Below are 133,932 nucleotides of genomic sequence, written 5' to 3' on the forward strand. Positions count from 1 at the left end.
CTAGAGGAGCAGGAACAGGGGCTGCAGAGACAAGGCGTATTTGGGTAGAACTGAAGATGGGACAGAAGCCAGGAGGCCTTTTCCATGCCGTTGTCAGACCACACTAACTTCATATTCAGGAACGCACACGAAATCAAATTCCAGTTTTCTCTGCTTGCTAATATTTGGGATCTGATAGAAGTTCAAAGCACTACATTCAAGACAGTTGGGGGAATGTCTTAGTAAACACACAATATAGCAAGGGGACCACTATAAGTCTAAGAAGTCTAAGCAATGTAAGAGCAAAAGAAATATGAGTCATAAGCAACACAAGAGAAATTGTTATTGAAACAAGGAGTAGAAGTCCAGCTTAATGGCTCTTAATGATGTCTATTTTTCAGATTAGCCTAATTGTGAAATTCATCCTTGAAGATAAAGGCCACATCTACACAGACACATCACACAGCTCTCAATCTTGCTTTCTGTTTTCAAGAAAACAGTCCATGTCTAGATATAGCAGCTTACAGCGCACTGGAAGTACCGTATGGCAAGTGGTTTTGTGGTGCTAGCAAACGTCTTGTGTTCAGACGACATGTATAACGCTGTACAAAGTCCAGCCACCCAGTATCGCTTTCAACAAGCGGCAAGAGAAAAATTCACGTGACTCTTCTGCTCAGTGGGTTTTCCTGGCCACCACTTCTGAGAAGTTTGTGATACCTTTCCTTTCCTTATGTGACCTTTGCACGTGGAGATTACTGGTGATGCACGGTGGTGGGTACTGGAACGGACGTTACGCTGACAGCTGTCACTCCGGGAAGGCAGCAAGACCCTCATTTCTCCTGTCACCTTCAGTGTATTATGGGGGAGGTTGGGGGGAATCAACACGTCACTGTCTATTATACAGATGATTGGGGCTGTTCAACAGAGCTAGGCCGGGAGAAGATACCATTTTCACTCTTAAGGTTCTTCTTAGTATCTCTTTAAGTAAATATAAGCAAGCAAAACTAAATAAATGAAATTGGAGCTTTGGATCATTTAAAGCTTATTACGACGCTGAGGATAAGACTTCAGTCACATTGCAAACACTGCCTAGCACACGGATTAGATAGCTTTGGTTCTGTTACAGCAAAATTAATATAGCTGCAAGAACTGGGCAGGTGCATGGCGGAAGGCCACGCTGACGCTGCGCTAGCACAACTGTGCGGGCGTTTTTCAGAACGCAGGAGGACGACAGTAATTAAGCATGCCAATATATATGCCTAGATTATTTTTTGATCCCTGCCCACAAGTAGTAATGCTCTCGTGTGAAGCTACAAGCCCACACTTATGTGAGGCAGCGTTCAATTTGTTGCCTTCAGCTCCCAAAGCATATTTACCTCTTAACTTGTGATACTGGAAGGAGGGTCTGACTAGAGCCAAAGGGAATTTTAGGAGGAACCTTTTAGTTAGGTCAAAGTTTGCTATTGAAGTTACTTGTGACAGAAGGAGACTTGCCTGTAGATGCAATGGCAGAATAGTTTTCCATCTTTAATTAACACCATTAGCAAACTGACATCATGGTTTAGCAGTGAGGCTAAATCTGGTAACAGAGCTGCAGATGGGAAGAGGGAACGTTAGTGGGGGTTTCCTCCCACCAGCACGAGAGAACAGGAACGCAGATCCCTTTTAATGCCCAAAGAGCTTTCCAAGCCGAAGCTTGGAAGCCGGCACAACACGTGGCACAAGCTGCCCCACACGTCCCACAGCCCCGTCTCCAGCTCCTTCGGCAGCCTTCGCCGCCAGCACTGCTCCCCCCAGGCAGCCCCACGCCACTGCTTTGCTGGGGTTAACCGCGCCTCGGACCAGCGCTTCTCCATTTACAGTATCCAGGAGAACTGTGACGAAGCTGCGGAGAGACTCAGCTCTCCCTCCCGTGGGAGGCACACGGGAGCCGTGGCGACTGAAAATCAGTGATTAAAAGGGGGGGGGGGGAAGCATTGCGATTGCTGCACACAGATTAGTTTCACAGGATTGAAAGCCAGTGTGTCCACCGTATTTACTGTAACACATCTGAAAATTCTGCCTTTCCTCCGAAAGGCAAGATCCCTAGGTTGGCTGGGGAGGAGCGTGAGGAAAGGTCCGCAGTTACCCGGGAGGGACGGATGTGCAAGCGACGTGCCACTGCAACCCGCCCGGGAAGCGCAGCCTGCTGCGGGGGCCGCGGCGCCTGCGGGTGGGTTTGATTCCTACCCTGTGCCGACTTTTAACGGGTGCTGAGCTGGGCTTTGAGCCTCCTTTCTGAGCTATGTTGTAGCTCCTGCAAAACTTTGGTGTCGTCTAACCCACCCAGCAGCACTCTGAGTGGATTAAAATATAATATTGGAATTCCAGTGGTTTACTGGAAAAAGAGCATGCAAGTAACCAGACAGCATGAGCAATACGTATTCAGCCTCATGGTGCTGGAGAACGTGAAGGAGGATAAATGGACAAGAGTAATCAAAGGAGTACCTCCCCTTCCCCCTGCAGAAGGGCTGCTGCAGACAAGCAGAGCGCAACCACATTGGGCTGTGCTAAGTTCTCCTAGGTTTAGTGAAGGATCCTTCAAGTAAGCTTTAGGAGACACCATCATATTAATACTACTCTAATCTACAAAATGGGCAACTGTAATCGCCTGGACGATCCCGTTTGTGTTACTGACACAGTTACTTAGTAATAAGGTATCAAAAAATCGACAAAGAGAAAAAGGTAAAAATTCAAACTTGCGAATTCAAGGGAAGGGAAAAAAATTACAGCCAACACAACGTTTGAAAATGAACCCTGGCTGGCTGCCAAATGCATTTTTCAAAGCAATTCCTAATTGCCCCAGGAAATACATTAATCAAAGGCTCCCGGAGGCCTAAAGACCATTTGCTCGAGTCCACTGAGACAGAGTAACGATGGAGACCTGAGTAACACAAGGAGCTACATTTGTCCTTGAGACAAAACGCATACATGAGAACTAGGGAAGGGTATCTGACTAAAAGCTCTTAAACAAATTCCTTGAGCAGCTTACTGACGTCACTCTTGGGAGAAATCAAGTAAGAAAAGAAGCAATCCTCTGACCACGAAATTGGCAATAGGAGTCCGAGCTGCTCGCGAGCCTGCTGTCTAAATGGTTATACAGAAGGTGGCAACAGGAAAATATCTCTCTGCAGCGTAGCCCAGATCTCATAGAGGGCAAAACAGGCCAGCGTTTAGAAATAGTCAGACTACATAAGGACTTTGGAAGACGGTATAATCTGAAATTCCCATGATCAGAAGCAGCAGGCTGTGCCTTCGCTAGTGGTAGCTGAGCAGTGAAACCATTGAACTCTCACTTCAGTTTTAACTTTCTCTACAAACCAAGTGAATTGGACCCGGGATGCAAATATTGCTGCAAATAGCACATGCTCCTTCTGCGCCCGCGGCGAGCGGGAGCGGTGGCCAAGCAGCTGGGGAGCGGGGCACGCCACGGCCAGCTCGGCACTCGCCGGCGTACCCGTTGCCCTCGTTTTCTCCAGGCTTGGTCAGGGCCACAGGCAGAAAACCCCGTGAACACCCCGGTCCAGCCAGAGTGAGGGTTTGCTAAGAACCGAGTAAGGATTAGACCGTTTGGTGTGCACATACAGCTCCCAGGCTGCACGTAAGCATGACGTATTCACATTTCAACACCAGACAAGCAGCGCTAACGAACACCGTGCTGCAGAGAGGAGACGCTGCCCTTCAGCAAAGCTCCCCAGTACAAGTGCCGTGGCCAGCGTTCCCGCGCTGCGCTCGGGCACGTCCCCGCTGCTGCCGCTGCTCCGTCACCCCCGCGAGCGCGTGACCGAGGCGGAGCGACTCTTGCCTCACACGGTTTGCTCCGCAGTCGTTTTAATCCGCAGCGTGTATCCTAACCCGCGTTCTCTTACATTACATAAGCTTTCTAGCTCTGATGTGCAGTCGCTAAGCAGTAATTTTGCATGACTAAAAAAGAAATCCATGATTGCTATGTTCACTAAATGATTTTTTTTCCTTGTTGCAATATAATTATAGCTATAATAAAAACATTTCAGAATGTTCATCGGCATGCAAAAACTGGGTCAGGAACAGAGAGGAGATATCATATATACCTTTTAGCAGCTTTTACTCTGTGTCCTGCCAGTGCGTGTGTGCACGCATGTGTAGGGAACAGGACAAATTTGGTATTGCACAAAATCAGGCATTATAACAGGGTTCTGCTCCTACCACCTTAACGTGGCATGGGCAGAAGTCCACAGTCTTGTTTCAGAGGGCAGCTTGCTCGAGCTGGCTTGGTGTGCACCCCTCTCTGCCCCCCTGCCCTGGGCTGCGAGCTGGCCGCCTTCCTGCCGGCCCGCGCTCACGGAGGTGCTGCCCGCGCCGCCGCACGGCCCCGCGTCGCGCTCCAGCGGACGCCCCGGGAACCATCGGGTTAATTCATAAACTACCGATATCTCTTATTTATCGTGAGAGATCAATTAGTTTAGAAAACAAATCAGTTTAGTGACAGCATTTACTTCTCACAGACCTAGGATATTTATTGTACTTTCATTTTGCTCATGCAAATATTAAAGATACTAGCTTTCTGCACTTAATTAAAAAAATTAATAAATGTAAGTCAAATTCAGCAGTTGCTTACAGGTGTAATTGCTTTCCAGTTAGCAAAAAGCAGTATCAAATTTACTGTAAATACATTTATTTGTGTGCTACTTGCTTTAACGGTTATCAAGCAGTAAAGATGAAAATTTCTTTAGAACAGTAACTAAAATAAAAACAAGATTGGACTAGAGGCTTTGAGTACATAACTCTGAATGTAAAAATCACAAATCAAAGATATTTGAAAGGAAAAGTCACCTCATACAGGACTCCAGGGATTCAAAGTAAAGCAAGTATTTAGCTGGCTGTTGTGGTCCTGCATCCCATGTACATTGTCTCTAATGTAAAACACGACCCGAGTATTTGAATCTGAGATGCAGATTCCTAAATGAAATACTACAGAGAAGCAGGTCAGGGTCCAGTGTACCACTCTAAATTAAAGAATGAAGCAGACAAAATTAGATCAAATATCCTCTGCTTCACTAGAGAGCACTGCACATCCTGCAGCGGGCAGGTTTTGTCCGTGTTAGGGCAAGCAACATGGTTATTGGATATTTTCAGACAGTCTTAATTATTCAAATATGATTATCCCGAGATTATCAGGTGTTAAACATATTTTGAAATTTTATCACTGCTACTTGGCATGCAGTTTCCTTCATATCTCATCAGAACCTGTGACCCAGGGAAAATAAAGTGAGCTTGTTACAGCAGAGGCTCAGGCACCTGACCTCCAGGCTCCCGCGCCTAGGGGCCGCGGTGGCTGCTCGTTAGCTTGCTCTCAGGGGAGGGTGTGTATCGGCATTAAGGCAAAGTTATGTTTCTTCAGCAGTTTTTCAGAGCTGATCAGCGACCTGACTGCTCTTCTCTCAGCAGTTGGTCCCCATTTAGCTCTTCTCCTTTCCTCCAGCAACTTTCATGATTGTAAGTTACTTATTAAACTTTGTATGGGCTGTGGAACAAGTTGCACTGAACTAAATTTAACTGTACCTGTGATGCTGTGAGGCAGTCCTGGCAGCGCAGCCCGCAGAGACTATCCGTTTCCAATCATGCTCACGGAGAAGAGGCATCTCCAGCAGCATGCAGGCACTCAGTAGCAGCTAACAAACCCGTTTGCCCTGGGTGCACTGGAAATACTGACCATCTCCACCGTGAGCCTAGGCTTGCTATTCTGGGTGCTTTTTCCGTGACTCACTTTGGACCTGATCCAGTTTTGCACCTCGAAGTGGCCGTTGTTGCTCCTAAGGGCAGTCAGCAGCACCTGTGCCGTGAGCCGAGCAGACGTTGCTGTCAACGGCACCCAGCTGCTGGTGCACGGAGGTGGAGGGGCTGGGTATTTCATACAGGAGCACAGTGTGATTATCCTCATTACTTCTGTTTACGAGTTTACTACATGTTTCCTGCTATACACTTTAAAAGAGGGGTTTCAACTACACGATTCAGGTTTGCTCACACAGGAATACAGGACAGTGGATGCCTTTTACTGTTGCTCCTGAGGTGGGCCAAGCGCTACTCCAGCGTACTCTGGCTGCCAAAGGACACAACGCGTCATCGCAGCAGCCAGAACTGCTAATGCAAAGCCATCCCCTTTTCTGGCTGTGCCCCCACATCAGCTGCGAAGCGCTACTGAAAGGTGCTTTGGCAAAGGGATGCTTTTGCTGTGGCTGGCTGCAATGGTGTTAGGTGTCAAGGACAAGCATGCAATGAGTAACGCAAACTCCAACAGCATGTAAACACGGCAGTGTAACAAGTGGGTCAAACACATGCATGCCAAATCCTGTAAGCATTATTAAAAAAACAAAACAAGAAATGCCCCACAGCTGCTGACCACAGCCCTGATGATGTAGGAGTACAACTGTGGGAGGGCCACGCCAAGGAGCTGAGAGCAGAGCACTTGGCAGAGCACCGTGGGAGCAGCATATTAGGGCATTGCAAGAGGCCAGACAGAGTCACAGAGTCATTGCAAGGTAACCTGGAAGGGACTCAGGATACATAGGGCCGCTGGGCAGTACAGAAGTGAGGAAATGCATCACATTGTTGAGACAGCATGAGGAAGTGCAGTGTGCCTCGGAGCTGGCTTGGAAACAGGGTGGCCATAAACATATGTGGTTGTTGGAGAGTGCAAGGCAGATGTGACTTGGGAGCATATGGGCCATTGCTCTTGGGCTAGGGAGGCAGTTCTCCAGCTGTGTCAGCTCATTGAGGTAAATAAGGTAATAAATGTGTACTAATTAATACATGAGTTATAGCAGTAAGTCATTTTTAGTACTGCATAAGATGAAAAAGGATCATGCGTTAGATACCCCCAAACCTCTCCCAGCAGAGCCTCTCCATCAGCCCCCACACCAGCCTCCTAGTCCGGCAGCAGCACTCCCCACATACTTACCGCTTGTGCACGCCCAGCTTCACTCCTTTTCTTCCTGCACTTCTTCACTCCCCATGTCCAGAGCAGCTGCAGTAGAGCAGCCTTCCCCACTCACCTCCCGTCCCTGGCCGGGCAGGTAAGCAAAGGGGTGGGACACAGGGCAACACCTTACTGCTCACAAGAAGGTGGAGCAGCTGGTTGTAATAGCCATGTAATTCCTCCTCCCCCCGCCCCCAGCTGCTGTTGGCTCCCTGAGGGGTGAATGGTGACACCTCCTAGGTGCCTGAGCAACCTGCTCTCCTCAGGGCAGGTGTGGAGGAGCCCAGTTGAAGGGATGTTGCTGCTTCCCCTCTTTTTTGGCCCACAGGAGGTTTCATACCACAACTTCCAATGGCCTCAGGCCCCGCTGGAGTCTTGTTCCTTGGCAAGGAAGCCGAGTAAAACGTTGCATTTACAGAGAAAGACACCTCATCCCTGGCTTTGGCAACTGTGCCTGTACCTACTGCATGCAATATGCAAATACAAAGGCAGTGCAAGCTCTTCAAGGGACCGTGATTTTTCAGTGCTCTCATTCACTGAATACATCAGAGCTCCCTGCATCCATGTTTCCTCCACCTCTGCTGTGCCACTTGCCATTCTCCCCTGTATTTCAAGAATTCCTTGCGAAGCCTCTAATCTCCTTCATTCTCACACCTTATCTTCCAATGGAGTTTACTGCACTTGCTCCATCCTAGCCTGTGTTATGGGTTTCCACACTTGTTTTCTCATTTTATAGATGTCCACTTTCCTTGATGATCAATACAAATAGGCTCCAAAACATTCCTTGAAAGCTTTGAATTGAATCAATGTGCCCCTTGCAATTGATCCAATATTAATATTTTCACATATACAAGGCAAGGAAGAATCAGAGCTGGGTGGATAAAAGGGAAAGATAATTCAGTCACAGGGAATGCAACTTGTCTTGTCTACTATTCCCAGCTGCAGCAGTAGAGCCAGAAACCCTAAGATGAGATGCTTTTTAGAGCTAGGATGAGTACAGCACAAAAGATTCTAATAATGCCAAACAAAATTAACTGGTAATACCATTTTTGTCAGAAATTGTAGAAACTGAGAAATTAACATTTGTAAGGACTTCAAGCCATCTCAGTATAGCACTCCATATGAACCCACAAAGCAATGTCTACTGTACTTGAGAAGATGTTTCTGCCATGCTAAGAAGCATTTCTGAAAATATAGTGACTGTATGGCATGTCTAGATCATAGAGGCTGCAGAAAGGTTGATAAGGGATTTGTATGCATTGCCTTATTGGGGAGAATGAATAAATTATTATTTTTAGTCATTTTGCTTTCATTTGGAACAAACAGGTTTGCAAGGCAGGCAAAAGTGCCTGGATCAGTGTTGAACAATTTAAGCACAAAGCAGTCTGTGATATATTTGCATTTGAAATTCAGTGGTGTGTTCATCTACTCTGGGCACCTGCAATTGTGTAATGGTAAACTGCAAGACTGGTTTGCATATAAGTAATTATAACTGCATTTATCAGTTATGAAGTAGTGGATGTCCTGACAGTGGTTTTTGGTTTATTTAAGAGTTCTGAGGCATTCTGGAGAAGCATTCTGGGGAATGACGAAAATTTTCAAATTAAATAAGGAGAAATTAATGGGAACCTTAACAAAGTTGTCAGGCTCTAAAGTACTTAGATTAGAATGGTCTTGTCAAAACAGTAAAACTCTACCTTTTTCTTTTTAGATAGAGGTTGTTCAGCATTAATAAAGTACTACCGTAAACAATGAAGCAAACAGTATTTTAAAAACACATTCATTAAGTAAAAATAAATAACTTAATGTTAGAGTTTTAAAAGCAAAATTTAATAAATTAATATATGCATGCCAGATAAAAATACAAAATTACAATTGAAATAGCAATAATAATAAAGGAACACTGCTCAGCATTGCAGATTCACTGCAACCACCATAAACATCATGGAGAATTACTTAAAATAACATTTAAAGTACACATTTTGTTTCTCTTAAAAACAAATTACTATATGATGAAAAAAAAAAAACAAAAGAAAACCAAGAAGAAATCAGCCAAAAAAGTGGCAGAGAATGATATGAAATGTCAATGAACTGCCAGAGGCTCCATTTCACATAAGTTGGTGTTCTTTTTAGTATCAGAAACCAATTACATAGAACATAAAAGCAAATTCACAACAGGTTTACACGGAGAAACATGCTGAATTACAATCACAAACTATCCAGAACAAAGATGCTGCATCAGTTTAGTTGTTTCCTTCATGGAATGATTCTCACCAGAACAGGGAGAACAGGGAGCCAATCATGCAATAGGTTTAAGTTTTTTTGTTTTATATTTTAACATGATAAACACCCAGGATTACTAGTACTGGAAAGTATGTGTTAACCTTTTTCAACATCAGCTGAATGGCACTACAGAAACGACAAAGAGTTCCTTCATTTTTATCCTGAATACATCAAAAGCTCTAGCAAATATGGAATTCAGCTACAAGAGCCATTAAATTACTTTAAAATATTCCTTCATCCATAGAACACTGTTGCTTCCTTTTTATTACAAAACCCCCAAAATATTCAAAATAAAATGTCTTCATTTTTTATAAGCATCTCCACCACAAGTCTCTGATAACGGATGTCATTCAGTGCTGCCATCGCATCCAGTTCTGGCGCTCTCATAAGAGTTGGTCCAAAAACTATGCCCAGATTCTCTGCACTCATGAGATTTTCCTTTTCATGAAGCGTTACTCTGCAAAAAAGACAGAGTATTTCCACTGACTGCAAGATTCCTTCCATGCCAAATAATGTCAGCATATGCTTGAAAAATCTAAGCAAGGAAGAACTAGCAACCAATTTTTGCCTTTCCCAAAAGCCTAGCAGAGGCTGCCCTTTGTAATAGGATATATACTGAGGTGTTCCGTAAAACATCCAGACACTAGTGAGTGCAACCACTGTGCAGTGGTTTATGGTGAGTCAGACGTCTCTGTCCTTCTACCATGCACACAGATTAGGTTTACTTCCAGAAGGAGTAATTTGTGGTAAGGGAGGAGCTTGAGGATTTGATTTGGGCAAATTAGAACAATTTTGCTTTTGCTCTTTTAAGACCGCACCATTTGGAGGCTGTATCTATGGGAAAGAAGACTGTACTCTTAAATATCCTCTGCAAGTCTGTTGATACATTTGTAGTTTTACAGTCACTAGAGATGGACTATTGTTGCCGCATACACAGGATCTTGCCTAGACTCCCCTGATTATATGACTCCGCATGGTCAAACTATTTCTCTTGCATGCATGCTATTGCAATGCAGGTGAAGCATACGTGAATCCACTGGCTTTACACATTACCAACTAACCATGATAAGTTGGACTGAATATCCCCGATTCCTCTTCAATACAAATTACATTATACTAAAGCAGCTTGAGAAATTGTCACTTTGGGGCAGTTTTGAAATCGTCAGGATCTCACTGGAACCTCATTTTCAAGGCAGTCTGAGCAGGTCATTAAACCTGTGCTCTGACAGACCTACTTCTACCCTGTCTTCTTCCATGGTCCTTAGCAGCTGCCCAGCACTGTGGTGGCCTTCCATAGCCAGTAATCTGAAGCTGCTTTCCATCTGCAGAGATCGGGGAGCAAGAGAGGAATCCACAGGAATCCAACCTTTTCAAAGCTGTGGGCTGAGGCTCTGTTTTGGGGTATGTTTGCAGGCTACCTGCAGAAATACAACTCTTGGCCAAGAATTACAGCCACAGCAGAAACATCCTCCGCTGGGGCTATTGCAGAAACACTGTCTGCTCCACAAATACCAGAAGGGTCACTGTTGCCCAACCACAACAGTCTCCAGTGTCATAGATGGTATTTCTTATGTGAATATGCACCAACTGACGCTGTCCTGTGCTCCTCTGTCACCATATGGGCAACAGAGCATGCAGTACCAGCCAGGGGGAGCAGATGAAGGGACTTTGCACAGACAGCATGGTTGGGGTATCACGACACTGAGTGCACCATTACTGCTGTCTACTGCAATGAACAGAGAATACAAATGTGTCTCAAAGCCTAAGCTTCTGCCTTGATTTATGCTGGTGAATTGCCTCATTCAAGGAAACAAATTTAGATCATGCAAAAGTTTCGATACACACTATTGCTTTACAAAAAACAAATCCCCATAAGGACTGTCAGAAACAATGAAGCATCCAGGGACAGTAACTGCAAGAGTTAGATTATTTTTCTTTGCACCACTGTGATATCTTGTATTGCATAAAAAACCACCTTTGACATAAAAAAAATTGTCAAGATTCTTCTCCCTTTTTTCTTTCTGCCTTAATTTATATTTTAAAGCATGTTGAACTGCTGCTTTTTTAATTTATAATTATTCCAGATAAGGGGGCAATGTCTGATTACCTGAATTCAGCAGCAAGACAACAGCTCATCCTGCACTACAGCTCTTTCTAGCAAGTGTATTAAAATAAAGTTTAAAAATCAGTGAATTATGTCACCCTTCTAACTTATCATTCACCTGTATCAGAAATAAGATGTACAAAAGCAAATTGCTAATTGGGTCAGCAATGGCAATTCTTGAACAACAGTTTAAAAAACAAATAAACAAAAAACAAGCTTCACTCACACTTCACAAACAGTAAGTTTTTTTTTTCCTCCTTTAAGTACTTTGTCACTGAGTCTGTCATCCCTGTGTCTGTTCTAAAACATTAGAAACATCCCTGAAATAAATGAACAAATTGGACAGAAACCCTGTGGCTGAATTTTGCCTGAGGTTCTCAGCAGAATCAACATATTCCTACTGTAGAACTACAAAGGAAAAAAAAAAGACAGAGAGCTTAAAATAAAGCCTTTTTCTAAAGAAAAGGAGTGATTCTTATGTATTGGCAATAGGCTTATATCACTTGAGAAACTAAAATGGATATGTTAACAAGCCACGTTCATTTTTTTCCCCTTACTTTCCTAAAGAAAATAGAACTTGTGTATTGTGCTCAGTATTCATCTGTCAGTCTATCTCTAATAACTTTGGAGCCTACTGACCAATTTCAATCATATCTAAGGGAGAAGGAGAAGTCTCAGACAGATGTTATTTTCCTATGGTTTTGAGTAAGTGTCAGGTGGAATAAGGGGATCCATGTTAATGAGGAGTGGCTGGCAGACCATACAGCAGGTGTGACTGAATGGCCAGTTAACACACTGTGGCTAATCAGCATCAGCCCAGGTCTAGACATCTTTTTTAGGGTGTCAGAGATGACCAGGGTAGAAGAGGCTGAGAGGGAAAAGACATTAATCTGTAGCAATTAAGTTTTATTAGTTCCTTGCTGAGGTAATGATTTGTTACTCCTAGAAGTGCTAAAGGCAATTCCTATTTACTGTAAATATTTATAGTATAAATTTGTTAGGCAGACAACCTTTTGGTTCAGAATTGTGGGTTCTGGCTTATGTTCTTCAAGTAATTTTTGAGTGCTCTAAGTGGGAGAAAAAACAGTGTCTATGCATCCATTATTGTGCAGTCTAACATTCCCCTCCATAGTCTCCAAAAGCAACTCAGAATTTGCTTTGCAGAATTTTGTGGGTCTTGCCTACACTTGTCTGGAGGTCCTAACTTGGATTTTGTTAAAAATAAGTTCAGCTCGGTTCTTTCCAAATAGTCCACCTACCTCTTCAAATGCGCCATTAGATACCTTAAAGTTTCACAGTGTGCAGGTGGCAGTAGTTTCAGTGCCTCATGGAGAATTTCCAGCTGTTCATCTGGATCGGTGGTTCCTGAAACACAGATGTTTAATTGTCGCCACATATATAGCCAGAATTCAAACACAGAAGGCCAAGAATGGTGGCCTGTAGAGGAGATGAGGACCTTGCAGCTGAACTGAATTATTTATTTCCAGAACCTATCCAAACCTCATTATGGAAAATTCACCCACCTAAAGAGGTGCTTAAAGCACAGTCAGGAATAGCATCATGGCTTTTTGACAGAGAAAACTCCCCACTACAAACTTCACTCTAACAAAAGATTCCCTGCAGCCTACTTAAAAAAAAGATCCTCTGGCAGTCATTGCTGGCCAGGCTAGTGTTGCATAAATAATCTACAGGTGCAATCCTGGAACAGCAGAAAGCACTGGGAAGTTTGCCATCAACTTCTTTAGCTGTGTCTATACTAGGAAAGAGCCTTCTCCAGAGCAGCAGGAAACCCAGCAGGAAGCCCATCTTTTGTACCCATGGCTACCTTGCACCTTTCCAGGAGTGGCTGGTGTGTGCTAAATTGCAGGGCATGCTTCAGGCTGATGCGATGTTTGGGAGAAATGTTCCCACTGGGCCTACAGCCACACTTGGAGGCTGACTGTCTACAAGGCTAGTCTTGAGGGTGACCTTACGATGAGTGCTTCTCAGCATGTAAAGACACAGCCAATGGGACACTGAGAATGGTTATCTCTAGAAACAAATCACTTTTTATCTTACTTTTAAACACTTTCATAAAAACCTTTGTTTCTGGCAACACAAAAATAAGAGACTTTAAACATCGCTATCAAGTACTAGCGATTCATGCAACACATGCAAAGCAGTATGTTCCATAACATGATGAAAAGGAAGCGTTCCTGATGACAAAGCAGAAAAAAAAGGTGACCGTGATCATAAAGCACCAATCATGTCAGAATGTGCAATGCATATTTAGTCCTGCAATACTCATTAAATACAGCATGCAGGGGAAGAGTTGATGGGACAGCTAGTAAATCCATAGGTAAGTCATGCACAAAACAGAAAGGAAAAGGACTAGAATGAAGAACAGGAGGAAAATGCTTTATACATACTTGCAGACTCTATAAACTTTGGGTAGGCGTCATACGTGATAAGTGGAATTGGCAAATCCCTGAAGTACAGTTTAAGTGCACCAGTGATAATATTGATATCTTCATACATATTCACAGAAATATCTGCTTTTTCCCCATCTGTGTGGAGAAGGCACTGACATTAAAGCCTTGGAAATGTAAACAGATGTAAAATAGCATTCAAATGAAAGATTATAAGTTGCTTAACCATTAAAATGGGCACAATTACAGATTTAGGCTTTTATATGCAAAACAGGTAATGTTTTTTGGTTGTGCAGTTCATTGTTTCAGGATGAAGACCTCAAGCCTTGTGCACAGAATCCTACTCTTCCTTCATTTCAAATGATTACAAAAAATGCTGTGGAAAAAACCTGCCTGCCTGTTCTAACAGTATCTATGTTGGAGAAATGTGTGGAAGTTCAGCTATTTCTGTAAGCATCACGTTGCCAAACAACACATTTGTCAGCAGTGAATGAGAAATTAAGGGAGTCTGAGAAAAAAAAGAAAAAGGAAAGAAAACCAACTTAGTACATAGCCTCCTCATTTTATAGGAAAAACATGTGTTCACCATTTAGCTTCAGCTTCCTACCTACTCCTGACCACAGTGGACACAGCTCCAGAGCTTGGCTTCTGCAGCACATCCCACCCTGCTCGTGTTGCAGAGGGGGCAGATGTTCTGTGAAGAGGTCCCGTCCTCCTCAGCAACGGAAGAGGGATAGTTTCCAACATGGATTTTGGCCTTAATTTCTACTGGGATGGGGGAACTGCAGCTGGAAAGACTTTGCTTCTCCCACTGCCTTTTGTCAGGGAAGAGAAGAGTTTGTTCTCGTTGACTTTTTTTTTTAACCAAAAATATTCACAGTAACTACAAATAATTCAAACTTCATTTGCACTCTCGTATTTATCTTACTATTTTGGAGCTCTCGTCCAGAAAGACAGGATTTAAATTGCACAACCCTTTTCAGGCACTTCATCCATTGCCCTATCCTTCCAACAGCCCCCTGAGCATAGTTGAGAAAGCTTTGTTCTTTCCTATGTATAACATCACTACTGAAATACAGACCCTGATGGAAGGAAAGGAGATTTTGACAATAAAGACCACAGTGGGGTTCACATACTGCTCTGATGGGGGCACTCTCCTTCCCCCTGTCTTCTAGACCACTAAGCCGGCTCCTTCAGAAGGCTGGTGCAGCAGAGCGGGAGGCAGATGGGGACCGTGCGGAAAAAGTGGGTATACAGAATACACCAACATAAAGTGAGAGCACATAGTAAAGAATCTACCTCTGTCAAATGCCATTTTGACATCTTCAATAAGATCACTGAATCCTGAGACTCTGTATAGTCCTTCAGAATTAAGACCTGCAATGAACATTTTAACAAGATTAAAATTCGTATCAATTTTACATTTTCCTTCAAACCATTCTTTCTTTGCCATGTTCTTCTTTTAAGGGAGAAAAAGCAGACTGGTTTTAAAAACCTTATCAGGCTTTTCTTTCAGAACGAAATCTTATCCTGGCCCTTTTAACCCTGACCCCTGCTTTAGCTGCCTTGTTATATCAGCACTAAATTATGTTTATGCAAACGATTGTAGAGCTGAAGAAACATATGAAACCAATTACAACCTATTTAAAAATAGATAACTAAGATTAACATACTCCATGTTCAGTCATTATTTCCCAATGAAAACAAATATTCTAATTCTAGAAAAGAATACTCAATGCAGGCTAGGGGAACTACTAGGAAGAAACATATCATTATTTGGCAAGTGTTTCACTTAATTTTTTAAATAAAAATATTACTGTCAAAATAGGTCCTGGTATAGAACTTTAAGGCAATAATTGTCCAAATGTTTCCTTTGGTGCTGAGCATTATAAAACATACATTACATATGTCCCTGCTTGCTCTGTGCTTTACTTAGGGTCACATTAAGTAATTGCTAACAGAGTTTGTAAAAATTATACATGGGTATGAACCATGAAATAATACAAAGTATGATATTAGCTCTGCAGGGTAATTGGCAGTCAAAAAATGGCTTGTGCAAATCTCTTTTGAGCCATCATATGTTCACCAGAAACGCAGATGACCCAGATCAATCTAAATGGATTATCAGTAAAGTAACCAAAGTCCATTAACTACTCCTTACCTCTAGATTCAATTTCCCTAATGCACATGTCCACTACCATTGGTCTCTTAGTGAAGTGTGCTTTTACTAGCGTCGTAAGGTCACAGCTGTACACTTTTTTGACATGCTTCAGGTCTGGCTTGCAGTCATTTGGGACCATCTTGGAACACTGCTTGTGCACATTTAAACCACAATCTGAGAGAAAAAATGAAAAGAACATTAGGCTACTGTTTAGTGAAAGTGTGTCATGAAGTCAGAACGCACGGCTCCTGCAGGATCTGATCTCATCTTGCAACTGCTACTCCTGAACAGACTTTGCAGTGGGCAAATGCATGAGGCTGGGGCAGACCTGAAGTAGCATGTAGTAGTTGTCCATAGATTTTCTTTCCAAAACATTTCTTTTATCTCTAGAAAATTTAACACGAAGTGATCAACTTTCCATAGGCTTGTCTGAATCAAGATCTAATGCTCAGTAACGTTCCCCTCTAGTATTTTATGTGTCTCTACCATGATCTAAACTTTCTTCCCAAGATATTGCAGATACCCTAGCATTTACACTTTTAATGTAGTGCTGGGCTGTGGCATTTAGACACATTCTTGAGCAAGCTCGGGGGGAGATGAAGGTACAACCCCATTGCACTGTACATTGGCAACACAGTGCTGATGTGTTAACATTTCAGGAAATATTAACTTAAAAATCTCAGGAAACTCTATTATCTTGCCAGGTGAGGTGGCCCATGTTTAACGTTGTTAGTGACATGGCCCATTCCCCAGCTTGGAGGGATAAACAGACACAGAGATCGCTGAATCTTTTGTTGTTTTGCTACTGAGAAGTTGACAAAGGAATTTACTATGCCACAGTAGTTGCAATTCTGAGGCAGTTTCATAGGGTTTTTGAAAAAAAGTGTTGGCAGTCACTAAAATAATTCTATTTACCTTAAAAATGACTTAGAGAATATCTGTTGTTCAAAACTTAAACAAATCTGCAGCTTTATTGTAAATATACTAAGAATGAGATTTAGTTTAAGCAAAATTTAATTGAAATCAGATTACAGAAAAATGTTGGCTCTGTCCACAATCATGCAAAACATAATAATCAGGATTTGGAAAAAAAAACCTAGGAAAACAACACTAATTATACAGTAAAGATGGGTAGAGCAATTCAGTCCCTTTTAAGCTAAGCAAACATTGCAATCTATGATACCAGTCTGTAGGCCTTGTGCAACAAACCAGCCTTCTGCATTGCTTGGAGCCCGATGCATCCCAAATGACTTAATTTTCACTGAAATTGCTTGTGTTTTGCAGTGGAGACTCCAGGTGTTTGCAAGGAAATAGCAGCCAGCAAGAAGCGTGGCACTGTGCAGACACAGCTTTTGCCACGGTCTAACAGGCATATTGTATACACTGAGGTTCCAGTTCTGCAAAATTTTCTCTCTTCTCTTCTCATATAACTTCATTGCCATAAGTAATCCCATGAATTTCAACAGCAACAGAATCAAGGAATGGAGGAGCTTGGAGGATCAATGCCTTGACAAAAATCTGCACTTTCTCCTCCCACTGTGGTACTGAATATCTCTCTCTATATATTCCCTTTGTTTTAAAGCTGCTATTAAGCAAGTATCATTCATTTGACTCCTGTGATACCTTTGGTGATACCTGGACTTTCATTACCGCACCATAGATTATTTGATTTTGTTCTTTATGAAATAATAAAACAGAGTTCATAGCCAATTTAACTTCCACTAGTCACCACAGCCTGCTGCTAAAAGCACTTTGTTTACTTATCAGGCCTGTAAAGCAACCAGCTTTGTCACTTAGACTTCTCTGTAAAACACTCAATCTCATGACAGCAATTAGAGTTCGGCATGTCACCTTCAATCAGTCAAAACTTACACAAATCCTGCTCCAGATGAAATGGCTAATTAAAATTCTCTTTAGCTGTTTCGGTGCAGGAACGACTGCCTTCTTTGAGAAGAGCGATTAATGTGCAAGACAGGGAGCTGCAAATTCTGAATTTAACACCTGTTTGTGATTTTGTTTTGCAGACAACACCTTGGCCAAGTCAGGCAATCTGAACCCCTTCCCCCTGCAGACAAGGCAGTGCTGGGGGTGCTGCCTGGGCTGCTCTGCTCCACCTCCGTGCCCCAGCTCTGGGGCCGCTGTGCTCCACGGTCACTTCTTGGCTTTGCCGTGGAAGCTGCACCTCACAACCACTTGTAGAGAAGTTCAGTTTGGCCACTTAGGCTCTTTTAATACTTGCTCAGTTTCTCCATCTGTGACGTGGAGGAAATAGAAACAGCAAAAGCATGTGCTTTCCCCTGGCTGTTTTAGCTAAATCCCACATTTACTCAAATGCTCTAAAATCCTTACTTGGAAGGTGCATGACTACAGCCAATAAAGCCAAACCTTTCAAATGTAGTCACTACCCTACTTATGGTTCTGGTGTGTGGAATGAAGAAACTCTGAGCATACAAATTAGTGAAGTCGAGGGGAGTTTTAATATACTTTAAATATGACTAGTATTATATTTTGTCTGAACTCTGAAAAATCAGGTCCCTCAGTGCTTTTAAATTGAGAACCCAAATTCATCGGAAACATTTGACCTGAAATATTTAGTTCTTCAGTTGTAAAATGGGAAGGGGAGTATGGTCTTGCCTTCCCTGGGTGTTGTAGGAACAAATTCATTAAATGTTTGTGAAATGCGCAGGAAAAACTCACCCTTCAGAGTAAGGTTTGAATACTGTGCCATTAGTGAGACCAGTGGTCACATATTTAACAAGGAGAAAACAAAATACTGAATAGCTGCTATTAAGCAAGTACCATCCGTTCTGCATTCAGAATGAGAATGAGGTCATGAAGTAACAATAATATGTAGTCAGATAATTAGAGGCAGTATCTTAATGCACACACAGAAGGGACGCAAATTAAGAAATTTATGAAAGCAAACATAATTATTATATGTAGAATTTCTAAAATTGCTGCAAGAGGCACCTATTTCAAAATGTATGAAAAGTTAAATATTAAAACATACAGAAATGCTCTAAAATGTCTGTCAGAAATGATGTGTAGAAGACTGGAATGGCTGGGTCTCACTTACAAGAACTCACTAGCAATTCTGAGAGTGCAAATCAGTTACTTCACACAGATAGCAACACACAGGTAGCTGAGAGTTATGTTTATGGGAATCCAAGGATAATTAAGACCATAATACATTAAAAAATGGAAAATATGCTTCCAAGTACCTTATGCTTGACTTAAAACAATTATTGGATTCACTGAGATCATCCTAATGGTGTCTATATACAACAAAGGTTTAATTGATTAAAATACTTTCCTTACAGAGACATTTTCAACCTGAAAACTTTGTTTCCGAAAATAATTATGTTACTGCTAATCCCAAACATTCAAATGGTTTTGGATGTGATCTCATTAATACCAGAATAACAATTACAAAAGAAAAAGTCTACTTTCCTCCTCTTTTGTTCTTCCTTTACACTTGATTGGATTTTATGCATCAACCTCCTCCTTATGGGGTTACAAACACTCCTGAGGAATATTTAAAACCTAAAAATATTTTAGACACTTAATCCTTACAAAATACAATAACACTATTTTCAATAGTAATACTGGACTGTGCAGTATCATTCTAACAATCAAAGCTCTTTTCTACCTCTTATGGAAATGTAGAATTTCACCTTACTTCCTTTAGCAATTCCAAATCAATAAATAATTCTTGAAGATTTCAATGAATTTATAACAAGAAGTTTTTATTTGTTCCAATAAAGAAGCTGAAACTCATCAGTGTTGTGTTTTTTACTGGGTGGATCCTTTTCCTGAGCTGACAATACTTTGTGAAAGGCAGAATAGTCACGTTTCAGTCACTAGTCTCTGATTTAAGTTGATAACCACAGTCAAACACTGATAGAAGAGTGACCAACTGTCTTGCTAATTCAAAAAAAGGATATGGGCAGGAGGTCAACCCTTTCTTGTTTATTGAATATTGTGGAGTTCAACAGAACATGCCGACATTCTACTGTAACTATACTCAGATTACTTGTCTGTACTAGAAAACAGGAACTGTACTGCAAATTGCATATTATTGAAATCAAATGCCTTCTGTTCTCATTGCAGATGCTTCATGACATCTTAGAAACCCATTATTTTGGAATCAACTAAGAAAAAACAAGAAAGCCTAGTCCTGAATCTCTCTGAGTGCTTCCACACGGTCAGGCCTTAAAACTGCTTGCCTTACTCACACATGAGCTTCATCATTTGGCTCAGTTCCTTGAGTAAGACCAAGAGGATTCATGTTATTTCAAATTTAGAGTCTATGTATTTTCACTTACATCAAAATAAATCCATAACAGCTAAGTTGACTTCAGCAGCTTTACTCCTGCTCTGCTCTAAAATAACCAAGAGTCTTATCCATTTCTTATAGAAGTTCATCAGAGCTTATCCACTGACTCTTTATAGGATTGTGAGGAGCTAAAGCAAAATCCCCCTGAAGTGTCATATCTGCTGATAAATCCTATAATGATACAGGACTGATTTAAAAGATGCAGTCATGGCCCCATGCAGGTCAATAGGAAAACTTCTGCTGACTTTGGTTAATCAGAATTTCACCCTATACAGAGATGAATTCACAGGACTAGACTTGCGTACTACTCTTTTATAGTGCCATCAAACTGTGGCCATCTTTCACTAAAAAATACAATCAGAAATTCAAGAGCATGAAGGAAGTTTGGAAATTTAGGAAAAGAAGAGTAATTTCAGATGACAGTAAAAAGTTTCATATAAGCTGCCCTAGCCTTAACAGCATATTGATCTAGGAGTTCAGATGGGCTATGACATTACCTCTATGAGAGATATTAAATTTAAAACCAGCCTGACAATACTTTCTTAGGATACCTGGAAAAAGATATTGTAATGTTTTTGAAACGGCTAATACTGATGTTAGTCCATTGAGCCGAAAGAACAAATAACGTGTTCTTATTAATGCATGAGCAGAACCAAAAGATGTATGTACATTAATACTGCCCCATAAGCACACATTATAAATATTTGCAGAGACTAAAATATACTCACTTAGCTGTCACTTTTTGTTACACTGTTGATTTGATTTTAGTCAGTTTTAGATTACTTTTGGTTTATGATTTACTGGTTAATGTGGCCACTGATCACGCTCCATAGGAATGACACATGCTATACACATCACTCTAATTACATTTTTGAATTATGCCAAAGAAAAGTTATGCATTTTGTCACTCTGAGGAGCGGCTTTAAGAGCTAAAAGGTAGATTTACATTATCCACAACAAGTTTTAAAGACTCTTCAGAGGTTTATGCTAAGAAGCGTGGGAGTGGTGTGAAGCATGGCTCTGAAGGCTCTGGTTTCCCTCCTAAGCTTGGCACAGCGTGGCACCCTGTGCAAACCACTTGAGAGCTGTGCCTCCAGTGCAGTACCTGACAAATGGGGTAATGCTGCCACCTTTGGAAAGCAGTCTTAGTTGTGAAGGTGATGGGTTCTACCCAAATACAAGTTAGCATTATTATTTTTGCAATGGTGAAAAGGTTAGAAATCAAATTCTCTCTCATAAACCGTTCCAACCATTTTGGAATTGCCACACTGCATTACATTGTTAATATGCAATGCACATCTGGAGGCAACCTTGGCACCACCACCACCTTCAGCCACTTTGTTAAGCAGTGTCATGGCCTAACTGCTTTCAGACATAAGCAGTATGCTTCCCCAAACCTGCCATCATCCATACCACTATATCATGCACTTCACGGTGCATTATTCTTTAAGAAGGAATTTGTAGAGGGCAGCTAGTTATTCAGCAACAGAATTATCTAATACTACCTAAAAATCTGAGCTTATTAAATACAAAAAAAAAAAAAAAAGAAAAAGAAAAAAAGAAAGCAAAACAAGCCAGTTCCTCCTTATCTCAAATCAAAAGAACATGTATGTCTGTCCTTCCAAAAACTGGTTGGAAAACACAGGCGGAATGCTCTTTCAGTAGAATTTGGTGAAGATGGTTTGATTTTAGGGAAGTTCTGAGAGATCCCAGACAGTTTGGTCCAAAACTTCCCCGCTTTCTGCCATGACCCCTGCCTGCCTCCTTGGCAGCCCCCCAGTGCACTGCTGGCTTGGGCATGGCATCCAGGTCCATGTAGCTTGGAGCTAAAGTCATTTCTGGGACTTACAGTTTCAAGAATATATGGCTCCAGAATAGCTTGCCTGAGGGAACTTTACTGAGGTAATGCAAGAGCATCAGCCTTTTGTCCCGTCACTAAAAACATGGGCACTGTGCATGCAGAAGTAATGTCTGATGAAGGGCAGGCTCCTCTATGGTCGTCTTCATCCTTATGCACCAGTGGGGCAATGACAAACTGTCCAACACAAAGGATTTAATAACAAAACAAAACAGCAAAGGAAATGAGGCAATTGTGCATTTTGCAACTGCTGGCTAAGGCATCTGATGAAATGGGGACATTAAACATTTAAGTGAGTCACAAAACAATGCTGTTTTGAGGCCATACTTTGACTTTTCTGAAAATGAACTCCTGGGGTTCACTGCGGTCAGTGCTGGCAGCAATACTGCTGGGACGCAGTCGGTGCCAGCTGGTTGCCCCTACAGTGACAGTTCAGCTGCAAGTTTATTTCTATCGGCTCTTCATAGATAGGCCACCTACTCCAAGGAAAGCAAAGACAGGCAACTGCTTACATGGGTGGCAGGCTGAGGCACTTCAGAGTAAACGTATCAAGGCAGCAAAATAGTGTTTTATATACAGCCTCAGAGAGTCCTGCTGCCTCATGTTAAAAGCAGCCGCCCAAAACACTATCCAAAGGATCTAGTAAAATACATCAAAAAAATCTGAGTCTTTCCTTTAACGTAAGCTAATTAATGCTCTTCAACTAGCCAATTCTAAAAACACCCTCTGATTAAATGATTTATTCATTAAGAACAATAAGCAAAAGAATACTGAAGAAGAAGCTGATTATATAGTACCTTGAATGGTTATGATGGGGTGGGGAGAGGGAAAGGACAACCGCACAAGCCGCTTGACAAGTCTAGTTGGGTAGTGCATCGACACCGTTGTTAATGCCATACTCTAGTCTCTAGCAATATGCACTAGTCTCCATTAATGTTACTGGGAGTTACATGTATGTATCATTCATAAAATGAACTTCCCGATGCTCATCTGCACATTTTCTTTGGCTGTTGTTATAGCTTCTCTCCTGTATACATTCTGGGCAATGGAACAAGCCCTGTAAGCACTAAGAGCCTTACATAGGTGGAATGTAATTAAGAATACATTTTTTAAGTTTATGAATCTGAGCTGGGGTAAACTCTTACATCTTCCTTAGCTTCCACTGAGCTTCAACATTTAAACAAGCTGGTGGCACAATAACTTCAAACACTTCTTTGGTCATTTCTACTTGTGGCAAGGGCTCCGGAAAGCACCCTGGAGATGGAGCACTCTGTCAGAAAAGGAGATTCCTTGCATACAGATGAGTCTTCATTTGACAAAAATTTTAAGCACCTGTGGTTAGGATGCAAAAAAATGGAAGTATGACCCTCAGAGGCAGATGCCTATTATAAGGATTCACTCTATGAAAATAAAACTTTCTTTAAACAAGCTGATGAAATAAAGATCAAATTTCAGAGAATAAAATTTAAGGAAGAAGGAATGATTTCTGTTTTGCTCTGGATATGCATACAGTAGAAATTAGACTAAGTCCATTGATTCATTTCCTACAGGATTCAAAACCTGGACATGAGCCTAAGTCTTAATTATGGAAGATAAGAAAATCTTCCTGTGTTTTATATCCTGCCTTAATCCTGAAACATCTGTAGTCAAGATGGCCAACATCTTACTTCAACCAACAACACTAACACTCAGGCAGCAAATGCAATGGCTACGATTACCTCTGGTCTTCATGGAAGGGAAAAAGCATGGAAGGGAAAGTTCTTCTTTGTCTGCCACATAGTCTGCATAAGGTTAAGCTAGGCACAACCTATCTTCCAGAGGATACCTGCATGGGACTGTATCTGAAAAGAGCCTGAACACATCCAAGGCCATATTTTGGCTGGGGAGGACATGCTCAGTCATACTGGACTGAAATAAAGAATAGTTCAAGTTGCTAAGGCATTCTAGCTGGTTGCTATGGCCTGATATGTATTGCTACAAATGTTTGGCTCTGGTTTATTATTTTTCAAAGGATCAACCTGTTTGTATAACATAAACTAATCTATCAGCCATTAGAAACAAGCTCTACTTTTTCTTCCTGTCCCTCCTACTCTTTGCTGAAACAGATGACATTTATCTTTGTTGTGCAGTCTTGGACTGTCCCACATTTTTATTCTTTCTTCCATATGTTTTCCATGCTTCTGTTGAGAACAGGATTTTAAACGGTTGAGCTTAGCAGTAATACATTTATATTTGTTAAACTTCTCACTTCTGTACAGCTAATAGATTTCTCTTGAGATGTGCAATTGTTTGTTTCTAAAAGGAATGCTTTAAAAAGTATAAAATTACATATGGTAAGTGCAGTTTTGCTCATAGGTATTTTCAATGATTACACCGACCACAAAACAAATTCTGTGGATTTCTCTGGGGTGGCACTGAATCCTATCAGAATGCATGTGGGCTGCCTCCTGCTAAAATCTGTAATTTCTTAAAGTAAGAATCTACTCTGAAAAGCCATGGCCTCATGTCACTCCTTGCTTATTGTGTCTCTGTATTAAAATTGCTCAGTTCAGGAGCAAAATGACTACTTTATTCTTTATTTTAAACTAACACCCATGTAAACTCAGCCAGACCTGTGGCACGTAGCCTGGGTTCTTCCCTGCTTGTATTTTACCACCTGCTACTAAGGCCCTCACTGTATCTGTGCACCTCTGACTTTCCTCTGATATGCTTAGATCTGTACAACTTCATACTCCAATGGTTTGTACAGCCTCAGCTGACAAGAACAGGTAAACACTTCTGTAGATGAGGCACAAAAAGGAACACTGAAACTCAGCTGTTTGGATGAAATAAAGCAGGACTAAAATAAATAAATTTAAAAAAATCCAACCAAATGAACTCCCACCAAACAAACAAAAAATTCAAAATCCATAATCCAACCCAAACCACATCAATGAACACTCAGTCAACCAGCCTTCCCCCACTGATTTTCAAAAAGACAAAACAAAACCCAAAGAAAAAGCCTACTGTAAATATCTGCTTCTTATCTAGTTGCTATTCTTCATTTGTACCAATGTCCTATATATCCCTCCACTGCAGCATGTGCCGGGCTGCCTCTGAACTGCCAGTGCTGGTGGCTTAGCGCAGGGCAGATGCAGCAACGGCTGAGCATGTCCTGCTGCCTCCCCCTTAATGGGACCCTGATTAGAGTCTTTTTTTCCCAAAATCTTTGAGAATAAAATCATCTTTGAAGCCCCAAATTCTCTGTCAACCCTTGTTGAAGTTGGCCAGTGGTTAAAAGTTAGCCATGTGGTGAGACCAGCATGTCAAGTGAGCTTGACAGCCAGCTGGATGGATATGCTGCAAGTAACTTCCTTGGGAAAGCCTGATGTTCCTGCCCTTCAACCTCAAGCAAAAAACTCAGAACACACATGCGAAACAGATCTGCCAGGCTTAGGAAGTGAAGTGTTTATAGATCTGCTTTTCAGAGAAGCATGTTTAATTAATATTTTTTTTAGGGAATTTGAAGGCATATTTCCACACCTCTCAAGCAATGACATTCAACATGTGTGCTGGATGCCCCTTTGTATTTCTTCCATTTCCTTCACATCAGACTCTCTTGTCTTGGAGAGCTCCTTTACCAACTACCACTACTGATGCTGAAAAGGATGGAATTTGGCCTCCGTTCAGAATACGTCATCCTGCTGCGGTGAGAGGGCTGCTGATGAGTGACCCATGCCACTGCTTCTTCAGGAGAAGGGAGCTGAGCGTTTGGCTGGTCAGGGCACTGAGAGAGCAAGGAGGGTCCCATGGAGCCTGTAGGAGATGTCACCACCGCACGTCTTGCCCTTTGCTCTTCCTTGCCTTGCCAACGCTGTCCTGCACGTCGTGCATTCACCGCAAGCTTTGGGTCCTGCGCAAGGGCTCTGGCCACAGCCCGAGAAGCCTTCGCCACGCTGTGCAGCAGCTCCTCACAAATGCTTTAACAAGCAGGTGCAGTCTTGCAACATGCGGTTTTAAAATGTAAATAAGATCACTGCAATTACTGGAAGATATTGACACTGATATGACAACCTTAAACAAGACAAGAAAACCCTAATGATAGCTTCTGAAACCATGAAGTCATCTAATATACATATGTTCCTGTACACTTTCAAGGAGGAAAAAAGAAGACACACAGTACTTATTTACTGTCCTCATAAGAAGGAAAGAAAACCAGTTATAAGTTTTTGGTAACTCACAATTGAGAATAATCTACATAGAAATAGGAAATCAGCTCTACTGCAGTTACGAAGAAAGAAGTAGCACAAAATCATAAGCATGTTAGGTTTAATAATAAAAGCAGTATTTCTTGTTCATTCCACAGTGCCATGTAGTGTTGTAAACCTTCATACTGTTCATCTTTATTGACCTTCTGGATCAAAGCTGCTTAACATAAAATCTGAATATACCTGGTATTTCTCCTAAATGCCAAAACTGAGGAATCTGCTTCAGGTGAGAAAGGAAGACAGTACATTTTCTGGCTCATAAATACTTTAATGTAAAAATGCAACCAAATACATCTGTAGATGATCCAAGAACAAAATCAGGCTTCCTCTTTCTCTTCTAGCACTGTACACCGTGTGCAAAACCAACAGCACTAAAAGGTACTGAAAGGTACTAAAAATATTGATTCACATTTAATTAAGTGAAAGACATGGCTGCAACCCTAAATACTTCTGGGTGGGGGGGGGGGGGGAAATACTGAGAAAGGAAACGCCATTTTTACATAATCATTTCTTAAAATAGAACTGCAGTCTTGCTCAGTTGTTGCTATAATACAACAAGCCGGACAGCGCAGAGTGTATTGATAATGACACAATATCGCATTTCAAATAATTACAGCAGAAGGATTTTAAAATACTTCAATCACATTTTGGCTATAAGTTATTTTAAAATCTACGTTGTTTTTACAGTGCTGTGATAAAATGCTCTCTTCTTTGCTTGAGACAAGATTCTAGAACGCTTTAGACAGAGCAGATTTTCTTAAATTAGCTTGAAAATTCAGTTTCCAGGGCAACATATGCAGGTCTTCATACATCAACATTTCTTTGTACCATTTTTATAAATGTGGTTGCTGGAATGTCATAAAATACTTTTTAAATACAGTAAACTATTTTTGATCACTTTGATCCTTTTTGCCTTTAAAAAAGCTGACTGTCCTTTCTTTTCAGAGGATATCAATAAAACTGTCAAATTATTTTACTGCAGAGAGGTTTAATCCCAGAAATGCCAGCAGTGACACCCACGTGTGCAATTATATAAGCATCTGAATGTTTATGCAACATTTCTGTACACATCTCTTATTCATCATCTTTTTTCTTGCCATTATTTTAAGTTTGCAAAGATGAGATATGATATAACACACCGAGAGTCTGCTGGCTTACACATAAAGTTAACCTGAATACCTGCTTCACAACAGCGATGTGGAATTTACTGATTGCCTATCTTGCACATCCCGACCCACAGAGCGTTTCTCTCACCTACCAATACATACAACTGTTACAAAAGAAATAAAGCTAACGACTCTACCTATTTTCTCCTTTATTCTGAGAGGAAAAAAAACCCTTGATGACGATTACTGTTATTTCCCCTCTGGGAGCACTTGAGAGGTGCTCTGCATCGCTGCAGTGATGTTACTGAAAGAGGTACCTGAAATCATCTGCAGCAGAATGAGCATGTTTCCTTCTCTGATTTTAACAGGGGTCAGATCAGACCCTTGCCACATGGGTTTACGATGGAGCAGGCAGCAAATTAAATAGTTACAACATCAGGACTGTCTTAGGAAAAGAAGACTGAATCACTGTTACCTGCACATTTTACTCCCTGAGCAATGAGGCCCCACATAAAGTTGGCGCAGTACTCACACCAGTGCGGGCCCCTGAACGTGTGCACCTGGAAGACAGTAGCAGAAAGGAAAATTACAGAAAATGACCCAACTGTTTCACAGACATCAATATTAATGTGTTGAAACAAGCCAGAATTCCTCTTCTTAGAAAGCACCACATGCATTCACTGAAAGTTTTTCTTTCTGTTTATCACCACAGGAAAGGAAGAAAGAAACATAAGAATGATTTAACTGCCAAGGTTCTTGCAGCCCCATGGAAAATGTGAGCTTTCCATCCCAAGAGCCATGCTGAGAGCAGCATGGAGCTGGAAGGGTTTTGCTGCAGGGAGGTTCCTCCGCCACAGCTGGCCTGGGCTCCTGCAGCTGGATGACTCCTCGCTGCTGCGTGTGCAGAAGGGGAGCAGCCACAGGTCACAGCCTTCTCCCTCTATCAGCTGGGATTTTAGCCCAATGATCAGAGGAGCAACTCTTTTGCAGCAGCACAGCCCTGAAGTGGCAGAGCTCACCCCTCTCAGTTCAGCATTTCTTCAGCTTTGCCCTCCCCTCAGTAAGGTACTGTGTGAAATGCGTAGGGGACTGCAAGATTTAAAAGTCTCAGTCAGACAGTCCAGCCAGGCAAAAATATCCATGCAACACAGAAATACTGAAAATACACTTAGGAGCTCTCTGGTTTAGAGTAACTATAAAAAGAAATTAATTTTCTTCAGACTAATGCTATATATTGAAAACCTAAATTAATCGAGTAAGTGGAAACAAGAATGCACTCAAGGAAAAAATTCAAGGCTAAGGAAGAAAAAGTCAATGCTCCTTTCAATCCAGGCTTGCCTGCCAGTTACAAATCCTGCAGCTACCATTAGCTACTTCTGATTTTATTCTGATAAACTTCCTGTTGTAGAAAACCACAGGATTCTTTGCAGAGAAAATCATTGCTTTCTTAACCAGTGTAAAAGCTTTCGAGTGTCTATTTAGAATAGTCACTGACTGATGAAAAATCAGTAACTGATGATCATAAAGTAATGAAATTTGAAAAGTAATAAAAATACTTGACTGAAATGTAACAAAAAACACTTTAGGCTTAACTCACTCAGTTCTCCAGAGTTCTTACTGGGTACCAGAGCAGGCAGTAATCTCACGCACGTGAAATGCCTGGTCATATCAGTGTGAAGCAAAAGAACTAGTTGAAATGCATGTGCCTCGCATTCACACTGTACTCTGGTTATAAATAGCCAAATGTGAAGTGGCCTGACCGGGGTGTTGAGCATCCCCTGTGCCATTGATTTAAATAGCAGCTGGATCCCAGCTGACACTTACCTCAAACAAGTGACAACACAAAGCAACATGCAGAAATTCAGATAAAGTTGCATTTTTGGCTAAGGGAAGGTCTGTAGCCTTTTGGACATTTGCAGCCTATAAAGAAGCAGCAGGAAGGTAGCTTGCTGTATTAGTCTGGAAACTTACTCTCAAATTCACGGAGTAACATTTCACACGTGCATGTCTGTGCTAAGCCAGGCTCATAATTGCCTCTGGCCCTATAGTGCTGAGCACCTCTGGAGGAAGTGTTATGGTACTAATCTCTACGTTCTGCTAGCACTGGCCCCAGCTCTCGTCCCTCAGCCATGCTACGCGCTATGCTCGCTGCCACCCTCCCCGGCCCCCGCTCTCCTCCGAAGCCTAACGCCCTCCACAAGCCCCTTTCTCCCTGCAACTCCAGCTGACGCCTACAAAGCGAAGGATGACAAGACTGTCAGCAGCTGTAAGCTCCATTTCCTTTTCCTCTTACCACAAAGAGATTTTTCACACCTTCTCCTCCATTACCCCATCTGCACTACCCACATCCTCATTGCTTTCTTTCTCAGCCTTATATTTTTTTCCAGGTCTTTGGCAGCTTTTCCTTCCCACTATAGGCACACTCTAATATCCTCGAGCAAAATGCTGTGCTTTAATGCCACACAGAACCTTTTTTTTTTTTTTTTTTTTTTTTTTAGGAAAAAGAGCTTCTTTTCAGTCAGCATCTATTTTTTTGTGACCAAATGAACATTCCCAAAAGAAAACACTTATTTAAAATATTTCTTAAAAATATGTTGAGGAAAATTGAAACACAAATGACAGTTCAAATTTTCATTAAAAAAGAGAACCTTTGTTTCAGAATTCTTTTCAATTTTACAAGGATTCTTTTTGCCTTTTTCTTGTCTTAGTATTTCTGTTTGTAAAGCATTGGGACTTTTGTCTTGTTCCTTGAAATGCTCTGACACTAACTTCTCACTCTAAGCAGAACAGGAAAAAATTCTGAAACGTTAGTGCTACTTGTCAAATAAAAACAATAAAAATCCTCTTTACCAGAAATGGTACTATCATGTGCTTCTCCGCTCACGGGTGCCACTTCATCAAATTCACTGAATGTGCCATTTGCCAGAGCATTTCTAAATTATGCCAGGATCCCATTCTGGCTTCTGTCCGCTTCACTGCTCTCTCTAGCGATGTGACACTCCCCACATCTCAAGACGCCCGGTCCGGCCAAAGCCGCCTGGTGCCTTGGTGAAAAGCATCCCCCTGTCCCGACATCTCGCTTTCCCCATGGTTTGCATGATTCCACCTCTCCCCTCAGCACCTCTTTTGTGAGGTCCACCACCTCCCAAATCTGTCACTCCAACCTTTTGCCTCCCTTCACATTCATCTTGTTTCTCCCACGTTTCTAATAACAATCATCCACTTAGATATAAAATATTTACCTTTCTGCTACAGCCTGTTCCCCTGACATTGTCCTGGCTCCCAGTCCACCCCTCACACTTGTTCTACACGACTCGTTATCAACTTCAAAATGCTATGGCCAGAACACACTTCCCCCTTGCCTCCCCCTCCTTGCTTTACAGCATGTGCTGGTCACTCTTCACAAGACCAAGAACGACTTTGCCACTCAGGATCCTTGGCTGGGGATCATTAGCATTTTCACCCCCGTTCCATACCTCCAGGCTTCATCCAAATTCCAAAATGCCTTTCTTTATAATTTCCGTAAGAAATCAACTTAGAACATCTATCCTGAGCCTCCTTAGCTTTACTCTGCCCCATCCAAATTATACTTTATTCTCTGTTATTCTGATTGCAAATTCAAAACAATTAAAAGCTAAAGGTAGATTTATCTACTTTTATCTTGCTTCCTCCTTTATCTGATATGCGGTAGGATGGTTCTCTGGCAATATGAATTAGGAGGCCCATAGGTCCAGGACCTCCTTCACACAGTCTCCTGTGTGCAGAAGGCCACAGGATCAGTTCTGAAGCCTCTGTTTGAGTTTCTAAGCATTGCCATCTTGTCACAAAGCTAAGTGGTGCCAGAGCATTCATCTTCTCACTACCATGGAGCAGAACTGGAGTCCAGCCCTGTACAAGTCTGTGTGTACATGACCTCTGGAAATCAAATCAGATACAGTAACTGATGCCAGAAAATAGCAAAAAAATTGGCCTTCAGAACAGCACTCCAATTCTGTTCCATCTCATAGAGTGGGACCTTGCAGCAGGCTAAAAGAAACATGTTTGCATCCCTTTTGCTGGTTAAAGTGCAAACAATATTGCATTTATTACATGACACTTTAATATAGCATTCTGATTTTTATATTTAATTCCCATCCTAAAAATCTGCCAAATGACTTGCTTATTTTCAAAACTAAAACATGCTTTCCAGAAAAATTTCTGAAAACTCACCCAGCAGAATTCCAGAGAGCCTGACTTAAATTACAAGGTTTTTTTCCCCCCCTTATAAAAAGAGCATCTTGCCATATGCAGATTTTACTGTCTTATAAAATGTGAGAGAGCAGGTTTGCCAAGTGTGGTTTATATCTCCCTATCATCCCATTCTCACTCCCACCCCAAAAATCTTTTTCTCCCTCTTTCCATAATGCTTCAATCCTGAGTGATGTTTTAAGACGTCTACACACAATGCGGAGGAGGAAGGGGAAGAGAAATTGTTTTTTAATCTTAATTTGTAAAATTCCAGGGGAAATATGAAATTTAAAAGAAAACGGGAATTCCAGATAATTTTAATGCAAAACACCTACTTCAAAAACTAGATAATATCCTATTACTAAATTACCCTGAAAGTCTGAGATAAAAAGGAGAACCTCTCAGTGGGTTAATATCTAGGCATTTCTACTTCGAACTCTCCCACAGTATTGGTGAGGTATAAGAAACACAGAACTACTGTAATTTTATGTAGGAGGAGAGTTTTCTGCTTAAGTTTGAAAGACATTTTCGTACACACAGGGGAAAAATAGCTTAACTCCTGTGATCAATAATTATATGTGTTATAGGATTTTATTTATTTTTGTTCTGCATTTAGTTAAAACAGTGCTTAGAACAAAAGAGAAATTTTTAGGAGAACCAAATTAAAAATGACTCAATGACTCTGACAACAAATTACATCATAAGCTGTGAATTCCTCAAGTGATGTCTCACAGAGATTTCTAAGGCTCTATAAAAGTCACTATTGAAGTTAGTTACCTATACATCTCATAACTCCACCTATTCTTTATACCCTTGGTATTTCCTAGGCAGTCTGTTAGATAGCCTTGATTGCTATCTGAAAGTCAAGATAAAAAGAAAGTCAAGCATATAATCAGTAGTCATTACTGGGAGAGTTATGTTATATAACTTGTCAATAGAGGGGAGGAGAAGAATGAGGAAATATCAGTGAAGTGCTTTGGAAACATGATGTGAAAGAACATGATGGATCTGCAGAGCTTTAGCGAAGCCAGAGAATGGAAGGTTGGGCCTGACAAACTATGTATATGCAAAATCAGTGCTGAAACACCAAAAACACAGTCTCTGTGACAGCACACAAAAAAGTCTTCCCTAGATAGAGGCTGCTGCCATGGTCTCCCAAAATGTCAGTTCTGTCAGACAGTATCCGTTCTTTTTACAAAGCAGTGCAGCCTTTGACATGGCCCATCCACACTGACCTGCTGGTAAGAGTAACGAGTTTTGGAAAATCCAGGAGCTATAGTCTGTGTTGGGATAAAATACATTAACTAGAAAAAGGACATTTAAAATGTTGCAGATCTACCTTCTTGAACTACAGTGGTCAGTGGTCAGGCTCAGTCATCCTAGCTAATTTGCAATTACAGCAATTAAATTCTGTCTGTTGGGACTTTCCCAAGGATTTAATTGGATACAGGAGACATTGTAAGTCTCAATTAAAACGATGAACTCAGTCTGTAGTACTAATGTCTGTCCTCCCTGTCACAGTTGATTTTATCAGGCACTGAAAGTATCCATGCTGGCATCCAATAGGCATGCCCTCTTCATCCATCTCTGGTCTGGACACAGACGTAGAGGGTGTAGTAAGGACATCAATAAGAAAATGGATCAACTCAACTATTGGTTTGGCCTGTGCTTCGATTTAATCTTTACATACATTATAATGATTAAACAGTGCCTCTAAAACAAGGTCTCAAGTACTCTAAAATATTTTAGTAAACCACATTCCTCCTGTGAGGCAAATATTGCTGCTGATGAGTAACCTCAGAAGCAAAAAGCCTGCATGATAACACATATAGCAGAGCTGTATCTATGAGATAATTGCTTTCATATGAAGATATAATAGAAATTAAAGTAACTGAGAGTATTGGAACATACCTTCTCCAAAGAGAGAGCTGACTTTGCCTATCGTAGCTGTGGTGTTGACTATATTGAGCCAATATGGATCTGTGCCAACAACTTTGTTCAGCAGCTCTTGAGCTGTGGGGACATTGTGTTTGCATGCACCATCATTCAGAGAGTCGAATATAAATAGCCTCTTTATCAGCAGTGGGTACACTGACGTGAATTTTGAGCAGGCAAACTTTCTTCCAGGTCCTCACTCATTTGGAGCCAGAAGCGCTGTCATGTCTGGTTTACTTTCTGGTTTGTGCTGATCATGTCAGCAGAATGAGAACAACTGGAAATTGCGTTTAAGTTGTGCTCTAAGAGAGCCACAGCAAAAAACAGAGGAGAGAGTAGCAGGTTGTTGGCTTTTTTTCTTGTAAATTCAATGAAAATGGTGAGCTTTCTTTCAGGATGGAATAGCAGATTTTCCTTAAATTGGTATCTAGAAACTGATACATTCTCCATTTTAATTCTAGGCCAAGTTACTTAATATCTGTGTCTGTGTACAGAATTCTGAAACTGGAGGTGAAAACTGAAATAAAATTATTAGATTTAAAATTATATTAAAAAAAAGGCACACATACAAAATAATATTGTACATATAATATACAACTCTAAGAGATTCCTGAAGAGATGCGTTTGCAATGATGCTATGGCTAATTTAGAGGAAAAGCAGTTGATGATGACAGAGTATGACATGCTATATATTCTCCTTGAGGCAAATGCCTGGTTTGCCTCAGTAAAGCATTTCTAAGCTTCACCATAGACATGAGCTGGTCAGTTCTTGGGGCTGTGCACACGGAAGACTCATAAGATACATAAATAGGGAGGTATTGGGCTACTGGTGTGATGGGAAGGGATCACAGCCTAAACAAATTACGGATTTAGGAAAAGCTGGGGGGTTTTTTTAAGCAGAGGCAAAGCTTGAAACCAGAGACTAGTGCTCAGAAATCAGAGGGTAAAATAATTTTGTGCTACTTGGAATCTGCTTTGGAAAAGCCCTGGCTTTTCCAAAAAAGTCAAAAAGTAAAAGTAACATTAAATAAATACTTTAGGTGAATAAAACCCACCAATGCCTAAAACCTTTTCTGGCCTGAACTGCCTTATAATATACAATGAGTCTAAAGAGCAACAATACAGAACTGACAAGATATTTTCAGAAGTTTTGGGGAAGTTTTTCTCAAGTTTTTTTTCTCCAGATACTCTCCCTGCCTTTGAACATTTTTTTTTTCAAGTACTAGAAGTTGAAAGAAAACTCAAATTTCCTGAGGTTTTCTTATCTATGAGAATGTGTAGAGACTCTCTCAGGAGACTATGCTAGAGGCACCCAATTCTCTTTCTGAATATTCATCTGAGTGCGGTGACTCACTTGAAGCTTGGAAAACATGTTCAGGGCCAGGTCCGTACCTAGTGAAAATCAGCATACTCTATTCAGAGGACCCAGAGCAATTTACCCAAATCAGAATCTGCCTCAGTTTTCAGAAGATCATAAATAGAAACAAGTTTGTGTTAGAAGTCACAGAAAAATGGATCTGCTTAACAGAAGTTTGTTATAGTTTGTGGTCTTTTTGCAGCATGTCTTCTGCATCCCATCTTCAAGTTCTCAGTGTTTAGACAAGGCCTGCATGAGGATCTCTTGTTAGAATAATACTATCTGGCATGGAAGTGATTTGTTATGACTTTTTACACTGGAAAAACACCTAGCACAGATGCAATCACACTGCTAAAATATGGGACGGGACTAGGTTAGCTTATTTGTTTCAAAATAGTAGTACGAATTTCACTGGCATAATAACTCTTGCTAGTATCAACAGTTGGCCCATTAAAGTGATTTTTCAGTCTATCTATACTGGCAAAACTTTTCTTGTGGAGACTTGTCTTCGCCTGAGTCTTCACCTTCTGGACACTTTTAAAGCTACAATCTGCCCCTAGTTATCTCTGAAAAAGCACATCATCTCTGCTCCGGAGACGTCTGGCCTTTCAAATAGGTCATCCCCAAAGAGATAGCTAGGAGTCTCCTTCAGTGTAAGAGAGATATGAGAGAACCATAACAAATAAGACTAATCAGCATTTCTGCTGACTTAGCTTAAATAAGAGTGGAAAAACTCTCCTCTCCTCTCTGGAATAAGTGCTGGTTTGAAAGAGAATTATGTTTGAATGTTGATCGCTGATTCACCAGTCTTACGACTCTTGTTTAACAGAATTAATTGACTGTGCTATCTCAGGCACTGGTGAGATCGTGACTAAGAAACAGTGTGGCAGTAACAAATACTGCACAGAAAGCTAACAAAAAATAGCCTTCTGGAGACATTTATTTTGTGAAGAGTAAGAGAGAAATAAGAAAATGATGCATAGAAATGCATATTTCAGTTCCCCTTTGACAGGCATGGACATCTTCTTGCTTCAGTGAAGCAACACAGCACTAATCTAGGTAGAAAAATGTTTTTGTATCTTGGAATTTCAGCACTTATGAAATACCTGCAGAATGCTCTCCTGGCACCAGCTATCTTCTCAGCAATCAGAGATGTCTGATGGAATAACCAAAACAAGTCAAGGGAGCTAAAAATCCTCCAGGGCCCATGAATCACACAAGCTGGAGGGGAGTACAGACCTTTAAGGTTATCTAGCTGATCTCCTTGATACTGTGAGATGTTTCACTGTTGTATGCAGGTGTTTTAAATCTGCCAAGTAACAGGGAGGCTATTCCACTGACTAATATGTTTCACTACCAGGAAGGCTTCCTGCTGTTCTTCTCAAATTTTCCTTCTCCTCTTTCTTTTAAGCTTTCATCCCATAACTCCTGATTAATACTCCTCTTCCATAACTGCCCTCCTTCCCCGTAGTTTACATCTTTTAGGTATGTATGGTTTTACTGTTTTCTCCAACTACATACAAATAGCTTGTTTGCCTCAGCAGTAGGCAAATGAATGCGGCCAGTGCAAAAGCACCAGAGCCCAGCACTAGTGGGGAGAAGGTGCAGAAAATGTTCCATGTCAGGAAGGAACGAAGCCAGGGCATAACGTACTCCTTAGGTATCTCTCTTTCTCAGCAGCAAAAAAATATTGGATGTAGGGGGAAGGCGGATAGATGAGGAGGTGCTGGAGTTTCCTCAGGACTGAGCAAGGGGAATCCTACGTGTGTCCAATACTCCAGTAAAAGCACTTTGATGGACAGAGAAGAGATGGGGTATCCCACAGTAATCCTAAACTCCAGCAACTCAGATTCCCCTTTCTGTCTAACAGATACACACACACATCCCAACCCGGAGCTCCTCTCCCTCATCTCCATAACCAATCCACAGCTTTTCAGCCTTGCCCCAGGCCCCCTTGCCCCTCACCTGGAGGTTCTGGTGATGTCAGGACCTCCTCCTCCTCGCCTGCCTGCCCCAGTTCTGCCTGTCCAGGAGGGGCCCTGCTGCTGCCACCGCCACCGCCACCGCCCAATCCCTCTCCGGGGTTACTTGAAGCCCCAGTTGGTGACAGCTGTCCCTCACCACATTCCCTCCATTTCATTAATGTGTTCGCTCCTGAGGATTAAAACAAAGAGCCCACCAACCTGGAGGGAGGTGTATTTATCAGAAAGCTGCCTGATGGGGTTTCTCAGGGCTGAAAATACAGTGATGCCTTGGCAAATGCAAATACCCCTGTCTTAGGCCATCGAAATTCCAGGAGGTCTAGAGAAGGGAAAGTATTTATCAGGGTTTTAAAACCAAGAAAACTAATTAAAGGGAGATCCACAATCTCTTATTTTAATACAATAATACCTCAGTCTCTTTATTCATACATGTAGGGGCCTATGTCCTACATTTGTCTGTTCAGAAAAACAGCTGAGTATGACTTGAAACTAGTGGACTTTAAGACAGTTTTATCCAAGAGACCTATTACAACTTGCAGTGGCAGTCATTGAGCTCCTTCTTACTCTTAGCCTTAAAATTTTGGAATAGCTCAGATCCCAGTTATGTAAGAAATTGTATTTTCATTTACAAGCTATCACAATTGCTGCACTTTTGGGGAAAGATAAACAAAATATGAGGTTTATAAGAGATGGAGAAAAAACATTCTTATTTGAAGGGTCCAGCTGTAGAATAAACTTGTGGGAGTCATTAGGCATAAATTTACTCTGCCCACTTCTAGGAAATGTTACAAAACTATCCCATATGATACAGCTTTTCTGCCATAAGAAAAACAACACTAGCTTCAGTTACACCCCTCTTCAGAGATTTAAAGAGCAGCCTACGCATCCCTTAGAGCTTCCAGATAGAAGATGCTCTTGTTCATACTTATTGGTGGAAAAACAAACTGGACATCCATCAAATACACATGTCTATATAGATACATACGTTTTAGAGAGTGTGCAGTCTTCCCTGTAATGGATAAGAAACTGAAGCAGAGGAAAAGCCTTTCTGTGGTGGGAGATGGAGTTGAAATTTCAGGGATGGTGAAGTGACCGCCCTGTTTTGCTCTGACAACTTACTTTACAAGAGAGATCTCCTTCAGTGTGCTGGACTTTAGAAAAGCAGAGCATACGGAGGGATCGTATATGAAACAGACAGACCCAGTCAGGTCACACTCACGATCCCAGCTCACCTTCAAATCCTGTTATTTAATTAGAGCTAAATAAAATGCTGTGTCAAACACTGTGGATAAATTCTCTTTCAGTTGATATATTTGAATTAATAGAATCTTTTATATTCCATTTATAGAGGGGATTTAACTAACACAGAAACATTAATAGAAAACTTTTTACAAAAAACAAAAAGCCCAAATGCACTTTAAAAAAATCAAGTATTTTTAATATCTACCTCTCCTCCTGAGGAATATGCATTAAAAACTCAGTCAGATCTGCAATTTATAAATCATCATCCCTTTCTTTACTTATGGAGATTAATTTAACAGGATTCAGCCCCTGTGTATTTGCATTTGAGATGTGCTCATATCAGACCATAACTTCACAATCAGGAGAATATTATGGAGCTTGAAAAGATGGCTACTGGCTAGCTCTGCCTGCAGAGCTCAGCATCACCCCCAGTGGGTCAGGCTACCCACTCGAGGCAGAAGATAACTCAAATTCCAGCAGATTTAAACAAGATTAAAACCTCTCAAAACCCAACCATGTCAGTGCTCCTAGCAGAACTCTCTTTACACTCTTCTTTCAAACAACTGCTCGAGCAAATTAGAGCCGTAGATTAACAGAATTAAAAACAACTTATGTGTTTCTCCTTTCTCTAGGCATATTCACAAGTCTCCAGTTTGTACTTCTGTGGAGAACTATTATTATACAACTACTTCATTGCAGCATTCCTCTGCATGATTTAAAGTTTGCTCAAGGCAACAAATTTCTGAGGGTTTAAATTCCACCTACGTCCCAATGCCTGGTATTTCTGCCTGGCTGGTGCTGGCCTTCTAAGGTACCTAGTGGATGTGAACACAAGGTGCAGAGACTGAAGGAGAATTTCGGTCTCCTCATCTGTTGCCTGTCTCTTTGGCATTTTGCATACCCCAGATCATCTCCTCAGCGGCTGCTGCTATGTTCTTCTCTTTTCCAAGACAACAGTACTTGGTGTTGGGGATTAATGATGCTCCCTCTCTCCTCCCTCTACTAAGATGTTATAGCATTTTCAATATAAAAGGATTTCTAAGACCCCTCCATTTCTGTCACTAATCAGAGAAGCAAAGGGTTAAGAGTCCCCATCTGCTGCCCAGTGCTTGCATAATGAAGAGAACACGAGGCCTAGGGGTACCAGCTAGCGGATGTCTTCGTTTTTGCTGGTGGAGTCTCCAGGGACCGCAGTTACCGTTGGTTAGCTGAGATACATAAATTTATTTAATTTCTGTGTTTTTTAATTTCAAAAGTCAAGCTTCAAGAAAAGAATCTCTGGAAAAGAATCTGGGACTGACATTTCCTTCCTTCCTACATGGGTGGCACATTTGCTATTTGGCAGGCAACCTAGGGTACTTATTTAGACATTTTAAATGATGATGTCTACACGTTTGAGGAAAAAAATCTGACATGCAAGGAATGATAAAGCAGAGAATCACATGACCTATTGATTGCCATTAATTTCCTATCTATAACACAATAATTATGAAGAGTTTATAGTTATTTGTTTAAATGGGACAGTGGTCAAATTTAGAGCTTGTTAACATCAGCAACATTCCTTTAGCAGGTAGGTTGGTTGCTGGATATCCTTTAAGATGTAAGGGTTTTGTTGTGTTCTGTTTTCTTACAGTAAAAATTACTTGTGCAAGCTGACTCCATTTTACTGATTTGAGAAAACAGTACTTTAAAAGGTGTATTCTTCTAGCAGCTGTATGTATAAAGGAACCACAGGACAACTATTATAAAGAAAATAACCTTTGTGGAAAGTTTGAGCTGTATCTATGACTTTGGATTGGTCTTACAGTTCATTTTTGAAAAAAGGATGGAAAACTCACAGCCTCAAAACTTTCCAGAAACGGTTTCTGGAAAAAAAAACAAGAAACAAACCAAAACGAATGAAAATCAGGTTATCGGATTATTTTTAAAACAGATGTGTTTCAAACTGCTAAAGGAAAGCAACTACAAAATGGAGATGTACGCAAAATTAAATACATATTTCCCTACATATACTGTAGTACATGGAAAATCAGTATTGGTGAGCATCTGCAAGAATTATCTTCAGATTCTAAGGAAAAAATGAAAGTTGCAAGGCACTTCAGGATCTTGTGAAAATACGCTTGGGATTTAATTGACAGCCATTAGGATTATTTTATGCCAAGTGTTCATAGTAAATGCTTTTTTATATAGCATTTTGTATATGGTTTTCAATTTTGTGCTTTACTGAAGAACTCAACTCAAACAAAACATCCTGATCATATAAAGTTTCCAGTTTTAGTGGTCATCTGAACTCAAAAGCCGGAGGGTGATCTACATAAAATCAAACAGACTGTAGGTAAATATACATGTATGCATATGTGTACATTCACACATACATGTGTGTGATGGAAATCAAAACTGAAAATAAGAGATAATTAAAAGATGCTTATATGATCAGATGCCTATATTATATCAATGATTTCCCCTTGTCCTAAAATAAATAAAACAAAAACTACATAGGAAAAAACACATTTAAGGTAAAATCTAGGCTTCAGGTACTGTATATGAAGTTTGCATTGTCGCCTGCGTGAATTCAGTAAAACAATAATTCACTTAGTTTTGCAAATAAAGACTGCCTACTATGTGATATAATCTGACTGAAAAAGGTTGAATTACCAAATCCTTACTGGTCACTTATTACAGACACAGGCACAAAACATGCATATACAGTATTGACATGTGTCTCTCTTAATAAAGAGTATAATTTAGTTAAAAAAATTAAAACAATGATTAGAAGCAACCAAAAAGACTAAGCAAATTTTAGTAAAGCAAAAGGTAGTTGCAAATGTCAGCAGCTCTAATAGCCCCATGGTAAGCCATGCTCCTTTCATCACAGTCAATTCATTAACACAGGAGAAAAGCCAGAAACTAAGGGAAATGCAGACCATCTGCTTAATCCAGATGCAACAGAACATGCTTCTTATATCTAAAGCTATTTACCAGCAACAAACTGGGATAAGTTTAATCCTCTAATCAAAGATCTAACAAAGATTTTTCAACATCACAGCATCATAAATAAAACTGAACTAAAATAAAGGAATTGAAAGAAAACTTTTCCAGCTTTTCTCAATATTAGCATCCCTCTCCCTTTCCTTATAAAACAATTTTAATGAACACAGATAACCTAGATACAGCAAATAATATCAAAACAAATAAATGCACATAAGCACTCAACAACAAAATCCCCATTTTTTTGCTGATATGTTTTAAAAACATCTAATTAGCTTAACTGGCAGTAAAGATTTAATTGAAGTACTTAAGTTCTCAGAAACTGCATATATGTTATTTCCATGCAATCCCAGACTCATTTTAAAATAAAACACAACAGGCTCTGCACCTTAAAAAGAAATAAGTTGCATAATTTCTTACCTTGAAGTTATGAATCTTCTCATATTTTGGAATATGTTCATTTTCCTTCAGAGTTGCTCTTCTGACAAGTGATGTCAACTGCGAATAAGCAAAGAGTTTAAGAGGTTGCCAGATTGTCACAGACGACTTTTGAGAACCCAGTTTCATCCCCAAGGCTGCTATCAATAAATCTTGTTGACGGCTCTCTTGTTTTGAGTTGTGAACTGTAGCTCTGTTAGCTTTCTGCCCTGACCAAGACTCTCTGGATGGCATTTTGGAACTGACAGGAAAGAAAAACAGAACCCTGTATTGATCTGTGTTCTGTGCTTATCGGGCTCAATTTAAAAAATCAAAAATGAACATTTCAGAAAGCTAGACCGCTTGGAAGAACGGCATGATCGCCACCATGTACTTTTTGCCGGAAGGCTAACTTAACGAGACAGGTTCTTCTTGCTGCTGCTTTTTCTAAAGGGATCTGGTCTGATCGTGAAAAACTTAAGGGTCTGGAATGTGGGTAAAAACCGGAGTCGGTGGCCGCGTGAGCAAGCCCAGAGCCTCTTCATCCATTTAGCGAGTCACGTTACTTAGTCAAAAGGCGCATTTCTAAAAGCTCAGGCTTCCTACTCCAGAAGGACCCTGATGTCCATTTTGAGCGAGCGCTGCCGAGACGCTGCGCGCGGAGCGGAGCGGGGCGGAGGGGAGGGGAGCAGAGCGCAGCGCAGCGCAGCGGTGCGGAGCGGGGCGCGGGAGCGGGAGCGCAGCGCAGCTCCGCGGCGCGGGTCCGGGGGTGGCTCCGGCGGCCGGCGGCGGCAGCCAATGGAGCCCAGGCGAGCGGGGGGCGCCGTCTGCCGCGGCTCTCCCCCGCCGCCTCCCCCCGAGCCTTTCTTGCTGGCTCAAGGAAAAATATCAGCAGGAGGATAACGAGCAATGAATGAGTCATGCGGCATTACAAAATGGCATCTTTTTGCATCCCAGAGCTAGAGGCAAGGCTAATACTGTGAAAGGAAAAATCGGGCGACATTAAAGAAAACAGCTCTCTTCTGCCCTCCCCCCCAGTCTGACGTGGGCACGGCACCTGGAGGTGAAGCTGAGAGTAGCTCTAGCATCAGTTAATGTGACTGCTGATGTTCATTGTTCGTCCTCTAAAATTACATTTTTCAATGTTTTCCATATAAAAAGATGCTCATCAAACTCATGCCATGTGACAGCCTCCTCTTCTTCCAGTAGAGATGAGCACAAAAGCTTCTGGAAGTTCTTTATGCCACCCTTTCCACCAAAGACTTAAAACCAGTTTTGCTATGGCACCCCTCTTTTGGGATATATGCAGGCGACAGAAGGTGAATGGCAAATGGTCTCAAATCAGACTGAAACCTACAGCCTGGACTGATGCAACTGATGCAGAAACACACACAGCACAGGCCCACCCAGGCCTTGCGAGCTCTAACACAAGCAGAGGAAGCGGTATTTCACACAAGCATAATTAAATTGTTGAACTCATTGCCACAGGATGCAGCAGAGGCCAAGGCACAACGGGCTCGGAAGGGATTAGATGAGTGCCCGGAGGATATCGATATCCATTGGGAGCTATGCATTGCCATCGCCCAGCTCAGGAGGTCCCTATGAGCTGACCGCTGACAGCAGAGGGGTATGCTGCTAGGACCACTCTAGTCATGCCCTTTTTCTTCTAGGGCTCTCCAGGCATTTGCTAACAGCCCTTGTCAGAGACAGCAAAAACGGACCTCTGCTCTGACACACGTCACGCTGTGGGGCTGACAACATTCTGCGATGTTCAGGATTCAGGAAGGACCTCTCCATGTATACAGCTGGCTTGTGCAACTAGCCAGAGCGCAACCTTCCTCTCCCTTTCCTCTGACTGCCTACCTGCAGCAACACTCTCCCCTCTTCAGCAGAGACGACAGAGGTATTTTTATCTCTCATGACTCAGTAACAACCAAAGACAAGCACTCTGTCGCAGGCTTCTGGGTGGAAGCGGTGTGCGTTCTGCAGCTGCATCGCAGTGTTACCACTTAGCTCAGTCCTGCAGATAAGGCTCAGAAGAGTAATGCTCTTCCACTGTTTCCCTGCAGGGCCACCAGTACCCTTTCTATAGGTCTGAAAAATCTACGGGGCTTCAACACAGGAGCAGGTTGCAGGGATTTTGGTTCTACAAACACTTCACCAGCCACTGGTTTGTATTGCAACTTAATAGCTAATAAACAAAACACAGGCTATAGGTTTCACAGGATGAAGGTGTCAGCCCTTAGTGGCTTATATGCAGGCCTTGGGAATACCTGACGCAGTTCACAGCTTCCATACAGACAGGAGGTGGTTAATAGGATGTTGAAACCTGCTTCCAAATTATTTGCCAGGCTGGCCCCAGCCACCAGTCTGCTGAGACATTACTTCCCAATGGTTACCTCAATCTGCCTCACTTGGTTTTAACCACTCATTTCTGCTGCAAGTGAATAGACAGTCTTTTCTCACATTTCCCTGCATATCCTCCTATATATAGCATAACCCTACATTGCAATAGGAAAAAAAAGAAAGAGGTAAAACAGTAAGTTATGGCAAAAACTGGCTGCAGCATTTAAGTGGAAATAGTGCGAAAGTAGAGACAGTAACTCAGCAGAGGAGGAAGCAGACAGGCCTCTGAGCTCATTCTCTCCTTTCTTTCTAGCTAAAGTCACTTCAGAGTTCTCTTCCCAAGCACTAAACCAGGCAAAAGTCCTTGTGGAACAAGGGACCTAAACCTGACCCAGAGGAGCAGAATCATCCTCTCCAAAGGGCAACAAAACAGGTTCAGGAAGCAAACTGTGAAGTTCTGGAAGCATAATTATGTTACAGGCTTCCTTGGAACCCTAAAATTCCTCCTTTTTTCACTCAGTGTTAAAGGGAAAAAAATAAATCACTAAACTGCATAGGAGGAAATAAACTCTTTGAACATTGCATTTGTTGGAAAACAATACATGTCACTGTTGAAATAAGCCTTCCATTTTTAAGAGTACATTTATACTCAGATCCTATCAGAATCACACCCTTATTAGCTTTTGCATAATTTCACTTAAGAAGTGAGATAAAGCATTCTGAATTTTCCTTCCAATATTTGCTCAAGTGCATATTTGTGTTTTGACAGTCACCAACTTCCTTTCCCCTAATTTTGAAGAACTGATTTATTGTCAATTGCACTTTAGAGTAACATTAGTAGAAAATGATTTCTGGATCCTAGAAAATTAAATCCTAAGAAGCCAACAAAAGGTAAGCAAAACCACCCAACAGGGAAAGGTCATAGCTCATGGCTGTAATTATGAAAATGCTTTATAATCTGAAAGGTTGTAAGATTATAAATTTTAATTCTAACAGTAATTTCTGTTAGAGTAATCTAACTAAGACTGGTTATTGGTTTTACATAAAGCCACTTTACACTGTTCAGTGTAAAGTGTTTTCTGGTGTTTACAAATTTAGGAATGCTGTGCATACATACACTTATGGCCCTTTACATGTGCTATATGCATTACATGAGTGCATGCGAGAAAACTACATCAAAAGTAAGTGAGAGCCATGCAGTTAGTCACTCAAAAGCTCTGAAAAATATAAATCTTATCTGTTTCCCTTACATACTGTTGTAATTAAAATTCATCCCCATATAACAACTTTAAGATTACAAAACTACATAATGCGTACTCATTCTTCAGCCATTTCCTAACTTTGGGAGTTTGGTGTTGCGAGCTATGCTCTTTTTAACACAGCCTTCATCTTCTTTAGTTTTGGCAACAGAACTGAAGAATAAGATTTGTGTTGCACACACCTTACCGACTGTAGTTTGGGTCACGCAGGTCCAGATCTTCAGATTAACAGGACCTGAGCTAATAAAGTAACAGGGAGCAAACCACTGTCCTCCAGGAAGCCCCACCGTTACAGAGAAGAGTCACAGTCTTTCCCAAAGCTGCTGAGAACAAACAAATGAAATCAGGGACCTCGGGGTTCAGTTCAAATTCTGTGGGAAACGGCTCTCTCCTGACGCCCTCTCGTGCCCAGGAGCCCTGTTCTGTCTTCGTTCCCAGCCTGCAAACCTTTAGGTCCTGCTTTTCTTCTTACTCCCTTGACTGATCTGTGATTCTACATCTGCTCTCTGGCAGTGGCTCCCGCACTCCTGCCCTCCATCCAAGTCCCCTCTCAGCAGCCCTTTTATCTTCCAGCAGTTACCTTCAGAACTTGGTCTGCCTGAAGTCTACTTTAATGGGGACAATTATTAGATATTGGCTACTGTGCACTGGATAAAAAGGAGGCAGAAATGTAAGGAGGAACATCTTTTCCCTTCCACTTTTTTAAGTTTTGATTTTTTATTACTTGTTTGTGACACACATTTGCAACCATTTGCATATCTAGGGAGCAATATGCTGTGCAGACTCCAGGAGGAAGGAAACGGGAGGACTGTATTTCTTTATTAAATTACGGATGTGATTTCATGAGATTGAGGTGAACTGAAAATGGAACAACTGGAAGTAATAGACAAGCAAATACTCAGAAAAGCACACAATCTGAGCAGCCTTTTAGTCCTGTACATTTTAGTGACTTAAACAAGCACATACAAAAACAAAACCAGCAATACAACAACCTTTAAACCAAGCCAGATGTCTAGAAGCTGTACATATGGACTCAAGAAAAAAAAAACCCTGTAACTTGCTATTTCAAATGTTCTCATTTGTGATAAAACTTCAACCATAAGAATGTTTCAGTCGTGTCCTACAGTGACACCACTTTCTTTACTTTCCCCTTGAGAGTAGTCCTTTAGAGCGTGGTAGAAACAGCTGTTTTCTTGAGCACTGTTTGTTCTAAGTGTTATTTGGATAATATGTGCATATTTTCTGGTACTAATCTCACAATCAGTAAGTCTTATTATGAAGACTCTACAGAAATGTTTTTAAAGTCATCCATGGCTTGCAGTAAATTCTAATTAGTCATTCTCTGAGCTCTTTGAAACAGTCACATTATGCAAGATTAATCCAGTCATACAATTCAGTCAGCATCAGACGAATTATCTCGCTAAAAAAGCAAATCAATGCATTTCCCATTTGTTGAGTAATAAACTACAATTACTCCAGAAAAAAACAGAACATTCAAGAGTCAGGTTAGCTCACAGGTCCTAAAATGCCCAGGTCAGACTTGATCAGACATCCTGAACTCCATGTGCCTTTCCAGTATAAAACAGGTTTTACTTTCATGACCACCTGTCTCCTCTCTCAAACACAGTATCATGTTTTCTTCAATCTTGGAAATACACATGCAATGTTTTCATTCTCATATGGTACTTTCATGTTGTAATGACTAAATATGCCTTTATTGATTCAGACTTCATGTATAATACAGTCTCTTCCCTCTAAGGAATGCATTTCAATAATAATATTAACCTTCAGTTATATTGCATGCATTTTTTTAAATCAAAGATGATACCCTATCGTACATATGTCAAAGAAGGAGATATTCGACAAACAAACCTGGACCACTATGCAGTTAGCCACTGTATGTTTTGTAGTGTTCTGTTTCACTGTACAGTTAGCTTAGCCAAATGCATATGCTCAAAAAATCCTTCCTTGCCTGAACACTTTATGAGCACATTTTATGGTCTCAGTACACAATTTTCAAAAGCTAATCATTCAGATAGTGAAACTAAGCCCATTTTCCTTCAATGCATTTCTTCTTGGTGAAGGTCTGCTCTGTGCTAAATACAATTTTCCTAGTCATTTCATTTACAGAGTTGTTCCATGGGGAAAAACACCCCAAAATTTCACTTTTTATTTAAAATTGGTCATAAGCTATTTTCATTTCATTTTTTTTTCACTTATAGACGTGCTAATGATTTTCAGGCATAGCCTCTATCCACAGACAGATTGTGTGAGTGGAGGGTGGGAATGGTATAAAAAAAGTTTAATTTGAAAGCTAACATTTCAGAAACTTGATGAATGGGACCATCATGCTGTCTTTCCTAGCAGGGTAATATTTCTTTTGCTGCCATTCCAGCATAGCCACATTTTCATGGCACATGGATAGCATTAGGTTCACACAATGCTCAATGTATACTGAGATGCTTATTCGACACGCAACCCCTATCGAAGTCAGCAGAGTTACCTGGAGGTGAGTTTAGGTTTAGACCTGGTTGAATGATGAAAACTAACTGCTAAGCAAAATTCTGAAAATACTAGAGTGATTTTTCATAAAAAAATTCTCCAAATGGACTGGTTTCTAATTAAATTGGTACTTTTTTCAGTGAGATACTTATTACAAAAAATAAGAAATAGCTATTTATATTTTCAGACCTTTTTGATAAGAGTGTATATAATCTCCAGAGCAAGCAATTTTAATAAACATTTTTATATCTAGAACTTAAAACACATTTTAAAAAGCCACTTTAATTAAAATCTTAACTAAAAAAACTCAGCCAATGTGTTGGCTTAGTTTAAAGCATGATAGTTAAATAAAAAAGAACACCCAAACAGAAGTTCAAATTCCTGAAAAAAATGTTGCCCAATATTTCCAGGGATAAGCTGTTAGAAATTACTGCATAAAAAATGGTTTAGTTTGGTATTGTACTGTGCATTACAATTAGAGAATATTAACACTGTTTGTGAAGATTTCAGGTTCATACTAATATGCTTTTCAGAAATACCCTGACATACCCTCGTTCTCATGACAAGCAAGCTTAAAAACAGAGACCTTTGAGAAAGCCAACATAACAGTGCTTTTTCTGTAACCTACCAATCACTGCAGCTGATTCAAATCTAGGACAGTCTGGCTGATTTTGTTACTGCTAGCGTGACTGGTTATAGATTTACTTCATGCACTTATCAAGATGGGCCTTTTGGAAATGACAAGTGGAAACTGCACACCGGCAAAAAGCATCCGCTATGACCATTTATCTCTTTCAGTAACAGACTCCAAGACAAAAGCCATTAACATTCACTTTTCTGCCTAGTGATACCAAAGCAAGGTACTTTGCAATGGCAAACGAAAAGCACATTTCTTTTCTTAAGGGGGGGGGGGGCTATTTTGATATACACCCAAGGATTTAGCAATGGTAAAAATAAAATAAAAAACTCAAAATACCTCCAATAACAAGTTCAGCTTTTTTTCTGGTTCTGGATGACTCTGTTAACATCAAATGACAGCATTTGGTGAGGTGAGGAAGTGGCCCTGTGTGTCCACTAATGCAGGAGGGAAATTTGAGGGATTTCCTTAATATTCCATAGATACAAATATCCCCAAAATACTATGAAGGTTATGTTTAATATAAATGTCCCTCTCTTCTGTGTGTGGGTACATAAGAATATGCATGTGGGTATGTGAGAATATGCACAGCAGGGACTTGGATGTTGCAACAAATAACGCTGCTCAACTGGGTTTTAAAAACAATAGGTACAATTTTATTTATGCTGTATAAATAGCTAGTAATAGACTTCAGCACAGGGTAGTGTCTGAACTCGATGGACCAGATGATGCTAACTGCACTCCTCCTAGGGCTCCTGCTTTTGTCCTGGTTCAGGCCTGGAAGTGGCTGAGCCAAGGAACTCCTCACCTACAACCCGTGCAGCACACGGACACGGGACGTCTCCCACTCCCCTGCCTGCATCTGTTAAAGTAATCAACGACTCCACTCCTTCCCCTAGCGTCAGAGACTACCAGCCGGTTTGTAAGGGGCAAGCAATGACTGTGGAACAAAAGCACAGCTGTTACCAAGCTGTGTGAGAGGGAGGCAGGATATGTCAATCAAACACCATGCAAAAAGATAACCAGAAAGCTAAAAACTGAAATCTCTTCACTCCTAACTCCTACTGTGGTGAGGAAAGTGTTTCCCCGTGGCAGTGGGTTCAAGCTGAGGGTTCACACTAACCAATTTTTCTCCTCACTTTTTGCATCTCATTAGTACAGCTTCTTCCTTTCCTTGGGAAAACAAGCTGAATTAAAAGGGGGCCAACTCCTGCCCAGTGTGTTAAGTACAGAGGGGACCAAGGGCAGGTACAATGTGGAGGACCCCATCTCCCTGCCTCAGAAAGCCATAGCCGCATTGTTTCTGAGAGGCAGGGCGTAAAACAGTCACAAGAGCAAGGAGAGAAGCATCAAGAATCAGCAGAATTGGTCTCCAATGCGTCCTTCAGATGAAGCCTATCCTTTACAGCTTTGTTTTCAATCCATTCCACACACCCTTCTGCCCTTTATAGCTTTGGGTTTTGATCCATTCAAGCTACCTTTCCTCTTGCCAGGAGCCTGGGCCAGGAAGGTAGTAAGCTAAACAATGAATTAAAGAAGCTATATGCCCTGTACTCCTCTCCAGGGAAAAGGCAGAAGCAGAGGGACAGGGAGGACTACACTCATATAGGTTGGCTTTAAGCCAACCATTACACTGATGGGCATTGCTCTGAGAGCTCTGTGTCTTGCAGCAACGAAACCGGGGGGAGGAGGAGCCGATGGTAGCAAGGAGGTCTGCCTGAAGAAGAGACTCTGACCCTGACGAGCAACACGCAAAGGTGGTTCTGGAAAGTGTTTAAACGACAACGGTTCCCTTCAAGGAGTTCTTTCTGTACCAACTCCTGCTCCTGAGCAGCTTCTCTATCTTGCTCCGATTTAATCATCATTTTCTATTTCAGCTAACAGCATTGCATTTTCTTCTATTTCCTTGTTTGTGGCTTCTGTCTCCTGGCTGGCCTACAGGGAGCTGTGCCTCTGTGACTAGGGCATGGTTACTGCAATAAGGTGTCAGCAAAAATAACTTGACTTGTGACACTTCAAGGCAAATTTTATTCCAAAAAAAACTTTATAGTCATTTATAAATGCTACAAGACAATGTGCTCTATAGGAGTGATAACAGTCAAAACCTAATGCAAACCAGCAGCTCTATGAGTATTACTCTTTTGGCAAATGCTCTTTGTCAGTAATATACTACATTAAACATTGTAAGAGAAATTAGGCTGTTAGACTAATTTCTGAAACCACATGCAACTGATGATAGTTTGTCATCTGACCCACACCATTATAAGGATTTCCTCAAATTAAATTAGATAAAAGGAGAAGAGAAGGCACATCAAAAAACTCAACCAGACCCTTTGGTGAGGAACCTCATCTGTCTCCCGGCAATGAAATGTTGACGGGGGCCAAACTTTATGAAATATAAATAATTTACAACACTTCCTTTGTTGTATCAAGAATCATCTTGTTAAAAGCAATTTTTAGAATAAACCTCTACACCTTTTTGTAACTGAAAACATACACTTAGGTATAACAACAATCATGTAATCCACAGGGCCTTTCTATTGTTATATTTATAAGGGATTTTCACTCATGGAACAGGAGACTTGAATATTGGTATAACATGGGCAAGCACTATGGAAATTTCTTTTTATGTCTCATTAATATTTTCTTACCTGAAGTATAATATTCATTTCACATTAGTCTTCTCTGGCAGTCTAATGTCTCTAATATTAGCCTTTTTGGTTCTACACAGTAATTCAATTTAGAATAATTCAATACGTGTTCTAATTGAAAACTGCAGCTCATTAATTTCTAAACATTCTTCGTATTTTATACTACACCTGTTCCTTTGGCACATCCTCTATTTTGAATTCATCTACTTCTTCCTAAATAAGCTATGTTGCTATGATACATATGCTGTCAGAGTTTCTTTCTTCAATATACTTTCAGTACATAGTCATACTTATTTAGCATAAATAAGACTCAGAGTGAAAAGTCTCCTAATCCTCTTTAATTAACACTTGATTCAACCCCATGAATCAAGGTGAAAATAATTTTGACACTAAAAGAATCCTGGAGTTGTGACATTGACATGAAACATTCTTGCAAAATTTTTAATGGTGAAATCATACTCATGGACCACCTCACTGTGGAAAAAACTACAAAAAGTGGTAATCCCAAGTGTCTGTTAGCACTTCTTGCAGGCCCTAGTACCAATTTTCTAGCTGCACCCGTGCCCACAAGCATAGCTGTGCCAGTGCTGTAGGTCAAGGTCTACATTCGTTTTATACAATATAATTAGGCAGACTCAGAAAATGAAGCAGGCTGCTCATCCTTCAAATAAGTCTCCCACATAGGTTCTTAGTATCCTTGCATAAATCTCTGGTTAAATGAGGATTGATTTAAAACCTGCAATGAATGAAACCAGAGTCTGGTTCCACACTTTTGTCAGTGGAATTACACTCTGAAGAAGTCCCAAAGTCATTTTCTCAGGTTATTGCCACCCATAAGTCTCCTAATCCCTGATTCAGGAAGTAACACGTGCCTAACCTTTTCACCAGGATAACCCACAAATTGATTAAAACGTTGAGAGGACTAGAATTAACTGGCAGAAATGCCTCCAGAGCACCCCTGTGGATAGACTAGGCAACATATGCCTTCAGATTTCAAAGTAAGGGAAATAACATTGAAAGAAAAATTTGTTCTTCTTTTAAAAGAAACAGCATAGAAGAAAACTTGAAAACCACTGTGATGCGTGGAACTTATTAGACAATGGATTTTGTTAAATTATTCAGACGTAGTCCTCTGTCCTTTGCTTTCTTACGCTGACCACTTCTATGAAAGAAGTTGCTGCCCTGGAAACCGGGTGGCTGGGCACTGTTTGCAGTTAGCTAACAGTTCCTCCTACAGCACATTGGTTCCTGCAAGTAGCTGAAAAGAATTATTCTATATCCTATTGACCGACATTCCAATTTTCTCATTTCTCCTTTTCCACATATGGTTCGTCTTTCCTATTTACTCCCTCTTAGTTTCCTAATTAACACTTATAAATGCCTCTGTCATGTGAAAATTTTCATGCAAGGGCAGGAAGCATCCCATTTCTCTAAAGGAAACTACAGCTGGTAAAAATTCTTAATCAAGACAGGTAGTCTAGAAACTATTATCTTCAGTGGCCAAACTAAGCATCTTTAAAACAAATCTAAATAATGTCTTTATTTGAAAAATGGATCATTTTGAATCTGAGCTGGCACTGCAATTCCCCATCATAAATTTGGGCTACACAAATTATTTGCTTTTGGGGGAGAAGCAGGAATTGGCAGGTGGCCAGCTTACACAAGCTCTATCACAGTGTAGGGACCTTGGGTTGTTTTTTTTATTCAGCAAGTCTGTGACTTCTTGTAACAGAATTTTCAGTTGATGTCAACTTTTACTTGAAATCTAGTAGTCCTAGGTCCCAAACACTAACTCAAAGATCTGCCATTTGGAATTTCAGAGGCATATGATCTTCAGACAGAAAGATTTTCTTCCGAGTATAGGGCACATGGAAGATTAAAAAAAGAAAAAAAGCTTGGGGTACAGTTTCATTTCTTAAATTCAGTTACTGAAAATGAACAAAATATTTGCCCAGCATAGCTGTTTTCTTCTTAGTTAGTCTGTTTTTTTAGTCTCATCTTACTAGGCAATCTTTTATTTGTACTGCTAGCATCAACTAGCACTCTAAGCTCATATGACTTCTAACATTGTTATTGTTTGCATTTTCAACGATAAAAATACCCCAAGAGGATTAACCCATAAGCCCCACGACAAGTTATCTAGTAATCTCTCGGCATATCAACTTGCTGAGCAATGAGTGTGCTTTAAGGACTTCTGTTTACGACAAGGTGATTGTCAGCTTCCAAGCAGCAGGCTGCAGCTCTGAGACAAATGCTAATGGGGATTTGGAGTCTGAAGTGAATGTGAAGCTGTCACAGACTGAACACTTCCAAATCTGTGAAAGATACAAACCTGCATGATACTCTTGGAATTTTTAACTGTTTGTATTAAACATATTCTTACTCTAATCTTCAGCCAAGTCACAAAAATGCTTGAATGCAAACACAATTCACTATCATATTAGTTTTGGTAAATACTTCAAGACTTTTCTGGCAATATAAAATCATCGGAAACCTTCTTCAACCATTTGATACATACGGCATAAAGCTTTTAAAACATTTCACAGTTACATGTAGAATGGAAATGGGGAATATAACCTTTCATATTTTCACAACATTCATTCACTCTGCTCTGAAAGGGAAAAGGTGCTTGCTTTCAAGTGCTACTAATCTAATCCACAAATTGGAAACCATAAAAAATGTATTAATTCACATACAAGTACAAGTAAGGTTTAATAGGAGACATTATCCTTTGTGATTCTAGCCCTAATGTTCTTTAGGCAACCTATTTCAACTGCTTTAACCAAATACAATAATAATACTCACTAAAAATTATATCAGCTAAGTGCATTATAATATGATCTTCACTATTAGAAAAACATGATCCTGCAGTTATTTTTCAAGTTGTGTCGAAGTCAGGAGTATCAACACGAATATGACAAGGGTTAGAGCAAAAATGGTTCTCGAAGAGTCGGATTTTTCAACTTGATGGCTCTTATGTTGCTTAAACATTAGGACTGTAATAACAGCAAATGCCAGCAGTGGCACAGTTCCTAACTGCTGATGCCATGCAGAAAAAAAGGTTAAATATAGAAAAGTTTTATGTTCTAAAAGTTAATGTTCTAGCTAAGACTTTGGAAAACTGTCAGAGTTGCTGTCTTTGCTGACAACTAGTGTGACAAGTTTGAAGTAATAAGAGCGAGCAGTATATTGAGCTTAGTAACAAAACTGCTTTCCTTACTTTGCTCATATTCGGAAGAAAAAACATTCAGCTAGAGATGAAAACTAAGCATGAGAAATTTTATCTGAAAATACCTTTTTCTTCTGAAAGACAAAAAGGAAAGAAACAACAGTTAGAACAGATCAACTCTTGCAGCATTAACCACAGGGTAAATGATTCTTTCTTTTTGCTTTCCTAGACTAATACATGCAAATAGTTCACTCAGCCACCTCTAACTACTCTTTCTGCTCCCAGTTCTAAAACAAGCATTTTACTCTTCACGGGTCTCATGGTTTGGTAACCACTTACATGAATGGGCAATTATTAGTGGACCAGATGTGTCTGCCTATCATGGGATTAGCCAGCTGAAAAGAGGATGACACACCAGACCTCCATCGCTCTATGGCCTTTTGATCTTTGTATAGAAGCCAAATGATAAGAATTTGCATGTGTGAGCATGTAAACAGTGACCAATGTAAACCTACTTATTTCCCCCCTCCCATCTAAATTAAAAAAATACCACACTACAAACAGTAAGGAGAAAATGGAGCTTGTATGAATAAGGACAGAAGTGGAGAAAATGCATGGTATGCAGACTCTCTTAACACAGAGTTATGCAGGGTATAGAGTTGCAGAGGGTATAAAACACAAGACATCTTGGATATTAGTTCACAGCAAAAGGCGCCACTAGCAACACTTCCTGCAGCCCCTGGGTTTTCCTTGAGAGTCTCATATCCAGCTAGCGACCAGACCTGACCCTGCTTAGTTTATGAGATTAGACACAATCGTAGCCCAAGGTGATTATCACCAGCTATACAGTGTCACATTATAAAGTCTAAGTGAGGTAAGAAACTTGTAAATAACAAAATTATCCCTTTATAGGTCTCTTAATTCAACAGTCCAGTCTGTTTCCTGTAGAAGTGATTAGTAATAGAAAATAATTAGGAGATGCCAGATGGGAGAAGGAGTTAAAAAAAAAAAAGAAAAAAAAGACTCAAACTCACACAGCTAAGGAAACAGAACAACAAATGACAGAGCTGCCAGCTAGCAACCCACTGCAGTCCTTCACAATCCTGAAAGCTCTTTGCGTAACTAATAAATGACAATCACATGCCTCCTTTAGCAACTGCTCTGAAAAGAGACCCACCTTCTCTTTTTTTGTTACCACTGGAAAGATTATGCCGTCGTGAGAAGACATAAAAAGTCATGGAGAAACCACAGTTCAATGTAAAAAAATAAAAAAGCCTTCATTTCCTTACATATGGATGTGAGGCTTCCTCTCTGTACATGTAGGCAGCCTTTTTGGAAACCACCAGTATAAGGTCCACGGGGAAAGGAAAGCAGCAGACTCCTACAGAGTATGAGGACCGAAGCCACGACAGCTGTCCCTTGCTCATGAGGACCTGAGGTGGATCTCTGTATTTCCCCAGCTAAGGTCTGCCAGGATGGGCAAATCTCTCTTCATCTAAAGAGTGCCTGAATGTATCCATCCTCTTCAAGAGCTAAGGGACATTCCCCCCCTCCCTGTGATCGTTCCTGCACTAGGCTATGCCAATTAAAAAGGAGGGAAACTTCTGCCACTGAATAAGAGAAGCTGAGGATATATGGTACTTCTTGAAGGACATTGGGAAGAACTGCATTTTACTAGCCAGGGCCTCACACTGACCTACCTCTCACAGCACTTCGAGAAACACAGGGAAGGAGTAACTTATTCATCACTAATGGCTTCATTTTATCACTAACATCACACCTGGTGTTCTTCAGACTGAACTATGCAGCAACTGTACTGCTTTACAGCCTTTCTGACAGTTACGCCTGGCATTCATTTTACAAAGGCTTGAGGGGACACAGGGCATATACTGAGGGTGATGACTCCCAATAGTTTTGTTGAGGGCCTGGTCTGGGAGTCCGAGGGGGCATCCAGGAACCAAATTCTTCTCCCCAGGACTGGGCCCCTGACTGCTCATGGCAGCTGGCTATCTCAGTATAATTAGACACTGGACTAATGTATCTTCCTGTATAAGTCTCACGTGCCAGATCAGGAAAAAGTCAAACTTACATGATAAAGCACAAGGTCACATGACAAATCATCTCAGCAAGTTGTCGAGTGACTTGTATCTATGAAAAAAGACTGAAGTGGGGTGCTTATCCTCAACCGTGCATAGCTACAAAACGGTAAGGAAATATCTCTGCAGGAGCAGCAGCACGATAGGAGACGTGTTGTGCATTTGAAATGCAATGTGACTTAAACCCCTCCTAGATGTCTGAAGTTTGTACTGTTTTATTTATGTTTAACTTTGAAATACTAGACCAACAGTAAGCACGTGGGCTACCCACACAGGCATGCAACTTTCACATTAATACCACACATCATTGTGTGGGCATTAAATTAACTGTGCTTTGGAGGCACAGGCAGGCAGATGAAGGTCCTGCAGCGTTAACTGGGATCGCTGGGACCCTGCTTGCACAGCGAGGCCCTCGCAGAGTACAGCCGGGCACCTACGGGGAGCTCCCTGGGAGAGAGGGAAGAAGGAATTCAGGCCAGCACATGCACGCAAGCCACGCACCCCAATTAGCACTGGAGCCAAGCTACAGATCCATTCAGAGACCGTTAAAAAAAGTCTGGCCTGCTAATTTACCCTTGTTACGCGTGAGCTATTGACAAGAGAAAAGCTAGATATTCTGTGACCTTGGAACTACTATTATAAAAGTTTATGCTTCGTTTGGGAGCTCTGAATCTTAAAACAAGATCAGTTTATACAGTCTTCTTAATGTATCAATTTTACTGCCACACTGAACATAAATAAGGGCTTAGGTTACTATAAATGAGTAGGAATGGAAAAAGCACTCTAACAAAGAATGCTCTTCATGCTGATGCCTGCGTGCTGGACACCAACTGCAATTAGTTTGCTTTTCTCAGTTCTTAATAAACACATAATTAAATTAAAAAATTATCCTTATAAAAACTTTTCAAAACCATTTGCAGTATTATTTTGAAAGATATATATGGCATATATATGCCATATACAATGGCATATATGGTAATAGATCCCTACCACCATAAATGCTAAAGCACAGAAAGTGAAGATGAGGAAGACTGAGGGTGCGGCAAAGCACAGAAAGTGAAGATGAGGAAGACTGAGGGTGCGGCAATCTGTGCTGAGCACAAAGCTGCTGATAAACCGCAGCAGCTACCTAAAAAGACTTCTTTCATTCTGTTAGGAACTTTCTTGGTATTGACAAAGTTGTCTGTGCTTTGAAGTCTCTGCTGAAAGATGGGCTAAACCCAGAAGAAATAAATAGAAGTTTTTGCCTTCCACAGAGTTATGTTTTATTTATAAATTACATTAAACTTACAGAGTGATTGTCATGGACACCCGCGCAGGGACTGGAAAGGAACATTTGTGCAAAAAGAGTTGACAATCTCCTCAAGTTAACCCATAGGATTCTTCAGTGTTCAGTGTCTTTAAATGTACTTTAAGGTAAACATTTATCAATTGTATTTTTAATGGGATTATTGCTTTGTTGCCAGCCTTGTACTGGCTACTGCTGGTCTAGAGTTTTATGTATTACATGCCCATCTTTTCCTGATAAAATTAAGTCAGTTCTAGTAAGTGAAAAAAAATGCTTCGAACAACTTCCAGCATCAAGATTTCTCCACTCTCAAAAGTGTACTTTCCTTCCCGATAATTAAGACAATGTCTTCTTTTCACCCACTATCGGTCCTAGTACTGGTATTACCAGGCACCAAATAATGTTGCCAAAGGCTATCTTCTTCCATTATGGATCTTGCTAAGGGGGCTTACACTTTTATGACAGACCATTGTAACTTCCTCTGCTAGATCTGCTGATACCCTTTCACCAAAGATAAAATGAGCCTTGGCGAAGGATGCTTTTTAAACAGATCTTACGGACTAGCAGATTTGATTGAGAACAAAAATAGTAGTGTCATTAATGAAAATATACATAGCAGTTCAAGGTTGGAAAGTGAGACTGGTCCTTCTGTGAACACCCTTGATCTTGTATGGGGAGCCTGTTATGAGTCCATTAGAAACATACACAGAAAATGCAATTAACTTTGTGCTCTGGATTATCTTTGGAGGCAAGCTTAAAAGCATGTTTCCTACTATAACCACGCAGAGTTACGTTTCCAAATCTCCCTGACCAGAGTTGCAGACAATCAGACAGAATTCATCATTATGGAGGAAAAAATGGCATTACCACTATAATCATTAAAAATACAACAAAAAAGTACTTTTGTTGGATGACTGCTGCTATGACAAACCTTCTCTCAAATCCTTCCATCTTTAGGAATTTAACTGGATGCAGTAGAGTCTAGAAGGTTTTTTTTAATTGATTTGCAGTTACTGAAAAGTTTCTTGAAGAAATACTACTTAGCACCAATGTAAACAAAAATAAATGTGATTCAGTTGCTATCCTAACATTAACCTCAGCATTTCACTCTGAAGGAGTGAATAACTCATAAGTGAATTTTTCATTTTTTCATAACTAACATTAAATCTTGGATGAAGTATTCACACAGTTCCTTATGCCAGTATCTTAAAAGTATGTCAAAATGAAAAAAAGTTTTAATTTCATGTTGTGCAAGGCTTTCAAGAAGGACCTTGACGTATGTATCTAGCTATTTTTTAATTTCAGAGAGCTACCATTTTTATAAGGTATCTAACTGAATTAAGTCATCTACTCAAAGACCATAATTACTTTTGAGGGTAAAGAATTTGCAGAGATCCATCAGTATTCAAGGACATGGGAAGAGCAGTTAATGTATGATAATACCCAGTATGATACTGGGTATTATTTCCACTTCCTCATTACAGACTGAAAATGAATGGGAAGCCCTCTTTCAAAAGGATTTCAGAACTCTTTCTTAATACACAGACCACAATGGCTGCATAATTTTGAGTTTTGAACAATCTGCAGACTGTTTTGGGAACCAGCATTACCTTTTTAGCACAGCAGCTACAACACCTATTCAGGGCATTCGAGCATGACCAGCACTCTTCTATTTTCAATCTCTGCTCCTCCAGTTATCTATTAATTCTTTCACAGGTCATGAAAGTCATAAATCATTAGCCAAGAATTATTTTATTTTTAATATATACTTGAACATGGCAAGCAGTCAAATTCCTTCTCATAATCAGTGAAGCACATGCTGGGGGATGGATTAGATTCTCATGCTTTTCCCATTAAAACTGTATCTTAAATCACGCCACAATATGGTCTCTTGCAGGACTCAGTACTTATGACTATTGCGATTTGTGTCCTACAACACTCATTTAATGATTACATAATTTTTGTCTTTTCATCTTTTATCATCTTGAAATCCTTCTCCTTTTCTAAGGCTCATTTTTAATGTACTGCACATGACAATTCACCCAATGTCCACTGAATTCTTCTACTATAAATTAATTGCTGAAAAGAGTGGGGAACAAATAAAGTAGTATTAATGTATACCGGGAGACATCTAACATACCTTTGTGGCATTCCCAGCCACTGACTCATATCAGATTCACTGCTAGGTGAAGGGCTCTTTACTATTTCATTTTCAAGTTTGAGGTGTGTTCTCTGGCTGCCCAGTTTCATCTCCTTGATTTTATGACAGACTGTGAAATTACATTCCCACCAGCTGTTCCACAGTTGGAGCCTGTGTGTCTCTCCATTCCTTTTTCTCAAGAATTTATCTTTTATACACCACTTACATAACACAGGATTGGGCAACAGTCACAGTCACAAAGTTTAGATTCAGATCTGAACATCCTCAGAATCTGCAAATCTGGGAAATGTATTTTTGCTCAGGGTCACCTCTGTTCAGGACCCAGACTCTTTCCTCTGCTTACTGAGGAAGAAGCATAAGGTGAAAAGTTAGGGAGAAAACTCCGGTTTAAAACTGATAAAGATGCACAACTGCCAAATACTGCACCCCGAAAAAATTTTCTTCTTCAGCATCACTAGGATAATGTTGCAGCACACAGCTTTGGCTATTTGGATCATAAGGCAATGTTTTTCTTGTTGTAGTTTGGCCAATTTTCTTTGCATTCTTTGTTAGAATTGTCAATATCAATTCAGTAATATATTTCATATTGGACAACAAGAATGTACTCTTCCATCTCTCTCACCAAAGAGAAACTACTTGACCTATTTATAAGTGTGCTACAGGAAAGCTTCTCTATACCGCAGTTAAATTATTCAAATGACTGTTCATAATAAAGTAAATAATACATTATTATAAATTTCAGCTTTGAAAGAAATATCAATAAAAATCAGGAGCCTGCAAAAAGACCTTCTGAGCAATTCAATAGAGCATTTGTATCTTTTTCTTATTTTATGTATTATTATTTTACCCAAAATACTTCTAATCTAGCAGAGATATTAGGCCTTCTGTTTAACTGGAGATGCTGTAATCTCTCCTGTGTTCCTCTCTGGTAGAGTGTTACCGTTTTACAGCAGGTAGGCTTTTAAAAAGGTCAGAGAAACATTTCCTGTCATCTAGCACTTGAAATCATGTTTCGAATGCAAATTATTCATCTTAGAAGCATATATATCATGCCTTTACTGTTTTTTACATAATTAACAGGCACTGGGAAATTCCTACCAAGTGTGATGCAGCTGCTCATTTGTACAGTCCTCAAGTCACTCAGTTGCATTCATCCCATTTGAACCTGAGCCAGTTCACCCAGGCTGTCACGGTGACAACATTAGGGGGTGTGCAAGTAGTCAAGCCCCCTGGCGAGTGACAGGAGCGTTCCGACAGCCCTCCAGGGTCTCCTCTCCCCCATCTTTCCCCCCACACCTGCCTTGGCTCTTAGTGCACCAACACACTCGCCATCGCACCTGGCAGGGCCATTGGCAGGTCACTCTCTCCCTTCCTACTTTCCCCTGCTCTACGATGTGCAGAGGAGGGAGAAATGATTCAGCAGGCTTTACCTGGACCCTGGGGCTTATTCCAAGTGCTGATGTTGCTACTGGGGCTGGGTGTTCGTAATGGGGTTGAATGCCTTATATCCCATGAAGATTCGCTGGGTGAAGTGGCACACTGGACTCTCTGTGCCATCTTCCAGCAAAAGGCTTGAGAAGTCTAAAGGCAACAGAGATGTGCCCTCTGTTCCATTACACAGTAAAAAGACCACGCTATGCCCTGCCTGGGTAGCCTACGATAATAATCCAACTGGATGATAGCTTTGAAGTTAAATAGAAATTTCTGCATTTAATTATACTATGGTGCCTCGTTGTTTCCACTCAGGTATCAGCATCAATATGTTTCCAAGACAAATAAAGCAAAAAGACTCAAAAGCTGGGCTTCAGGCCAATCAAGACCATTGCAATTGAACTATCTTGCACATGAAGCAAGTTCAGCTGCTTATAACTTCTGAACAAATGGTGTGGGATGCTACAATTACATGACTAATCTCTCTAAAGGTTTATCATCTAAAATTTCAGTCTAAGAGAACCCCTTAGTAATTCTTGAGCTATTTCATGAAAAATGTTTCATGGGAATATGTATGTTTTGTTGGTGAGTTTGACATAACACCATGCATTCTATAGAAAAAACAGTATCCTTCAATAATAACCACTGAAATCCCTTTACTATGCAAACTTTTTCACCAGTCTAAGAAATGTGATAGAAGAGAATTCTGCTGTCACTTGAAAGTTGCAGTAAGAGTTAATTTTACCACAGAAAGCGTAAATAGTGACTTCCAGAACCATTTGTGACTTGCAGGAGATTTTTACCCAGCTTTTGCATTACAATGAACCCTCTGTGATAACATGCAAAAAAATTCTTTTGAAACAGCACACTGCAAGTCAGTGGCTGTCAGGAGCTGTAACTGGTAAGTCATACCTCTCCCGCTAGTAATTAATAGGCAAGAAAGTTGATATTTAACATGGTCAGCTAGCATCAATATGCTCACCAATATTTCTTTTGTCAAAATCATCTGATCAGAATAGGACAAACAGTGAAGATCCATACTTTAAGTCGGGCGCTTCATCTCTCAGTAAAGTCAGTGCAGGTTGGCAGATTGTGCTAGAGGAAGACTTAACCAACGTTAGGAGCTTCCTCTCTCTGTGGACTCTATAAGGAGCTTAGTATCCCAATTTAGTCAGGTATGTTGGAAGCCTTCAGTGTGACCTTTCCTCTCCCTCTTTGAGGGTGTCAAGACAAGCTGAGATCACCCACTTCTATTTCTGATCGGTAGGACAAACAAATGATCCAAACTCAGGTTAGTATTTCTTCTGTGCGCTATAATAGCATGTTAGATACTCCTAACTTCATTGTGAAGTGAGTGAAATAGGGGAGCATATCAGTGTTATACATGCACTAATACGTAGATTTAGCAAAAAAAATTTAAAATACATTTTATAAAGACTTTCATATGTGGGCTTTTCAGTAAGCAGAAAGTATTTAGTTTAAATTGATAGAATTTATATTATGTTTTCTTTAAGTTTAGTCTCTGTCACATGAACAAAGTTTCAGGCAGTTGCTTCGTCTGCCTGATACTGTCATAGCCTGCTTTAATGTTTCTATTTTTCACTGGTTCTAAGATTTTTTTTTTAGTTCATTTTTCATTTTTTATCCAGGATGCAGTTGATAATGCAACTCTCTGAAGAGAGCAATCCTTCATAAGTCTGGCTGAGGCCAAAAATAGTTCTGTCAATTTCTGACAGGCTGAACTTAGTCAAGTGAAATGTTTTAACATTTTATCATCTTAATGAACAGGCTTATTTATAATGTGGACAACTTTACTGTCATTGTATGGAGACGGCTGAGTACATTATGGAATGGATTTTGTTTGACGAATGCTGAATAGATTAGAGAATATATTTTTGGACCAGAGGGCAATTGTCTTAGACACTGTAAACAATTTTAAGATGCAACATACTTAGCCCATTTGAAATAAAGGAGTGACATAATGGTAACATCTACAACTGTAAAAATAACTGAAGAAAGGGACCTGACAATGATAAGTAACAAATCTCTGAATCACAGAAATTTGCAATATGCAAAAATTACCATTGAAAAAAACCTACAACCATTTTAAATATTAATACAATACTTTACATGATTATGCATACTAAATATCTACAGATACTTTTAGTATTTTATAGTAGGGGGGGAGTTGAAAGTATAAATAAGAAGTCTAACAGAAAAAAAAGTGCGGGTTAACAATTGCTTACCCTCTTTTCTGCTACCTCATCCTCTCCTGTAGACTCTTTGCCATCATGTGCATCTCTCAGGGTTGGCATATGTTTTTTGTGTGCTGGCTCTCTGTTTAAAGTTGTATATCCTATGTGTTCATAAATTGGATTTATTGTCATCTTGGCAATGTATTCTGCTGCCTTGGTTTCAATATAAAGAGTAATCAATCCATCTGTCACCAGGTCATGGATGGACTCAAAACGTTTCTCCCCAACAAAGTGCTTTCCATCGTAGTAGAGTCTGAAGTTTCTGGTTTGACTTCCAAATCTGCCTCAATGAAACGGGAAAGTATTTTTTAAAGAACAGTAAGCAAGAGCAAAGAAGAGTAAGCAAGCCTTTGCAAACAATAAAAATACTTTATCACTTAAAGCTGTGACTAGGCTCTGTATCTGGTCCAGACGAGAACTGCAAAATTCAACTACTAAATACAAATAGGAAGGAGAGATTAACAACAACTGCAGATATATAGCCAAACCAGTGACTGCCCCAGAAGGAGCTGTTTGTTCTCTTATTCTTTTAGACCTTCCATTATTCTGTGGAAAAACTGAAAATTACTTCACACTCGATATGGCTTTTTTTAGTACTTTAGTACTGCATCGCTGTACTCAATTTGCTTGGCTCTGATATGAAGAGTTCTCATAATAGAGTCCTCTATTACAGCTGATCAATACGGAGTTTTGATGCAGTCTTAGACCTCTGAACCCCTGCTTTTTTTCAGGAAGAGGCCATTCAGGGTTCAGTTCAGCTTCGGTGCCAACAATTACACTGCAGCAGAACCGCTGCCAGAACTGGAGCAGCACAGGACAAAATGGCACAAGGGCAAGCATTCTTTATTGCTGGCCAAAGGCCAAGGACTAACTCTTCAAGCTTTGTACAAAAGTCCCTCTGTGTTATGCTTGTTAAGTCCTGAGCTTCAAGCAAATCTTTGTAATATACAGGATATATAACCCATAAGCTATCTGGCGCTAGCAATTCTGCAGTCTGGGTGGAATAAGATTTTGATACAGCCTTTTAACAACCATAAATAACAATGTTGATTTTACCTGAATATTAGCACCTTTTCTAAAATTGTATTTTGAATCTGGAACTATTTTCCACCTGGAAGCAATCTAAACATGTGAAAACACATCAGTGTTTGCATTTGGCAACAATCAACACATTTCCTGCAGAGAAGATGGAAGCAAGAAGCTGCTTTCACAGCTCACTCCAGTGTTATTCCTTGGTCAGACAGCAGCAAGTGAGGCTGCTCAGGGTACCGGGCCCTCTCATGCAGCCAGATGCACCAAATGAATATTAAAAACTAAATCTGAAAAGATGGACTGCTTTTATTTCATGAACAAAGGCTTCACAAGAGATTTTTACGAATAAACTGAAGCTTTGCTGAAGTGGTTCCATTTCAATGGGGCCTTGCTGAATAGGGGAAAGCATAAATTTTATATGTTGCCTCAGGTGGAATATATGTATTCTTCTTCCAAAAAAGCCACTATTGGAAATATGGGCAAAATCATTTGTTCTCTTGTTTTATGAATCAAAATGCCCAAACTTCCCATCCCCCTAACAATAATCTGACACTGACTGTAATTTCAGGAGCTGCTATTTTTAAAGAGCACTCAAATGTGAGGCAATGTTCTCCTGAGGGGACTGTCAGCAGAATTCACATCCTGCTCAGTAATAAAAGAGGACACAATGTGTAGAAACTAAATGGGCATTTGACTGGAAATGAATCAGGTACTTCTATTCACGTTTTTATGCAACACACACTAAAAGTTCCCTGAATGAAACTGAAAAGCAGTAAATTCCAAAATGATAAAAAGAAATACATTTTTACCCCATGCTAATTTAAACATAAGCTACAATTTGGACTGAATACATGGTATTCAGAAACGAGAAAGATAATGTCCTAAGTCTCAGCACAGGGATAGGAACATGTTCAGGTTCATTCTTAAAGCATCTTTCTTCAAGGCACAACACAGATCATGTCTTTGAGAACACTAGGCACAAAACAGTTCTAATTGAAATGTTATTTCATTACTGAATTTCTTCTTCTTTCCTACAGATTATTTTCTGTTGGTTAAATCGAGAAGCTGGATAGGACCAATACCATCTCTACATCTCCTTGTGTTCTTTGTCTATCTATACCCCCCATTTTAATCTTCTTCCATTATAACAGTAAGTTTTTGGAGGCATGTATTGTCTCTAAGTTTTATATTCATCCAGTGTCGAGCACAATGAGGGCTAGTCTATACTGATCTCGTAAGCAGTACAGCAACATAAACACATACGTTGTTGACAAGTGGCAAAAACTGCTCAACTTCAAATATGTGGCAGGCTGGTCTTGACCATGAGATGGATTCCTTGCATGCTCTCCCTCCTCTGTCAGTGAAGTCAATACAAGCTAATGGTGCTCAGCACTTGGCAGCTCCAACGTGAGGAACCTTCACAGCCTTCTGCTAAAGCCACTGGGAATAATGCACAGGGAGCAATACAAGCACTATGATGTTAGGATTTGTCAGGAGAAACTAAGTAGGTTTGAAGGTAAAGAATAGCAGGCCTTAAATGATAATACACAACAGAATGATTTTTATTAAGAGATGTAGAGCAGGTGAAATGCTGTTCTAATCAGTAACATATGTTCTGACAGTATTTATAGCAGAGTCTTAAACAAACTGAAGGTCACTTATTGCTGGCTTTCTAGAAGAGAAAACATTACACTAATCTCATCAAGAGAAGATAAGGCACAGAAAAGCTTCTCAGAGCCTATTACTAAGTACACATGATGTCTTGATTTAAATAACATCCTTCAGGGTCTAAAACAAAGTTCTAAACAACAAGACATCCAAATACCGAGAAAGAAGTTCTTAAATTTTAGAAAATTAACCCTTCTTCCATCAAAGTCAAGTAACTGCATGCTCATATCTCAAGTTTATGTTTTCCTGAGAAGTCCGTATGCTGTACATCTGTTTGGACTGCTGTACACATAACATGGCTTAGAGAGAGGTATTACAAGGGACAGGACTGCAAAAAGTACACAACCTATATCCTGCTACTCCTGACCCATGTGTCAACATACAAGTATCTCACAGACAACAATTCACAATTTTAATTCTTTAAGAGCACCCTATTCCTAAACTCATCTCTCTTGTAAACCTCACAAGTAGACTGAAACTTCTTCCTGCATGCATCTGGGGAACTGCACATTAAATTTATTTTGGCATGTGTGGCCTTCAAGGTATGTTCAACTTTCTCAATTTAAAATACATTACCCCAATTTAACAATTACTGCTTAAAGGTATTTTGATAAACAAATCTAGTCTGCCTCACTGTCATAATCATTTGCAAAAAGTGCTTGCATATCAGCAGCAAAAGGTCAAAAATTGATGTTTTTTCTTTATCTGTTTTCATGTTTTTCTAAACCAAACTGTTTCTTCTCTACTCACTTCTTCTTCCACTGTGGGAAAATATATTGTTTTACAAATAGAATGGTATTAGCAATGAGGGGGGAAAAAAAGGCCACACAAATCAAAGAATGACCAATCTCTTTCAAAGATTCTAGCATCAATAACGTCTTTAACAATGCTCAGTTTTATTTCTCTCAAATTTATTAAAATTTCTGACTGCGCAATACTATTTTGATTAAATTACAATGTAAATGCAAATGTACATGTACGTTTGCAAATGATCAATTAAATTTTCAGTCCCTTCAGTCCTACTTAATATTATGGTTTAAATTTTTCCATTAGGAAGAATATTTCCTTATGTTTACTTTTGCTATAATATTACTGCAGCCTGGCTAATTATACATCACCGTGGAAACTAAGTAGAGCCAAGATTTGATATTTCAACTTCCTGATGGTCTCTTCCTAAAGGGAAGCATTAGTACTAGCTGGTTTTTGTTTAAGAAACAGAAAACAGGACACAGACAATGTATGTTCTCTTTTGGTTTAAACAGAGGAAGATTAGATGTTTTTCCAAGAAAAAGAAATAGACCTCTGACATGTCAAACAGTCTCATTGTATCTATTGTGCACTTGTTTGCAAGCAGCAGGACTAAAGATAAAAGACTTTTTTTTATTCCAAGTTGTCTGAAAAGCAATCAGTCTGTCTAGTCCCTTTGGTTGCCAATAGGGCAGAGTGGGTAACGACGTGGGAAAATGGATTAAATGATAGAGCAAATGCAGCTAGTAATAAAGGACTGAGGAGCTGAATTAGGTATCATTCCATGAGAAAGATGGGGTTCAGACACTCAGCTACCTACTCTGTATGCAGCATTCACTGATGAGACAAAAGGAAGACATGAAGGACTAAGAGCCCATCTGCACTTTCTTACCCTTTAAGAAGATGGATTTTAGAGTCCAAATACAGAATTGTACACTAGCTATTCACCCCCTTCACAGGCTATTTTATGATGAGAAGAGTATCTAGGCCCAAAGTAAAGACAAAAGCATTGTTTAAAATGCATAGCTGAGGCCAGACCACAGTTAAATTTAACACCCCTCAGGGCTACTCATGTCCTCATTGCTTTCAATGAGTTTCACTGAGCTGAGAAAGCTGAAGTTCTGTTCATGTGAATGACAGTTACTCGGACTTAATCTCCTGCGGAGAAAAGAGCGTCTCAACTTGCTTTATGGCCAAAAGGTAGAAATCTCACTTAAAATCAGCAGTCAGGATTTAAGCTCTAACCTCAGAAAACTCTCAACCAATTCTTAAGACTAGAGACCCAACAGTCTATAAAACAGAAATGTCTCCTGGTCATGCTGTGCTCATGTGAAAGAAAGCAAATGATTCCATGGATCCTCTTTTGGCCCATTTCCTTGTCAAAGAGGATCCTAAAAATGCAAGTGCTGCATGCTGCCGAAACCTCTTCCACACAGTTATCCCAGAAGGTCTCTAACTACTGAAAGCAGCTCATTGCTTGTTTGTTTGTTTGTTTTCCCTATTGGCACCTGAACTTCTGAGGATGGCCAGGAGATTGTGGAACTTGGCATCATTCCAAAGTGCCTGCCTGAGAAATAGTGTTATATCCAACACCTTGTAGGTAGCAGTGGTTTTCAAGAACACAACAGGCATAAACGAAATCAAATAATCAAATGCACTAGGGATTGAAAGTAAAGGTGCATTTTATAAAAGCAAAGACAAAAAAAAAAAAAAAAAAAAGGAAAGAGTCACTGTCGGAGAACAGTCACTATAGAGATTTTTCCTGTACCATTTGGAGGGGCAGCACTGGCTGGCTGGCTGAGGCATGATGAATGTTAGTTAGGTATAATGTTATCCCCAAAACCTCATCAGACCTGTGGAATGGGCAAATGCACAGTAAATGGAAAAAATGTGGCATGCTTCAGAGCTGAAAACAAGTTCCAGAGCTGGACCTGGCATGTGGCTACCCTGTGCCAGACTACCCCAATGCAGACACCACCTTTGCCTCACTCTGTCTAATTAGGATCAGATAAAAAAATTTAAAACAGGTGCTGTATCTTTGACAACAGCCTCTCATTTAAGACTGAAGATTTTTTCACTGCACCATTCCCCAGACTTCCTTCTCCAAGAGCGAAACAATGTGTGCAAATAGCACGCTGCAAATAACATAATCAGCGTGCACCAGAGCAGTGGCACCTTCCTATGGATCACGAGCAACGTCAGAGACAATGCAAGTGAGAGATAATGCTCTAGGGCAACAGCATAGATAACAGCTGCTAAAAACAATGAAAGCTGAAAGCATTATCAGCTCTTGGGACTATAATGGTGTGTGTTTCACAAATAAATGTAACGAAATAAAAGTTTTCTTTTTTTCCCCTCAACGTCTTATTTTAACAGCTTCACTGATTTTCATCATCTCACACCTTGAACAAATGCCAGCTGATCAAGGAACATGAATGCCATTAATACGCAGTGAGATCACTTAACACTTAAGATCATGCTTAACAGTGTTCTTGATTACCAATAGATTATTTGAAAATAATATGGTTGGTTTGAAATGTAGCTCTTGTACAGGTGCATTACCTCTTCTTGGTCCTGTGTTTTCATGTCTTATTCCATTTAAACTTGATAGAAGTCATTGCAATTGATTTGGTGATTGAATCAGAATCGGTATCAAAGCTTTGGCCAATGTTTTACTGCTTTCTCTACCGAATGTGCTTACTAGGAAGAAAAGGATTCATTCCTCACAAGGCTAATACCTTATTTGCTCCTCACTGTAGTTAGTGATTAAGATACGTTTGAAGTTTATATCTACATGGGAAAGTAGTAGAAGCTTGATATCTTTTCCTTAAATGAAAGCAGTTCTTTAGAGACTCACATTGACATGCCTGGAACAAAAACCTTCCGGAAATTTTACCGGCAAGAACATCAGTGATTTTTGCAATTTCATATTAAGCAAATAATTATCCTCCTTTATCAAATATTTTAAAGACTTAATTTTACTGCGTAACTCATGCTACTGAATTTTTTTCTATTGCTTTAAAACAGAACTTCCAAGTTAAAGTACCACCTATTACCACTTTCTGTTCAGCAAATTTCAAAATATTACAAATATACAAATATACAAATTTTACTTTCTGCCCACATATAACATGTTCATTTTGGGTCATATATGATATTCTTTTCCAAATAAATTTAGACATAGAACAACATCAGGCCTGTAAGGAAAATTCCACTGCAATCTTTACTATGGAGAGGGAAGTGCCATAGCATTATGCTCAAACACATTCATTTTTGTTTCATTTACAGCAGTTTCTCCTACAAGGATTTAAATTACTCATGGCTGTCATAGTTCTTTACTTGTACAGGTTTTCTCATACTAAAAGCAACTTGTTCCTGCAAATGGATCTTACTGAGACAACATGCATATTTTAATTCAGTACATCAAGAAAACCTGAGTGGATGACATTAAATTAAAATACAAAGAAGTGTCCTTATCATAAAATAGCTCTGCAAGTGTAATTAGTTTATACCATTCAGGCATTATCTATTATCTGCTAGGATGAAAAACAAAGGACTACTTTTTTTGGAGAGGGGAGTGAGGAAGTATGTTGTTGCTTTTTTTTTTTTTTTTTTTTTTTTTAAATACGCTCCACAGGGAATTCTTCAAGGTCTTGAATTTTATATTGAAACATATCATAATGGATTCTTTTTCAAAGCTTCCTCTAGATTAAAAAGAGCCACAGTAAGATTTTTGTTCCAGTGAGGTTTTGTCAAATCTGAACCAACTTAAACCACTGTTAAGCCCAAATTTAGAATGCAGGTTTACTTAAAGCTATTACACAATGTGCAACTTATTTAAAGGTCATTTTCTCAATGTATTCTACCTTTGATCTTCTAGAAGGTACTCATCTTTTTTTTTTTTTTTTTTTGAAAAACTGTGATTTGCCAGCATACTCATCCTGCTCTCTAAAATGATTTTTCTGCAGAGCTGCATTCCTTGGTAACAAACAAGCACAGTAATACAGGATGAAATATTCACAAACATTTTTAAAAGTCAAAAAAAATGAAGCTTTCTTATTGCTATGTGCAAGAATGCAACCTACAAACCTGGTTCTATGTATGGTAATGCAAAAGATTCACTGAAACACAACCAAAAAAGCCATAGGTAGGTGGGCGTGACAGTAGCGGCAGGTACTATTACTTTCAGGCTGAAAACCTGAAGCACTTCTGACACATATAGCAATCTTTGATGGTTCACAAAGCAAAAATCCTTTGTGGAGATGACTTATAAAGATTATATTGTATATAAAAGGTATATAACACTGAAATAGCATTTTTCATGAACAGATTTCAGTGTGCTGCCTCCATTTTCATATGAAGAAACAGTGTGGTTAAATAAATTGACCACAGCAAGCAGGTGAGCCAATATCATGGTGTGGCACTCAAGACTCTTGGTTCCTGTGCGCTCCGTTAGACATGCCCAGTTTGCAATGCAAATGCATAATCCAGGTGGTGCATCCAGGAGTACAGAGACTGTAGGCAGAGCCAGAAACCAGTTTCTGTGATTTGTCAGGGCAAGCTGACACACAGAGGGAAACAGTATATGAGGTGACTGCATATTAGTGATTTGTGACACGACATCTGCACACAGTAGTCTGAATATACTGCAGAACATTTAGACTATTGTATGCATGATAGTTATTGAAAGGAGTCTAGATTGCACTATCTAGTAGCTGCTAAAAAATAAAAGCTTTGTACTAGCAAGTCTTTTGAAATAAAGCTACATTTTAATGCACTAAACTAAAATCAGAATTAAACTATTCAGGGGAATGTATTAGATGCCTTAGCTTTTTCAAAACAGTGTTATGTTGGTAATGAAATCAATAGACTGCTTTATAGGGGTAAACCCCCATAACATCTTTTGACCACAGTTACTATTCCACAGTGTTTTACCATCTATAAGAATTTAATTCTCTTAGGAAGATGCCTGATCTGCTGTTAAAATGTTTTGTAAATTTACAGGGGGAGAGAACAGATGATAAACACTCATTGTAAAGTAATATGTCCATTAGAATTACCTATCATACCAGAGATTTTTCATTTTAACAGGATTCAATGAAACAGAATAAATTTAAAAGATTTCATCCAGCTGGTACCCTAGCTTGCTGAGAACACATATAACACATGCAAATATATACACACATCTAGCATGGGTATTTAGGCAGGGCTTGAAAGAAAATAATTTTTTTTTGGCTACCAACAGTTCAGCAATAAGGACTCACAGTTTTTCTATTATTATATTCTGTTTTGCTAGAATAAAATTTCTTGCTTAGTGCAAGTGCAGCAGTAGCTAGGGAAGATCTCAATTTATTACTGAAATGGTTAGAGTCCATTTACTCATCTCAAGTTATAAAAGAAAAAAAAATTACCTTGATTCTCTTCCTAGCACCTATCAAATCAGGGGTAGCTACACTGAACTCAGCTGAGGTACATCTCCCTCATTGAGAGGGAGAAGGAAGAGAAAAACGGGGCCAAATAACATTTATTGTTGTCAGTCATTTTGGTGTTTGAATAATTCACAAATGTTCTGATGAAAACTATTATGAGATTAAACAACAATATAAGGCTATTGGTGTTATTCTGAAAGCATATTTACACCGTGCCCATAGTATTTATAGCTGAAGGACTTTTTGTGCTTATTGATGAAGCATAGGAAAAAAGTTGTTTTTCCAAACACACAGATTTATATATTTCAAAAGCATAAAAAAAAAAAAAGAGGCCAACTAAAGGACTAACTCAAAAATATGCTTCTAACTAGCACTTTCTAAAAGCAGTAGAGCAAAGAAGGCAATCCAGTAGAACCTGCAGAAGAGAGAAGAGATCTCCTTTTTAAAAGTGAGAGAATGGGGAGGAGGAGGAGAGAGCAAGGCCAGGCACACTACGTACACGTAAAGATATACATACTCATATTTCATTATCAACTTACTGTATCATATTTTGACTTTTTACTACTTCAACTATGGTAGTGCCTAGAAGCCTCAATCCAGATAGACATCATGCACCAAAAAAATAGCACAGTAAGGATTCTTTCTCCAGAGCTGTGCCTGAGGGGCTCCTGAGAGATGCGGCACAACGTTCCAATTTCTTGTCTAGGCTCCTCCTCGGCTTCGTACTCAACAGACACATGAGACAATATGGGAAGAAAGTAACAGCCTCTCTGACGGAGAACTGAGGCAGAGAGAAATTTAAAGCCTTGAGCTAAGTCATATAGGAAGCTGAGAAGTGAACCCAGACCTTCCCGGCTCCATCACAGTGCCTTATCACAAGCCCAAGCGCCTTCAGCGTGCAACAGGTTATGGCAGGTCTCTGTGGCTCAGCAGGAGCCACAGTCAAAGGTGAACAGTATGCTCTGCAAGGACATGGCATAAAAGGCACAAACTATGTGCGCTGAATACAGCTCTTGGACAAGTTACCAGAAAGTCCAGAACACTGCAAAGCAGAGAAAACTTCTCCAACAAGTGCTGAACTTATACTACCAGGATAAAGTCTGCAGCAAACTGAATTGCCAAAGATAAATTAGACATTCTAGCCAAAAGAAAACAGCTGACAACAACAACAGATGGGAAGAGGAGGGAAGGAGAACAGGAACACAGCAAGAAGACATGAACCATAAGGAAAAAAGCATTCTCGTCTGTGGGAGGGCCTAAGTAGCCAGTTAATTACCCATTAAGGTTAGCAGCTATTTATTATTGTTCTATATACTTAAGCAAAGCCATCTCAGTAGTGCCCAGGTGCACTTCTGTAAGACAGATCCTGAGCAGGACAGCCATTTCAGCCGCTCTGGTCTGCCCTGTCTGCAGCAATTATCCTATATGTATCTCCACATTAACAAAAGGGGAGACTTGCATAGAGCACTCTAATTTCCAAGGGGATTATATTCCAAAGCCAAAGACTCCACCTAACACTACTCTCTTTTCACCTTCCTTGCCATCATCTTTTTAGCTGCTTTGACCTATCCCTTATCGCAACTGATATCCAAAACACTCTAGCCAAACAATCAAGGTATCATGAGAAATGTACTCATATGGCAGAAATAAGCACTTTCTGAGCTAACTCGAACCCAGGAAGGACTACTTGAATTCAGTGCAATTTCTGTTTTCATCTGATAGCTTACTGGCAGCTCATGCACAGAGCAAAATGCTGATGGAAGCAGTTGCAACAATCTGCCCTATATAAATGGCAGATAGCTTTAATTTGCATCTGCTGAGTTTCATCTATTTGTCCTCTTGAATAGCAAGCCATTTTAGACAAGGATTGGGCCTTCCTCTGCATATTTCAGACACTAACAGAAAACAAAGTAAAGGACATCTCACTCACACCTGAATCCCCAGACCAGGTTATTTACTGGTAGTTGTACCTTCCACTTTATTGTTGAAGTAACAGCATATATATTATTTAATTTGAAATTTTATTTAGAAAGAGAAACTTCTTTTACATAGCTTATTTAAATACAAGTCCACCTGTTTTATATTAGAACATAAAAGTGTGCTCCAAAATTTATCAGCACACTCAATTCCCTGAGGCCAGCTCTAGCTCGTATGATGTATCCAGCCAACAGGATGACAGGTTTAGTTTCGGCAGAATTTAAGCTTTCATAAAAGAAGTATTTGGCTCTTCACAAGGAAAAATAAGCCCAGCACATTAGCTGGCATACCTGTTGTGTCAGCCTGTTAAAATAGCTTTAAGCATGAACTGTTTCCTTCATCAAAACGAAGCCCCAGATACTGAGAGTGGCCGACTTTTGAAACGCTCCCGTGAGCTCTGCGCACGTGGAAGCCTGGAGGGGCAGACGAGCCCTTCCCCGAGAACTGCAGCCGCCCCCAGAGGAAGAAGCGCCTTTGGCATCTGATGCCGAATAAAGGAAACTGATCAAAATGGGTCACGCTGAAACATATTTACCCCACCGATACCTTTTCTCACATTTTGGAGCTATTCTCTTCAACCCAGCTAAGCTTTAAAGTTGGTGCATGTGTGCGTGTGTGTATACATATACATGCAGGTATGTAGAGTTTCCCAGGTTTCACTGTTGGGGAACAACTTTGTGTAGATATTTTAGAAAGGTGTCTAGAAACTGAAATCAGTCCCTGCTACTGCCAATCAGTGTCTGGCATAGGGTTTCAATTCAGGTAGAAAATACACAGACAGTAAGACAGGCAAAGTTTAGTCCTTAAAATGGTCTTTTTTTTTTTTTTTTCTTTTCCCCTCCTACTAACTAACATGATGTCAGAATACTATTACTAAGATGAAGTGAAGGGATGTACTACTACTACTGTTATGCAGAGCTCCCTATCTCTGCCTGTTCATAGATCAGCTGTGGATTCAGGACAATGTGTGGCCAAATTTTGCTACATTCATAATTAAAAAATGTAATTCTGCTTTTTCCACAAAAAGTTGCTTCAAACAGTTGTCTGTCCCTGATTCCTCTCCTATATCCCAACCTGTACGAGGCTTTCTAGCAGAATGCAGCTGCGCAGTTTTGATCTCTGAATTTGTAGCATTTTGCACACACTGAATTTTACGCACGTTAAGTAATCGCAGGGGAGTCGATGCATGTTCTGGAGGAGCAAGCACTACATGGGTGACCCAAAAGAACTGCTGAAAGGGAACAGCATACAACTATCAAAGCAATTGTCCTCTGAAACTAAAAAGGTTCATTTGCATCATTATACTCTAACAGTCAGTCAGTTATGTCTCCTCTAAAACATTAGTGGCCATTTTGTTAATGTCATTTCACAATTTATGGAGAGAAAGAATCAATATATCAGTGTCTTGGACAACACAAGAAACTGATTAAATAAACTAAGGGTTAATAATTTTTTACATTAAGTTTGCCTTAACAATTCTCTCCTGATGCCACACAATCTTGAATTTGTGTCCTAACCCCCTAACGTAAAGAAAGTGTGATTCATAATCACTGCTAACATTATTACCTTTTTTTTTTTTTTAAATCATGCTGCAGAACCTTATTTCAATTCATTCTCAATATCACAACAATAGAATTTGCAGGGAGGGAAACCATGGTAACCAACTAAACGTGCTACAGCAGATATCTGCTCAAAAGAACACACAGTACCATCACACTTTAACGCCTACCACTAGTACAGTCTCTACCGATTTCCTTTTTATCCTCATCCTAATTATTAAACAGGCTTTCAACCACAAAAGGCTACATTGTGAACCATGTCTTATTGTTGCTGTCATTTGCCATGGGTCCTAGCATTAAGTACTGCCCTACTGTTTTGCCAAATTTAAAAGCAGATCTAATACCTCCAGGAGTTAATTAGGAATTTTCGGTTCTTTTTATCCATTTGGAACATCTAATTAACATTACAACATATTTTGTATACTTTTATAGTCACTGAGACTCCCCGATACGTATGGACACGCACGCACACACACACACACACACAAACCCCCCTACAATAATTTTCTCATGTTAGTAATTTTTTTAAACTTTGCCTCAGGGTTGCAAAAATTTTTCAGTGGCATTTTTTGATTTAAAATTAATTAGCAAACATTGATGATTTCTGCTCTGCTCTTTTAAAAAAATAAACTATGAGAAACCACATTCATGATTAAGTACACGCATTTAAGATAGCAGGGTTCTGGTTTTGATGCTCTCGTTTGTGTTTATGCTTCATTCTCTTTCATCCAGTGTCTGAATTGATACAATTTCACAGGCCTTCTTAGCCTCTGAACATCAATTTTATCTGAAGGACAGCTCTGAATATTTAACTAAACTCACACACTTAAAACAACATTTAAATTATCATTTCCTTTTCTCTTAGAATATATTTCTATCTTTGTGAGAAATTCTGAGAAATTTGTTTTCTGGAAACAAAACCTATTGTTTCATATTTCAATTTAAAAGGGTACTTCATCTGTAAAAAAAAAAGTGATGATGTAAATTAATTGAACAATAATGGAGGAAAGTAGACAAAAATAGCTAACAAAAGATAGTCAAATGCAGTTTATGTAAGTGGAAAGCAGATTTTATAGCAACTCACAGACAACCTAGCTAACTGAAAAGTTTATTGGGTGAGAATCACTTGCTCCACCTCATTAAAAAAGAAAAAATATTCAAAATCTTAATTTTTAACTCAGTTAACTGTTCCACAGCATTGCACTAAGAATATCTGACTGACTTGGTTAAGACCTTAAAAGCTATTGTCTGTTCTGTCCTCTAATCTGTCATTTAATCTGTGTTAGGCTATGTCGGTAGCTGCAACTTGGGAACAAGATCTTTAGATTTGCTTTACTAAAGCCTAATGGCATTAATAGGATTTTTTGACATGGGTCAAAAAATAATTTAGAAAGGTATAGAGAACAACGAAAGAAAACTTCAAGACCCTGGTCATCCTGAATAGGATGTGCAGTTCGGGTTGTCTCATCTCCTAAAGATCATCCCAGAATAAGAAAAAGGCTCAAAGAAAGATGACAGAGATGATGAGGGGTATGGAAGACCTTCACTGTAAAACCTGAATGTATAGCCTGGGATTCATTCTTCTCTTTACAGGTCAACAGGAGGGATGTGATTGGCATGGAAAAGGTAAATGGAGATCAATTGTTCACTGTTTCTCTTCATATAAAAACTAGGAAGCATAAAATGAAATTATGAGATAGAATTCTCAAAAAAAAAAAAGGGATGCTTCTTCCCCTAAGACTTAAGACAATGAATTCATTCTACAGTTGCAAAATCTGCAAGAGTTCAAAAATGTGTTCAGAAAGCCACAAGGCAAAAACAACAACAAAGCAAGCTATCTATCAAAGACTATTAAAAACCAGAGGTAACAATTCTGCTTCAGAACTCCCTGAGCAGCAAATCTTCACAGGCTGGGAGAGTACACCAGAGAATTATCAGTATATGTTTATCTTGTTCTTATACTTTTCTTCCAACATTTGCTATTCATAGCTATCAGACAGTGGATACTGGACTGGACTTTATACCGGTCCTTTGATCCAACTCAGTGTGTTCATCGTCAGAGAACTTACTGATATTATAACAGAAGTATATAATCTGGGAGAAACTCTTTGCAAACAATTACCCAGATCTCTTCTCAGATCTTCCCATTTCATGTTTGCAAAACAGAAAGGCAAATCAGCAGATATGAGAGAACCACTTCAATCACCAGCCCATACAGCCCCGGATCAGCCAGAAGAAGCACAAGTATTAAGTGACATACTGATATAGGGTTTACTGCTGACATAGGAAGAAAAGGGAACGTGACCTTCACGCCCCAATGTTATTTTGACAGAAGCTAGCTTTCTTTGCCCTTTAATGTTCTCATCCAAAATATGCGCAACCATGAAATTCAGTCTGAAACGGAAAATTAGGCAAAATAGGCTATGAATTTAAAGCATGTACAAGTCATCACTTAAGGCATCCCTTAGAATAACTTAAAAAGAAGTGAAATGCAAAAGAGCCGCATTAGGAGTAGAATGGTGCATAAAAGAACCTTTGTGCACCAACTGCATTTGCATTCTGTGCGTTTTGGCTGTAGTTGAAGGCTGTAGCTTAGTATTATTGTCCAGTCTGTTCCAGATTTCACAAAAACACATTTTCATATCTGTAAATTCTGTCTCTCTACAGAACAGTTACAATTTATAATGTCCATAATTTATTCTGTATCTTGTGGTAAGATTAAGTTGTTGAACAACTGGGAATCTTCAGAGCAAAGCAACAACAATCTGAGTATCTCTCCAAGATGCCCACTGTTAAGCGCAGCCTAGAACTGAACAAGCAAAGACGATAGAGACAGAACAAGAGAGAATGCGGGTGCTTTTACCCTATAACATAGTCAATGGGTATACCTCAAGCACCTAACAGATTACTTTTCATGTTTTACTCAGTGTTTTCCATATCTTTTTCAAAGTACGTGTGAAAAACAAATAGAAAACATTTTATCTTTTTTCATATTATGTTTTGTCATTATGTTAATTACTGCAAGATCAGGATGCTTCTCCGCATTGCTGGGTTCAGTTCTTAAAATGCAATGAAGTCTGTTCTATGTCTGCTTCTTTATCTAAAGCTAACAGCTGACCAAGTTTTCTTTCCTCCCACATCTTCTAAAAGGTAAAACAAAGGTAAAGAAAGGAAAACAAAAATAATATACAGAAGTCATCTTGGAATTAACATGACTACTTGAATGACAGAGTAACATTTAAGACTAGTATGAAAAGATCAAATGGAGTCCCACAGCTAGACAGAAAGCATGCAATCCAATACCCTGAGGTCAACAGAAGTCTTCTATCAAACTTGGAAAGGACTGGGGTTTTGCCCATACATACCACCCTCCTGTCAAACTTGATTTCTGGCCTTGAAAATGACATTCTGAAATTTTTACTGGGGTTGTCTACGTTGCAGATAAAGGTACTTCTCCCTCCTGGCACTGTAGCAATACATATCCAAACAATGGTCTCAAAAAATATGGTAAACTACAGGTAAATTTATGTAAACTTATCACAGCACTCACAGCAAGTTTCCCAAAGTCAGAATGAATGGACAAAGGCTGCAGAAATTGTCTAGTCTTTAAGAGACACTACAGTGAGAGGATGATCATGCTAGATATGAGCATATAAGACTCAACACACTGAGTGAGAATATTGGCTAATGGGTATATTCTGAGTATATAATCCCAGAGAGAGGAAAAACTGAAACTGAGCAAAACGCTGCCTCCAGTCAATGGAAATGCAGATTCCTGCACAGGAACACAGCACTGCAGAAAGTTCTCAGCAGTTCAGCTAAGGAGCAAGAGCACACAAAGACCGCATTCGTATACTTCAAAAGCCAACAGCTAGACAACATAGCATTACTTGCTGTAGGATGGAAAGTGGCATCCTAGACCACCACCCTTTCTAATATAAGAGTCATCAGACTAGAGCATAAGCACAGTGAAATGGCTGCAACAGGCTGCAGTTGCAGATTCTGAGTTGTTTTGCCAAATGCTGAATTTCTTCAAAATAAATCAACAGTAACAGCTTTGCTACCATTTGAAACTGTTTCCCAAATGATCATCAACAGCTATCTATTCTCTTTCCTATTGAGTGTAAAAATACATCTTACTGCTTTCAAAAAGCTTTTCCAGTTTAAAGAGATACCATGAAACTTAGAAGAGACTTATCTTATGATTTGCTGGACTGGGAGCATCTGCAAAAGCAGCTATACCAATACATCCTGCAAGATGCTCAGCAGCTTCATCACTCACAGCCTGCAGACCTTGTGCTTTCTGCAACACCAGCAGCGAATGGTAGGAATTCTTTGTCTTCAAGCCAGATGTTAAGACAACTGTTTTCTTTTTAGTTTTGCATGAACATAATAAGAGCAGAAGTAGATGAAATTGGTATTGCTTATCAGACCTTGCTTATTGCTTTATCACAATGTATTATTTCAGGATAGTCTTATTGTAGTCAAAATCTTGTTTTTCCCATGTAATACTTTGAGTAATTGTTTCTCTTTCAATGTTTTTTTGCCCTATTTAGATTTCAAACTTTGCTAACAATCAGTGTTTTCCATCTGAGTTTTTCCAAACTGACATAGGGTACTTAGGTGCACAACCCAGGCCAAAATAACCTTAATTACTCTAAAGGTAATGTTACAGTTATTCTTTTTTTCAGTGGGTATATTATCTGATCCACTTGACAGAAGTTTACAGAGTGAGTGCAGACATTGTTAACTAGCAAGTGTTCACACAAACCTAGTGGTTATCGGCCAGTAACAATGACCTGAGAAGAGCAAATGAAGGAAAACTACACGACAACTATGATCTTGATCTTACACAGTAACAAAAGCTAGAATTTCAGAAACGGTTAAGAAAGGATGAAGATACCAACCCTGTAACTAGGCCACAAAGATACAAGTTCATTAGATGTTGACTATGGTTAAAAAAAAAAAAAAAAAAAAAAAAGGAATTTTAAGCACTAAGTCACCACAATCTTTTGAATATTTTATAAATTCAAAAATGAAATATTAATTACCAACCTTAATGCCAAAGTGTAGGTTCCGGGTTGCCGTTGGCTTTCACGAATGAGATAGCTTCCTTCTGCAACACTTAATAATTGGTCAGCTTCCTCCCTTGAGATCATACCATGGAATCTAAGGAATGGAGACATTTTGAAACACACTCCTTTTCAAAGTTTTAAATCACTTTTCCCCCTTCTTTTAAGAAGAAATGGCTATAAAAATGACTACTTTGCAGGAACATACACCTTAAATTAATCTCCCTTTCTGCCTGCATTTGACTGGTTTTAGCAAAAGTCACTTGAAATGGTTTAGGAAGGCTTCTCTTTATCTATGAAACAGGCATATTGCTTTTAAAATATGCATCCATCAATTTAATACGTAGAAATAAGTCCATTTTCTGCTGTGGGCTTCATGGTTTGTGCCAATGGTATCCTACGCAGTATTTTGCGGCACTCAGGGACATCATACAATTTGCTAAAATCTTGGGGTTTACACATGATCTCAGCAATTAATGGTATAACAACCTAGCTATGCTACCTATTTTATACCAAAATAAACACAAATAAAATCTGCTTTGTTTCTCCACACTAAATCTAACCATCATTGCCATAACAGTCTGAAATAGGACAAATACATATATATATATATTGTACATTTATATCACATTGCATCTCCCCCCCAGAAAAACATTTGTTGCAAAAGCCAGCCTCTGAGTTAGAATAAGCAACCCTTTAAAAGTGCATCAACATGCATTTTTCTCAAGGTAGCATTCAATACTATTCATATCCATCAGAAAATGCAGCTGTAATTTTAGACAGATAAATGGTACTGTAATAAGAATCTGATACTGCAAGGCCATGGCACTACTGTAATAAGAATCTGATACTGCAAGGCCATGGAGTTGCAGCAGCCTGGCAGAAACAACCAAGCTGAGGTGAAAATGCAGTGACTGCTCACAGTACGCCCATCAAAATGGAAGATCTGACCTTGCTGCGATTGTGCATACAGAAAGCTGAGCAGCTCATGGAACGAGCTACTGCAAGGGAAAACAGCCTAGGAAATGGGGCCTGGGACATCCAGCCCCATGTCCTTCTACTGGGAAACAGGCAGAAGAAACACAGTGTCTACAGCAAACACTTTCAGTGTTTTCTCTAAATATTATCAACCAACAAGTCACTTTCATATATGTACGTTACTTACTCTCTTCCATAATATTTGGGTCTGTTCTCCACCTATTGAAAGAAACAAATGGAAACTGTGATGTTACATTTTAGTAAGTATATCAACATAGCAAGCATACTGTCTGCAATACAGTAAAATAGAAAGCGATAGAAATGCGCTTCTGAATGTATAGATAAAAATCATTTACCATCCTAGGATTTTCCCTGGGGGAACTGTGGTCAGCAAACACACCATGAAAGCCAACACCGCACCTCAGGAAACGTCGACTTCTGCAAGGTTCCCAACAGAGTGCGAAGGAATGAACTGCCCCTATCACACATCATCCCTGTGGCTTTGCTCATACAAACTGAAAGTGTCTAAATATTGCTGGTACACGTTGTCAAAAAATGAAACACCACCATTCCACGGGTGTGAACGTATTATATTGTTAAGTGCAATAGTACAGTGAAACATCTACAAAATCTTTAAATTTACAAGATAACTCCTATTGTAAAGCTATTGGTGTCACTGCTGGGAAAAGGTAAGTCACTAGCATATCCCACCAGAGTGAGGGCAAGTGGCAGGTTAACTGATTATTAGAAAGTGCCTATTCTTGATCTACTTGACCTCACAAAACTGAATGGTCTGCAGTGCTGCCTAAAAGACCTATGTGTATATGTAACGCAAGACAGTCCATGCTCTAGAGAGCAGACCGTGTAAATGGACACGACAGGCAACGAGTGTCTGAAGAGGTCAGTTTGCCTGGTAAGAATTTCAGATGACCTAACTCATCTGCAATTCTCCAGGACGCTGATAGCAGAGTAAGGAACTGCAAATCTCCCACAAGTCATTTTAGTAATCTAAACCACCAGATTATCCTGCCTTGCTAAGTTTAACAGAAAGAAATCTTTGGGGAATAGAATTCAACAGTTATGCAACCCGAACTGTAAGAGTCTAAAATGATTCAGCTATAAAAAATGGAAAATATTCACTGTAAATTATCACCTCAGTTTCATTTTCCTATCTTTCCAGGAAAATGCTTTATAAATTAAAAGTAGGCCTTTTCTCCAGTTGTTTCAATGCAATAAAGTTTTCAGACATCTAAAATATCAAAAAATATATCCTGATGTACAGTCAAATAACAATTCTTCCATAATCCCAGAAAATAAAAAGCTGTTGTGATGGTTCATCACTTCAGAAAAATCATTCCATCACTGGAAAGACTAATAATGTTCTAAAATATTTCTTTTTCCTACATAAGAACAAACAAGAGCTGACCAGTATGGTAACCGTTTTCAAAAATCCTGAAGAGACTGGATCATTTCAAAGAAGGAAAAAGCTTTCGAGGGTACTAGAAAAGTTTATCTATTCTCTATTTCTTCAAGAATGTTAGGCATACAATTATTTCCACTCAACTGGCTAAACAAGCCTAAAGATAAGTGAATGCACAAGTCCTTGAAAATCTTGCATATTTTCTTGTCAAAAGTAGGCTATTTATTCCATAGGAAGAGAAAAATATGAAAGCGGAAAGGTGAAAATATTTTATTATTATACAAACCTGCAACAATTCCTATCTTAGCAAGTAAAGCTAAGCTTAAAACTCTCAAAAAAAGACACTAGTCCCAGTCAGTTTATAAAAAAAGAATCTTGTCATGAATTGCACTTCCTATACCTATACCTATATTTATATACATACACACACAGTTATATCGACTTTAGTCAGCTTAGCAACTTAGGCATAAAAGAATGCTTAGCATTTTTCTAACTTTAGCCATTCTTAACTGCATCAGAATTAGAAGCAATACAGGGCTTTCTGTGTTTTTTGTGCCCGTTCGGACTTCACAAAATTCCTGCCACACTTTATTTCCATAAACTAACTGGAGGACCCAGGTATCCTCCAGTTACGTGTGATCATTGAAAGCCAAAACTCGGAGGCCTCTAATGGGTCTTCTTTAGCCTAACGCTCATACTCCTCAGCTATAAGTAAAGGGGAAGAAATCAAAACATCAGCTAGATTGGACCTAAAACCCATCTAAGAAAAGAAAGGCATTTTTAAACAGAAACACAAAAGTAACTGAGGTTGTTAGCTGAAAATACAGTCCAATTGTACTCTGAGGAGCTTCCTTCTCTTTTGACAGTATTTTTGGGCTGCAGTATTGTTTAGCATGAGTAAAGGTAGTCTTAGCTGGTCATGAAGCCACTGAAACCAAGTCTATGAATAGATAAATGGTGTAGGCTTGGCAAATGCCTTACAATAACCAGTACTTTGGAAAAGAGCTTGATTACTATAAAACTTGGGAAGCTGTTCTGGGTGCATATCATACATATAAAGCCATCTTTGAGAACAGCGCTAACAGAGATGTGCATTATATATTCCCAGCCTATGCTACACTTGTGGACTATTCACAGAGGTCATTTTGACAAGACTACATACAGACCCCATTTAACAGGCTTGTTAACTATTAGCACTGGATTAGGATGGAGAAAAGAAAATGGCAGTGATCTTAATTATCTCCATCATTTGACAGGTTTGATATCTTTTCATATATAATTACTATATTAATATATATTATATATAAACTTTATATATATTATATATAAACTATATATAATACAATATACTATTAATATTTATCTGAAGTATAACATGACATTCAAGGATTCTCTAAATATGCACACACACACGTGTATATATATAAAAGATTATATGCACAAAAACAAATTCCAGGAAGACAATACAATATTAATTGGAAAAAGTTATAATATGTATGTGATCCTAATGCAGAAATCAAACATCCTTAAAATGTTACGGTATCATCAACTTTGAAATTTATAAATGAACATTATGCAGTGTTAAAAGCCTCAGCTCTGCTGCAACCTTCACGATAAAAAAATCCCAAATGGATGCAATGCTGATTTAACCAGAAGGTAACTCCACTGATCTGAGTGCTACTCTGATATGAAACTGGAGTAACAAGGTGGAAACTTGAGTTATCTGTATTTGAGAAACATTTTCATGTTAAGTAGGTTATTCTAGCTGTATCTCCAAATATCAGCAATTGTACATGTCTTTACACCTTAAATAAAATGCTGGGTTTTTGTGGTGTAATTTCCAATTATTATTAAATAAGTGCTTTTCCTTCTAATCATCACTCCTGCTTATTTCAACAAGTGGAATACAATAATGCAAGAGAAATAATTTATGTGCTAATACATTACTGAATTACATGTTATTCCCTCCCACTGACCTCTTTGATGTTCTCTGGACCAAAAGTCTCTTCCTAATATTTATGAATTTGTTTATACAGCTGAATAATTCAACCACTTAGGAAAAGATTCTGCTCCCCACTGACTCATGCACGGCTGCTAATAGAAACCCAGCAGAGAAAGAGCAGATCACAAAGCTCAACACTAGCAGAATAAGCTGAGACCACAGAGAAAGGTTAAACATGTTGCTACTCACTGAACATATTTTCACTTCAGATTTGGCTCAGCTACATAAAGTGTTCAATACTTACAATGAAAAACACTGTTAGTTGCATCATAATAAAATGAATGTAGAAGCAGGAAAAGGCACAAGGTTAAGGTATTATTTCAATTTTACCTTTATTAGTTAAACATAAGCTTCAAAGAGCTGTATGTTTTGATAAATGGATTCTTTAAGAAAATGTGCTTTTAATATGTTCTGTTCTGCAGCTAAGTATCTGCAACTGACTGATTATTATACAGCTCTGCTTTATTTAGCTCAATTCTTACTAACTTTCTCACTCTCTACAGTAGAGTTTGTGGTGCAGATGCGGGTTTACTCTGCAATTCAAAGGGCGGGATGAAACTATATTAAAATCAAAATGTCTTTCTTCGCTCCTCCTTGCACAGGGACAGTTTTACACTTAATTAAAAGTTTGTCATATGTTATAATTTCATTTAGATTTCGTGGAAATTTTATATTGCAGTCAATAATGCATTGCATTTCTGTCCTCAGTGATGACAGGACTCAGAGAAGTGTTTTAACTGCTTGTGGCAGTTCCTCCAGTCACCCCCACTGATTCTAACAGACTTCACAATTATCGAATTAGGTCAGGAGGACCTCTCGAGGTATGAAAGCAGTAAGCTCAGATACCCTCTGAGGAGCTTAGATCATTAGTTCATGCAGGACACCACTCAGCCATCAAAATTTCCTCCCCAAAGCAGTTTAACTTTTCAATTTGCCACCTATATAATAGCTAAGAAAATTTTATAATTAATAGTATTAAAATTCAGTTAGTCAGGATAAGCTGTATTTGAAGAAGCTCCATACAGATGCTTTTATATTTGCCTGGCATGAATAGGTATCTTGTTTGATTCTGAAAATAAAGCAAGCTGTGTCTGATCAATACCTGAAGGATTTCCATCACCCCAGAGACAGGAGACCTTTTTAAATATTCAGATACTGCATATGTATTTATATCTCTGCTTATTCAACTTGATAGCTAATATTATTCTGAGAAACATTATGAAGGAGAACTTGGTATAAATTCTGCATCGGAGTTCTTATCACTTAGGGTATAAAGACGCGAAAAGTTCTCTCTGCAGTCAAACTAGTATGGGATCTAATGCCAACATTATATCCCACATATTGAATATGCTGGACCTCTTCAGTCATTTTACAGTTTCACCCTGAACAGGTTGGACATATGCACTGTGCATATCTATATGCACAACTGTTATAATCATTACTTTATCTGCTGCAAGACTTCCTTAACTGTACTGGTATTTTCCCAGTTCTTACATTTCTACTACAGGTAGTAAGATAAGGAAAAAGAAGAAAAGAGAAATACCAAGAGAAAATGATGCTCCCCCTAATATTGTGCAAGGTTCCAGATGGTATGCAGTCCACACCCATTCTGCACGACTGTTAGATAAGGCGTGATTAGATCCAACAAAGCACTTGAACAGATTGTTAAGTGAATAATCCCACTGAAGTCTATGCGAATATCTCCATGCATGCCAGGAAGGCTAGGTTATTATTCTTGAACTGGAAATAGTCTTACTGCTTGCAGTGGGCATTCATACTCTTTAGAGTTATGAACATGCGTTAGAAAACCAAGATCCCACAAGACTTCAGATATTTTGTATAATAATGTAATGAAAAACCCTAGCATAGAGAACACACAAAATAGAAAAGAACCCTGCTAATAACATTGCAATGTGTAACAAAATTGGAAAAGCTTGTTTTTTCATAGTTCAGGTCTTATCTTCTATAAATCTCTTCTTCAAATCTCCGTCCCACCTTACTGGATGCATGTACGATCTCTGCACAACCACCTGATGAAGAACTCTCTTCATGGGCACTCATTAGCGGTGGCAACACTGGTTAAAAGGAATCTTTTCGCCAAGCTGTTCTTGTAGAACTAGTGTATTCTTCTTTCACACGGCTACATCCTGCTCAACTGTAAGGAGCTATAACTGTATCTTTTATAAAAATACAAATCTATCAAATTAACAAAAGAAGACATGGCTGTTTCCACTAAATGAAATATTTAACTTTCATTAAATCTCTACTTTTTATCTTAGAAGTTGACAGACTACTTGGTAGAATCACAATTGGGCATTTGAAAAGAAGACAGCGAAATGCCTGTTTAATTCTGTAAACTAATCCTCTCTGTGATGTAAACTATAAGCTATTAATGTTCCTGACAGTACTATGTCCCCCTGTATTTAATACTATGTCAAAACGACTAACATATCTCAAAGATTAATTTCCTTTCTCTTAGCTCATGATAAAAATACTTATATTTTATTGCAACAATTTAATAACTTTCAGTGGTTATTCTGTATGAGCTGTGTTTTGTAATACGGTTTAACAAGTCAAACCTAACATTTCAGCATTTTTGAAATTGATGCTTCCCAAGTTCTCAACTGAACCTGTAAGACAGATGCAGGTCTGAGCACAAGCTTGCTGAGGCATGGATGTCTGGTATCGGTTAAAAGTTACCACAGTTCTGAATAGGTGCTTGTCTTCTGCAATGCCATCGAAGGCACATGAGCAATTCAGTGCCTCTCTCAACAACTGACCCTATGAGTAGATCTCAGCTTTCGTATCACTGCGTATCAACAGGATCCCACTGCTATTGCTTAGAATCTTAAAAGCTGTGGCTCTTCATGGTTTAGTTACTAGGATTAATAAGCCCAACTACTCTGGCTCAAATAACAATGACAAGAGGTTTCAGCATGCATTTAGCAGCAATATATGCAAGAACAGATGCATATTTTCTCTGCACAGTTTTGCTCTTGCTCCTGTGAATTTCTAACCCAAAAAGGAACAGAAAAAACGTGTTTCTATTTATTTAAGAATCAAAACCAGTAAATGATTCTCAGATATACACATCATATTCAAAATGCTTTTTAATTCTATATTTAGATGAAATGGATTTCCAGGTACCAGTGCCCCCAAGGCTACTTATTCTACCCACAGTGCCAAGTCACCTATGTAACAGTTATTTTGGTTCCACAACATTAAGTATAGACTTTGAATTAGCGGACTGTATAAAACATTGAATTGTTATGATACCCACCTCACGAGTGCAGGTTATCCTTCTAGGATGAGGAGCTTCCTGTTGCAACTGATACACTGAGAGAAGATAGAAATTAAATTCTGATTAATACAGAATCAGTAGGCATTTTAACATTGAATTTTGCTGTTTAATAAAAAAAGAAAAGATTTCTTGCAAGATTTTATGCAAGGATACATATACCAATGTCTCCAAAGTTATTTATAACTGGTTAGAAAAGAGTCAGTTGCTAGCCAAACCAATTGATAGAGCACTAGGGAGTCACTGGGTAAGATCAGGCAAGCTTCACTCATGCAGATCAGAAAAGAAACTGGATAAACAGAAAATTAAATTTTCTCATATGTCAAATCATGCAGCTGTCACACTTTCTTCAGTAAGCAGCTGGAGTCTCATCCTACTATGTTGGACATACTTTCAGTCAGCAGAAATCTGTTAAAACTTTACACAAATCACTCAGAAATTTGCAGAATCAAACCCTCTACTTTTGCCACTACTCAACACTAATCTTTCTGCACAAAGTAAAAAATGGCCTTTGCATTTGCAGATCTAAAGACATTAGGAGTTGAGTAGCAGAGTCAAACGTGTAAGGCCCAAATTGCGCGGCATTACTAATATCTTCCAACCCTCCCCTCCCCCCCTTTTTTAAAAATAAGGCTCACCAAGCCAAAATGAGTCTTAGAAGCCAGTTGTAAATTTAATAGTACTAATGTGCTGACGTAATAACGTACTACCAAAGGAGTGACTCTCAACTTCTTCCACAAAAGGAGTTTGGTTTGGTAATTCACCTTCAAAATGAGGCTGTCAACAGTAATTTAATATTTGAACAGTATTCTGGAAATTATCTTTCAGTCATTAGTACTAACACCGAGGTCTGTTAACAAATGCTGTCATCTCCTTCAGATAAAAAGACCATAGATTAATTTACCCAATAAGATTTGATTTCATTACGCTTGTCATTTGATCAGAAGTCTTTTCCACAGACAAATATTGTATTAACATTCTAAGTCAGATGAGAATGGAGGAAGTGGCAAAATGCCTGATGATATGGCAAACATAAGATTGGTTGGAAAAATTCACTCCCTTTTGCTCCAAACAAAAACACCAACATTTTATGTTGATGTTACTAAAAAGCAATCAGTATCATTTGGTATTGGTATTACAGAAATGTTTTTTGCAAGTGATGAAAAACAGCACATTAGTATATAAACCAGCAAGCTTCATTTCAAGCATAGTAAGACCATTTATTTGCCTAGCACGCAGATTCGCTAGCTTCCATTAAAAAAGTTGTATTTGATGGCACTAGCCCTTGTCCATGTCCAATTCTTAGAACTGCAGAGCCAAGTTCAAAGTAAAAAATAAAAAAAAAAAAATCACAGAGTGAATATGGATGTCTCTGAATGTCACTGGAGATTCACAATCAGCATGCTCTGCAGAAATAGGCTAAAAATTGCGAATCGTTTCCCACCTTACTTTAAGCAAGGTTGAAAAGATTTTCTGGAAGAAACTCTTTCAAAGACAGTACCTTTCCTCTTCTTCCACTCAGAAGCACAGCAGGTAGACCAGTTAAATTACAAACCAGGCTCCCTATCCTCCTCCCATAATTGATGTATGCAGTTCAAACTGTTCAACACCAGCTTCCTTGCAGTAACTGTTGCCAGGGCAGTCAAACAAGACATTCTTCTTCATCCATTATGAGACAGAAACATAATCAAACTCCATGATTGTGCACTTAATTCTAAATTATGAAAAAGGCTCACCATGGTGAACCATGATGCTGTAGGAGACTGGGTGCACAACACATTTGCACATACCCATGCCTTCAGCTCCTGACAAACTGCCAATGGGGCATAAAGCACATATAAAGAGTATAGATTATGGCATAGAATAAACTGAACAAAGAGGCAGTGCTCCCTGAGTTCACAGAGGTACAGCACTATGGTTCATTATTAATGTTTACAACTGGAAGCAAAATATACAGAAGTCAGTAACAAGTACATAAACGTGCTGCAGTCATGATTAATGATTTTTAATACCAGGGAGCAAATGTGTATTAATTTCATCTTTTAGCCATCCTCTGTAAGACAAAAGCTTGTTTGAATCATTCTGTGTGCAACTGCTTTAATATTAAGCAACTGACATGGCATATGACAAGCTACTGATACCATAAACTATGATTCAAAAGGCACAGACAGGCTTCACCACTAAATTTACAGATTAAGGTCTCAACCATCCCAGCAATTGCATACATTGGCAAGTATTAAAAATAGTTCATAGTCTAAACAAAATACTGAAGATGGACAAATTAAAAGTCTTTAGCCTTTCTTTTTTTTAAACTTACTGCCTTTCTATTTTTTTCAGTTAACATAAAATGCATTTAAGAGACTCCAATATTCCTAGACTTTTGAGGCCTATGCAGTTTTTTCAGCTCCTACAATCTTCATTATAAATTTCACAGTACTTGGCTATTTACTGTCAGCATCATCTCCTTGAAACTTCTCATGAGACACTCTCTCATTTAGAAAAGTATTCCAGTCCTCAAAGTTGCATAGAAGATCTTGAAACACTTTAACAAATTTAACAAATCAAAAATCAGAAACCAAAATTAAAACCAAAATCAAGGCCTGTTTATGATTGCTAAGGCCGGGGTGATGAACATGTGAGGTTGGCAATGGCAGGGATGGAAAAAAGGCAGCTAAACTCTGTGAGCCATTAGCAGAAGGGTGATTTACGTGGTGGAAAAGCTCTTTTGTCAATGCCCATTTTAATTCTACTATATATTTTTAGCAGATTAAAAAAAAAAAATCTAATCTGCTCTCTTACACTTACTCTCCTTTTAACACTGGTTTTCACCAAGTCGTCAAGACTAAACTAAAATCTCTGATTGTAAAGAACCTCCCATTCCAGGGTGAAATCCTTTTTGACACAACTGAAAGCTCTCAGATGTCAGCTCTCCCCAACCTATAGTGAACAATATTTTCATCATATAAAATGTTGCTTGAGCAAATACCTTTAGCCAACCTCAGGACACCAAGCCTCCAGAATATATACAAAAGAAAATGTAACCGTAGGTTTGATATTCCTAAAGTGATGTGTATTAAGCAAACAAACATTCTGCTTTCAAAATCTGCTTTTAACAGAAGACTTCGTTCTCGCCTTTTTGAAACCTCAAGATGTCTAGTACCTGCCCCTATTTTTTCTATTTACGGACCAAGAAACAGAATTTACAGGTGAGATACTGTGGGAAACTACAATACTTTACTATAGCGCCTTTTCGTCCAGGCATTTTCTTCAGTCTCCTGGCACCTCCACCAGCACTGCCAAAGAACAAGTTATTCCATTACATGGGAAATGTTTGTACTTCAAATTTATTTATTTTAATTAGGAATGAAAAACAAAAAATTGTGAAATTCTCAATGCAAAGGAATCGAGCTCTGATCTCAGGGCAGGGTGTCTGGGCTGCTGCCACGTGTACATGATGGAGGAAACCTGCAAGCCCAGCTTCCACGAGCTAGGGCAGGCACCCAGGAGAGCTGCAAAGCCAAGGCAGGCAGGCAACCAGGCCCTTCTAGGGGGACTTCAGAAAACCACCTTGTGACTTCACTGGCACTCCACATCAAAAAAAATGCTCTTATTTTACTGCATCAGCAAATTCTGAGAGAAAACTATTTATTTTGAATTTTTATAATCGACTCTAGTCTCAACTCTAGTGATACCTGTTACCAAATCGTATAAGCCTAGAAGTTTCCAAGTGATAGTAACTTAAAGGCAAAAATGGAGTTCACGCAAGCACCAATCTATGCAGCCTCACACGAGGGGGACCACTCACCCTAGTAAGGTGCGCAGAGTCTAGCCCTCAGAAAAAATCTGCATCCATTTGGCCTTGAGGAGAAATGACTGCAACTGTCTCTAGATAATAATGAACCCTTTTACTTTTGTTACTTCTTAAACTGATATTCTAATGGAAAGAAAAATGATTACTTTGAAGCACTGAAATGAAACATTTTCAACTCAGACGTAAAAAAAAAAAAAAAAAAAAAAAAAAAAAAATCTGTTGAGATACTTACAGTAAGATTTCCAAACAGGTGGTCTGTATTCATCAGTATCTGAAAGAGCAATGATAAATCTCAATGTTGTATTAAACATTTTAAAACAGAAATAAGCCTGCAGAAGCACTTGCAGATTTATTAAGATAAATACTGCACCTAGATTCTAAAGTTACTTTTACTAGTGGAGCAGAGAACAACTTGTTAAAAGTTTCCTCCTTTTTACTTAAAATGAAAATAAAGAAGGTATTTTTTGAAGCTTGACAGAACAAACGCTATTTGCAAGATGGCAAACGCACACATCAGAAGCCAAAATACTAAAGACATAGAAGGGAGGGAAGCGTATTATTTTATTATGTATATATTTGAAAGTTTGCTTTTAAATTACACTAAAAAGATGTTTTTGTCTCAGTTTATACTCCAATACTCATTCATGCCCTTAGCTTCTTCCACTTCCGGAGAGCAATTATGTAGCAACTCTTAAAAATAGTATCACAGCATGTAAGCACTACTGAAATATTTCACAAAAGAGCAGCATTTCTTTCATAGTGAGTACAAACTCTACTTTAAAACAGTCAGTGGGTACTAAAAGCATATGTCTAATCACAAATTTTAATTCTCAAATAAAAAATTCTCAAAATTTTCTAAGTTCTATCTCGCTTGTGAATTGCTGACAACTGATCTGACATTTTGAGCTCAGGGTCCTGTCACTAACTTCATCTCCAATCCACTATTTCACCTCTCTGGCCACATAATCCCAGCTTTAATTCTGATCCTGCAAGGTACTGAGGCTTTCTGCAAGATGCTGTCCTTATTCGTCGTGAAACTCCTGGGAGTTATTCAGTACTCGTGACGTCAAAAGGTGCAGAGCTGGGACAATGCAGTCCCTTCTCACTGCAGTATTCATTTCTCAGCACCATCTGCACATCTGCTCACATTGGTACTATCTGCTGCATCCAACATAACCCTAATTTCTGCTTGTTATCATGATGTTACATTAAAGGACCACCTAGGAACCTCTTCCTTCAGTTTGGGCCTGTCAGGCATCTCTACTCTAGACTTAAGCCCTCCAAAATTGAGCCATAAACTGGCCAAGTTTTTTTGTTTTGCCTCCCCTTAGCATAAGCAACCTTTCTTTGAATACTTGCTTTAGTCCTTCTCTCCTACCTACAGTCATGTCAAAATACCTCTAAGTCAGAGCTTAGCAAAATTAGCTGCTTTCTAGTTTAATTGGCAAACATTTGCACTGAAGCTTCCCAGATCCACCCTGCATGCTGTCCAGCCTGGCTGAACTACCACTTTGCTTGATTTTTTACCTTATATTTTGCTGCTACATACAAACAGGGTGTAATCCTTACAGACTGCCTCAGTGTTAGTGGGTTTTATAAACACATTTTTTGTTATTATTAAGGCAGCACTTGGGTCAAACTGCCATTGCCCAGAATATTATTTTTTTGATCCTTGGAAGGCCCTGCAGATGTGATGCTCTAATGTCCTGGGTATCTGACCGAATAAATACCTCACAACTGCAGAGAGCTCTTCAGCCACCCACACTACACTGTGTCAGTGAAAGAAAATCATCAGCAACAGATGCATCAGCGGTTATTCATTCCTACTTTGATATTTTTTAATTAAAGCAGTGCAAGTAGATTCATTCCAGAAACATTGTAACATGATCCCTTAACACTGTAATGTCACATGGAAAAACGGCAAAACCTGTAAGTAAAAATAATGGGTTTAGTCCCAGAAGACTATTTTTACCCCATTAGCTGATTTTTTTTTTTTTTGCTATAGTCTTTTATAGGCAACATATGCATCGGTTTGATTTACAAATAAATGATTTAAGTAAAGGACAATATGCACTGTATTTGTAAAATATGAGCTAACTGTTACAAAAATACAAATATTTTGGCAGTCTAACCTACCTTTGCTTGCACTCAAGCTGTATAAGTGTTACAGCTAAGGGCAGTATGATTATAAAACCAAAAAGCAACAATATTTCTGCCAAAAAAAACCCCCAAACCTTGTTAAAGCCAGATAAGAACAGCGGTAACTTTTGTATAACAAACATTTAACATTCAGAAATTGGAAGGGATGATTTATGTTATGCAGCTGTGCGTAAGTATTTTGTTAGAAAATCTGCCTGTAAGCTTTACTGCCTTAACACTGTTAGAATACCCTCAGGCCATCCCACATGAGGCAATGAAAAACAAAAGGTCATTTCTATTGCAAATTAAAAAAAAGTTATCTGAAATAAAATACTATAGCAGCAAGTACAGTGCAGTAACACCAGTGAAAGAGTGGGTCTGTAGTTTGTTCCTGTGCAGGAACGCTTCCATTATTAAAATCACTCTGCTATGCAAACATAAAATACAATGACTATTAACATCGGACTGGTCTGATGGCAGTTACCTGTTTTTAAAACTTAATTGTTGTGGTCTGATTTAGCAAGCCATCAGTATTATGAAATGCATAACTAGGAAAAGAGCTTGATTTTCATACAATGCATGTTTCCACGTATGGCATCTCCAATTAGGCACTCAAAGTACCTGAAAACCACTTGAAGGCATGATAAAAGACTAAAGAAAATGCTGAACCCAAAATACATCTTCTCACTAACACTGTACCACCTTCTAATTAACACAACAAACTCTACTTTGTCAGTTCTCAGGTTTTTCTGCAGCACCCAGCAGTGTGGTATCTAAGCTCCGCTAAATGTTTCCATGATAAGATCAAATCATTTTCTACAAGCTGTGCATCATGTTTTATCTTAACTATATTTTCTACCTTAAGTGAGACTCAGTTCAACTTAAAGCTGATCTTCTCCAAAGGTCTGGAGTACCAAAGAAAATATAAATGCATAAAATGATGCTACAAACTCTGTCCAGATGTGATCCTACTGACAGCAGTGAGACTTTCACCAGCATGAAGGCCATGCTCATTGGCAAATACATTTTTAGATCAAGCACACTGTCCATGTGCATAAATTGCAATTTCAAATTGAGCCTGGATAAGCTGATAGGTGCTGAATAATCTTCCTAACCTTTAAAAATGAAAGTGTTTGATTATTTCCTGCTATTCTAGGCAGTGACAGCTTTTGAATTCTTCAGAACTTTGCTCTGATTAGAACGGAATACATGTAAGATTTTATTTTATACAATATAATGGTATTTCTTCAAATTCTCTACCCTGAAACCACACTGATATCTAAAAATTTTCCAGCCTGGCACAGATCAGAAAGAAACAACTGTCTGCCCAAAACCTGCGCTGACATTTAAGCTCCTAAATAAACCTGTCATATTATAAATATATATGTATCTGTAAAGAAAAAAATAAGAACATCTTAAACTGATACATCACTTTAAATCCTACTGAGGCCCAAAGCAATCTACAAGGTAAGCAGGTGTGGGGAAAGAATGCTGCAGGATACAAGAAAATATATTCACAGGCCTTTCACCTTGAAAGAACAATTTTTACTCTTGAACCAGTACCAAAATCAAGCTAGTCTTGAAAACAAGCATCTTATCATAGACCTAGAACAGCTGGTGTGTCATGAGAGCAGGAAGTCACTGTAGCGCTTCTAGTTCAGGGCATGGATCTACATTTCTTAGGTAACCTACATGACAGCTAACTTGTCTCTCAATTTCTTCACCAGCATGGGTTTGCCAGCCTGCCTCTCTCTCCGGTGCACAAGGACAGCCAGAAATCCTTCATTACTCTTAAACAATTCTCAGAACTACCTTGCCCTCACCTTCTTTCTTCCCAAATACACTTTCCTCCTCTCTTTTCCAGGACTCGGCCTTCTCCCGGCCTTCGCAGTTTGCAGCTCATGCAAGACCTCCGGTCTTGCCCCAGAGCAAGGCTGGCTCGTTTCCCAGCGCGGCCCTGCGACCGCTTCCCACCCAGCCCACGCTACCTGCTCAGCACCTCCATCCCCAATCACCTCGCCTCTGCTCAAGGCAGCCTTCAAATCTGCCTGAAGTCAGGTATTTTCTGTCCTTATTTCTCCACGTGGGGAGAAGGCAGAGGCAGAAGAAGCTGGAAGAGCTCAGTCAATAGACCCTTTCCAGGCAGAAATGCCACAGCGGGAAGGAACGTGCTTTTGGGGCCCAGTGTGGCTCCTCCAAGCACACAAATTAATGAAAGAAAAAGGAAACTACCCATCTTGCGAGTGAGCTGTCTGCAGTGAAGAAAGAAGTGAAAAGCAGAGCGTGATTGTCAGAAATACATGCTAGCACCAGAAAAGGGCTTCTCCTGATACGAAAATTATACAGCCATTTAGGAGAAATTCATATAAAGACACAAATGCTATGAGAGCATCTCAGATTTTTCCATAAACATAGACTTGACTAATTGTGACATTACAATGCAGCATCTCCCTTCATTATTTTCAGTCTTTCTTACCCACTTCCATTTTATCCCTTATATAAATCTGGACAACTTTAGCACTTCCAGAGTGAGCATTTTAACTGCAGATATGAAAACCGTTACTATTGCCTCAAACTGTTTAGACTGCTTGTCTCTGTGTATTCCTTTTATAGAAAGAATAAAAATGTTTACCTCTGTTTGAAATGGTACTTTCTATTTCCCCACTGAAAGTCTACCAGCTCTAGGGTAGAGCAGCAGTGGCTTAACCACGCGTGGTAACCCCATAAAATAGCTTAGGGCTTACTGTGAGGTTCCCTACAGAAGATTCAGTTTTATTTCTCCGTTACTGTATGTCATTCCCGGCAGCACGGTGATCTGTAACACCAGGCTGGAGGTTAGTTTAGTGCTGTCTGAAAGGAAATAATCAGCTTTCTGCTGACACAGCAGCTCTTCCTCCAAACTTTGTTTTTCTTTGGCAATATCCCATCAAACACAGGTGAGGCCTCAAACAGCTTACCTTGTGGGAGAGGCCAGTTCTTAGCCTTGGCGGAATAAAAGTGGTCAGAAGAAGAAAATCTAATTTACTGTTTTCTGAACAAATCCAGGACAACAGAATGGTTTAACTCATAAGTAAGAAAAGATGCAAGAAAATAGAAAACACTCTTCTGTATGCCATGGCCTGGGCCCTAACCAGTGAGCATTAGCATGTGTTTTAAGACGCTGTATCTCGCTTTGTATGACAGCAACGTGTGTCAAAATACAACTCCGGGAGAGATGCCTGGCGAGCAGATGTGCCCATCTGCTGACCCACACAACAGGACTGCTCTGTGTGCACAAAAAGACCTTCTAGAAAATTCCCCCTCAGCCTCAAAGTCTTGCTTATTAGCAACCTCCAAATGCCCAAAGGATGCACATACGATTACCTGATCTACAGAAATAAAGCCAGAATTTATTTGCTGAGGGGGGTCTCGAGTCACAAAAACAGCCAGGAAAATGTTGTTCCCTCTCTGTTTTCAGAGCACGAGTGCCAACAGCATTGCAGAGACAAAGCTCCAGCCATCACAAAATGTTTTAAGCAGCAGCCAAACAGGCCCTAGCAGTTAGCGCTTTTGTGCACTCCAACTAAAATAAAACTCAAATAGCAGTAAGGTAATTAAAGGATGAATATAGCCACCACCCTAGCCAGCAGCAGTAAACCAGATGGGCTACAATACCACGGTTTCAGGGTGATGTCTGGCTGTCAGCACTCGGTGCTGATCCAGCAGTGCAGGCAGCATTCCCAGAGGGAAGGTCCCCCCCTGCCCCCCCACAATGGGGGGAAGGAGGAAGGAGAGTAAACTCAGCTCCTGCTCCCGGGAGGGCGAGCGGCAGCGCATGGGGAGCGGGCAGAGGGGGTGCAAATACTGCACTGAACTGGGAAGGGAATGCACCAAGGGCCTTGGTCACCCCTGAGCGAGACACTGGGATCCACCATTTTTTCTCCCCAAATTGCCCACTATGCCTCTGCTATTAGCAGGCAGCAAGTTAAACGATGGTATGTAGTGGGGGGAAGCAGAGGCAGGGTTTTGACCCCAAGCGCAAGCTGTGGTGGCTGCTGGCCCGCTGCACGAGGCGCTGCCCCAAGCCCTCCACCAGCGCCGGGCACGCAGCGCGCCCCGCAGCCAGGGGCTCACCCAAGTTCCCTCCCGCTAGCGCCCCGTTAACACAGAGAAAGTCACCTTCAACCTTGCTGGCTGGCAGGAAATGTGTTCCTAGAACAAGGACTTCTTTAGCATTTAGTTTCTTGACATGAATATGAAAAGGGAAATGATCCTCTGACTCAGTCTTGCCCCATCTTTGCATTCCCACAGCACAGGCGTAACAAATTATTTCTGACCAAAAAGCTCCCACAGACTTACAACAGGCTTTTTAAGAGACCTCAGATAATCCTTTGGTACATTCTCTTTCTCTTAAAAACTGCTATATGGCTATGTTACAAAAAACATTCTCATTTTATTTGGGTTTAAAATTGACTGAATGAAAAGCATGTTAATTCAAAAGTAACTTTGATCTATCAGTCCCTAAAAACAAAGACATTAATTACAAGAACCCTAAGGTACACGTGACCCAGACCCATGCGGAAAACACAAGGGATTTCATTACTACAGCAATTACAACATCACGGAATTTCCCTTTTTGACAGGAAGATACCTGCAGAGCTGAGGATATTTCAGGTAGTGAACGCTGTATTTTTTCATAATTCCAGTATATACAATATCTGTATTTCACTTAGCAATGATGACTAGTATTCCAGATTTCTTTCAGTATTTAGTCTTCGATGCTGCTTTAATATTATCCTTGGCACATTAATTCCTTTGAATTGGGGGGGGGGGGGGAAGCTTAGAAAACTTTTAGACATGTCAACACCCTTTCTCAAGCAACAAACCCCATCACATACCGAGAGGTATCTGAGTGTAAAAGCTTTCGAATAAATCACAAGCTCTCTCCGCACCTCCCCATACATCTAAGCAGTCAGACTGGAACTCACGTTAACATTGAGGCAGATGTTAACAGCTCAACACATTTCCCAGATGTGCACGGACAGATAAACCGTTCTTCCCTGTGGCGGGTCTCCTGTTTGGGGCACCTTGTCGCGACTGAACAAGCCACTTCACGGGGTACAGGCGTTATGTGTAAACTAATACCCAGGCTCAGTGCAAGGACAAATGGCCCCTAGGTCCGAGGAGGTGCTACCTGCGCCTCTGGCCAGGCCGGCGCAGCTCGCCTCCCCAGGGAGACGGCACCCTGCGGGATGCCCCCAGGAGCCACCTCCAGGGCAGCCTTGGAGCAACTGGCAGGTGCGCGGGGCGCTTCACCAAGGAAATGATCCAGTCTCATGTCCACGGCTGTGGGCAACGCACGTGGCCACCAGTGACAACTCTCCTTATGCAAACGCTCTTCTCCGTTGCCTTGATCTTCGACCCAGGTAGCTGCCATTCTCCGTTCCCGTATTACCCAATGCATGGGGGCAGGTTTGGACTTTTAAACTTAAACTATGTTTGAATTATTTGAGCAAGAAAGCAAAAACAGCTGAATGTATTTTCTTCATATTTTCCAAAGAAATTACCATCTGGGAAGAGCAGAAGAATACAATACAACTTGAAGGAAAGTTATAAACCAGTGAAAATAGGAACTTAGAATAAAAGCATCCCTTCAGCTGCAGCATGACACTAAATCACACAGACTATGTAGCAGGAATTTTTTAATGGCACAAAACTTCATTATTTTTCTTTGGTCTTTGCAAGTTTCTGCTTATACTATTCCAAACAAATATAACTTGGCTTCAAAGGTGTGACACTGGAATAAAAACGGTTAAGTGAAAGCAGCTGTGAGCTATACCCATGAGAGCTTGAAGGGCTACTTCCATTCCTCAGCGGAGCTGACCGAGTGATTGCTTTGCTCACGGGAGCCAAGAAAGCACTCTTAGCCAAAGCAAGGGGGCTTCAAGAAGGCCATGTGCTGAATAATTCAGTCGGTCGGGGGTAGGGGGGGAGGAAATCACACTACCATCCTGGTTTCTATGAACGTCTGATCTGGAGACAATAAATTCAATGGAAATGCTTCTAATGGGTTGAATAAGACACCCACTGACAACAGCTAGAGTTCAGCGCCTTTTATTGGCAGGTTTACTCTTACTGCCTCTCTATGAATAATGGGGAAACTAATCTTCTTTACCACAGTCACTACTGCTGTTAAATAAATTCATCTTTTAAGTTATTAGACCAGGTTGCAGAAGATCTGTTTCCAGATTTTCATTTAATTGAAGCAAGGAAAGTACTTGTTTTTCCTCACCTTTGCCAGATGAATACAGTGGCATCTGACTACAAGGTTACTCTACAAGTTAAAAAAAAGGGGTTAAAAATCCACTATGATAAAAAAAGAAAAAAATCAGAACTGAATTTTACTTTGGGGCTTGTAACGGCTGGAGTTTTCATGTGTGCAATGATAACAAGCAAAAGACACAACTGTGGGCCTCTTTCTCTCGACTCTAGTTTAAAAGGGAAGAAAATCCACTTCCTGTGAAAGCATAGTTAGCTGACTGTTTAAGAAAAGTTTCAAAACCTCTGAAACTACTTCCTGGGGTTGCTTTAAGTATAAAGAAGTATACCTCTGAGAGGTAAAAAGTGCCACCTTGTGGACATTTAACAAATAGAATTTAATTTTACTTTTAGTTTACAGCAGTCTCCCTCAAACCTTTGGGACACCACCAGTCAGCTTCCAGCGTTTCTGGGAATACCATTTTCTCTTCTCAAATAAAAAACATACCATGGGAATCACCACCTAACACAGCTCTGTGTGTTAGGTTGTGGATACCGACGTCAGAGTCAGGCTGCCAGCTGTCTGCAGCCCTCTGCTTTACATCACTATAGCACCTATGTTAGCTCTACAGACTCATAGGTATTCTGAAATGTCTGGTTTACATAACAACCAATTTTCTACTGAAAATGTTGCAAAAATTAAATACGTCTCTTAAATTTATCTATTTCAGAGAAAAACAGTCTGTCGAAATTTTTTTTAATGAATTATGGTAAAACTGAATGAACTTGCTGCCCCAAACTGCTGAAAGAATATGGGTTGGGGACAGTTCCCGGTACTTCTTAAGTGTTGTTTAAAAGGTCTTTTGCAAACAAATTTTTCAAGTTCAAGAATAACAGAAACATGCCATTATTGGATGAATCACACTCTTTAGATCTGACAGATAATTTGTCCAAATATCTTGCATATAAGGATGGTAAAGTTTTAGAGCAATTCAGAGCAATAAAAGGTAAAACAAACTTGAACACAGCAATCAAACATCCCAAGTTAAAATCCAGGCCAGTTTTCACTGGAGACACTGACACACTCATTTTGATCATAGTCAAAGAAATCTCCTTGGGAGAAAACAGAAACACCTATCAAAACTATGTTTCTTAAACTGCTTTGCTTCCAGCCTAGAATGATGGCCAGGATGTTACAACAAGGGATAAAGTAGGAGAAAACAGTATTTCCCCTTCTGCATTTCCTTTCCTGTTTTTTTTTTTTTTTGTTTTGTTTTGAAAATCCTTTGTCTCTTATTTTAAAAATCTTCCTGCCCAGAGACCTAGTCCATTTTCCATCTTTTCCATCACTCTTGTTTTAGTCCTTCCGAATATTAATAAAACCAGCAAAGGCACATCAGGTTTACCACAACTTCCAGCAACAACTCCTAGAGCCAGAGCCTGAAGGCATTTGCAAAAATAAATGTTTCTGTCTGGATTTCTCTAACATATCCAACAGAGAAGTTTGAGTGGAGCTTTACTATTCAAATATTCTGAACAGTCACACCAATAATGATAAAGGAACAATATGATATGTTATAAAAGTGTCTTCTAACTGTAAATAAATCCCTTCCCCTGAATAAGAAGTCTGTCCAGTCAAGTTCCAGTGGAAGAAACCCTAAATAAAGGAAGAGCTTTCAACCATCTCTGAAATACAACCCCTCTATCCATTACATAATGCCCTAATTCACTGAATGGGGAGGCATGTTTTATCACTGGTAGCCTGGTTGCTTTGAATTTTTTTCACGTACAGCACCGAAATAATGAACATACATTCATTTTCCTGCTCTAAAATCCACTTTTAAATACAGCATTGTGGTTTAATAAAAGGTGAACCACAACAAAGAGCACAGTGTTGACGCTGCCTCTCTAGCCATTGGTAAAATCTACTGGGAGCTTGTCACCCCTTGTATTTTAGACCAAGATAGCTGCTGTGCATTCTTTATCTTATTGTGGGAAAAACCAAAACACCCCTTCACCTGCCCAGGCAAAAAAGTTACTCAGAAAATTAAGAGCAGATCCTGATGGACTCACATGCTCTCAAGCATGTCTCTCTTTTTTCCAACTATGTCAGAAGATCTAATAGATGCTATCACCTCCCTTTCCCCAGACTTGACCCATTCATATTCTTAGACCATCAGAGTTACGGAAAACCTATTACTATCACTATTGGTAACAGATTTTTCATTTTCTAAAATAATCGTATAATAAGATGTTATTGCTCACGCAAAAATATGACTTGTATTTACATCCTTATTTCTAGAACAGCTGCAATACATTGACACCCAAGGTAGGAAGGAAGAGGGCAGATGACCAAGTAAAGTACCCTTGCCTGGAACCAGGATCATTTTATACTGTCAGGAAGGAAACTCCTAAAAAGTATTATTGGCAGGCTCAGAGAAAGGGAAATGGACACCATGTGGTTGGTTGGATGCCTTTTTTTTGAACTAGAATTACATTTTTACTCCAAATGCCATTCTCCATTTGCTGCGAGTTTTTCCCCAATTTGAAAGCTAGCAGTGTCATTCCTTGTCTCTTTCTGTTTTGATATATAACCTCCAAGAGGTGTCTGATGACATGAAGTATGATGCTCCAGCTAGGAAAGCTGAAAAATTCACTGTAGTCAAAGAACTACAGCAAAAAAATATCTATCCATCAGCCTCTCCCATTTACTGCATTTAGCCCATTTTTTACATAAATCTTTTCTCCCTTTGCAGATTCACCCACTACACTAGACAAAAACTAGAGAAAGGAGAGGGACAGCATATGTGAGCAAGCATCCAGCAGCAGGGAAACACTGCTCCGGGTGCAGAGCCGGCATCGCCCAGTGTGTTGTCAGGCTGCTGCTGCAGACAAAGGACCCTCGCCAAGGCGGTTTCGCAGCTCTGAAAGCGCTGCAAAGAGCGAGCGGCTTTCTGCACAGGCCCCCCAAGCACCCGCGGTTCTCCCTATGTCTGTAGGGATGGAAGCAGAGCTCCACAGCTGGGGAAGCCGGGAACAGTCTGCTGGAAGAAGAGCTGCAGACAAAGCTCTGCCATCGCCCAGTGGGAATAGGAGAGCTGTCTGGAAAACTCAGTATCATCAATGCTTGAAGACAACCTAACAAGTCCTTTTCTGTGTAACTTCTGTTTTATTTTCTCTATTTTTCCTCCTTTTTTCAAATATTTAATTCATACAATTTTCTTATCTCTGTTCTGAAGTTGTTTCTCCTGTTTCCACTAATCAAAAGAAAGACAAATTGATCTGCAAATAATGGAAGCCTGGGTTTAATACCTCTCACGTTTTATAAATAAAATAAACCAGATACAGAGGACATTATCATGGTACTGTGTTAGGAAAGAGGTTTTCAACAATTATTATGTGTATTTTTGGAATATCAACACATCCTTACTGGAAATGAGACCCCATGGGAATGGGCATAAGCAAAAAGCAGACTTTGTCCTGCCAAACTTGATGTCTATATAGAAAATACGAACAGTGGCTGGCAAGAGAAGCAGAGGCATAAAAAGAGGAAATCACTTTGCAGGTCAGAGACCAGCATCTCTATTCCCAAAACTGGCCAACCCAATAATCCCCTAGGCAGCATTTTTCCTCTAGAGAGCAGCTCTTTTGCTGTATTTAGATCTACACTGACTTCGTAAAAAAGCACTATCGCTGCATTTGGCAGCATGGGAAAAGACAAAAAACAGACACATGGAGAGCTGTAGCACATGATAGATCAAAAAAACAGTATGACGTTAGAAAAGGGTTTTGGCTTACCTACATGGCTGGATGGGGACTGCCGGGAGGCAGAACGTTGCAAAAAGAATTGTCAGAGAAAATTGCTAATATAGCTCCGAGACATGGCCAGTCCTGCCTGTACCTTCTGTGTTTGCCCTTGCACAGAAATGGGAGAAGAAAGAAACCTTCCAAAATAGGCAGAGTGAGATTCTTTTACAGTTCAGAATACTGACTATCAGCAGACCTAACTTGTCAAAAAAACCTTTAAAAAACAGAAAAAAGTTCTTCTAGCTTCTCACAAACCTTTCCAGTAGGTGAAAAAAAATGCCAATAAACTGAGGAGCTCAATTAGCTTGTGTGAGCTCTCCTTCAGACAGGGAACCAGCAGTATGTAACCCACTTAGCTCAGAGGTTGCTTAGACACATCCACCTAAGCTACAGTCGCAGGAGCGGAGCATCCTCTGCTGCTCCCCTCAGAGCCTGCCAGGCCTCACTATGGCAGTGAAACAGGGGCCAAATTTCACCTACTGTAAATTCCAAACCCGCAGAAGAGCAAGTTTGGACAAAATAATCTCCTTGATTTGGTCTAATGCATACTCTGGGGTGGCCTGAGGGAGGAGGTCTTTATACACTGCTGCTTCACTAAAAAACAAGGAATAAAAGATGCTCCATTAAGTTATTGATTAGCTTGCTGCTCTGCCATAGGGGGCAGTTGGGAGGGGGTTGTGACCACAGCGTTCTGTGATATCAAGTAAAAGTGGGCAGAACTGCAGAGTATTCAGGAAGTACCCAGCAACCACAATAAAACAACAGCACAGCTGAACTCACAGGATCTCACGATTAAAATAGTCAGGACATTTTTTTCCCTCCTTCCTCTGCTTGCTTTTTTGGGTTGGTAATTTTCCTTTGCATACTTACTTGCTGTTATTTACTACATTATACTACTGATGAATAAACAATAAACAAGCACCTTACCTAGTTTCTTTACCATGTAAATTCTGGCATGGAAATAACATTCAACACAAAGTTTTCAAATGTTTTCTCACCAGGAAGAAGACTCACTATTTTACTTAAAATATTTCTCTGCTTCCATTAAAACAGTGAAGATTTATTCAATACCTTCAAGCCACATCTATAAATATACTCTCTGGAAAACCTGAAAAGGAAATCAGTAAAATTAATTGCTGTGTCAAAATCATGCTTCCTTTATTGTGTGCATGTTCAGTCAGTATGCCAGAGGTGAGGAAGAGCTACATCCTGCCTTTTTTTTTTTTTTTTTTTACTCAGTGAAAAATGATCCAACATTGCACTGAAGCACTGTGTCCAGATTCACATGGAAGCCATAAAATGCACATGGAAAAATGCAGAAGACTAGATTTGGCCCTACCAAATAATTATCATCAACTTTTATAGTCTGCTCTGGATTGTGTACTTACCAGATATTAATGCAGCACTGAGGAGACTAACTTGTACCCTGCCAATGTGACAGCCAGGAACTGCTAGGTACTGCACTAAAATGTGGGGTTAATTTTTTAGAATAGCAGTATTACTTCCTTTTGCAAGTCCCCCATTTACCCTGCAGTAGGAATAATCTCCTTACTCTTCTTCCACTGCTGCAGCAGTGCTCAAAGACCTTGCTATATGATGCTACATAATTTAAATGATTGCAACTGTGGGTATACTCCAACATGTCTGGCTACAGATGCACGCTACTGCACACTACCCAATGTGCAAGGAAACAATGCCACTATTTAGGAAACAGCGTTACCTTTGCTTTTGGTGTGCAAATTTCCCACTAACAAGCTGCCCCAGGACATCCAGTTTCTGATCAAGGTCAGAAATTACGTTTTTATTTCAGCTTCCTGAAGAACAAGGTTACCTATAAGCAGTTGCTCTTGCAAAGAAGGAAGCAGGAAGGAGCGGGAGACAGGGAGCATGAGTGCAGCGGAAAGGCAGCCAACTCCCCCTTCAGCACCAGGAACGTACAGCCCCAACCACGCAACATATTCAACACAGCCAGATCCCAAAGCCAACTATGCCAGTGGGCTTCCCCACAGAGATACTGACACCACGAGCATGGTTGTCTCCTACTGCGAGCAGTGAGGTCTAGCTTGCAACTTAGACTCTGTGGCCCATGACCAGTAGATGCAGTCTTCTTATGTATTCTCCCAAGGATCTAAGATTCATTCACATGAAAAGCCAGAGCACATCCTCACATCCTATCAACAGCAATTAAAATCTCAGCCAAAAGCTCCAAGTAGCCCAGACTGCCACAGCAGCCTCAGCTCTCTCCACAAAGCTCATCAGGGAACTGCTGGGACACAGAAACAGCTTTGGGGAGCAACATATCAGAATATATCACAGAAATCACACACTCATGGGAATAAATAGGATTTTATAAGCACATTTTCCAGAAATTATGAAACTACTTTTCATTCAGATATAGGATGAAAGAATTTTGAATGCTGGAAATGTCAAATGTCAATTGGCTCTTTCACATTCACAAAGGCTATTGCACATAAACTGAACACTTTATGCTTTCCAGTTGGATGTGATCTATCCTCCTTGCATTGACTAGAATTGGGACATCAGCCCTCCACACCACCATAACTTCTAAACCCTTGGGGACAGCTTGGAGATCTGCAGGAAGTCTTCCCAGCATCTTCTAGCATCTGGCCAGCTACCATTCAATTACAAGGCCTCAGTGGTATTGTTAAGTGTTTTAGAAGACAAAATATTTCAGTGACTTTTTTTAAAATGCCTTAAATTTAAAATCTAGGTTTTTAACTTTCTATTATCATTTATAAAGATGTACAAGGCAGACACAATCCACCCCACTGATATGATAGATTCTCAGTGCCTTTGAAGTTCTCCTATTCTCTCGTAAGAGACCTTTGATTTTTGAAGAGTTACCAGACCAGTTTTTGACTTTATGAGAGAGCATGGAGCATGTCATATTCTTCCAATAATTACAAAACTGCTCTTCGGCCAGGCCTTGGGCTTTTTTTGTTTTGTTTCAGCTAAAAACATGCTTCTGCTGAACAGTCAATCTGATCTCTGTCCACAAGGTGGAGCAGCTAAATAGCTTTAGATGAACACGCAAAGCCCCAAGTTTAGAAAAAGGAAAAAGAATGCAACAATGCACTTTTGGAGAAGTTACATATGCTCATACTCTTGAAGAATTGTGGTTAATGTGCTTTTCTTTGGGAAAAATACTGTAGTCTCCCAAAAGGCTTATACTATGCTTATGCTTAAACTTTACTGAATAAAATAGTATTTAAGTCATAACTAAAGAACTGCCGTTGTATGCTGACGCATACTTTTCTTGATACTGATACATACTCATTATCACATGGACTCTCTAATCTTTTAGTACATCTCAAACAACAGTTAAGAACTCTTGGGAGACAGGCAGTAAGAAAACAAAGTCCCCAAACCCAGCAAGGTGGAAAGGATCAGCTGAGTCCAAAACAAATAGAAGAAAGAGGAAAACCCAGACTTAACGGAAACAGCAATCCTCGGCTCCTCCTAAGATCTGGTCTGTACATCAGCAAAGTCTGGAAACTTTTCTTCAATCTTTGGATCCAGAGTATATTTTACTTTGGCCCTGTCTGCTGAGATGCTGTACTGTGCAGATTGTTTCCACTTACTAGCTTATGAGCAGGTCATTTGATGCCAAGGAGGAAATTTGTTCAATGTTCATTTGTTCAACAGTGTGCCTGAACTGCCCATATTGCATGAGAATTTCTATGAGATGTACATCTGACTGGAGAGAACTGCAAAGAGGGGCTGTATTCACAGGGCTTATGGCAAGTCTTGTTGGCAGGAACTAAAATCTTGCCATGCTGCATTTTAGTTATTTATGACCACTTTCCTATTTACTTCCCTTTAAGAGAAAACAGCTCAATTATTGGATACAATTCTGCCTTCTGGTGCCTGGGCTGGTGTTTTGATACACTCTAATAACACTAGCGGTAGTCCTGGAAAGCACAGAGCACACCAGTAACATGTTCTACACCAATCTCTCTCTGTTTAGATCAAATTCCAAAATCTCTTTTCAATTATTTACTTCTGCACATAATAGGATGTGACCTTTCCAGCTTCAGCAAAAACACCAACCATGAAATTTCCTCTTTTAAGATTTTTCTACAATATTCACAACTAAAAGAAAATGCTATTTCATACTAGCCACTCTATCAAGCTCGCTTCTAAGTGCTAATTTGAGAAGCCAAGACCAAAATTTTTCATCCTCATTTATAACTGTTAGTGTCACTTCCCTAATATTTTGATCAATTGATAACAATTTCCAGTTAATAGATCCATCTTCTTTTCCCAGTTCCTAAGCAGTTTTCCCTTTCAACTTGTTCCTGACATTGCATTGCCAGCAAAACCTTTTCAAGGTTGCTGTCCTTATCTGCTTCATTAAGTTCTCTAAGTTAGGTAAGGTAAGCACAGCACCTAGGAGAAAACAATCTTCTCATTCTCAGTACTTGGGCACTTTCCTTCCCAGATCTCTGAACGGGATTCAGGAGATCAAGAGTTTACCTGTAAGGTGGTTTCCACCTCTGCTTAACAAATCACCTTCATTTGTAAATCTTGTTTAAAACAAAAACACATGCTGGCCTTACCTATGTCAGAAACATTTTATTAGTGTCCCTAAGTTGTTTTAATTGTCTCATTAAACGATTTCAAGTTTCCAGCATGACTAGATATTGACTTGTTTGAATCTCTCTTAAAATTAGTCTGTATCAGTTGGTAGTGAATGAAGCCAAACTCATTTGAGCAAGGGCTAAACACTTTAGGGTATCTGCTTTATCCAGTTTAAGTAGATCACTTTGAACTCACTATTTTACTGGTGAAACAACTCCAGTCTAGGCAGTGCAACATGGAGCACATATTCACTTTTCAAAAGTGCTTCAAGATCATAAGATGAGCGGTAAGGTTCTCTATGCATTTTTATTTTTTTTTTGGCACAGCAGCATCAGTGATGTGCACTATTCCTCTAACACACCACACTGATATTCTCTATAGCAACAAAAGCACTATTATAAATGTACCAATTCCGTGAAAAACTTCCATGAGCTATTCCAAATAAGGAAGAGATTCAAAGAACACTTTCTGATACAAACTGTCTCTTCAGCTAAGGGGCTCTGTCAATATGTTTTTACCAACACAGCTAGCCATAAATTTTAAGAGTAGTTCAGGGCCATGTATAAAAATACAAAGGAGAACAACCTTAACTGTACATGATCTATTTACATCCTCTTCTTAGAAGGCTCTGCACATTAGAAATAAGCAGATTCATTTCCTGTCCTGCAGTGAATCCTCAGGTATCATCTGTTGGTGAGCCACTTTTTAGGGGAACACTCATCTTCTATGTTCCTTTGACTAAACTAACCAAGCACAGTAAAACTTAAAAGCCTTCCCCAAGCAGGCAAAACATGTACTTAGAGAACAATGAACTGATTTTATTTCTATACAGTATCCTTAAGATTATCACATTAGAAAATATGCACTTATACCAGTATACATGTTCCCTACCTTTCAAAGCAGCAGTGAGACAGTATCTGTTTTGCATGGAGAACAGTAACCACAGATAATAGAACTGAAAATAGCCATTTGTTAATTAACATTTCAAATATGGAAGAATCTATTTCAAAGGGTTTGCCTCATGCCCATAGTAGCAGATAGATTAATAAGAAAAGTATTTCTGTTCAGTATGACACTGGAGCTCATAGCTGTGGAAAAGAATTCTGTTAAGTGGGCAAATTAATACTTGGATGCTCTTTCAACTACATATGCACACCTGAAATGAAAGTATAACTGTGTCCTGCCTGTAGCAGTGTACTGCCTTCCTCTTTTCACCTGATATTTTTCCTACAAATTTCTCTAAAAACTGCCCTTGTTCACCATCTCCTTGAAAAACCATTGCTAACATTTTGACTACAACTCTGTCTGTAATCCCATTTACCTGCGTCCACTCATCAGAGTACAAGCACTTCAAAGATGAAAAGAAAATTGTTTCATTCCTTATTTCTTAGCCACCAATACTTAGGATGGTGAGTTTTCATCCACTGGAGTGCTCTGAGCGAGAAAGCATGTGAGTGAGAAAGCATGTAAGCAAGAACGCATGAATAATTTCTAATAAATACGTTCATGAAGAGCTCTCCTGACCATTTTGAAATGTCTATTTCTGCACAAAAGTGTTGATGAGCAAACAAATGAACAAAAAGCGAGTTCATAAAACATAAGGACAATTCATAAGTACATAATATAACATAAAAACACTCTTCTTTCAAAGAACAATGCTGGCTTCCTTTAAATGCTTATTGGGATATCCAGCAAGGGACACACATGCTCAGCCGCAGCAATGGGATAAGTTAACACTTTCCCCATTTCCCCTCTACATTGTTTGTTTTCCTTCCCATCGTTGAGTCAGCGATGGGGAATGGCAGCGCACACCTCAGTCTTGTCACTGCAAGACCCCATAGCTTTAGGGATTAACAGAGGGGTCTAGTAAGCCTAGCTACAGAAACACAACTGCTCGTTCTCCCTCTGAGAACAACTTACTATCCCTCACAGAGATCCAGCAGAGCAGAAGCTGTGGGCATCCTTTAGCTACCTCCCAAGCAAACACAGCAAGTAGCTTCAGCCTACCTCCACGAAGGCCATAAATGCAGCCATTGCATGCTGTACTGAAACGGCAGGGATGGACACAGGCACATGCCCCACTCCAGCTATTGCTGTCAGGCAGGAACAAACAGTTGAAGGGGAAAAAGGGGCAACACCTTCAGCCACCACAACCTTTTGGTAAGTGAACATGCACCTGCTGTACGAGCAAAAATGCCACTGGAATTGGACGTCTACTCAAGTGCCATGTGTTTATACGCACAGGGCGTGAAAGCCTTCACTGTTTTATGGATAAGTAAGTTTCTAAACTCTCTGCCAACTCTTGGTAGGTAATTCACAAATATGGGTCATCAAACCCACTGCATCTATTATTTCCAGAAACAACAGGCTCAGCTAGCAGTTTTCCCACCTCTCAAATACACTGACTGCCTTTTAGTCCTCCACTGATGTGGTCCTAGTACAAGATCTACTTTCTTCTATTCGATCAAATCTGCATTAGAAGTGCACTGCCACTACAGCAAAACAAATTCAGTGTACTGGTGAAACCCTACCTTCTACTGGTATCATAAAAAGCCATGCTGCATAGCAGAAACTACCTAAACTCACAATGGCGTTTTTGCCACCATAAATTTGTGTAACTATGATCTCTTTTGGGATGACAATCTTGACCAAGGTAGCAAAGCTGGCTGCAATACGCAGTAGAGAGATGTTTTCAGCCAACAGCTCACATTCTCCCCAGTGTCTGACTGCTTCCCACAGGCTCGTCCTTCTGCTCACGGGGAACAGGCTGCCTCCTCTCCTTCACAATACACACTCTAGACTCATCAGCTGTCCCACCACATTCTACAATCCTCCCTACAATCTTCCACGTAGACAACAGTGAACACAGAGCATGTTGGAAGGTCATGACTGGTAAGACATGATAAGAGAAGGAAGAGAATCATTGAAATAACGAAGACCAAGAAAGTGGAGTCAACACATCTTCTTTCTCTATGCTTTTAATCTTGTGTCATAATTTGGACAGTAAGCTGCAACTGAAAAGGAAGAATAAGTCAGGATAAATATATAGCCCAGGCATAACAGCATTTTTCCATAGCAGAAGAATACTGCTGATATACCAGAAGTTGTGTTTTCTCCAACCAGTTTTCCAGAGAGTCTCAAGGTGTCACCTCTAGAGCATAAACAGCAGGTAATAGTCCAGTGCCTACACAGTGCCTGTGAGGACTGTGGCAATGGCAACCTCCAACAGGAACAGAAAACTCCCAAGCATCCTGGCAGGTAGAAGAAAATATGGCATACTTGGCTTTTTAACTGTCTGATAGCTACATGCCCATTTTAATCTAGAGTCCGTGACAACGTCACCCTGCTTTCTAGTCCTGCCCCTTGTTAGTACAGTCTTTTGACTACACAGTGAATTAGCCAAAATACAGTATAAAGAGCACAGAGAAAGCATATTATGACATATTACCCCTAAACACTACCTTCCCCGCCCTTTCTTCTCCTTTGCTGTGCTCACACACGTACACACATTAAATGAAAGGGACCCAGCAAACTTAGCGGATGTTTTTCCCCAAACCGACATGGCAATTGATCTCAAACTTTATATGCTTTGTACCACATACTATCAGAAGCAGCCCTAGAACGCATGAAATGTGATTCACTTTGATATACCATTATGTACTGGGAAAAAATACAGTACCAAGCCTAGAATTCATGTGAATGTGTAGAACCAAAGCAAACATCTCCCCTGGCACCTGTATGCTCAGGACAGTTTTACTGGTATAAGCCAAGTGCTAATTTAAAATAGTACAATTATAGTTGCTTAATTCCTCAGATACATTTATTCAAGCACATTTATTCTGCCTTTCCCCAGATTTGCTGATGCTGCTCTGGTAGGGGCTTACATTGAAACAAATAAAATATTCTTCTAACAAGTTACCATGGGTCAGCTGTGGTATGGTAACTGAAAATGCAAATACCAGCAGGCAATCAAAATTCAAGGTAAAGGTTGAAGACCTTTCTTGAAATCTAAAGCAAGCATGTCTTGGCCTGTCTTTGTCAAAGCTTCCACAGCTCAGAGGATAAGCGGCAACACATTAGGTTGTGATAACTGTTGTAACTTAATCATAACTGTCTCCAAAAACACTGCACCTATTTTCTGTGTTTATCCAACTCTCACTCTTGCCTTCATAGCTCAAGAGGCACTCCAAGGCTTTTCCATTTCCAAGGAGTCACATTCATTTATTAACGTTTATTAGTCTCACTCCTGCTCTTAAATTACAGGGTTTGACCTGTACCTGACGACATGCAGGACATCTATACCTGCAGTGACCCCTCCAGAAGCCCAGGGGCTCACAGGGATTCAATAATAAGATCGGGGCCTATAATGACCGAGACAGTTTGCTCCATTGTGAACTATGATTTATCATGTCTTGCATCCTAAAAAACTCAGGCAGGAAATACAAATTTAAATGACAGCACTGTAGCTAAATCCAATTCCAGATAGATCTTATCTGCACAGAAAACTGTTTACCACATGCCCTTAACTTGTTTTTAGATGGGGCTTAATAGGCTGCAATAATATAACAGGTGTCAAGAAAAATTCATGAAACTGTTTTTATTCTTTTAAGAAATTGCAGCAGCCCAAGAATCACGAGATAAATGAAAGCAAATTATTTACTTACACAGGAAGTAAATCCACTGTCTAAACAATGCAAACGCATTTCGCACAAACGGTATTTACGTAAAGCTGTTTACTAGAAATCACTTCTGAGCTTCTTATAAGAATAACTGAGTCTGCTAACTTCGTACTGATATTAATCATGTTAATTTTTGCTTTGCCTTGCATTGTTGCTTCTAGCATAATCAGGCAAATTGAGTTTGCAGCATTTTTCTAACTGCAAAGTTAAGATGATACATAAGAAACCTTAATAACCTTACTCAAGAGAAGCCATATGCTCAACAGTTAACACTACAGTTTTTACATTTTGTTTTCCGCGATGCTATCTCAGGCTATGAAAACAACCGAAGCCAACATCCACCGCCTCCCGCAACCGCCCTTTCTTGAATTTGCGTTATTAAATACAGCTACAGGAACACATCCAATTGTTATAGGCAATCGAGCACTACGCGAAAACGCTCCCCGAAGCGCAGGGCTCCTCTCATCAGCGAGCTCCCCGCTCTGCCGCGCAGCTCCTCGGGCGACCCGCGCACTTTTCGAGGCAGCGTAACTTTTATTCGCGTTGCGGCCCCAAACGCGCCCGCCCAGCCTGCTGCACCCGCGCTCTGCCCCAGCCCGGGCGCGGCGCCGCAGCCCGCCGCCTACAAAGGGTTTTGTTCCCCCTCCCCAAGCCGCGGCGCCGCAAGCAGCGGCTCCGGGGCGCTCACGCAGCGCGCCGGGGCGGCGGCGGCCGCCGGAGGCAGCGGGCACCGAGCGCCGGCCCCGGGGCAGCCACGGCGGCGCCCCGCGCCCACGGCCCCCGCCCAGGGCCCCGCCCGGCCGCGAACAATGGAGCCGCCGCCGCCGCCGCCGCCCCTCCGCGCCGCCCCGCGTACTCACCGAACAGCGTGAGGGCCATCGTCAGGGCGCTGCGAGCCCCGGACCGCGGCGAGGCGGCCCCGGCGCGCCCGCTCTCACGCCGGCGGCGCGGCGGGCTGCGGACAGCCAGCGCCTGCAATAAAAGTTAGACGCGACGCCGTCAGCGCCCCCGCGGGAACGGCCGCGCCGCGGCGCCCGGCGGCTGGGCAGCCGCCGCCCGCGCCGCCCCCGAGCCCGCCGCCGCCGCGGGGCCGGGCGCGCCGCCCCCCGCCGCTGCCCCCGCCCGCGCTCACACTGCAGCCCGCCGCCTCGGGGAGCCATCTTGCGCCGCCACATGACCGGCCCGCCCGGCCTGCCCGCCGCAGCCGCGGGGTTCCCATGGCAACGGCCCGCGCGGGAGGCCGGGAGGGGCGCCGCGCCGCGCCCCGCAGTAACGGTCGTGGGGGGGGGGGGCCGAGGCGCTCTCTCCCCCGCCGCTCCGGGTATGCTCTCCTAGCACCGAGCGGAGGGAACGATGCCCATCTCATCTCCCCTTCCACCGGGGATGATGGGCTTTTGACCGGTAAAGGGGAAGAAAAGAACAGAAAAAAAAAAGAAAAGAAAGAAAAGTGGCAGTCCAGGTGCTGTCCGTGAGGTCCCTTCCCAGGCGGGCACCGGGCGAGGCCTCGCCCTGGCCAGGTTTGGCCTCAGGCCGTGCCCCCCCGCATGGCTGCTTCCTCCACCTGGGTCTTCACAGCTCTGCATCCCCACGTAACCCCTTGCGGAGCTTTTCTCTGCCCTGTCTAGAAACGGGAAACATTTCCAATGAACGGTGGTTGTGTACGCGCTCTCTAAAGTTGGTTTCTTTTGCTTTAACTTTCCTCTTTCCCGATACACTTGGAGCGATACAATAAAATGCTGTCAATTTACAAACACTCATTTTCTCAAAAACAATCTTGTGCAAGGGACATGCTTAGAAAAAAATTATAAAAATTTCACCGAGCAAGCAAGTCAATTTCTCCACTAGTTAATATAGTCACCTTGCAGTTATTCAAATGCTTAAATACAAATATTCACTACAGTTGTGTGCACCATTAGGCCTGTTATTAATATCCCTGTACATCAGTCTCATGACAGTTAGATGTGGTCAATAATATCTGCTTGCCACAGTCATGGCATTCAAGAATTTGGCAGTGTTTTGAAAATATAATGGAAGCTCATTTCCTGTAATTTCTAGGTCAGCTAGGCTCCAAGGTCATTTTTGTCACCTGTGAAACGCACCTGCTGAAGAAGGCTTCCATGAAGACTAACCTGGAGACAGCCGGCTCGTTATAGCCAGTAGAGAGCGCAGGGTCGCCTGGTGCCTGTTGGCTTCCCATGCCGATAGGTAGCCCTTGTGAACGCTCCCTCAAGGCTCATGAAAGTCATAATAAATTGGCTTAACCTTCTCAGAGTTGCATGTATCTGGTACAAAAGAACGAATATTCTTGTGAAAAACGTTACTTTTTAAAGCGCGATGAAAGGTAAATGTAAAATTCCATTAAAATGGCACCAAGCATGCATTCACTGTGAAGAGAACAAAATCATGGAATTTCCCTCAAAATTTTTAGGTGCAAGGAATTTCAGCCAATCCAACTCTCAATGTTTGTCACTGCCCAGGACCATAAGTTCTGGAACTAAAATCGTTTAATTGAATAGACAGCATCATGCCTGAATGATCAGCATAGTGTAACTCATTTATACATTTTGCATTTTTAACCCAGAACCAGATATTTGACAGTGTACTCAGCAGATCTTCCCCAGGCATACCTAGAATTACATCTGCTTAATTTGATGACAAAACAGTTTCTCATCTGTTGGTATGGCTTTGCCACTCAGCTAGAGCTCTGTGTACTGAGAATTCAAAGCTAGCCTGAGCATGATCAACAAAATTGTTTACTCATATCCAGTCCATTGCAGCTGTGCAAATCCACAGCGTTCAGTGGAGGCTTTGGCAACATCAGTCAGGGAATCAGATTATCAGGTGTTCTTATGAGCTTGATACAGCTTGCAGGACCTTCCCTTGGGGCAGTTTGGAGGCTACAGTTTGCAGGTAGGAGGAGGCAGGAGTGCAAGACAAAATTTTTGCCTTGGGGCAATCTGAAGGAGAAAGAGCAGGTACATAGGCTGGATCTACAACCACTTTAATTAATGGCTCCATTTATGTGAATACAGCTTGGGCTCAGCAAGTATATACAATAAATTTTCTTTTAACAAGACAGCTAAAACTTAAAGGTCTGTCTGAAAAATGAATGTACTATAGAGTAAGCTTCCACCTGACTTTTCATACTTTTCTATCTAGTCTTTTTGTGGAGAACAAAAGGGAAAGATTTTGTGGGAAAGATTTCAATATCTGGTTTAATACAACAAAAAACATTTAAAAAGGTGTCCGAATGCCATCAAATATTTAAAGCAAATGTTCAGTTTTGCAAAAGTATAGATTTTCTTATGGTATGTTTTGCTTATTGTGCAATGCAAAGTTAAAAAATAAACATTTTATCCCAGAGTGACTTTTTCCTTCGTTTTATTTCTTCCCAAATGAGTACTAGCATCACTGACCTGATTTCACAAAACGTCTTCATTTTCCAAGTATAAAGTGCCAAAGTTTATTGAGCAGCTGGACTACTGAGAAATAATATTTTAATTGGAGGACTAAAAGGAGATTAAAATAGGTGAAAAAAGGTTTGGAAAAAGCCACACACAAAAACAACTTTGCCATTCCGCCTACATGATTTGATCTTTCTGTGCAAAGAGTGTTTTGCTTTGCTTTTTTTGAAGTGAATTGGATCCTAACACTGATTTTTTTTCTTACATTTCCTGGAATTAAATACCAACCTTTCACTCCAATTTCCTTGAATTAAATGGCCAGCTTTTATTCTTCCTCTACTCCAGAATCTGTATTGCTATCTAATTAACTGCTTGTTTACCTTAGAAATGTTTTCCTATTCAGAAAAAGTAATACTAGTTTTCATAACAAGCATTATTAATACTGGAATTGTTAAGATAAGTCTGAGTAATATGATTTGTCATATTAATCATCTAATAACATCTTTGCTATTAATGCTATTACAGCTAAAATCGAAGGAAGCGTGTTGGTCGTTTTACAGTTATAGCTCCTAGTTCCTAGTTGCACAGTTACTAGTTTCACTATTTCCTCCCTGGGGAGAGGAGCGAATATATGCCGGCCGTGCCGAGTATATACCATCTTGCTCAAGGGCCGCTCAGGCTTTTGCTAAGGGTGATAGCTCTCACCAGCAGGAAGAAATCAAAGGCGCAAACCAGAAAAAAAAAAGCCCAAAGTTTGCTCAGCAAAGATCCCTTTCCCCCCACACCCTGATTTTTGAAAGAATCTGAAATTGTCATGGCAATTTCTATTTAACAACATTATCTCAAAATCACATAATGCCTTATCGAGCCGGCACATCTTAGCACACCAGTAGTAACAATGATCTAACAACAACTCTGGGAATTTCGTTGCTGGAGCTTACTGGAGCTTAATGAGCACTAACCATCCGCTGCCGGCGCTGGGAGGGGAGGAAACGCAGATGCTCGGGAGCCGCTAGCCGAGCCTCCCAGTCTCACCCTGTTCAGCCACAGCAGCGCTCACTCCGGAGACACCCCCGTCCGGACGTGTGCCCTGTACAAGGGAGAGCACAGAAGAGCACCCAATCTTGCACCACCGCGGTGGTTTGCCATTGGTTTAAATGGAAGCAAAGATGTGCTTGGTATTTTATCCATTTAGTTCTTTTGCCCTTAAAAAACCCTACTTCTAGAAATTGGTTGTTAGCATCACTTTCTGTACAAAAAGCATTACTGTACTTACTACCAGATAGGAATGTTTTGAGGCATTTTAATGTTTACAGGGTGAAAGTGTAAGAATGAAGTCTCCAGAGGACAAATATATATTATGCTATTCTCTGGCTTGCTCCTTGGCCTTCATTTAGTTTCTTGCCTCATCTCCCAAGCTTCAAGGCTTTTTAATACTGCAGTCAGTTACTACGCTTCATGCTTCACACAAAATTTCACTGCAGGAATTTGGGATTCATTTTCACCATTTGGTTTTTCATTTTGACCCTTCTCCTTTTGTCCCCTCGCTTTTGACCCTGAGCACTGAGACAGCCGTGGCCCAGTTTCCACAGCGGCCTTTCTTTGATCCATCACCTTGTCTAAGGGTCTGGTACAAAATTGTTTCTAATTACCAGACATTTATTCTTCAAACCTCAACTAATTCACTAATCATATATTGATAAATGAGATTTTAAAATTAATCACTGACATTTATGAAGATTTATACACAGTTGTAAATAAATGTTTCTAGCTAGCAAATATAATATTGTTTGAAGAAAAAGATCAAATTAAAGCTGTCTTTTATTTACGGGAAATAATAAAGGTGAAGACATGGTGAAATGTCACCTGATGAATAGGGGTAGCATCTTATCACTGTTACTATTGTCATGCAACAGACCCCCTTGACAGCAGGAAAACAGCTCTATAGAAACCTTGTCACGTGCAGAATTTAATTTAGCTTCTAACGTGCAATCGCTGGGAGTTTCTGGAGCAGGCAGGGGAGCCGCAGCCAGCGGGTGCCTTACTGGGCACTTCAGAGTCCGTGTTGTTTGCAACAGAACATTTACTCATTGCAAAACGGCAAGGCGGATTTCTACCACTTGTTCAGTAAGATAAATTCAATTGTTCTATCTAATTTAAAAATCATCAATAAAAAGTTTGAAGACTGACTACCCACCTTTCTAAAGCTTTCTAGTTAAAATTAATATTTATATAAATGACAGCGATTTCAACACAACATCAAGTCTACCACCAAATACAGAACTGTCATTGCACAGTGCCACTATTTTGGATAGTCTTTCTGGCTCTCATGAGAGAACTGATGTTTGGTCTTATCTTTTGGGCACTGCTGTTGTTCATTATTAATGGCAAAGTCATTTAAACACAATAATATCCAACACTGTTCACGCATAAGGTTAGACAGAATCCCTGCCTCAAGTACAGCAGCTACGAGCAGCCTTTGCAAACCAAATGTAAAAGCGTTTTATCCAGATCTGTGCTACTCTGCAGATTTCTGTGGTAATAAAACCTCTTTTCTTAACTGTCAAGATTTTTTTCTTCTATTTACAGGGTGCAGACTAGCAAAGTAATAGTTCTTAAGAGAAACTTGCTTGCTGAATTTGATGTTCATTGCCGAGGAATACAAGATATGCATCAGTTTCCACCAATTCCTTCTGTTTTAATTCATAAATACCATGTTATAAAATCACATTTGGTATCGTATCTGATCAATAGGAATTGCAGTGTATCTCATTACAGCTTAGAGCAGTTGGATGTACAGTAGGTGATGCACATCTGTGAAATGAAAAATGAGCTTAACATGCCAGCTTTTGGCTCTCGTGGTCATGAAAAAAATGTTTAACACACTAACTGACATCAACCTTTAGAACTTGATTTTTTCTGGTTACATTAAAAGTGAATACCACAAAGCCTAAGCTGGAGCAACATGGGAATATGCTCTTAATTTTTAAACTAAACTAAAGCTGGTTGCTTTATGTCTAAACTATTTGCTGTATTTAGATTGATGTTATGGGACATTATGTTGTTTTTAAATGACAGCACCTCAAAGAGAAAAAAAGTTCATTTTTGTCTATGCTTCCTTAGCAAAGCCCTTTCCAAAGTAATTCTCAAGGATTTTACATTATGACTCCAACTTAACTGAATTTCCAAGACAGTTGCACAATGTGATGAGAATTATGGACAGAATATAGTAGATGCTATCTATGTAGCTTGTGAAGTCATAGATGATCCTGATCTTTGATGTAATTTCCATTAAAAAGAAAATTTGCACCTGAATTTCTTTTCATAGCTGCCTTTTCCCATGTGACACATTAGAACAGCAGCAGCATTTTACAAAAATACCTGCCTCTTCCCCCTCAGTAACATCTCTGCTCTGAAACTGCTGATATAAGTAGACTGGAGAGCCGAAAATATTGGGCTAGATAAATCTTTTCTCTAAAGTACACTTCCTCTTGCCCTGAATTTGGTACTACTTTTATGTCCTCAAATAGGTATCCCTCCTTGTCTTCCAGGGCAGAGGTCACTTGCAAGTCAAGTACCACCTCGTTCCTGTTTTTTCACCTTTACGCGAGAGCAATCCCTTTGGTTTTACAGTAGTGATGTAAGACTGAAATTAAAGATTATCATGCGTAAGAATGCATGAGGCACATTTCGAGGGTGGTCTCAACATTTTAGGCCTCTTTATTAAACAAACATTGCCAAACTCCTGTAATACTTTTAAGTACAAATTTAAAAGCACTTCCAATGCTACAGTTTTCAAGAGGGAGGATGTTCTTCAGCATTTCTTCCTAATTTTCTGCATTTCTAAGAATGAAAGCTGGAGAAGGAATAGAAAATGAAACGTGCTCAACACATTGATGGTTTGAGCCAGGACTGACTTACGCTGACACTCAGAGCTTTCCCATTCCATCAGTTTCCAGGTGATATTTAGAGCAAGCAATACCAAAATGAGCAAGTGACTCTATTGATAACAGCAAAAGAGCATTTTTATTTGCAGCTGGTCTGACTATATTTTTTAACACCAGACTTCTTTGTAAGCTTTCTTATTGCTTGTGTGTACAGTTACCAGCATATGCTTCTAATGCAAAATCAGTTATCAATAAAATTATTAAAATATTGGGCTATTTCAAAATTGCTTACACTTTTGCTGAGATGTAAGTGGAACTTACTCCAAGTTACATTTTTAAGTCCCGCACAGGAAACACACATGCTTATGTTTTTGATTGCTTGTTTTATTAAGTGAAACGAACAGGCTAATTAAAGAAATTCCAGGAAGTTTCTGCTTTCTGTCTCCTAGGGACAAGCCTCAAGTGTCAAAGGAGATAATACCGATGGCTGTAAAACACTCAAGTGTGTTTACATTGGCTCTAAAATGCAGCTTATAGCTTCTATTTAACTTACATATTTCCTTTTTTATACCATGTTTAGAAATACATATAAAGGCATTAATTAATTGAAATAGTGCTTGTATATATTTTTCAAAAGCTGGCAATTAGAAGTTAAAAAACAGATCACAAGCCATTCGCAAAATAGTCTTAGGGATAAACTGATATGAGTATAAATTTATCCATAAACCCTAAAAACTAAGAACAAACTAGCCAGCAAAAAAATCTGCAAGACCCTCCTAGTCCTGACTTTCAAAATGTCTTTGACCCTGAGCAGAGGATCTCGTATAGTCATAGATTATGCCATAGAATTGGTGCTTGCTGTTCTTCCTGCAATAATTTGAGACTTCTAGACCCATTGGATGGCTTTGAAAAGTTGCTGAAGAAATTAAACCTTTTGGTTAGCAACCCAAAGCCTGCAGTTCTGAAGTGCTGTGTAGAACGTCCACAAGGGAGATTTTTTTTGTACTAGATCTCCTTTAATTTGCCAGTTTTTATGCCCAGTAAAAGCTGAAAAGTTCTGTTTATGGTATGTAACAGCTCTAAGATAATATTTTTAAAAATTCTTCTTTCTTAGTGCAATTATCTGATTTTCTAATATCAGAGCTATCAAAATGATTTCTCCATTCTTATGGAATCCAGTGTACTTATTACTAAAGCCATTCAAAAATAAAAAGCAATTGTTTTTAATAAGGGAATTAGTTATCTGGCAATACTCATGCAACTTCCTTTCAGACAGAGTTGCATCTTCTAGGATACTAAGGTTTCCTTGGAAGGCTGTTCAAGTTTAAGAGCACATAAAATAAATTTAAAGGTACTATTTCAAGTCTGAACAGCTTCCTTTATACGAACAAAGGTGTTTTGGCTCAAGTAAGACAAAATTCAACTCCAAATCTGATGCAGCTTATGTGATATTTCAGGAAATAGAATATATGAATAGATAAAACTTGAACTTTGGAAATATTTCACAAGTTTCCTGTTGCATGGATATATGCAATCTAATTAAATGGAAATGCATGTAACTGCCCATGTAGTAAAGAATGAACTTTAATGTCCTAAAGATTTTTAAGTCCAAATCAAACTGTTGAGACAGCAAAAGCATTTGATAACTAATTTCTAGTTCACCCAAGCTCTAAAAGAAGGATGTTTTCCTCCACCAGCAAGACTATTGAAGAGAATATAAAACCTCCCAAATTGAGCAAGAAAGCATATGTACTACTGTTACCCTTCAGCTTTACTGCACTCATCAGCTAACTCTGCAAGCAATCAGGTAACAGCAGCAGAGAACAAAAAGCAGCGTAGAATAACATTTGAAATAACTTTCAAGTGCAGCATCGGCTCTTCAGAATTGCAGAGAGATGAAGTTAACTAAAGCAGCTTCAAAGAACTGAAGTAAATTTAAAATTTTCTCTTAACGATTTTAAAGTGTTATTGAAGAGATTAATAGCTTTTCCTGTTAAACAAACAAGCTGTTTAAACCAAGTTTTCCTGGCAAGGAGACAAACCAACCTTAGAAGTAATAGTGGGATTTAATTAGGATTTGAGATTTTCACTACTCATTGGTTGATTCGTCAGTCTCAAAATAGTTTTAATGAACTGTAAGTTCACAGCAGCAAGATTCTTTACCAAAAAGACAGACTAATCTGGGCCCCCTCAGAGCCTGAAAAAGCACAATTTCTTACATGGCCTCCACAGAGAATTTTTCTTTTTTTTTTGGGGGGGGGGGTGTTGATTATTTACACTTTCTTTAATAAAAAAAATAGATATACCCCTTGACTGTGAACATTTTGCTTACTGTCAGCTGCAACATGCAGAAAGCCCCTTACAAAACAAAACCACATTAGGAGATATCCAGGTCCTAAACTGGAAGTACCAGAGACAATTACTGAGACTTAGCCTACTATAGCTTCTCTTTATAGGACTATAAACTTTATTGGTTACTTAGACTCTATAACTTGTGAGCAGCAAGGCTGCAAGACCCAGATAAATCTGTGTATTTCTGTGGCTGTGTCTTATCATAATTGTAAAAGAATGTGTGGGTTTAGTCTCCAAATTGTCAAAACAATACATTATGCTGCAGCCAGTCTCATAACTGGCACCCATCCCTTTAAACTGATCCTCCCTGTTCTTTCATAGGATATCAGGTTGTGTTAAAAGTCTAATCCTTATCTTCAAAGTATGGTAACCAGGGACCAACAAATATGATCGCCCAACCCCCTGAGACGACAGCTGAGTAAGCAGCTCTGCTGCCAAAGCTTGCTGCGATTTGGCACTGCGATAGCAGAGCTCATGCGGATGGAGGATGTGGTACAGCGCTGAGGCACCAGCTCTGTTGGGACTGAGGGCCTTGACTCTCCCCAGCTGTTACATCCAAGAGTCAAGCAAATGCCACGTCCCTGCTTTCCCTAACATACAATGCTGTGTGCCTCCCAATCTTAATCAAAGCTCTGCTGTTCTCTGCCTGAGTGGCAACCTGTCTCTGTTTGCCCATTCAAGCACAGAAGAGGGAGGGGAAAAAAAGGCAGGACTAGAACCTTTCTTATACTGAAATACTGGTTCTTCCTCCACCCCATTACCTATAAAATGACCTATCATTGCCCACACGAACTGAGATCCCGAGTCCTCGATTACCTCCAGCCCCCATCGGTAACTAGACAGCACTCCTCCCTTGCCTGTGAATGACCTGAACTCCCCTTATTTCATTCCAAAAATTCTGATGGCATACCTCTGTCACAGACACATTGGTTGGTGGGAGCAGAGTATAAAACACAGAACCGGTGGTGAAACTTTTGTTTGCAGGCTCATCTCTCACCTTATTGTGTGCCTTTTGCACTGCTGGAGCTATTTTCAATTCTGAAATCTCCTTTGAATTCTTGTTGCTCATGAGGTGGTCTGAGGTTTTCTTTGAACTCTGCAGCTGTTCAGTGTACTTGTGGGCTGGGATGCTGAGATTTAACAGGTGAAGAGAGCGGTACGGTTACATACGTCTACAGGCTCCTTGCAAGGGTAACCCTTGCTATCCCAGCCACATACTTTTGTTCCTTTATTAGAAAAGTGCATCAGTTGCAGCTAAGTTACTCTGTAGTTCAAGACAAGTTTCCTCGGGGGGGGGAGGAGAGATGAGATGTAGATGGCAGGCTGCACCTCTTTATGGCAGGCTGCACCTCTTTAAAACAAAACAGCTGCATACACAATTGCAAACCAAACCAGATCAGATTGCACAGCTTTCATTATAGGGCATACCGTCATTGCACCTAACTCAGATCTGTGGCTAGATCCAGGACATAGTCCTAAAATCATATTCTGGCAAAGTAAGGATGATGTTAGGAGAACACTGAAATGGGTCAGATACTGTGAAACTGAGATACCTTGGCTATTTGTACATCTTGAAGGTTCATGTCTCTTTCTATAGTCAATCCTTGGCAAATTCAGTTCAAATTCTCCATAAGGTTGGGACGTAACCAGTGAAGGCCAGTGACAAGCCTCTAGGTAAGAAGTACACAGCTGGAGAATTAGAAACATGCAGCCTGACATATGGGCACACTTTTTTTTTTTTTTTTTTTTTTTTTTTTTTTTTTTAAATAGCAGACTTCAGAATTTTACTTAAGAAAAGGTTTGGAAATTTCCCTGCCTTCAGCAAGAGATCCTGAGCACTCAGTGTCCCCAGAAACCTAGTCACGTAGGAATTTAACCTCACATATTCAGTTGTACACTTATGCTGTCCCCAGTCAAATAGACATATAGGAAAGTAAGAAGCTCACATTTTTAGTCCTTCCAAAATTCAGTTCCTCATGTTTTTCTAAATACTGTGGAGACATATCATGCCAATGCTTTCAGCCTATGCAAATGACTTCAGAATCTAGAGTTTATCTGCAGCACTGAAGTCATTGGAACTGATAAGGGGAGTAATTTCCAGAGAGCAGGGGTTTTTCTTTCTTTTTCAACCCTAGTACAACAAGCAAATGTGCACTGAAAAGACACAATTGAGCAAAGCTCTAAGGCAATCACCATGCAGTACTGCATGAGGAGGGGGCCTCAGACACCTCACAATTTCAGTGTCTGTGGCAGCAAAAAGCTTCACCTCTAATTTGCCACCTATTCTTAGACAACGGCTCTTTGGTCCACCAAGGGAAAACTGCTCTACCTTCCCCTCCCAGATGGGCATATTTTTGAGAGCACCCTGTCTCAAAAACTATTTCAAAAGCACATGGGACAAAGGAACTTGATTAACTTATTCTGCAAATGTCAAAAAGAAAAATCCAGATTATCATATTATAAGGCACTGAAATTAGCTTCTACTTTGTACTATATACTACTTATATTAAGGAAAAAAAGTAAGATTGCCTATGCTCTGTCCAGTACTTTGAAGAAATTAAAAGCATTGTGTAGGGACTATGTACCGATTCACTTAATTTGCTATCTTCAGAAAACATGCATGCAAAGTTCAGAGAAATCATTAATACTCAAATTCTTTTGCCTTTGTATCAAATTTTGATCTCATGGCCGTTTGCCCTTAAGTTTTTTTTTCTTCCTGTGCTCAGACAGAAGCAAGGTACTCTATTGCATGAAAAACCGTACCCTCTATAATGCATCCTGCTGCTCAGAAAACATAAGACTGAAGGGCTGACACAGCCACAAGCCTGCAGGCCCAAAGTCTTCACTCAGAGAAGAGGGAAAAGCTTCCTGCTAGGACAGGGGCAGGTGAACTTACAGTCAGAGAAGCAAAAGTGGCTTTCAACTGCTCTCCATACTACATTGGCCACATCAGTATTTTCTTTTGTGTTATTATTGGGTAACACAAAGACGCAACCTGCCAACGATATTTGAAAGTTTATTCAACGCTTAGCAGGGGAAAACGCCACCAGCTAGAAGCACTGCTAGAAGCACAGGAAGGAAGAGAGTTTTGAAGAAATCTTGCCTTAGATAACATGATATCACAATGACTGCAGACTTAGACTTGGACTTGTGGACGCTGTACTTTCTACTGACCTCTATCTTCCTCGCAGAGAAGCCATCAGAGTTCCTGATCTTCCAGCCCAGTGTTTTTTAATGCTACTGTCTTTGCCTAAGGGTCTCAGAGGAGAGTGTGCACCTTTCTCCCTTGGGTAAGAATGATATTACATTAGAAGACACCTTAAGACCTTGCTATACTCCTACCAGTTTGATTAACAGCATCTAAGAAAGCTCAGTTGATGAAACACCCTGGGCAGGCTCTCAAACAAGCCTGTGTATGTAAAAGCCTAACATTTTTCACTTGTACTCTTATTCCTGTCCATATATTGTTTTTAATCAAACAGTTTAAGTTCAAATAATCTTTTATGAGCATTTTAATATGCAAATTCCTTGATATGACAGAAAGTTAAGAAGCTGTAAAATATGGTAAGAATATCAGGAAAGTATGTAAAAGCTTCATGACACTTAATAGAAAAATGTATTTGCTCAAAATATTTAGCAGTTACCACTAGATGGCATTTTGTTCCTGAGAAATCAAAAACTCCTAGGTTTCCAAATACTTGTTACAGACAGCAGGAAATAGTAGGAAATGGAATTACTTACCTCATTTGGTCAATAATTTATTATCCATTGTCTTGTATAAACAAGACACTACTACCACAAGGTAATTTTACTTGTAAATTTACAATGCTCTTTATTTAATTGTGGATTGTGACTCTTCTCTTCAACCATCTACTCAATAGGTAGAGAGTCGAGCTGTGGTCAGCATTTATCAAAAATGTTTTCCACGTTTTAAAATGGAAGACAAATATAGGTCAGTTCAAAGATTTTCAGCATGCTACAAAAATCTGCTAGAATGTCTTGTTCCAGTGATTGCACACAGGAATTCCTATATTATTCTTGGATTAACCCTCAATATAGGGTGCAGTACAGAAAAAGAACTCCTGTTCAGGAATAGAGCTGTTACAAGCCCTGATTATAAATATTATACTTTGTGCCAGGTCTTTTTAATTTCAACTTGTACAAGTAAGCCAGGATATCCCGTACAAGGTGAAATTTCCATCCCTATTGTACCTTTGTATGGTACAATATATTATACTAACTTCTCATTCAGAGATACAATGCAGTTCTATGCCCACCCTAGTGTGGCATGTGCGTAGCTTTTTTTTAGTGTCTGTAAGCCTCTCGATATCAGATTTAAAAAAATGCCTTACTCTGCAGCAAAATGGAAGAGTGAAAAGTGAGCTATTGACTTTTAAGGAGAAAGAGTCTGCAACACCACCAACTCTTGCTTAAGGAAAATTTAAAAGCCTCCAAAGAACAATCTTCATATAATTTTGCATGTATGCAAATATAAACATAATTTTGAGGATGTGTCTTCTCATTAGACCACCATAATGGGCTGCTGTGAGCAGATTCATCACAACAAAATTCAGCAGTCAGAATAATGACATAATATCCAGCACTTTTATGAGAAACTGACTATCATTCATTGATGCAGGACAAAATATCACATTTCCGAGAACTGCAGGACAAAAGTGGGATTCCACGATGCTAGGGTGATCTGTGTTAGCATCTTTGCATATAGGCCTACACCTATGATACTTGTGACTAAATGCAGAATAGACATGTCCACCTAGAGATGATGTTCTGAGATGGTTTTTGCACCATTATAGAGATGACTCTAGACTAGAAAATGCATTTTCATCCTATTTAAGCTCATCTCTGGCTTACTGCCCTCTCCCAGCTTTGTACATTTTTGAAATAATATGCAGTTTTCTAGATTGCTAGCATAGTGCTTAGCTTGATGAGTAAAAGGATTTTTCTTGGTGCACATTGAGAGACTGGTGAAACTGAAATTGTAGATTTTTTTGTTAAAAATGAAGTAGTTTTCAAGTTATTGTCATGCTGAGCACCTCAATCCTGATGGCTGTTGAAACAAACAGGAGGGCTCCAGATATACTGGCCAATATACTGAGAGCTTTGGGAAGCTTAGAAAGCTTTAGAAAGATTGCCAGGTAGTCATCACCCCTACCTTTGCAGTGCACTATATACGCTGCTGGAGGAGAACCATCCAGTGGCGTGCAAAAGAAAGAAATGTGGCGTGGGATAGTAATGGTAAGCTGCATGTTGGAAGTCCAGAACAAACTGTGCTGGAGTAAGTTACCAAGCAAAATTGTGCGTGTGGAGGGGTGGTTGTGGTTCTGGATCAAAAGCATTTTATGAAAAATAACAAATTTCCAAACCAAACCAGCTATATGCTAACAAAAATGCTCTATACAGTAAAGAGCAAAAGCCTAGGTGTTCCATGATACAGAAATCTGCTTGTGCCGTTCCTTACACTCACATGAACTGTCCACAGCAAGGCTGTGCATAAGCAAATGCGCTTGCTCCATAAAATGGATTCCTGGGCAGCAAAGCTCTTAATCCTATAATTGCAGTTAACGTCATTTTGCTCTGAAATTTTGAAAGAAAAAAAAAACAAAACAGGATGCAAAAGATGGCCCATGTATGCTCCCTGGAAAACAATTATTGTGCAGTGTAAAACCATATGCCAACGTGGTTCAGAAATGCTTAACTCTCAACCATTAAAATAGATATTGGATTTGTCTAAAATGCCAGTCTCTTGCTACTATTAACAGCTCTTCAACTCTACTGGTCACAAAAATGGTAACTGCTGCTGGCTGCAGACAGGGGTCTGAATGGCTGTGGGTATATTAGGCAAATTATCAAAATGTTGCAGAGCAGATTCTTACAGTAGCATTCAAATAACCCATGAAGAATGCTTTATTTACTAATACCATAGTTTTTCTAGCACTTGAAGAGCTTAACTGAGAAAATATTCAGGAAAAGTGTTCCTTGCTTAGACTAAGCTACCAATAAGCTCCTAGATACGACACTGACATCTGAGTAATCGTTTACAACCTTAAAGTAGTGCAGTAATAAGTTAGCAAGGGGAAAGAAGGAGATGCAATCAGTCATTGGATCATGATACATAGAAAATGTCATTTACTCTCTGATTTTCCTTGAATAAATTATTTTGTTTGCCAACAAGTCAGAAGCATAGATAGCGATTAAGAGCTGGCTAAATCAGATTCCTGCTCTCATGCTTGCTTGGGAGGACCCCGATTACATAAGGGATCTGACTTTACTAGGCTAAAATTAATCTTCACCTCATTATGTAACAGACATAAATGTCTGAACTTGCCATTCTAGAAAAGGCATTTTGGTTTAACTTAAACATTAAAAAAACTGGTGTATGGCAAAATTTTAAGCAACTTCGTACTGGTTTAGTACACACACACACACACGTGTGTATATGTATATATACGTATGTGAGATATATAAGTGTGTGTGTATAAACATGTATATGTTTAAATGTGAGCTTAATGCTATTTCCAAATGACATGAGCTGTACTGAAACAAATCAACAGACATGTCAAAACAAAAGTTTGCAACCTTTTAAGGTTTACATTTATGCCAATTTAATTAAGCTAAAGTGGCAACATTTTCTTAGGTAGACAACATCCACAAGTATTTTATGTACCCTCATGAACATTTCTTGGTGCCTGGCATATTATAAAGGCCAGTTACAGCAAATAGGTGTGTGTACCCTTATCTGATAGGTGAAAACACCACAAAAATCTAAGCCAGGCATGAAATTACAACATCAGGTAAAGATCGTGCATTGCTTTCTTGAAATGACTTTGCCAGACCTCTGGAACAAGGAAAAAGCCAAGAGTTTTTAACAAACTTGTACTTACAATTTAAAGAGAATGTAGTAGGGAAGCATCCAAGTCAATATAACGTGTTTCCTTTCCAAGAAAAGGAAAGCTGTGACATCTGATAGGCAGTAATGACAAATACAACTATGTTGACAACTCAGAATTCCAGTTGTGTGATAACTGGAAACAGAGCTCTAAGATCTATGGATAATAACCTTTTATACAGCAATCAAGAGTGCGGTACAATTTATGGTGGCAGGGGAGGGGTAGGGGAAGAGTTAAGACCTGTTAGGACCGGGGTTCTAAAAAGTTTGCGTAAACTGCTGGAGACAGCATAATTAAATTTTTATGTATTCACATATATGTAAAAGTCAAATCGCAAACTTACTAGTTTGAGATTCATTACATGTTCAACAAAATGATCTAGCGTAAAAATGTTCCTATCATTCAGTGAGATACAAGGCATCTGTTCTACATTTACAAGGATTATCTGTTTTTTTCAGCACAAATGATTAGCCCTTTAAAACAGTTCTGCTGAAAGACTGTACTCTTAGGGAAGCAGAAAACAAGAAACCTAAAATATTAGCCTTTTACTTTTTTTGAAATCATAACCATGCTGACTATAAAGTTTAAATTTTATAGACAACTGGAAAGACTGTACTATACATCATACAGCTTTTAAGAATATCTTTCTCAACACACAGTCACGAAGGACGAGATATTTATACTACTTACCTCAAGTGAAATCAAAACATTTATAATATATTTGTAAACATTTCCTTAGAAATAAGTCATCACAGAATGCGTCTTAACATCAGAAACAGTATCAGAGAAAAGGGCTGGGTATAATTGAGAAGAGAAACATAGCACTTTCTTGTTCAGAGGAAATAGTTGGCAAATTGTATGGACGTTTTCCTCTTCATTTCATTTTCTCTATTTATTCAGACAGGCAATTTATTTTGTTTGTTGCTAATGCAGAGGCCTTATTCTCTCTTTACTTGTCTCCCTTTTCTCCTGATTAGCATTCTAGATATATGACTTGGATGTAATTTCCCATTTTATTTTTAAACATAATAAAGTAAATTAATAGGCTTTTTGAAATCATTCAGTTTCTAAAATGGATCAGTCCAGTGATTTATCAAAGACAGCTTTTTGCCTTCACTAATGGTCTAGAACAAGTGATTCAGATAAAGGCAGAGGGAAATACTATTTACGTACCATGCCAATGTTAATGTATTGCAAAATTAAAGAAGGAACTTTATTAGTCATCGGGGGGAAAAAAAAAAGAAAAGAAAAGAAAAAAGATTTGACTTTTGTCCTTACAGGTAGCTACACACACCCGTAAGACTTGCATTCAATGTATTCAATCCACCTGGGGACAGACTGTATTACATGGAATTGTTATAGTTCACGTTTGTACTTTGATATATTAAGTTAGCCCCAGGCAAGAGTTACACGAGGAAAATTTCCTTACCTACGATTCTATTTCTCCGAAGCTACCTATGTGACACAGTCCTCATCCGTAGAGCTCATCTTCTCAGTCTAACACTGACAGAACTCCCAAACCTGCGAAGTATTAGCCTTTAAGCTCATTAATTGTAAGCTGGAGTATCAAGCAGGCCTTGCTGTCCAAAGTGGTTATAGACAGCACTGACTCCACACTCTAGTTTGTATCTGCTGTTGGAGTAAGAGTTCCCAGAAGCATGACTCCTTTTCTTTGCTTTAAGCTGTTTTGTAACTTTTATGCTCATTTACCTGTTTTCAGTCTGTGTGGCCTGAATTACTGGCTGTTTGCCTAGAGATTAAAAATAATAAATATACTTGCATAAGCACTTTACAATACTTTTCTGAATCAATTTTAATTTCAAGATTAAATTCAGTTATATGTACTTTATTTAAAAATTTAAAAAGCTTCCTTCTCCTCTGTCCCAAAAATGAGTAGCAAAAAAGTGCCTCGAACAATATACGACATTATTATAAAAATGACAATAGAAGAGGGATAAAGAATTTCAGCAAGGTCTAAAATAAAATAGTTACACAAATTGGATCAGGTTTATCTATGTCTTATTATTCTATTAAAAATGGAGAGTCATGTAGTTAGATTATAACTGATTCCACACCTAGGAAGTTAGAAAGTCTTTTAAAGATATAGTTGCACTTTGTGCAATTACAAAGCAATGAGCATATGACCTGTGCTCACTAGTAGTACTCCTGATTTCTGCAGCACATCAGTAATGAAATTTTTTGCAACACCAAGAATTCCAAACCAGTAGACATTCAGGATGTCCTTCCAGACCTAAATACGTACTTTATAATGTATCTTCCTCCAGGAAGATGTCAATGCTTTCATAAGCTTCCCATATCTAGTTTAGCTGAAGAAGAATCAGATATACAGGATGCATAAATTCCTTCATTACTAACTTCTTGAAATAAAAATTTGCAAGTTATTATAACCAGGGAGCAAGCAATGCAGAAAAAGAGGAAATTCCACACTGAATATAAAACATACTGTCATGGGTTCATGACATGGATATAAAAATATTTTGGAAAGGAAGACAGTCAAGGACAAGAAAAGGTCATGATCTTCAGAAAAAATGAGTCATATTAAAACCTAAAATTCAAACAAAAAGCACAAGAAGTCATCTATTAAAGAATACAGAAACTTTGGAAATCCAAATTATTTAATGATTGTGTCATCTAGACCTACCCTACATAGATTATGAGAGACACTGGTTAAATAAACCACACCTAGTATGTTACTGCTGACACAGTGGTTAAAAAATATATTTTAAGGAAGATACTACTGTAAGCAATGTAAATTAGTTCAGTTTGAATTATTTCTCTGCTAAGGGAGACAACAAGCAGCATATACATACAAGCAACCTTCATTAGACATTGTCGTGAGTATATTAATCATGTCAAGAAGCATTTTCTGAAGTTTCCTTCAATACAGTTTAACATACCTTACTTTATTATGATGCAATTAATTTCAATATGTTTACTCATCATCATTATTTATGATGACCAATTAAAATATTTGTGTCTGTCTGTAAAGCAAACTATTTCTGTAATTCTGGTAGCTGTAGTCACCATTCATCTAACGCTTCCATCATCTAGTTCCATCAATGTAATATCTACAGTTGCCCAGCCTCTATTAGGATTTTAAAGAGAGGAGCTTACTTGGGTTGAATAATTAGATATAAAACCAGGTCTTTTTATGGTGGAGACAAACTTCACTGCCAAACAGTTGTCCTGTGTTATACAACCTCTTCTTCATTCTTGAAGTGACAAATATAACTCTCATAATCAGAAAAGAACATAATGAAGCAACAGAGGCCTCCAGGCTCCTATAAAGTTGTGTGCAGTTTAAATTTGATTTCCACTGATCAACATACACATTAATCGCAACTACACAGTAACTTTATCTTTTTATCTTTTTTTTTTTTTTTTTTTTTTTTTTTTTTTAAAAAAAAGCTTTCATGTCAGAGGTCTGTCAAGAGCTTTTCAAATGACAATATAACAGGGCTCCATAAACGTTTCCAACATTCAT

At 39.7% G+C, this 133,932-nt stretch overlaps 1 protein-coding gene across 2 annotated transcripts; it reads right to left on the bottom strand.

Annotated features, from left to right (window-relative positions):
- Positions 1 to 8,781: 8,781 nt before the first annotated feature.
- CHN1 (chimerin 1) lies at positions 8,782 to 115,127 on the bottom strand. 2 transcript variants are annotated; one of them, XM_064514985.1, is made up of 14 exons: positions 115,009 to 115,127; positions 114,737 to 114,848; positions 92,645 to 92,683; positions 88,584 to 88,639; positions 82,069 to 82,100; positions 80,887 to 81,000; positions 63,411 to 63,699; positions 41,628 to 41,705; positions 27,952 to 28,036; positions 15,930 to 16,103; positions 15,068 to 15,145; positions 13,769 to 13,906; positions 12,620 to 12,725; positions 8,782 to 9,713 (listed from the first exon to the last, which is right to left on the bottom strand). In XM_064514985.1, exons 1-14 carry the CDS (start codon positions 115,093 to 115,095, stop codon positions 9,542 to 9,544), a joined length of 1,560 nt encoding a protein of 519 aa, XP_064371055.1. In that variant the 5' UTR covers positions 115,096 to 115,127; the 3' UTR covers positions 8,782 to 9,541. The 2 variants fall into 2 exon arrangements, with proteins under 2 accessions (XP_064371055.1, XP_025948595.1); XM_026092810.2 differs by lacking the exon at positions 114,737 to 114,848 and having other exon boundaries at positions 115,009 to 115,071.
- Between the last annotated feature and the right edge of the window lie 18,805 nt (positions 115,128 to 133,932).

Source organism: Dromaius novaehollandiae, chromosome 7 (assembly GCF_036370855.1).
Source record: "Dromaius novaehollandiae isolate bDroNov1 chromosome 7, bDroNov1.hap1, whole genome shotgun sequence".
In the NCBI taxonomy this organism is placed as follows: Eukaryota; Metazoa; Chordata; class Aves; order Casuariiformes; family Dromaiidae; genus Dromaius; species Dromaius novaehollandiae.

Coding starts and splice junctions, on each gene's coding strand:
- CHN1 (XM_064514985.1), bottom strand. CDS start 115,095: ATGGGAACCCCGCGGCTGCGGCGGGCAGGCCGGGCGGGCCGGTCATGT. Junction 114,849..115,008: donor CCGAGGCGGCGGGCTGCAGT/GTGAGCGCGGGC, acceptor CTTTTATTGCAG/GCGCTGGCTGTCCGCAGCCC. Junction 92,684..114,736: donor GATGGCCCTCACGCTGTTCG/GTGAGTACGCGG, acceptor TTGCTCTTTCAG/ATACTGATGAATACAGACCA.